Below are 137188 nucleotides of genomic sequence, written 5' to 3' on the forward strand. Positions count from 1 at the left end.
GAATATTTTCTGTGGAATGATTCTGAAGAATCTTGGTCCTCAGATAGAAGACATTAGCTTCACTTTACTTAATTGATTATGTAGTCTAAGATACGTATTGAATGACGCCATGGCGGAGAGATCTAAATCCGTGCCGATGAGGTCTAAATTGAAATTAATGGCACCGAGAAAGAAAAATAAAACTTATGGTAAGTAGGTAATAAACGAACAATTTACCTTCAGCCCAATATGGTTATCATTGAGAAGGTTTAAAGCTGCCACGTGTCCGCTGGCGAGGTCCATAACGTGAATATAATCTCGGATTCCTGCCAAGAATCACAACTTATTATAGTATGTCGATGTTTAATCTTTACGACTTACGGTCTGCCTAGAGCTAGGGAATTAGGGATGAGGGTCCAATTGACCTACATTATGTATAGTACTTTTGAGTTTACGTCGTGGATGAACTCCTATAAGATTTGTTATTTCTGAGATGTGCACAGATCTGGCGAATGGGCCTATTTGCGAACGGCTCGCAAGCTATTTAGGCATGCTTGCTTGCCTTGCGTGAGATGATAACAGAGGCGCTCTTGACTGCACGCGTGCAGCACATTCGCCTGATTTGTATACGCTCTAAGGTTCAATTTAAATTGCTAGGGACCGGAATTAAAGCGGAATTTTTATAACGATATTGAAGAATCTTCCACGGAATGCGCGAGCATTCTCGAGAAATCCGCGGAAAATTTTAGGTCGTATCTAGTTTGTACGTTACTCAATTGACCATAAAGTTCAATATTCTATGTACAATATCGTTACAAAAATTCGCTTCTATTCCGTTCCGCCGCAATATAAATTGAGCCTATGGGCAGTAGTAGTAGTAACTTTGACGAAAATTATCGACCGCTCTAATCGTATTTGTCTGTTGCCTGATGTAAAGTAGGCACTGTTGACTCGGATTTGTGCTGACTGATGAGTTCAGAAGAGTAAAACACATAACTTACCAGTCCCATCTGGTGTGTTATAGTCGTTGCCAAACACAGTAAGTACAGGCTTCTTGCCTAAAGCGACCTGTGCCATGAAAGGCATCAAATTTGTGAACTCCTTGGTTGGATCCTCGCCGATCAGTCCTGATGGGTGCGCGCCCACTGGATTGAAGTAGCGGAGAGATATTATGTTCCAGTTCTGTAACGTGCAATAAAGGAATTATATTATTCTTTTTATCTTTATTGAAATTAGAGGTTTGAGTTTGCTAAATGATTATTTAAATAACGCGGAGTCCAATCCGTCGATTGGACTCCGCGTTATCAGCAAACTCTACAACTGAGTGCTGTACAGGTCAAAAAAAGATAGTTATGTAAAATTGTATTGTGTACACTACTTTTCATATTATACAATAATGATTTGATGATATTTCTTACGTCTTATAAGAAAAAGCAAGGAAAAAGCTAACGGCCTTGAACTTTTGCTAATTACTCTAAGGGTCGTATTCTAGAACTATTCAATGCTCAAGTCAAGATTACAGCTGAAACACAAGCACTGGAAATACGACTCTAATGGCAGGGACTTGAATAGGATTAAGATTGCTTTAAACCATAGTCAAATCCTGACTTATTTACGACACTTAGGGTCGTATTCTAGAACTCTACTCAATGCTCAAGTCAGGACTTGAGTATTGCAGTGAGCACTGAAAATCATACTCAAGTCCTTGCCATTAGGGTCGCATTTCCAATGCTTGAAATCATACTCAAGTCTGCACAAATCCTGACTTGAGCATTGAGTACAGTTCTGGAATACGACCCTTAGGGTCGTATTCCAGAACTCTACTCAATGCTCAAGTCAGGATTTGAGTATGGTTTAAAGCACTCGAAATCATACTCAAGTCCCTGCCATTTGGGTCGTATTTCCAGTGCTTGAAATCGTACACAGATCCTGACTTGAGCATTGAGTAGAGTTCTGGAATACGAACCTAAGATTCCGTTCAAATATACCTAATCAAGATCACGGTTTGGAGTTAGAGACTCGATGTCCTGGAACTTGTAGTTAAAAGAAATGAATAATGGTCAAAATTGTCCATATCACAGTGTACTACAGACGCTTTTTTTCGGACTTCGGTTTTTTATTCTCCACAGAAGAAATTATTTAAAACGTTAGACTCAATTTATATTGCGGCAGAACGGAATGAAAGTGAATTTTTGTAACGATATTCTACATTGCATAATGAACTTTACGGAAATTGTGTAACGTACAAACTAGATACGAGCCAAAGCCGGAATGTTCGAGCATTCTCGAGCATGCGCGAGAATTCAGCGGAAGATTTTGGCTCGTATCTAGTTTGTATACGTTACACAATTGATCATAAAGTTCACAATGCAATGTATAATATCCCACCCTTCATGGAAGAATGGCATAATTGGAGTTACGTCAAAAAAGTTTATTGCACCATTAGATACAGAAAAATATAACTCATATCCTCTCCAATTCTTGTAACTAAAATATTGCTTGAATATATGAATAATTATAACGTCGAGATCTTATCGAGAAATGATCATATGTGGTCTAAATCAGAGGTCTCCAAACTGTTATTTCTAGTAGATCACGTCAATTTTTGCCGTTTTGTGTAGGGTCAGGGCCTTTCTAATATGGATTTTTTTACAAATTTATCGACTTCAAATGTGTTTCTGATAGCTGACACAGCGCTACACACTTTGATAAGTTTAACTGTATAGTGAGAATTTAAAAAAAAAACACATTTTATGCATTTATTTAACCCAGCTATACTCAATCTTTTTTTCCTTCGGGCCACATACTCAAGTTTGCGACATTGGCCACAACCTTTTTGGGTTGACCTTTTAAATTAGTTAGTGGCGAACCTGGTTTTACATTTACTGCCCATGTAATAATAAAACGCAAAATCTAAATGCTTTTCGCTCAAGATTTTAAAAACTTAAATCCCATAATTTTCAAAAGCGCCTTTCTAATATTAGAGTTTCGGGCCACACTTAGGTAAGTATAAACGGTTGTCCCGAATTTTAAATCAAATAATGTGTGAAAATTGGGAAAGTTATAATCAGTGCAATGTGGATTATTCTATTAATGGAAAGCCAAAATTTTGGCCACGAGACCTGCCTAAATCGATCCAACTTTCGTGCATTTCGTGGACCCCTATTAACGTCTCATGCACGCCCAATTTTTTCTTTTCCCTGACATGGATTTCTTGTAGTTTTGAGTGGACACCATTGGTGTAAATACAGACCCTCAATGACTTTAAGTACCTATATAAGACCATTGGTGACCCTGATAAAGATGCGGTCGCATACTTACGGCTCTGAATATTGTTTTTGAATACAGAAAATTCTTTTATCTGGCACTTAAATAATTGAAAACTACTAACGTCTTAATTTAAATTTGAATAGTAATGACCTTGAATATTGATTCGATCTCAAGAAAATTATTTCAACAAATATCTACCTATTAAAATAAGACTTAAACACATTTACGTAATAAACGTTAATAAACGTTACATGAAAATGTCTGGATATGCCTCATGAAAACGTAAGTGACAAGTATTGTTGGTAATGTTTTTATATTCAGTCACAGTCATGTATGAGTAATATGAAACTCTGTGCAATTGTTCCAGTCAGTCTCTTACAATCGGTTGTATTATCGTAATGTATTCATGTAATTTTGTGGATAATGTATAGGCAGTGTTGCCAAGGTTCTTCCGTCGAAGACTACGTGTCGTCACTTGAACAGTTACATTTTTGCTTGAAAGTAACATTTATTTAAATCAATAAGTATGTATAAACGGTTCTATACTCATACTACGTACTAGTCACGAGGTGTAGAGCACCTTGTTAAGCTTAATGTTATGTTGCTGGAATCTTTACTCACCTACCAAAAATCAAGCTACGAACGCTATTGGTATGCTCGAGAAAAATCTAACTCGGCTAGTGATTGGTAGATTTCATATTGTTTAAGTCATCTCTAAGTATATAATTTTATTGCCTGACAGGTGTGCGTTTGTAAATTGTTTAGGATTTACAATAGCAAATATACCTATAGTTAAATTTTAAAATCTCATCGTTCTCAAAAGTTACGAAAATAGCATTAAAAACAATGGTTAGATACATATTTCGCGAGAGTATCAAAAATTACGAAAAATGTAAGAAATGTAACCACCTGGCAACACTGTTTATAGGCGCCATATCGGCGAAAAATTTACATCTTTGGTCGTTCATACAAGACAAAAATACGTTAAAGTATATTCAGTAGGCATGATTAATCAATTTTAACTAAGCAACTATATTCACTCACTTTATCAGCAGTGTTAAGATCTTTGAGCATCTCTTCAATAAAGTACTTGGTTCGTCCATAAACATTGGTGATGCTGCCAGTTGGATGCGTCTCTGTGATTGGCAGTGTCTCCGGCTCTCCATACACAGTGCATGATGAGGAAAATACCATTTGATAGCAGCTGTGAGAACGCATAACCTGAAAGATAATACAGGAAAATGAGATAACTATTCAAAACATCCAGAAAACCTTGATATATGAAATATTTTTGTCAACGCAACGTAGTTTAAATACGTAAACTTTACTTCACAGTTAAAATTACCTAATAATTTCAAATTTTCCGTCCTAATATCTGGTGTACCACAAGGCAAGCCTTAACTCAATTTTTTTGTTGTTACATTAATTATTTACTTATATCTTTTTTATTTACCTCTAGTAAATTAAGCATTCCAAGTAGATTGTTCTGGTAATAAAGCAAAGGCTGCTGCATAGATTCTCCCACTGCTTTCAACGCCGCGAAGTGGATCACACAGTCGATCTCATGCTGCAATAAGGTGTGATGTCATGATGATTTATGATATGATGACTAAAACATAAGTTTTAGTCATCATATCATAAATCATCGTAGAAATCGTAGTATTATGAGAATGTAGTTTCAGTGTTTTTAATTATGGTGTTTAATTCAGTACAATAATTAACCACTCAAACAAATATTTATCTGCTTAATCTAAGAATTATTGAAACCTATGCTTTTCTTTTCGTGTCTTTATATTTATTTTCCTAAACTTTATTATCATATGGTTGAAATATTGCGTCGCATCTTTTGGATACATTCAGTGTAACTTACTCCTCACAATACTTTATCACTAGTTTCCTCTTTTTTGTTACTACTTACCATTACTCAAGCATATTTTTTTTCAGACTAGGATTTTTTTGTGTGTATAAAAGGTTTGTACCTAGTTTGTGTAAAAGGTATCTTTGGATCATCGAGTATATAATCAGAAATAGAGACGAAATGTCATTTAATTTGTTTGAAAACTATTCCGCCATATCATTACGGTGACAACTGCGCTCCGATTGGCCAGCCCGAATTCGAAACAATTGACGGGTGTCGTCAATTGTTTCACTTCAAATTGACCAGTTTAACTTGAGCTTTGCTATAATGGATGAAAATTGAAAAATTAAAATTTAATTACCCATGAAATGTGATTCTGTTCGTTTTGTAATTAGATGTTTTTCTGTGTTTCCCACACCATCGAATGGAACAGCTCCCCGTAGTTTGATCTATTATCTTTATTACAATAAATACAGGATATTTTTGGAATATACGGAGACATACACACAGGTCAGTTGTTGGCGCTGCACTATTTCAGCTTTCTAATTGGTGATTTCAGTGCAAACGAGAGTTGATACTCAAAAATCATATAAGGCCCCTATTTCGTTCTGGTTACGTGCTCGATGCTTTACATATATCATTACTATATGATCGCTCCAAAGAGTTTTATCGATTAATTTCGTTGATTGTAAATTCTGAATTTTAGATTAAATTAAATACTTTTTAAGTACGACCTCCATTTATCACCTTATCAAAAATTTCATTTATCTGCGGCTTGTCCAGTAAATCTGCTTTGTAAAACGTGATCTTCTTTCCCGTTATTTCCTCTGCTTTCCGCAACGCTGGAGACCCTTCGTCATCCCCCACAGCATTCGCGAAGTTATCTATAGCGATGACATCGTAGCCTTCGTTTACAAGATCTATTACACAGTGGCTGCCAATGTACCCCGCACCGCCCGTTACCAGGATTGTCTTGAATTTCGGCATTTTTTACTACCGTTCTGTAGAAGATAAAATTTGCTTATTTAGTTTATAACAAAAAATGTTGGCAAAATACGTGATAATAAAAGTTGTATGTGGCTTTAGGTCATATCTACACACATAAGTCTCATGTTATCTAATAAAAGGGTTACCTACTGTTCACGTTCACGTGACAAGAACAGACAATCTGACCAGGCATAAATTACCACGTGACGATAATAGACTACTCTGCAGTGCACTGAACGAATAGCAATGTGCAAGACTGTAAATAGAATTTGTGTAAATAGTCTAGTTTTTAGAAATAAAGATCTCTTTGAATCCAGACATCAACGCTGTCTCATTGACGACGACGAAACTCTCCTGACTACAGCATCCTCTCAATGCGGCCAAGACCCCTTTAGTCGTCAGCTTATCTGATCAGTCTTGTGAGTCTGTGAGACTGGCAATGAGAAAATCCACTCCTTGCACCCTTTATCCTTCCCACCTTCCGTCTGTTACCTTAGGTCATATGGTAACAGGCTTCCTCTACCAATCTATATACGTATATATAGTATATATAGTAGTGTATGGTTAGGGCTAGGCTGTTAGGTAGGAACGTAGGGTTGTCTGTGATAGGTTACCATTTTATGTATAGCCTTAATGTATAGCTTTAATTACACATACAAGACGATACTCAATAGTAACACTCATATCACACCCAACAAATACTACACAAAGACAGAGATAAAGTTAGTTGGCTCTAAACCTACCATATCAGAAGCTAGAAACATGGTTTTTAGAATTTTGTTTCTCGGAAAACCTTTCGGCTTTTATTGAACAGATTTTGTTTGGTTTGTCCGAAAACACGTGAAGATTTTTTTCATTATACCACATAGCTATATTCGTCCTCCTCTGATTCTCATTTCCCCAGGATTCCGTTTGCCTAATGTGCACCTACCTACCGAATTGAACATATTTTATTTTTGTACGTATAATCTACGTACAAAAATACATACATATGTATAATCTATTCGCATGTATAATCTATATTTCGTTTTATATTTTGTTTTAACTCGCATTTAATTTAAATAAACGATAAATAAAACTTATTACTTGTAGCTACATTTAAAGTTGTTATTAGAACATTCCAATAATTATTTAAATATGTTCGGAAATGTAAACAGTTTCGCATCCAGATTTAACTCCACCCAGGGATTGTACGTTTGCATTCATTAGCTATGTCTTTATAATAAATAAAAAAACGAATTTTCAGAAATCAGTTTAGATTTCTGAAAATTCGTTTTTTTCGGTATGAAAAACAGATGGTAGGTTAAACATGGTTTGACCCTTAGAATAACAACGCATAGAAACCTAGTCCGCACACGCTAAGTGAGGCAAATTGAAGCGCGCCCAATGGGCCTACACGAGCGGGCGGGCCTTCAGTGCTCAAGGTCAACTTGCACCGCGAACAGATCAAGAATTTTAGCTAAAAATGACGAAATGTGCGGTAAATGAGTGTAAAAATACGTCAGACAAACATAAAATAGATACTAACATCACATTCCACAAGGAAGTAACGCGTTTCAACTTGTATTTTTATATAAATATTCACTAAAACCGAAAATTAACCTACTACTAAAACTGAATTTGATTTTTGCCTCTCTTGTGACAGTTCGTTTGATATGAAACTATCATTCTATGCGTTATTATTCTAAGGTTTGACCAAACAAACTTCCGCTAAAAGATTATGTAATAATAATTCTAATAACAGTTTTTCGAACAAACGATACTTTTCTGCAAGATATTTCTGTGTTACATACCGAAACAGTCATCACACTAATGAAAAAAGTCGAACCGTATTCGGAATAATGAAATTCGGTAAAAATAAATTAGTGTTTGTCATACGTACCTAGGTACCTAACCTAAAAGTTATTATTACCGAGCTGTAACTTAACAGTACATTTCTGCACATTGTTGCGTACTTCGGAAGTAATTAAAGATGTCGTAATAATTAAATAGGTAGGTGTATGATGGAGCCACTTATTCTGCACAAGATAGGTACTCCTACAATAATTAGGGATAATAATTTCTTACGAAGAATAATAAGGTAGTAGGCATTTAACTTGTACGTGACTTGACTTTCACAATGTCTTTTTGTTGCGGTAGACAATTTAATTGCACATTGTTTTAACTTTAGCACGACTGCAGCAGTTCTCGAAAATTCGCGGTCTTTATAATTTGTCAGAAGGTCGTCATCGTCATTGACAATTATTACACCTACTAAGAAACTATTATTGCAATTATTTTATTGTTTCTTTTGTGATCTTTATAGTGGGTTAATACTATTATGTTGCATTATTTTGTCCCATTGTGGAAATATATTTTGACTAAAGTCATCGAAGTCAGGATTCCCCTAGTCAACGACATTTCGAAGCCGTTTGATTGCCTCCAAACTACGTCGGACTTCGTTAGCCATCTTAGAATAGTGAATTTTAATCGGGTGCTTTTATATACTGAGTTTATAAGATTGTAAAACATAAAATTCAATCAATAAGATTTAAGGTCGTAAGACCTAAAATTAATGTTGTTCTTTGCGGTTATCAAAATTATATCTACAGTGGTACTGACAAATTCTAACCCAACTATTAGTATAGTGTTGCTAAATATTCAGCAATGCTTAGCGTAATATACAGGGTTATTTATAAAAATATTAACAACCTCACAGAACTACATTACTAATATCATCAGCAACAACAACAACTTTTGTTTCATGATTTTTTACAAAACAACAAACGTACCAACAATAAAATTTAAGTTTCTGTTGTACTATCTGGCAGTTTTTAGACCTATATTTGATGGTAAACGACAAAGTGGCTGCCTTGAATCGACAAATTACACAGCCAGACGCAACAGTCGTTCAACGATAAAACAAACATCACGACACAGTCACGACTGATAGTCGCGATATGGGAACAGGCTAAATACGACAGTCGTCCAACGATAAATAAAACGTTACGACGTAATGGGAACGCGCTCTAAGTTGTTTATCAACGCCTCCCGCGGGCAGTCTTTCAAACAACGTAATAATTTTGGTGGTGGGTGCTTTCTTTTGTTACCGCACAGAGTTATATTTAATAATAAAAGAGTTATGTTAGCATTTATAGCGGTCTATTTAAATATTTATCTTTTTCTACGAAAGTAAAATTTGTTACATTATTAAAAATCATAAAACAAAAATTGTTGTTTGTGATGTTAGTGTTATCACTCTGCGAGGCTGTTAGTATTTTACAAGTAACCCTCTGTAGTATAGGTAGTGTAGGGTTACTATTTTTTTAAGGCGAAACACGAAATAGCGTCACGTTTATTATATTCGACATGATGTGCAGTTTTGAAAAGAAAAGAATATTGATAATGAAAAAAACAATACCTCCTAAACCAAATTTCGCGTGTTCTGAGTTTTTTACTGAACGTAAATTTGTTTCTTAAAAGATTTTGATAATCACCTACCCTTTCACATGCCTGAAAATTTTAATTGAATTAAAACAGTAAAAAAACATTAGTAAATATAGTAGGGAGTAGGTATACGTTTTTTTTACATTCCTATTCAACCATATTTCGAGAACGAGATAGTCAGTAAGGTATAATATATAGTCTAATATAATGTATAGTCAGTATAATATAGTCATTATAACTTTCGCTATAGTAGGTGTCAGTTTCGACTAGTGAGGCCAGCGGGCTCTGGACAGGGACTTCGAAGCCTGCATTGCACGCCCTCACTCGTCTGGGGGGCGGGTCGGAGGACAACCGACTCGCCTCTCCATTAGCGCGGGAGCCCTGGCGCCAGCTAGGGCGTCGTGGTGAATGTTCATCGATACCATGGCGCCGACTCAACCGGCGAGAGGGAAACCCGGGGGGGGGGGGGGAAGTGGGGTAGGCCCTCCAGTCTGGAGGGAGAGTCCCCACATAACCCCTGAGCACAGAACAAATAACGAGAACGGACACTCTCCACCCTTCCCTAGCTTTAGATACCGCACCACGCCCCGCACATTGACGGTCACATTGACTGAGCGAGAACAAGGCTGTCGACGAGCCGTTTTCGCTTTTGATATTTGAAAAGTTTTCATTTACTAATTACGATATTTGTAGGTTATTAAATAACATCATTTTACGTTACTATTTATAATGGTCGCGAATTGTGCTGTGTACGGCTGTTTATAATTATCTAAACGGGTAAAGACAGGAGTTTCTTTCGTTTTTTGAAAGATGAAACGAAGTAAGTAAAAAAACTTTGTCTGAGACTGTGTGTTTTCTTTAGTACAGAGTAATATATAATACAGATTTATTATACCAAAATAATTAGACGCCATAACTTCGTGAGCTAGATCAGGATTCTCGAATTTTCTATTTGTATTGCCGTTAAATATTACGTAGTGAATGTACCTAATTATCAACTAGGTAATGATAAACTTGGACACGCAATTTCAAATACTTTGGTTACTTTATTTAAAGTTACCTGTCCAAAATATAACAATTTTAAGTGCTTTTAACATATTTTTTAAATAAATCTTCAATTGAGTTCTTAGGTTTTCGCGATTGTTATACATAGGAATGAAACTATTTTTCCGGATTTATATCGCGTATATTTGTTTTTTCAAACAAACCGACGTTTCGGGCCCTTTACAGGTCCCATGGTCACGGTTGACTGAAATATTTCGCGTAATGAAATAATCGCGTATATTTGTTTGAAAAAACAAATATACGCGATATAAATCCGGAAAAATAGTTTCATTCCTATAAATCTTCAATATTATTCTAGTTAATTAATTAATGAAAAATATAATATTGTATCGATATTTATTTATTAGGATTCTATAATAGAATTAAAGATGACAGATTAGCGTTAGAATTTTTGCTATGTTGCCGCTCTGATCACGTAACGTAATAGTACGAGCATGGACCAATAACTGGTCCATGGTACGAGGAAGTGGTGGGTAACCCTGCCACTTCACGCACACATTTGCGCGTGTGCACGCACGCCTTGGCGTATGTAGTAGTAGTAGGTAAATAATTTTCGATCGTTGTATGGAGTGTCCGGGGTGTGCCCTGGGCCTCCCTGGGCTCTGAGGTATCTATAAAGATTTTCCCCAGTCAAAAAACGGCGTCAGTTTCGACAAAATGTTTTTGAAAATTAAAACATGAGGTTATTGGGGTTAAATACCTACATAGTTGCGTGTAATATTAAATTCTAGGGAGAGGGCACTGAGACAAAAAGTGAAGGAATAGGGCATTTCATGTCTTTAGCAAATACTGTAATCTATGTGTATTTTTATAGGATTTAAATCTTCAGTAAAACATTTCTTATTAGCAAATGGGTGTAAATGTGATCATCACCACCACAAGAATGAAGTCATGAATTCCATATTACAAGAAAATCTTATTGTGTGAGTAACGCTTGAAATACGTAAAATATCCGTATACCTAATTCCTATAATAGATGTATGTACACCAACTTCCGTGTTTTAACGTTTAATCACGAGTAAATTATCATAGTATGATAAGGGTAGATAATGTTATTGTTGTTAAAATTATTCGTGAATTTGTCTGCTGTGTGTAGTAAATGGATCAATCACCTATGTTACTTGTGATTGACATATCATTAAGCAAAACTGTACAGACTTATACATCTTAATACTTTACTGCTCACCAAAATAATTTTTAATCTTCTATAATCGATGATTCCGCCAATGTCAAGTAAAAATGACTATGTATGTACAATAGTTTTGTAAAAATTATATAAAAACTAGAGGAAAGGTGCATGAGATGATCCTTGGAGGATCCTTGGATGATCCTCGTCTTGGACACCCCGGTGTCCAAGACGAGCCTTTAATAAGGTTTTAAAAATATTGAAATATAATAATGAAAGATCAAAAAATAAAACGTTTTTAGTAAGACAACACGTGAATAGATAAATTTTCTATCGTTCAATGCTTTTACATTTTTAAGCTGAACATCTTTTAATCTACCACCATTCTCCCTTAAGGGGATCATCTGGTACACCTTTCCGCTATGACGGATGACGCCACTAGCTAGACCTTAATTTTATCAAGATTTTATTTGACCAAGATTTTAATTATGAAAAGATTTTTCTACTATATTTAGTCACGATCTTGTCTGTCCACAATACTAATAAATTGTTCCTATTAAACTACCAACCAGGAAAGAAGTATTTTTCAATGAATTTTGCTATCTGCTCAAAGTCGATTACTGATTTGAGTCGTTCATATGGATTACTGCGTGAGAATTTTATCAATATGTATGCCCTAAATCAAAGCTAGCATCAGTATGATACTGCGATAATTCAGTTATTTTGACGTTTGGAATAAAATATTATTATATATAATAAGAAGCACGGTCTGTATTATTAAATTTCAAATGTGTAATTAGGACGTTTTTAATTGATAGTTAATCATATACTAAATAAATTAACCGATAATCACATAGCAGAAACAATCACTGATTTGCTTTTAGATATTTTATACCAGTTGTAAACTTTCAAATATTATAGATTTTGATGATCTTTTCTTTAAGCATTGTAAATCGAATTATGTAAATTGATTGAGTTAAAAAAAGAAATATGGTTAAACATAATATGAATTATCTACGATAAATTACACTTAGCTTAAATGATTTTCATTTTATGAATATTTCTATCTACCACTACAACAGAAGTATTTCTTATTTATCATGGGTATAAGTACTTTAGCTTAGTATAAATTTACGCAAAGATGATGTTTTTAACAATACCAGGGTTCCTGACCGAGAATCGAGTTCAATCACCTTTGGGCTAATGTCGTCAACATGGACGAGTTGTTTCTGCAAAAATGCATTTTATGTATACAAGAAATATCTATTTTGATTTATGTTAAAGTTTTCACATTATACAATGCAGAAATAAAATACAGTCATGGATTTTATTTGCTAAGTACCGCCTTCAATATTAGATATTAGGGCAATAATATCAGACATTAGATGTATAAAACTGACCAACTTTCAGAAATATTTTTCATGATTTTTGTTTTTATTTTAGGCAGTTATTTTTACGTTAGGCAGAACAAAGTGTAAGAGGAATACCGAACACTTATGAGCTGCCAAAACACAGGCTTCAAAGTTCTTCCAAGAAATCTAAAAGGATGTTAAGAGGTTTAAATATGAATCATTGCTTTTATCGCGAATTCGCGGGATTGAATACTTGGGATGGAATACTTTCCATAAATAGTAGGTACTTACTTCTTATGTATGTAATTATCTTGTTTAGGTAAAAAGTTATTTGAAAAATTTTATTAGTAATTGCAAGTATTTGTTACACGAATCTATAGACCAAGGAAAAGTTTTATGCACTGGTTTATTCTACAAACTTTAAAGTTTTGACCGCAGATACAAACTGTTAACTAATTGCGAAATAGCAAATACCTATATAACAACTTAGAAATCAATAGTAGTTACTACTAGTAGAAATAAGAAAGAATCTCCAATTCAACGTCTGTCACACACATCGCGTGAGGCAAATAAAATAACTGTTTTCACCGTTCACTTTCACGAACCGTTATAGGAAACTCACCGTTAAACCATTAACTACACTTAGACTACTTATTAGATAAAATTATTTAATTAATATCGAGCCGTGCGTACGGAGTGAGCCTAAGCGCACGCGCATCTGAGCGACGATGATGTGAAGCGATGTCTTCAAACGTCACTGATGGTTGCAAACTGGTGGGTTGACTTACACCGAAGTTTCGTGGCGAATGTAGGTGAATATAATTTTTTTTATGATATCAAGCGACAGGCCTGTCCATAGCATTTGCAGTGCCAGTCAGAGCTTTAAATTGCAAGGATCTGAGAGGCACTGGCCCTGTACCCGTCATCCTGAAACATAATTTGACAAATACCATGGGCCTGTCAATTCACCAGCAGGTACCCTTATCCTTTAAAACCGGAACGCTATAATACTCTCATTACTGTTTGGTGGCAGAAATAGATAAAGTGGCAGTACTTCCCAGGACGAACTATTTCACAAGGAGCTCTACGACTACATAATACTAAACTAAATAAAAGCCTATGTTTGTAAACACGGTAATAATTATTTCCTTTTGTTCTACTCAATTATACACAATAAACGAAAATATGAAGGTGGGCAATTTCAGGAAAATCCTAATAGAATTAAATATGGAGGATAGTACGCTTAAGCCAAGTCAAATGGTCGTAATTAAGTAACGATGGTCTTGGTCAAAAAGAATTTGCCAAGAGCACACAGTGATATTACGCCATACTATTAAAAACGAACGTTTGCATGCTCTCTACGGTGTGAAGTAATTCGTCGGTCAGTCTGCGACAGTGACCTCGAAACCCGCACCCTCCTCTACCGTAAGAATCGTAAGATATGTCGAGTTCCGATGGTCTCGACATGTATCAGTTAGTTCAATAAGCGAAATTTTTGTTTCGTCGCGTTAACCTTGGGTGTTATAAAGATTTTTTAATTTCGTTAGTTCCATAAAATAAGTTGAAACTATTTTTTATACCGTGTAAGTGAATTTACTTACGTAGGAGTCATTATACAAATCTAAATGCTTTTCTGCCTACATTATATAAGATAATATTTATCTATATCAGAAAATATCAGGCAGCCACTCCATTCTCCGCACACTGACACTTCCTGGCGGCTGGATTGGTTTGAAAAAGTGCCGTAAAGTGTTATACGATGCCGATGACATGCCTGGCATAGGCGTCGAAAAACTATACATATAAATGTAAATTTTCAGTAGCTCTTGACTAGTGCAAATGAAATTGTATCGTGTTGACAAACGCTTGGTGATGTGCTTCACTCTTCAACGTAAGGGGCGCCTCAAATTACCGCAGCTAGGGCGTGATGCTGCGATGCATTAAAACTAGCAATGCAATATAAACTTCATCTTCTACATTGTAAGGTTACATTTCTCTAAACAAAAAATAAAAAGAAGATGCAGTAAGCGGTGGCGGAAGGCGACGAGCTGCGCCGGGCGCACTTTATACAATGCGATCAAATCGTTCCACAATTAAATTCAGCCAAATTTTTAGGTATCAAGCTAGAATCCAGAATCTCCGGTAGCCCTCATTTCGATCATGTAGCATCTAAATGTGAAAAAAATACTAACATTCTGCGGTCCCTTTCAGGAGTGTTGTGTCCTCTCATCCATACTCCCAAAAACTTTTATATAATGCTATAGTTCGCAGCCTCTCGCAGCCTTAATGGCCTCCTCTGAATATTCGCAGACAGTTTCTTCCGGACAGATTTTTTTTTAAATGCTTCAAAATTCAAACCACCCCATTCTTCGTAAAATAAATTTTCTCTTAGACTTATTCGATTCTCGCAACATGGACAATAAACCCTGCTTCCTTCAGAGCTTTATTAAATTCACCCAACTCCCTCCCCACTCAATCAGTTTCCTCGCAATCATCTTTATTGTACTTCCTATGAAGCCCTTGTTTTCCAGCCCAACATTTTCTTTCACTTTGACATAGAGAAGGAATTCGTTGACACTCGAGGGATTTTTAACCATAGGATCGCTTCCGACTATTCCGGGTGGCGCTGCATATTTACTGATCAAAGCTTTCTGCACTAAGTTCCGTAGGAGCAGCAGTATGGATCCCTTTTGCTAAGATAAGTTTAAGCTTCAGATGCTCATCCTACTCTTCTGTATTCACTGGTGAAGCAACCGCCTTATTGGAAGCAGTTCTCTATGTCGAGTCTCATAAACTCAATTATTCCATCATCTTTACTGATTCCAAAAGTTGCCTTAAATTCATCCTGTCAAATCCTCATTTCACTTTCAATTTACACTCCTTCCGGTTCCCAGTTATACTTAAAATTAAACAAGTCCTTTTAGACTGTCACAAGCAAGGTGTAAACGTGGCGATAGCTTGGATACCTTAACATGTTGGAATCCTAGGCAATGGGACGGTAATTCCTGTGCCAAATTGGCTTCCTGTATAGGTTCGACTGAACCAATTTGTACTCCCATGACCTTTGCCTACTCCCAAATCCCTTCTTCGTGATCGTTGGTCGAAGTATTGGGAGATATCCCAAAAAGAAAAGGGCATATATTTTGCGGACATCCAACCCCAAATTCCTACAACACCATGGCTTTTCAAATTCCGTACAGCAGATAAAAAACTACGTCAACAATATGCCGGCTTCGTATATATGTCACGCGTGTACTCCTATTCATTTGGCTAAACTTAGGATAAAGGATAACTTGTTGTGTGAATACAGTTTAGACGTTTAGACGAAGAAAACGTGGACCATATATTCTTTGACTGCCCTAAATTACGGTGCTCCCCACGAGTATTTATGTGGTCTGTGGTGTTCCTTATATGAATGACATCCTCCCTAACTCTATCCCTCGTCCTACTTCCTTTAAATGCCTTTTGGTCCTATCCTCTCACCCAAAAATGTATCATATACTTTTTAAGTTCATGCATATAAATCATATTAAACTGTAAATATTATTCATTCACTAGCACTATATTTTATATACATACATGTTTCTAACGACTTGTGTTGTCTAATTTGTGCCGTCTCCATTGACTTTTTATATTGTAAGTCAATGGCCGTCTCCTTTGTTTTACAATTCAATTTGAGCATAAATCTCTTCGATTTAGGAATGGGCGTTACAAAGTTACAAATCGTACATAGTTATTGAAACTATATATTGTGGCAATATCGAATATCCGATATAGTGTATCTTAGAAACTATATATCGATATTGTTCCGCATCGCGTACTTTATAGCGATGCCGAATCAAGCCGAGCGATTACCGGGTGGATCCAACACGAAATCATGTATTTTCTAAACTATATACCGATATTGCTTCGTATCAGATATTCACTGAGTGGATATCAACGCAAAACCATTTTTTGTGCGTCTTCGAAACTGTATACTAGAATAACATTGGCCCGCATTGCTCTTGTAAAACTATATCCGATAATATATAGTTTCGAAATCTGATTCCGAATACCAGTAACGGCAATGTATCAACGCAGCGCGCACGCGGCCTGTATCCATGAATATATAGTTTCAGATTCAGAAAATATGTAGTTTCGAAATACGATTTCGAATATTGATGTATCATTTCGATACGATATTCAGAAAAAACTATATTACCCATTCCTACTTCTATTCTCCCTCTGAGTCACCGAACAAAATTCTAACACTTTATAAGACCATAACATTTTTGAAATTAGAAAACGGATACTGGCCATTCATTAAGAAAAAAAGTATACATTTAGATTTAGTATATGGGTAAAAAGGATGGAAAACAGGTACCTCGAAACTAAATCTATGCATTTCTCCTAAAGGATGGAAAAAAAAAGTCGAAGACATTTCTTGCTTAAGACCGTGGATCTACCAATAAATGGACATCGGGTTCGCGCTAAAAAGTGTCCGCACCTATAGGGCGTTAAAATCGCATACAGAGCGTCAATTGCGCCACAGTTTTCGTTTGTTCGACTGACAGTGCGGTTGTCAATCATGCAGTACCATCTTAGACTTCTTTCCATCCTCTACCATATAATAATAACTTGTTTTTTTTATAAATTTTTATTAAGTTAATTAAAGTAAAGTTGTTTTACAGTTTTACAGTTTTAAGAAAACCTGTTTTTACACAGGATTTTGTATCATATTTTCACTAAACAAATATATTGTGTTATCATAGTTCCCGTTTAAAGGTATTATTTTGTACAGTTTTATAGTACTTAGTTTATATAAATGAATCGTAAATATAAATTACAAAAGCACACAAAACAATAAAATAGCTAACTGTCCTTTTTCTACACATTGCATACGCAAAAGATGGAAAGAGACCCATTACGTCAATTTCAAGAAGCATATATAAACTTCTTAGTCATTTTCAATAGTTCGTACCACATGCGATTGAAGTATTTAGAACAAAGAAGCTATAGAGTCGCTTTGATTTTAATCTTATTTTTAAAATGATTTTTTTATTAAACATTAGCGATAACTAACAAAATATTGTTGTACTCGTTTTATGGCTTGGAATTACCTATCAGAAGTCAGAAAATACATTTGCCCGAAATAACGTTAGCTCGAATTTTCATAATTCATTTACGTAATGTTACTTTAATTTTGTCTTTGTTAAAAGCATCAAAATTACTCGAAAGCGTAACGGTTTTATTATAAATCGGTTTTCCGAATTACGTATATTTGAGTTTACATTTAGTTGTGTCGGTACATTTCTTATAGTACACGCTTATTTTCAAATTTGTAGTAATATTTGTATGTATGTCCAACTGCCCAACTCTTTAAGTGAATTAGTACAAAATTCGCCACAGTAATATATATAAAAATTAATTAATATTTACCATAAATTTTCAGTCGAAGCTAAATATGGTGCATTTTGTTAAGTTTCCAGTAGTAATTGAATATGGTGTTTTTGGGCCCTTAAATTGTTGCAAGCAAAATTAGGCAGTGCTACTATGATATTACAATTTAAAATCAATGTTTAAGTTTTTATATTTCGTAACATGTCACATTTGTATAGGTTAACTTCGGACAGTTTTCTGTGGTTTTTGTATTCGACCCGACGTCCATTTGTTGGTAGGTCTCATATTATGTTCTACGTTTAGAAATATCTTTTAAAGTTTTATTTAGCGTGAATTCTAAAATAAACTTGTAGATAGCTAAAAGCCACATATAGAACAACGAGATTTAAAATGATTCTACAACTGCGAAAAAAAGCCTTTTTAATGGCTCCATCGTTTTCATTGAGTAACTTCAACATTTGACAGGTGTGAACGTCAAAAGTAGGAAAAGGTAGTGGTTCGTTCCGTGGCTTAGTTGGTATACCGTATAATACAAAGATCGAACACTCAGAAAAAATTCCTTTGATCCGGTCGAATTCGAACCGACGTCTTCTTGCATACCGTGGCAAACGTATTGGGAATTTATTCAGAAAAATAAGATTTTTTAGAATAGAAATTTTTCCGTGATCCTACGCTAATGATTTGCGTAAAATTCGGTAGCAGCCAATTGTCAGTGTTCCAAGCCACTATAAACTGGTAAGAAAAAGTTTAAGTCAAACTGACCCAAAGTCAAACTGTCAAACGGCAATTGAAAATGGCTGTCATTAACCCGACGTAAACAGAAAAAAGAAAATAAATATTTTAATTAATTTAGTGATGAGCAGCCGTAATCCTAACACGCTCATGAGCGTGCCGGACGAGCAATTCGATTATTTGTTCAAAATCGTTTTAATCGGTGACTGTGGGACCGGTAAAACATGTATAGTGCAAAGGCTCAAATCGGGAAATTTCATAGAAAGACACGGAAACACGATTGGCGTAGACTTTTCAATGAAAACGCTCATCGTTGATGGAAAAAAGGTCAAGGTCAGTGCGTTTAATCTAATATGTGTTGTTGTGCTGCAGTTTTGGTGCATTTGTAACAACATTTTGTGTATAATTCTAGCTTCAGATATGGGATACTGCTGGACAAGAAAGATTCAGAACGATTACTCAGAGTTACTATCGCTCGGCAAACGGAGTTATTATAGGTACGCCCACAAACTTTATCTTTGTAATAATTGTACAGTTTATTTTTGTATCACTCGAGAATCACACATGGTCATTCTAGTAATTAATGTTCAGACCTAAGTGACTTTAATTATTATGCGATTTAAGGAAACTGCATTACAAGCAAAAATGAAACTTGTGTTAATATTTTACTTGGCTAATATTGAAATATATACTTCGTAATTTGTGCTGGAAAAAAGTTGAAGTTACTAATTATCCTTATTATATAATTTGCATATAAAGCTTAATATAGTATATATTTTAAAATTTAATATTTCAGTGTATGACATTACAAAACGGTCAACATTTTTGTCCCTTCAAAAATGGATTGAAGAAGTAAGACGGTATACATCGTCAAATGTCATAGTATCATTGATTGGAAACAAATGTGACTTAACAGAACAGCGAGAAGTTGAGCCTGATGAACCAAAGTCCTTTTGCCGTTATATACCTGAGATCATGTTTGTACTAGAGACTTCTGCTAAAGACAATACGAATATAGAAGACACATTCCGCAGTTTGGCTACAGAATTAAAGGTACTTATTAGTTTAGAAGGATAGAACAAAACAAAGTTGTGAAATTATGGTATGTAAATAAATGTTGGACATGCTTACACTATATTTTACTTATTAAAATTGGATGAGTTTCATTTCAGTCATGTCTTTTCCTCTAGATTAGCTCTAAAGTGACGCTGCTGGTAAAAAAACATTAACCATCTCTGTCATTATAATGTCAATCCTGTCACTTGTCTGTCTGGAATGTGGAATAATAATTGATTTTGTGGATTTATAACTTATTTTGCAGAATAAAAATGTATAATAAAAATATAACTAAATACAGTATAATAATAAAAATGTAAGTAAATAATTTCTAGGATTTTAAGCATTTTGATTACATACATTAATTTCAAGGGTACGTTCAGGGAATGTTTAGGGTATGTTTCTATAATGTCTATGTTGATATTTAAAATAGGTCAAATAAAAAATGTCAAGCCTGACATAACACAAGCATTATACAGTTTCTACTTATATGGTTTATGTCTTTTTGGTTGTTTCTACCTATGATATGTTAAAATAATTATTTTTTGTGGTAAATGTGAGTAAAAAATGTTTTTACTAAAAGCAACCCTGAGTCTTATATTATTAGGATGGCTTCAGTAAAGGTCTATACAGCCCTTAATTACTGTGACCATTAATTTATTTATTGTGATCATCACATTACAATTCGGTGCCAGGTGCAGTGCCAGGATTCAAGACCTGAAGGATTCTCTTGTCTTTGACTGTTTTGATATCCTCTGATTCTGGCTTGTGCCTTCCCAATATGGGGCAGCATTGAGTGAGGAGGTGCAAAGGAGTTGCATCCCCCCTTTTGGTGAATACTCAAGGCCATCCAGATTTTGATGAGAGATTTCTTGATAGATATGTGTGTTCTTGTGCAGCATAATAAGCTTTGCCAGGCTGTATGTTGTTTGACAATTTCAATCATAGTTTAATGTTTATGATGTTTGCAGCAATGGAGAGCTAACATTATGCCATCAAAGAATGTAATTTAAATTTAATGTAATAATTTTCAGAGGCAACATGACAACAATGAAGGTCCACCAGCAGAACCTGACTCAGTAATTCTCGGTGAAAGCCACACCATAGCCCGGTGTCAACCTTGCCGTTCATCTTAGATTTGACTAGGTAACTTGCCATTAGTTGGTTTCTAAAGTCTCTAAAACAAACAACTATCTTCTTTACCGTGACTGAGTATACAATACGGCCAGTTTCATATGACAATGATTGTAGTCAGGGAGTATTCTTGAAGACACGTTACTAAGAGCCACATCCCACAAGGGATATTCAAGATCCAGAGTCGTATAAAGTATCTACTCCAGAGGTCACACACTGCTGCGGAAACATTCGCGCTACTACCTAAGGCATGGACTGGCTTAGGACTATTTTACGTTTTTCACACGTGAAAAGGGCCTTACACAGCTTTAGAATTAGTTTGAGCGAACGATGTCGTAAACAGTTGTTGAAGACACAATCGATGCATCGCGGTTGGGTTGCGCCAATTCATACGATGCTTAAGTAGCGCTTGGGGTGATATGTACCTTTGTTTCACCACTATGGTGGACCGTAACGTGTATGGATTACTTTACTTACTTACAGTCGCTAATGGAGTTTACTCAGAAGGCATAAAACCAAACCATTTCACCCATGTGATTCAGGTTCAAACCTTAATTTACTTAGCCTAGAGTCAAATGTTAGATACCTCAATCGCTAACTGTATGTAGGGTACTCAATTATTGTTAAAGGAATCTCGAAGGTAGCAGAGTACTTAGTTGTATCTGTGTAACATTCATAAATTGAAATTTATTTATCACAAAGAGCAGAACTACTTTAAAACTTATGTATTTTTTTGTTCAGTATTTATTTCAAGAAAATATTTTGAACTGCCTAAAGTTACACAGTTACCACACAAGTCATAGTGAATAAGTTATTTTTTGTAATCTACACTAGAAGAGCTATTCTTATGAGAGTACCCAAGATATAATTTCATCAATTTCTTAAAGATGAGGACATTGTCTTGGTAGAGCAATTCATACGAAGTGTGTCACACTACAACCAACATTGGATTTATAAATAATTAAGATAAGACCTTTTCGCAACCTTGGCGTGTTAACTTATGAGTCTATATGTATATCTTTGACAGTCGGTCGGAAGGTACCAAATGTACAAAACGATTTTCGCCGAAATATTAATTAGGAAACTTTATTCCGTCGAACTACACATCAAGCTATATAAAGTATTTTTAATGCGATACTGAATTCATGTAAATAGTGTAAACAGTAAATATGTATTGAACACTTAGAAAATAATCCTTCGATTCGGTCGGTTTCTGACCGACTTTTTCTAAGCAAACTGTGTCAGACGCTATGCCAAGTGTTCGATCTTTGTTATTAATAATTATACAAACTAGTGGAGCAATTTCACAAAAAATAATTGAATGTCATGGTAATAAAACATCGTAGCATTAAATAAAAACATGTATCTAATCGTTGAATAATCAAGAAATACCATCCTTGAAGTTGATGTGTTCAGTATTTTTACAAAGCCGAAAATTCCTTGTTAAGAGGCTAAAATAAAACAAAAAATCACTGTACAACGACACACTTTGTGTGGATTGTTATTTAATTAGCTTTAAAATTGTCACTAATGTGTTTAATATAAATATTGTCTCTGTTAACGATAGCTTTAAAGAAATTCAAATTCTTTACGCGACATAAAAGATCGGATAAGACAGAGTTGTTTAGGTTGCCTGAAAGAAAATGTTGTAATGTTTATAAGGTTCGTTTGTCTTTTATTCAGTTCTGTGATTGCAATTATTTATCATTGATTAATCGCATTGCATTGAACAATCTAACTCCATCGTTATATTATGTATAGTTATTCTTCTTTGATAAATAACTAACTTTTTTATGTCTTGGGTGTTAGTTAATTTATATCTTCAACCGACCATAGCTAAGCAACATGAATTCGTGCGTGACAAGCCTTTATAAAATGTAAGCGATGTGGAATGAAGCGTGGTATTTTTCCACTGCATTTTTAGTAATACATTAACAATTAACATTCGATTTGTAGCAACGTATGTAACGTCAAATAGCTTGATGATCAAAGCGTTCAAGAGGGTTTTAAATTCGTCGAAAAATTAAATAGTTACAGGCATTCAGTTTAGTAGCAGTAGATCTCCTGGTGAAAAAGTTCATCCAGGGCAGTATTGCCACCTTACCTATTTCTGCCGCCAAGCAGTAATGCCTGCATTACTGTGTTCCGGTTTTCAAAGGTAAGGGTGCTGGTGAAATTACAAGCACATGAGACTTGTCAACTTATATCTCAGGGCGACGGGCGCCGTGGCAGTGCCCCTCAGATCTTTGCGATTTAAAGCTCTGAGTGGCACTACAACTGTTATGGACCTGTCCATATAACTTAGCACCAGGCGCACAACATGTTCGTCCCGTTACTTAATATTATAAAAAATAATCAGGAGTGATGTGACAAAGAAACGGCAAAGGTAAAGATAATGCAATGGAGCCATATTATATCATTTATTATCTTACTGCAAGCACACACAATACACAATAATAAACAAAGAAAAAATGGATGCTTCAATACACAACAATAAACGAAGAAAAAGAATTCAAAACGTATTAATATAACTATAATTAATATAACGATTGTTCTCCACACCAATAATAGGTATCTGCAGCTGTACTAAGCATAGATGGGTTTATAGCTACTATAATGAAGTATGCTGAATCTATGTTAGATGGGAATTTTGGTAGAGAATGCGGATATTACATATTAATTACTACTTATTATTTATTAAAACTTTGAAAATAAATTATAACTTTTCAGTGATCGCGCATGACCTGACTAATTATTATGGTATATGACATTGAAAATATTAGTTTTTATAACAAACGCCAACCAATTCACATAATATTAACTTATCGGTCTCACCAGTTTAAAAAATGAAGTTATTTCAGGCAACCTTACTTCTGTATAGCGTTGTTGGGTTATTGTCCGAAAAATTTGGAATTAATAAATACATTTATCAAAATATTTTCCGATAAAAGCTGACATGTTGGAAAAAATTCAGAAAAAAATTCAGGAAAAGTTTTTTTTCTGAATAATGTTCTGCAATGACCCAACACTACTTCTGTGTGATCTTATTTTTTATTTTTGGAGGACTACATTAACACTGTCTATTTTTTTTTTTCTACTACGCTAGTCGGTGGTTATCACATCACGCTTATGACGTTAAGGGGCCTTGGATTCGAGTATTCTTTGGTTTTGTTGTTTTTCTTTTTTATGTTCTTGTAATGAAGTGACTTTACTGGAATTGCATTGTACAATCAGGCTGAAATATCTCGCACATGAAACATGTGTACTTGACACAAAATTGTGGAATTGAGAAAACACGATTTTAAAGTTAAAAAAATACTCAATGAAATCAAGGAATATATATTCTCGTTTATAAATGGATAACTAAATATTACGTGTAAATAAAAATAATCATATTATTAACAATAAGATCTCATCTAGTGTTTTTTTGAAATTTTTAAATCGTGTTATTTCAATTCCACAATTTTGAGTTCCATCTAAAAAATATATTTACTCGGGAGTTGACTGTATCCCACATAGTTCATGCTGACAATACCAACGTTTTCCTAGTGGATATGTCGTCGGTGTAAAGGTAAAACTAATTTAATAACCAAATCGACTAATGGAGATAATTAACATTTTATGTTTTAGCTGCAAAGGGATAATGTTATCGTATAGTACTTTTTTCGACATGCTGTTTCATAATCATAATTATTTTCTTATCGTAGAGGTTCTTCTCAATAAAACAAAAATAGAAAGTTTTTCTATTTCGTTCCTTTTCGATCGAAATGGGGCCTAGTGAGTTTAACCTTTTAAACGATGATGTATTAATATAAATATTATGGTCCGGTTGTACTACAATAAATTGGCAGTTAAAAAATCTACCATTAAAGCACAAGTGTGTTTGCATTTGATAAAGTTCATGCTGCTGGTGTTCTGCTTTGCAAAGCGATCATATCATCTATCGTTGGTTTTTGAACATTGTAATCTCGAATTTAATGTGTATTATAATTTTGTGTAACATGTTTAGTAATTTTGTTATGTGGTTGACTAGGGACTAAAGTGAATTTAAACTAGTAGTTTTATTGTAGGCGAGACAATTGTGAGTTAAAAACAATTATTAGATTTTACTACTGTGAAGATTTAACATAGAAATGAGATTCCAGTCAATGATGAAATTTATATATTATAATATCTTTCACTATACATCCAAACAAAACAGAACCAAACAGAACCACGTCCTTTCTCGTCAACTATGTTTTTCGCAATGGCGGCCTCCTGTCAGCGTTGTGTTGATATCGATGATGATGATATCGATTTATTTCTTATTTCGATAAAACTAATTCTTAAGTCACGATTCGCTTACACAATGAATTTAACCAAATTAAAATCTAGCTAAAATGCCGCTTACGATCTAGATAACTTTAGTACTTACTTTCATTTAGTTTTTTGAACAGGTATAACCCTAAATAATCGAGTATTTGGCTAGTACTCGAAATTAAACCTTTTCGGATTTAAATAAAAAAAACCGGTTATAAATTAAAATGAAAAGAGTTTATTAGTCATCTTTAACTTCTTTCTATTGATTTTATTTCACATTTATTAATTTAATATTTGAATATCTAAATAATAGTTTCTAAGTGTACTGTACTTTGTTTGCATGCGTACCTAATTTAAATCTATGCAATTGAAACACAAGATAAACGAATACCACATTGAGACAACTTACTTTATTATTACAACAAAGTGAGTCATGATGCTTGAATGAAAATTGAAAAAATATGATTTACACGTTTCTACAACTACCTAAGAAAATTACTAAATTTATTTTAATATCACTAATTACAGGTTTCTTACCACGGTATGAGTTCGGAACGGTTACACGCTCCATGGTCACGGGTGGGCTGGTTAACCCTTTCCGAAATATTGGGAAAATAAATAGAGCTCGTACCGTGGTCAGAAACCTGTAATTAGTTATATTTTAGTGAAAAACGAATCGAAACGAAATTCTTAAAATCTGTAAAACTTATCGTTTATGCTCTAAGTATATCAGTTTCGATGTTATCATGTAAATAATGTAGATATTATGTACTCTGTACCACCTTTTCGAGACTGATATAAGCCATAATGTATTCCATGTTTTATATTACTTTTAATTTTGTTCTTTTAGTCGTTCTATATAAAGTCCTAATTTATCAATTGACATCTATTTACGGCTATATAGAAGTATATGCACCTATCTGAAATTGGGGAAAAAGTAACACAAACTGCTTTTTTATACAAGACATGTTTGATTTCATGTATTGAACGTAGCCGTGAAAAGAAGTCAGGTGATAAGCAAGGGCATTAAAGTGACATTTTATTGTGGTGGAAGATTGAAAGGAATATAAAAGGTGTCTATATAAATAGGTTTTTGTTTTAGAAAGTAAGGATCGTTTCAAATTGGAAGGCAGACAGCGGTTGAGCGTCGTCGGGCTGAGTAGCACGAACTTTAGGAACAGAATGCAATAAGAACTTCGTTTGTACTAAATGAAGTGATTTTTTTTATAATATCAAGTAACGGGACGATCAAGTTGTGCGCCTGATGGTAAGCTACATGTCTGTCCATAAAAGTTGCAGTGCCACTCAGAGCTTTAAATCGCAGAAATCTGTGGGGCATTGCCACTGCGCCCATCACCATGAGACATAAGTTGACAAGTCCCATGTGCCTACCCTTACCCTTCAAAACCGGTACACAGTAATACTGACATTACTGTTTGGCGGCAGAAATAGGTCAGGTGGCAGTATTTCCCTGGACGAACTCTTTCACAAGGAGCTCTACCGCTACTGAAACCTAAAAACGTTATTTGAATGGAATTAAAGAGAACGCCGCGCTTTGCCACTTGTTGCATCTTATTTTTCGCATACCGTTGAGAAATTAAATTAAACACTGCAAAGCTGTGGCCGCATAAGCTGCCAACGGCAACGTGGCGGGAGATTCGCCGTACTCCTTTATTTCGCATCCAAAGAAATGTATACTTTATGACGAACATAATATTTTCTATATTACATTGCGAAGTGCGCGGCGTCGCTTGCAACGTCTTCGTTTAAATTTTTGGTTTAAAAAAAATTTACCTTATGACGTAGAAGATGTTTATGTTCCATCGGTCGTTTTAATTTTTTATTTGGTCGGATCTAATAGAGGTTTGTGTGATTTACATTTTGGTTTGGAAGTTTATTTCCTGCAAAAGAAGTCACAAAAGCAGCTATTTCAGTAAAATATTATGAACTTAAAATGGGTACGACTCTATTTGTAGAGAAACCCGTAAATACTCGTTTACTAATGAAATTATATTTCAATTTTACAATTAAGTAATCTATCACCACAATGAACATCATTAGTTAAAAATATACACGGTGTTACTAACTCTAAATAGAAATAATTATACTCAAATAACTAATAACTTTAATAATTATTTTTAACATGCTTTTTATCTTTGAAGTAATATGTCTTCTCATTAAGTCGAGTAACTTTGGAGCTGTAGTGTGTGACGTCCAATAGATTGATTATTATGTAATAGATAACCTATTAATGTTACAGTAAATTGTATTTGCAGTAGGAATTACTTAATAATAATAATGATAGTAGGAATGACAATGAATTACCAGAAGACCACACCAATTACCTGATACGTGGAATTTCCTGGTACTATGAATACAGAGCAACCCAATTGACACCAAGTCATTTGCTAGAACCTTCGGACCTATTGAGGAAAGTTCGTTTCCCAAATTGGACATATAGTGTCCATACTGCCGTTCTTATCAAAAACAACGTAATCGACATTTTTATCGAAAGTGAGCTATTAACATATCTGGGGGGTCTACTCTCGATCTCCGTCCGACATCCGTCCGAAACAATTAATGTCAAATGAGTATATTCGATAAAATTAAAAGACAAGTATCAAGTATGAAGCTTCATTCGCATCACGCGTTTTTTCTTTTGTTCAAGTAGTGCTTATTTGATAGTAATTGTTTCGGACGGATGTTGGACGGAGATCGAGAGTAGACCCCCTGGAACCAGCGAAGGGAGATCTACAACTCCCTAATAAAACCGCTTATTAGGGAGTTGTAGATCTCCCTTTTATATATTATTTAGTTACAGTTTTATTGTGATGCAAAATCAGCGTAGCTCAGGCTACACAAGCGCGGTATAGCGGGAAAAGCGGCCCGGGGGCGATACTCCGCAGTACGAATGCGAATGCGTACCGGGGCGTGCCACAAGGCAGTCCCACGCCTAGTTCGCGGCGGGTCAGCGGTGCCAAATCAGCCGGTGTGACACTTATAAGCAACCACGTTTAATTTCTTAGATTTTAAAGAAAGCATCATATAGCTGTCGGATAGTGTTCAAGAAAAAAAATTCTTTTATTAGCGTTACGGAAGCAACGCAAAAGAAATTTCGGTTGAATTCATACTGAAACTTAATAAAAACACACTGAAGAGTTGTAAAAAAATACTCAACTCAATGGAATACTGCTTTGCGCCCGCACCTCACGTTCGCCCCGGGCCCGACTCACGCCTGCTTGCCATAGCGTTTGGCTCCGGCCCGCGCCGCCGCGCCACCCGGTTTGTGTGGAAGGATGCATAAGAACTCAAACATTACAAAAATTCCCGACCCCGGAGCGATCTCGCTACCGCCTCTGTGCGGCCAAAGCAATATTGACATTTTTTGAAGGAAAAAGAACTTTAGGTGCCAATATCTCGAAAGTTACGAAAATGTAAATGCGTTGTTTATGATAAGGAGTGCTGTATAGTCATATCCGCTGGATCATCGACGACCTCGCGTATTGGCATATTTCGCGTTGAATATCATGTATTTACATAGAAGAAGTAGTCATTTTATACATTACACTTTCAGAATGATTAGGTACGCTCGACTACGTTATAAAGTGTACTAAACTTGTACACTTTATAGCGTACGTTGTAATGCAAATTTGGCAGACATGTGATGCAAATTTGGACTTTAAGTGAGTGTCGAATTTTGGCAGATAACACTTGTCGTGTGACCCACCACACGTGTTAACATATTCCCTACGATCACTATGTACATAATAATGTTAAGGTAAACTTTTATTCTATCTCGTAAGTTAAAAACTAAGTAAAGGTGCTCTTTACCGGTTTGGGTGTGTGAAACAAAAAATCGATCGACCATTTTTAGAGAAGACGCTAATAGTAACTTGAATATTTTGATGGCAAAACAATGTAATGTTAATGACTGTAAATGCAATTTATAATATGATATAATTATGTACCTACTTATTATGTAATAAATCTACAGAATTTTTCAGAAATACTTAGGTGTTTTGGATAATTAAACGCTAATATCACAGTATAGTAAGACAAGTAGGGCAACCCGTTCGTCGCATCATTGTAGGGTTGTCAGATTTATTAGTTGCACCTGTAGATTGTAGACGTAACGTCATTACAGTATTCTTCTATTGAAATTACCTTTGTTAAATGCTTATGTATTGATATTTTTATAGCAGAGCAGACCGGATTGGTTTCTTGATTATGTGAGTATGATACTATTGATGTTTATTTTTTTAACACTTAGCAAACGCTACAATTCTATAATGAATCGCGCGTGGGGCTCTATGCGACGTGAGTGCACCGTGAGATTATGTAAATGTGCATGTTCGTACACGGCGTGCACACATACAGGTCGCGCTGCTACATTTGTACAGAGTTATCATATTTGTCTTATTATACTATGCTAATAATGTGGTCTTTTTGAAACAATCTGTACATGAATTAATACAATTATGTACCTATATTGCAATAAATGTTGTAGCATTTTACACGACGTAGAAGGCCTAAGCCTTTATATATTTTAGAAAAAATATTATCCTCGATTAATGGAATCTCTTGCTATTTATTTGTGTATCACGAAATCATGAATCTTATTTTTTCTTTGTTTAATTAGTTAAATCGTTCACTAAGCGAGTTCTATCAGATAAGTAACAAAGGAAAACGTATATTTATTGTTATCATGTTTTTAAAAAATTATCAACACCAGTGCTTATAATCTAGTAAGATAATTTTTAATGTTTTATTTTTACGCACCTTGTTTACGCAATAAAATTTCTTGTTATACAATTCAATGCTTTAATTTCAACTTTAATACAAATACTAAACTAAATAATACATACAGAATTAAAAAACAAATCTGTTAAGATCGACCAAGTTGTCTGTAATCTATCTGTTTCTTCGGTATGCATTCCATTATTATTCTCGCCACGCCCGCAAAGTTTCTGAAGTATTAGAACAATTTTAATATATCTGATGGGCCACTTGTTTCAGCAAATGTGTCTACGACCAAAATGGCCGTTCTTTTACGGATGATTTGAAGCATTGTAACGTATGCATAGAATATGCAAATATATTATTAATTACTATTTTGCTAGAGGCACAACTAATTTTACAAATAAGTTGGTCGATCTGTATATAAATGACTTTAGTAGAATTTCCACATTTATATAGTTAATTTGAAAAAAATAATTAATGGCGAAAATTGTACCCTCCTTGTCATGACTAACGCATTTGCATTTTGGTAATTTTCCGAGATATTGGTACCTAAAGTTTTTTTTTCTTTGAAATATGTCAATTACTCTAATTTTGTTTAACAATAAAACTGACACTAATAAGATATACATATATAAAAATCCGCTTAGGGGGAGTCGTTTCGCTTATTCAATATGGGTAATTCCAAAACAAAAAACTTAGCACCCGTATACTGTTCTTGCAACACCTAACAACTGTGGGAGAGGTAAATGTAGGTATTTATTTATGCTGTCATAATTTGACAAATAATTGGTAGAAACTACGTTTAAATGACACCACTATCAAGAATTTGATAAATATTATTATTACAAATAGTGAATTAGGCGACAAAATTGTAAAAAGTTTGTCAGATCATAAGCAGAAATGGTGACTTAAAGTTTTTACTTTTGACAAACAATTAGTAGAAATAGGAGTTTAAATAGTGACTGAACCTGAAAGACCGAATCTGTTTGTCGAAAGACTGTCTTTCGCATTACTCAATTAGCCGGCAGAATTTCTAAATGCAACCTTTAGTCAAAGTAACGGGTGTTACATGCGCTATGGATTTACCCATATACCAGTATATGTTAATAATTCAAATTCGCTAAAAATGTAGACTACATACGTTAGTTATGTGAAGGAAGGCAGAAATGATGAGAATATAAAAATAATGAATCTAAAAGAAATTAACAGCATGATTCTTCGGATCACTTATTATAATATCCAACTGTTTAGTAACGTAAATGCCAGAAATCCATGCAAACTTGCCAGCTTCGCTTCCCCATCTGCCAAAAACCCTTACCAATTGTCCATTAGGCTTAAAAACTTGTACTCTACAATTGCCCGAATCACCTACTAAAATGAAACCCATGGGATCAACTGCTAATACTTCCGGTTGCCTAAACTGTCCCTTTCTGTGCCCTAACGATCCAAATTCTAGAATTTTTCCTTTATCTTGTTTATTATAGATTTTAACCCTCCTATTCCCACTGTCGAGTACGATGATTCTATCATTGGTCACTGCGACGCTAGTAGGGGCGTTTAGGTCTGTGCACAAGACTTCTTTGGACGTCCAAGGTCCAGGTCCCGCTGAGATCTTCTCGTAAGTTGATACTCCTATTTGTTGAACGAATTTGCCGTCGGTTTGGAGTATCTGCAATAATGAAATTGAAAAAAATATTTTTGATGTACGTAAAATTTTTTTGGACAACGAAAACGTTTATAGTTCCGGGAAAAAAGATAAGATACGTGAAACTATTTGATTTAATGGTAACATATATTTTTTAAATTATTTATTGCTTGCACTTCCATTCATAGTCTTTGATTGGTTGTTCATGTATGAGTTTATTGGTAATAACTAGACAGAACGATTGTATGTTCCATATTGGTACGGGATAGCGAAAAATTAAGTTCACATAAAAGTGCAAATATAGCTATATTATCGGATTGAAAATAAAGTTGTGCCTAAATGTTTCGTACGTATACTCTGCAAGGAGTTACGTGCTAAAAGCTGTTATTTACCTTGATTGTAATATTAAATACTTACTCACGCCTTTACATTCGCATTGGTGTAGGCAGAAGCTATCGATGGCCACTTAGCACGTTTTTTTTTAACTTTTTAAATGATACCAAGTAACGGGACGAGTAAGCCTTGCGCCTGGTGGTAAGCGACACGCCTGTCTGTATCAGTTGCAGTGCCACTCAGAGCTTTAAATCACGAAGATCTGAGGGTCACTACCAGTGCGCCCGTCATCTTCAAAACCGGAACGCAGTAATGTTCACATCACTGCTTGGCGGCAAAAATAGGTAAGTCAGTAAGTAAGTAAGGTGACAGTCCTGATAAACCTCTCTTGCTTGACTTACATACTCACTACGCGATTCAGCCCGTTTAAGAACCCTCTCAATTTGATCTGAGAATATTCTTCATGGACCTTTAATTTATAAAGTATTAACTAAAATTACCTGAACTCTATCATTGCCAGTATCCACAACGTAGAGCAGAAGCTGGGAGTTGTCAGTGGCGATGCCTTCTGGGGAACGTAACATGCCGACTCTACTACCCTTATGGCACATAGACCTTAGGTACTCGTTGTCCTTCGAAAACACATGGATGCAGTGCTTCCATTTGTCTGTAATAATAATTAGATGTTTTTGCTTATAGCAGGAAAAGTTTTGAATTTAAAAATATCCCTTTTGCCAGTAGAACCTGATCCTGTCCCAACTTATATTTAGAAATATTCAGAAACCGTCCATTGTAGGTCTACTTAATCTGTAATAAAATTCCAATATTATTTTAAAATAATAAAAAAAACATTAACGCATTAAATATAAACTAAAACAATTTCACATCCAAAAATCATGGTAAATTTCAAATTTTTTATAAAATTGAAAAAAAATCTGCATATTATATCTGGGCACAAACTCACGACTCACGGAAAGCTTATGCATAACTTACGTCGATCTCATATTGTATTAACTAAGTAAAATTATAATTCGTTTTTTAGTCTCTTTGCTACACTCTGACTGGGTGGTGTACCGTAGTAAACTACTATTACTTACTATTATAATATTTTTTTAATGTACATGTGTAATATAAATAAAGGAAGACATGACGAACGACATAGCTTTAAGGCGGCATAGGTTAAATAAATATATTTTTTTGTGGGTCAAAATAATATTGGAAAAAGTCTTGAGCAAGTACGGCATATAACTCCCAATGTTCGGTACATATCAATGTGTACACAGCACATATAACCAAGATGGTTGATAGGGCGATAGGAAGGTAGAGTTGTAGTACTTGGAAGTCGAAGACATATCGGTTCGATTATTTATTGTTTGATGCGTACTGGTTTTTAGACAAATATTTTGAGTTTCGTTAATAAGTAACGCTTATGGTGATTGATATGAACCAGAACAATTTTTTGTAAAAAACCTTTCTGCAATCTGAAATAGCTGCAAGTACCTGAAAATGTTGTCTCTGAAGACCTGGCCAAAGATTAGTGGAACAAGTATTGCGAATGCTGTGAGTAAAAACAAAACAGAAATTTGCCTACCAGTAACATAAATCTCTCCATTGCTCTTCATGAAAGCAATTTGCACAGGACAAAGCATGTCTTCACAGGTCAGGCGCGCCACAATTTTGGCATGTGTCCGTTCTATGACAAGTACGCAATGCGAGTCCATGCCACAGACGTATAGGTTGTTGTTCCATGGACTGAGGCCTATGCCCGATGGACGAGTGGTCTTACGCCAGACGTAGTGGGGGAGGAAGTTTCGGGATCTGTAATGAAACTTTTAAAATGTAGGTAACTGCCTCCCTGATTGAACGGTTGCATTCTGGACTGCTACGCAGAGGGTCCGGGTTCGATTCCCGAGCCGGGAGAAATATTAGTATGGCCTGCACTTATTTCTCTCATGAATTTGGGTGTACTTTGTGGTTATCTATGTGTGTGTCACATAGATAACCACAACGATACACTGTTTCCTTAGTGCGGGGCAATTAAAAATAATAATAGAAAAAGTAAAAAATACATCGTTTATATTATGGAAATTACCACAACGTAGTCGTGTTCGGCGTAAGTACCTGCGCGATTTTCCTATATAATTTAGTCGTTTTATTTGAATTTAATATCGAGACTTACCTAATCGCGTATAAATATACATATTTCATTTACATCAACGTTTCGGACATGTTGCAACGTCCATGGTCTCGTAGGGACGAGTCTCTGGAAGAGTCTCGAGTCCCTTCCAGATCATAGACGTTGCAACACGGCCGAAATGTCGAAGTACATAAAACACAATTTATGCACGATTAAGTTCCGATATCACAGACCAAATAGTGGTTCCGATATTAAATTCGAATAATGTGTGAAAATCGTGAACGTTTAAATCAATGTAATTTAGTCGTAATTAAAATATAATGTTACTCATATTCTTTTTTGAATATTCATTTCTTCTTTTCAAAAGCGTGGTAAGAGATTTATAGGTAAGTTGGATTTAGTCGAAGCGAAGCTGTAGAGCCGTGAACACCTCTGTAAAGTTACCGGTATTGTACAAGATATATCCCGGCGACCGTGCGATGTAATTGCACGATTTAATTCCGCCTTCCCCATTCCATTATCAGGGGACTGGACGTAGGCTGAGGTTCCACTATGTTGTTTTTGCAAACAGCTATGGAGTGGAATTCCTTCTCTGCAGACTTATTCCCTGAACACTTTAACTTGGGCTTTCAAGTCAAATGCACACTTACTTTTTTATAAAAAAACAATCTAGCAACGTAAGAGTCGTGCGTAACTCACCTATAATGTAAAGAAAGAGTATCTTCACTTTCCAAAGGATTATTTTGCCGTGCCCCTCCAGGCAATGGATCATCTGACTCCGCGTCCAACGGTGAAGCTGCATCCAACTCTATGCGGAAATTCTCTTTGTCGAACACAAAACTTTCTGCGTCCCATTTGGAGACTTCTGTTAAGAGTCGGACTGTGTTTTGGTGCAGGTTCATGAAGGTTGTTACCTGAAGAATTTGACTTTCATGCGAAAAGGAAAACCTGAGGAAACTTTGCGAGTAGTAGAATGTTTGCAAAATTGTTCCAAGTTACAAAGATAATGAAGTCGTCAATTTTCTTAGGATAGGTAACTCAATTCTCGATTATATAGAAAGTACCTATATCTTAAGATATTCCGAGTAGAGGAAACGGAATTTGTTGTATTTTGAGGCTTGCCGTTTTTTTTCTATTATTATTATAAGTAATCGATATGATAACAAAATTTACATGATTCTAAATGTAATTAATAACGTACGAAACGGTTATACCTAATTGATTTCGTCGCAATTATGTATTGTTGAGTATTTAACTATCAATGGATCAATTTCATCGGCTTAGACGTAGGAAATCAACAGTGATTTCTTATTATAAGTATGCGTGATATAACCATGCTATAACAGATACAGATAAGATTAAAATTAGTATTAATGTGTTCACGAGGACCATTACAAAGAGGTATTTAAATGAAACAAAGGAGAAAAAACGTACATAAAAAAATGCGTAAGGACTCCGTAGTACATACAATCACTTTGGCATTTACACCGTATAGTCTTCAGTATAGATTTATTATACAATACTAAATCAATGGTTTTCAGTTTTTTTATATCTATTAAGTTTTTGTTGAATATGACGATGTTTTACTACCAATATACATAGTGTTTTTTTTATGGGACAGTATGGGGAAATCCGAAACCATAGAAGATACACGGAAACAGTCTTAGGATTCATTGTCCTTTTCTGTTAAAACAATTTTGGCACAAATTTTTTGCCAAAAAATGGCAATTTTTGGTCAAGCGTATGTTGTCCATAAAAGTAAACAAAATTTATTAATTTTTTTTTTAGTGCTGATCGATTCAGTTTTATGTAAGGACCATTTCATTGAACGGAACGAAAAAATCGGGATAGAAGAAGTTGGTCAAATTTCATGAACTGTTTTTCATGCAAAATGAATAAAATTGATTACTTTTTTTAATGCTGATAGACACAGCTTCTTATAAGAATGATTTCGTTGTATGAGACGAAAAATATCGGGACAGCAGAAGTTCACCAAATTTAACAAAATGATTTTTCATGCAAAATATTAGTGTATTTTCTATGGTTTCCTATTTCCTCATGCTGCCTCATTAAAAAAAAAACACTTTGTGTATTCAATTATTTTTTGTGAAATTAGTCCACTGGTTTGTAATAATTATTAATATGAAGATTGAACACTAAGAAAATGTCCTTCGATTCAGCTATCAGCATACCGTGCCGATGCTCTCCCCAACTGAGCTATGGAATGAAGCAAGCGAGCAGATCTTAAGAATTTTGCTATATCTTCGTTGCAAATATTTGTTTTTGGTTTTTAACGACTTTTTTGCCGTAGCGTCGTCTGTATAACTTTTACTTTGCCCACGGTCAGTAGCTGGTGGCAACTAACGTTCTACGCTACAACCACAGCTTTGTCGTTTAAAGTGATAGTAAAGTGATGAGTAGGTACTGCAAAATGTCACTGGCGATGCAAAAGAATTTAACTTCGAAGTTGTGTAACCAACACACGGTGTTTTTAGCTGCGATGCAAAGGCGCGTTCGTGAAACGGGCGCTTGCATCGCTACACTTGCGATTTATAGGCGATTGCATCGATTCAAATGAGCAAACTGCATCGATACAAACGCGCCATTGCATCGATGCATTAAATCGCCTATAAATCCCAAGTATAGCGATGCTAGGGCACGTTTGTATCGGTGCAGTCGCGCGTTTGCATCGCTGCTTAAAATCACGCGTGTGTTTATAGGTAGATGATTAGCTACAGCATCGCGTTTGCATTGCGTTGTTAAAGTCGCCGTGTGTAATCGCTCTAAGATTTAACTACTTGTGAGTAGTAGTCTGCAATAATGTACTTAGTAATAAATACTAAGTTAACAAATTATAGCAAAACCTACCTGAACCATTTCATTTGCACTGTTCTTATTTTCCATAGCCCTCTTAGCTACATCCCTCGCTTCTTCTACGGACACCTTCAAACCTAAAGCTGTCATTTCACTGTTCTTTTGTAATGTAGCGGTTTCCTTTAGCAAACCATCTTTGGCTTTCATTATTGCGTTTATTTTCTCATCTGCAGCAATATTTATTTGCTCTGCGATGCGTTCGCAACGATCCTGGGTAAATAGTATTATATGGATATAAGTATGCATATTATTGTTTTCACTGATTTATATTGGATTCGATGCTTACTAAGTTTATTGCAAAGTTATATAAACGTAAATTCTGTAATAAAATAACAATACTATCAATATACAGAGTGTAATCGTTAAGCGTACCAGGCAATTATTCTGTAAATGTAAAAGTTATCAAAAACCTGTAAACTGATATCGAAAATACGTTGCTTAAACAGACTTTACTTAAAACTTAATTATAAATATCCAACATTTTAACGTCAAACGCTCCCATACATTTAATATGACATTGGTAGAGAGAGGCTTTAGGTGAACTACTTTAAGAGGTAACAATATGTTTAGAAATAACGAAACTGCAATAAATCAAGTAACGTGTCTTTAAGTTAAAACAAAAAAGTGGTGTTTATTTTTATTAATATATAATTAATATATAATTTCCAGTAGTGTAAAAACTAGTTTTATTTTAAAAAGTTATTCATGTCGTTTTACTCGTTAGGTAACGTGTTTTCGATATCAGTTTATAGATTATTGATATCTCTTATAATTAAGGAATAATTGCCTACACTCTGTATAGAATTTGTGTTAAAGTCCAAATGAATTTGAAAATAATATTAAGGTTAATAACGAGCCAGAGCGAACAGGATCGCGCGCGGGATAGCCTGCACGCGTAATCGTGCGCGATTGCCTGTTTGAAATTTTTAACGTTCTTCGCGAATGTTGTGTTTTTGTTACAATGGAAAGAGCGTCCGTGTAAACTAATAAGCGCAGGGTAGATCGCGTGAAACTGGCGCGTATTGGAGTGCATGGGTTAATTAGGAATTTCCACTTAAATCAGTAAAATATTAAATATACATATAAGGTATCAAAGTAGTTGTAAGATGTCACTAATATTTTTTTTACTATGTCAAAGCACATAAATGTCAAGAATAGGTACCTTGTAATGTTCAGTTTTGTATTCCAATTTTTTGGTGGCAGACTCCAATTGATTTACAATAGAGCCGATTTGAACCCTCATATCGTCCAAGTGTTGACACCAACACACTTTGCAAAAGTTCTGTAGAGAACATACATGACTGCCATAAGCTTCGTAAAGTTGGCTAAATTATTGCTGAGACTTTAAAGAAAATTCTTAAATGAGACAACTAAAGATATGTGTAAGGTTTATTCATCACGTATCATCAAGTTTATTTTAATAGCCGTAGAGCTCCTTGTGAAAGAGCTCGTCCAGGGAAGTACTGCCACGGTAGCTGTTTCTGCCGCCTAATGTTCACATTACTGCGTTCCGGCTTAGAAGGGTAAGGGTGCTGGTGAAATTACAGGCACATGAAACTTGTCAACTTAAGTCTCAGTGGTAGTGCCCCTCAGATCTTTGCGATTTAAAGGTCTGAGTGGCCTACAACTGTTATGGATAGGCGTGTCGCTTACACCAGGCGCATGATTTGTTCGTCCCGTCACTTGGTATTATATACAAAAAAAACTTTTGTCCTTGAATATTGTAAATAAATACACAAATTAAATACAAAAGAAAATGTTTACAACGCAATAGGTACAGTAAAACTTAGTTATACTGCAGATTTGTATACAAAAAATAGTCCAGTAATAAAACTTACCAATTTACAATGCCGGCAAGAAGTAATATCAGAGCTATCACACATGCTCTGACAAGTGGAGCATCTTACACCGCCAGCGAACAAATCGACACTTGAAACCCCAGCAGCGGGAGTGGTGGGTGGTGTTATACGACTGTGCATGGAGTCTTTAAGGCCCACCAGTGAGAGTAGAGAATCTATGTACAGGTTCGATGGTAACTCTTTAAGGAAGTTCGGACTTAGCACTTGGATTCTTGTGTTGCAGATTGGACAGTGGAATATAGAATTATCTGTAAACATTGCGAATTGTTACATTTGTTTGTGTAAATACAGATTGTGTAGAAGTTAACATATATCAAGAGTATTATTGACTTTCACTGCGTCCGGCCAAACATTTCTTTTTCTTTTTTTTTTAACGCACACACTCATAGCCCCGCACTAGAAAAATCCTGTGTCGCGGGTGTCATGGACTGTCATGGACATAAACTCACGAGACAAATAAATGTAGACCATGCAGATATTTCTCCCGGCCCGGGAATCGAACCCGGAACCTCTGCATGGCAGACCAGCATGGTAACCGTTCGGCCACTGAGGCAGGTTGCACTGACATACAAACATTGAAGGTATATTATGTGTACCTACAATAGAGAAACAGGGACAACATCATATAGACGACCCCGTTGTAATAAGCATTTGGATATTATGCAGATTCGTATGGGAAAATGCGGTTTTCAAAACTCTGGGATTCTTTAAAGTTACAGGAAATTCCATAACATGAAATTTGTAGACCGCTATAGTTTCTTCAATAAACAGACGCTGGTGATGAATGTAAGTAATCCATTAATACTTGGTTGTGATGTTCAGATTCAGATATTACGAATATATTCCTGCGTTCCATAGATTGCGTACTATAGGTTGTTACGTACCAGCAATGTAAACACTAAGACAAGCCATGCAAAAGGTATGTTGACATGACAACATCTTCGGGTTGTGCAGAACTTCCAAACATAGAAAGCATTGGATTAAGTCGTCTAAGTTTCCGGCTGACATCATGCTAAAAAAAGTAAACAGTACAATAAGTAAAAATTCAGTCCCTAAAATCTTGAGTTCGAAACACTCCACCGAGCTTATGACCAAGAAAAAAATATTACTGCGCAAAGATTTCAATGTACTATTTTCGCGATAGTTAAACATAAGAAATGAAACTATTTTTTGGATTCGCGTTTGTTTTTCAAATAAACCAACGTTTCAGGTTCTTTACAGGTCCCATGGTCAAGTACATAGATATCGTTGTTACTGCGTCATTTAATTGGTTTACAGTCAAAAGCACTTCAAATGTGACAGTTTGGACTTTAAACTATACCTCCAACGTTATAGAGGTGAATTTAAATCGTAAATGTGTCAAGCTCGAAGTGATCACAGCGATACAACACTGACGTAGTTAACGAAAAACACTGATACAAATAGATATTAGTAATTTAACAGTGAAATAAGAGAAGAAACTATCAAATATCCTGCATACTTTTTAGGTTTTGTTTCTGTAGTTAAATTCCTCAGATGACTGGGGTTGTCCGGTCGAAAGTTTGGTATTGCATCAGCTTGTGGCAGTTCTGCCGGTATATTGACGATATTCGGGCTGGCTGGCTCAATAACTTCATTTTGACTATTCCACCGTTTCAATGTGAAAAAAGACGGCTTCTTTTTCAATTTTTGTGCCATTGTACATTGAAAATTATATTTGTAAACACAATTGCACTTTACAAAGGAAGCAATAGTACTGATTTCAAGCAATTAATGGAATGTGCGATTTTCAATATACTATCTATTAGATAAACTGATTATAATTATCTATCAATATTATCTACCAACAACATTGCTATGACATTTACTTAAATGCATGTAGTTGCTAGTCGTGTTGTTTCGTAGATACTAATAGTACCTAGGTAAGTAACTTGATTGAAGCTGATACTTAAATTGACGTCAGTTGAAATCATTTTATTGAATTGCGTTAATGACGGATAGTAAAATATTGTTTACAACTACCTCTAGAATTTTAATGTAACGTACGGACGGAAGTTCAAGAAGTCGCTGATTATGGTTTCATATAAAAGTTCGGTTTGTACCACACGCCGACGCAAAATGAGTTGTCTGCCGACTCATGACACCGAACTACGGTCGCACTGTGTGAAATATTTGTGTGGGTAGAGAGAGGGATGAGGGAAACATTCGTTGGCACGTGGTAGTACCTAAAAAAATCTGGATGTTCACTTATAATATATGAAACTGCCCACACTTTAATATTTTCGTATTAAGCGGATGTACTCAGCTTCGGTTCTTTTTCTTTTCCTAACATTATGATAATTCTTTATTGCACAAATAAATGACATTGAAAATTACAACTTACAAAGGATATACAAAAGTGAGCTTATCTCTAGAAGAGATCATTATCTTCTAATGCTTTATAAATGTACACTATGTTTAATGGATCCATTACTCTATATGACACAAACATCCAGTAGAAACGCTTAAAAGCAGTTGAATACCATACGTTCGTCTGGAGCTATAATCGAATTTTAGTCGAACGTAAATTAAGAGACTCAAAAAACGCGACTCACAACTCACAACATTACGCTTGTCTGGCCTCACCCTAAGTAGAGTTGGCCAAGGCACCTGGTTAGACGCGATGATGGCCGCTGCAGTAAATTTTTGGTGACCAAGGGCTGGCCGAAGTAATCCAATTCACCCAAGAGCGCTGGGTGGATTATAAAGTAAAAGTCACAGGCAAAATCTGGACGCAGACGGAAAGTGTTACAGGAGCAAAAGGAGGCCTATATCTAGCAGAGGGTGATACAAGACTTAAATGAATGAATGTAAATAGGGTACGTTAAAATTGTATACGCAAATTAAGTTGCTGTGTTGCTGTAACCTAATAAGTTACACCTATGGAATATCACAAAATCAATTAAAAGGAAACGGTGCAGCATGGACGTGGCCAGAGTGCCCGGTCAACGAAAAAAAATTTCTGTGTCAATCTTTGTTCATAATAAAAAAAAAAACTAGTGGAGTTATTTCATAAAAAATTTCAGTAAATGTATTCAAAAGAAAGTTATTGATTTATATCATATTAATCATCATCAGCGAACTGGCGACTTGTAAATGATTTACTACTTAACGACGACAATTACGTCTTTAACGTCTTTTGGTGCATGAAAGCAGATGTCAATTAAGAAATCGTCTCCTTCATCTAGAAGACGCTACCGCTTACAGTAGATACTATGAAAGTGTGATTCTAAATAACCCACTTCCAAAGATTTGTCTGATCAGTCAAGCCAGTTATTGAAGCTCTAAACAGAATAACGACCTTGTATGATACACACACGAATATATTTTAGTTATGGCAACACGGCCAAGGGTGATATTGTATAATATTTGTCAGAACTCAAGAAATATAGTTCATATAAATTTAATGTGGTTTTTATTTAAGCCAGCGAGCCACATAATTTTTGTTGTTTGTACCTACACAACACAGACCTACCTAAGTTGTAGTAAAGTTCGATTTAGTTTAATTCTCTTTCTATACATTAAAAAAGTTTGTGATCGTCTTTTCCCTTACCGAACAGTTCTATGGACACTTTTTTGTTAACAAAATCTCCTGGTCATCGCCACGTACGGACTCATCGTTTATCAGTCTAAACATTCAACGTCTACCTGTGTTTTTGCCTTTTGATATCACTTATCTGTGTTCTAATTATTTTTGACGTGTGTTGAACACTCAAATTGTGGTATGACAAATGAAATGGAAACCAAATGCCCTAATGACCTGGAGAATAAACTACTTTACCAAATATATCCATATTCCATAAAAAGCTTATGTATTTACAGGGAATCCTTATTCACCGTCGCTTTGCGTGCATTGTCCAATTTATTATGTATAATTTTTATGTCATGGCTTTGAGAAAGTTATTAAAATGTAAAGGGTGGTTATGTTTGGATGCATAAAAATGAATATTTCGAATCAAGATTAGGAATTATTGGCTGGCATGCTGCTAGACGCTTATAATGTTGTATAGACAAACTTTCAATACCTACTTATTATAGCGGTAGTAGAGTTTTATTAGTAGTAGAGCTCCTTGTGAAAGAGTTTGTCCAGGGAAGTACTGCCACCTTACCTATTTCTGCCGCCAAGCAGTAATGTCCGCGTTACTGTGTTCCGGTTTTGAAGGGTAGGTGCTGATGAAATGACAGATACATGAGACTTGTCAACTTATGTCTCAGAGTGACGGGCGCAGTGTCAGTGCCCCTCAGATCTTTGCGACTTAAAGCTCTGAGTGGCACTGCAACTGTTATGGACAGGCGTGTAGCTTACCATCAAGCGCACGACCTGTTCGTCCCGTCACTTGATATTATAAAAAAAATACATTGCATACATTGCTGTATGCAAGCAAATTGCATTAAATTTTTACACGAATTAATTTTTAGAGTAAGTATATTACATTTTGAGTGTCTTAATTATTTGTCAATAAAGAAATAATTATAATAATTTTGCTTTGTATTGACTTTTCACATCAGTGTCAGAATTAATAAAAGAAATTCGGTTTTTAAAATTTAGTTTTTTTAACCGACTTCGAAAAAAAGGGAGGAAGTTCTCAATTCGACTGTTTTTTTTTGTATGTATGTTACGCGATAACTCCGGTATTTGTAAACCGATTTTGATGATTCCTTTTCGTTGGAAAGAGAGTAGGTACCTCCATAGTGGTCCCATTTAATTTTGAAGAAAATCATCCACCTCTAAGGGTGGCTGTCCATGCAGGAGATTCATTTTTATAAATAGCACCTAAATTTTATCATAAGGAGCAATTATTTTAATTGTTGATTTTGCTATTCTCCAATTCAAGGCGTTTTTCTCTCAACATACTTTGAGTAGTGAGAACCGATTTTTATTATCTATATGAGGATATCCGCAAGAAAAGTAGAGTAACCGACATAGCCAAAAGAATGGCAAAACTTAAGTGGCAGTGGGCAGGGCACATTGCTCGCAGAACAGATGGCCGATGGGGCCGAAGAGTTCTCGAGTCGCGACCGCGTACCAGAACAGCAGCGTCGGCAGACCACTCACAGGGTAGACTGATGATCTGGTGAAGGCTGCGGGATAATATATTAAAATTATCATTTCCTAAGTTTAAGACTTACATTTAAAGTATTTTAATTGAAAAGTCATATTACACAATTGAAGAATATGTTTTAGACAAAGAAGCATGGAAAGACAAGAAGAGTCTAGATTCCCCACAATTATGATTCAAAGTGTATTCCATAGCATTTAAGTTTATTTGAAAAGAGCAATCCCTAGAGTTTCTTGCTCGTTCTTCTCAGGGAGGTCAGCGTAATGAACGAGCAGTAGCTAAAAAATGACGTTTTCAAATGTTAATAAAAAAAAAAAATATCTATGGAATGAATGATTATTTGACTTTGAATCCGCTGGATGCAAGCGGCGCAGGACAGGTCATTGTGGCATTCTTTGGGGGAGGCCTACGTCGGTAGTGGACGCATTTTGGCTGAAATGGTGATAGTGATAACATACAATTCACGCTTTCTCGCCTTCCACTTGCTACGATCCCGTAGCACATCTTCCGCCTCATCAACACGCTTGAATACGAAAGTACATCCTCGTCGCTTAAAGGTCCTCTTGACCAATACTTTAATAGCAGTAGACCTCTTTGTGGAAGAATTCGTCTAGGGCAGTACTGCCACACCACCCATTTCTGCTGCCAAAGAGAAATGTGAGCATGTTTAGACGGGTAAGGGTGCTAGTGAAATTACAGGCACATGGAACTTGTCAACTTGTGTCTCGGGGTAACGGGCACAGTGACTTGAAAGTTCTGAATGACACTGCAACTGCATGGAGATATCATAAAAAAACCTAACCTTTCTTTAGGACGTCCCTTGGTTTTGGAAAGTTCGCCTTGCTCGGCTCTGTTTTTTTAATCCAATTTTCCTATATATAGAATTAGAGTACGTATGTACTATCATCTGTATCTGGTGAATTATATTACATTGCTTAGATATTGTTATCTTAGTAAGTTAGATAACAAATCTATTTACGAGTTATGTCTCAAGTATGATGTGATGTCTGTAAGACAAACTAAAAAATCATTAAAGAAACACAAAATGAAAAAGAAACAATCGAAATAAACCTCATCCTATACAAACACAGTCAACCACGAGGTCATATTTCGACCTGCGGCGATGCACTAACGGTACAAACAGGCGTAGGAAATGCAAAGGCTTGCGCCTTTTTTTGTTGTCAAAATTGTTCACAGTGGATCTTCTTCATGGAATTTTAATAAGTACGTAGTACTCAATCATCAGTTGATTCCATAATTTCTTTTACCTACATACCGAAGTAGGCAACCGAAGTACCATACAACAAATAATAAATTTATTTATATCTGGTGAGCACGAGTTTCCTGTCGGTAAAGGATTAAGGCAATCACGCGATGATGCGATGTTATCGTTCGTCGTTGCTGCTTATGTCCGTAATGGCCTACTGTACATGAATTATAAGACAACACAATGTAGTACAACAAGCTATTTTCTAAAGTCCAAGCTTCTTAGTTATTCGAATTTTTCCGAAAACAGGCGAATTTGCGGCGTGTAATAGAACTGTGCAGTGGAAATGTAGGAGTGAAATATTTATCAGTAATCGTATAAATAAACGAAATATCAGACGTGAGTCTGAGCTTTTAAAAAATATGGTAATTTTCAATCGACATCTTGAGAAGTTATTTTGTTTTTTATTGAGCGACGGTATGAACAGGTCGTGCGCCTGATGGCAAGTTACACGGCTGTCCATAACAATTGCAGTGCCACTCAGAGCTTTAAATCGCAAAGATATGAGAGGCACTGCCACTGGGCTTGTCACCTCGGAACCTAAATTGACAAGTCCCATGTACCTGAATTTCACCATCCTTGCCCTTCAAAACCGCGACAGTAATGCTGAAATTACTGCTTGGCGGCAGATCTTTTGAAAATTGGAATGTATCGCGGCGTAATACATTTTGTATCATTTATTTACAATACTTTTTCTACTAAGCACATTTCACAAATATTATTAGCGCACTATGCGGTAAGAAACGTCAAAATATGTAATTTTATACAATTACAGATTATTTACAATGAAGTCTGGCTTCAGGGCTTCAAACATATTTTCAAGATCGGAGTTTAACAACGTGAATTATGAATGATTTTATTTAACAATTTTCGTTTAGTTATTATTTTATTTAGTTTGTATTTAAATTTGGTAGAATGATAAGATTGAACATTACAATTAATTTTAATTCTTTTAAGTTATCACAACGACAACGATTTTTTATTCCATTGATTATGGTTTTTTAACGAAAATGTTTGTAGTTACACTGGAAAGTAGAAAACACTGTAGGTATAAAAATATATTTTTTAAATAACCTTTTAATTTCTTTAAAAATATTAACCCACTGCACCATTCCGTTGCATCTAGTACTTATAAAAAAATATATAGTCCGGCAAAACGTCATTCTTTATCCTAAACGTCATTTTGAATAACCTTGCAAACTTTTAATTTGTTAGATAAGCACGAATACGATGTATATACGATGCACAATACCGCCATTGTATATTTCAATTATCGGATGTGTTAAAAAAACATCCGATAATCGATGTATACAATGCTACAGTGGGCCCTTAACCCCTTAACCGAATTTCAACGTTATATCTATACCATAGGTTCTCAAATTTTTGGCTCACCGCCCATTTAGGCAAGATAAAAAAAATTTCAATGCCCACCACAACAAGAAAACACCTATTTTTTATAATATTTTAGCACAAAAAATCACAAGGAAAAAAATTACGTATGTGTACATTACAATGTAAATGTAGTATTGTTTATAGAGATAATTCAGATTTGTTTTCGAAAGCGTTAGCACCATCTGGACTTTCCCCTCTAGGACTCTTCACTTTGGGAAATTATACACATAGAACTGGAATACCTTTGGATTGAGAAAAGAGTACCACAAGCTTCTCTATATCAATCGCATATTTGAATAAGTATCGGAAAGACGCTTTACCTACGCAAATATGTGACAGTGCTTTACTGCTAAGTCTTTGACTTTTATTCAACTAAGACGCCTCTTATACAGGGTGTTACAAATGGTGCAATCATATTTTAGCTTGTGATTGTATTCGTAACAGTACACAAGTTTATCGAATTGCCTAATAACAAAATATTTTTATACGTAGGAAACGAAACTATTTTTTCGGCTCTAAATTCGCCATGACCATGGGTGGGACCTGTAAAGTGCGACTTCTTCCCAGCCAAGGCCTGCAAAGTAAATATGAAAATCCATTACGTTTTCTTCAGTATATTCCAGTGCTCTTTTTAACTTTTAAATCTATCTACTAAAAATGACTTATGTAAACAGGCAAAAGATAAACTTACGCAGCCAACTGTCCAGTGTTCGTAATTAATACCCCTTATTTAAAAACCAACCAGTGGGAGACAGGCCACGTATATATTTGTTTCTGTAGCATCTAGTATATGTTGGTGGTGTGGATATGTGTACGTCAATATTAAACAACAGTAATAAACAAGAGGCAAGTAGGTATGGAATCCGGAATATCGATAAGCTTATGCATCACAAGTAAATATAAATCAAGGATTGTAGGTATTTTAAGAAGAAATAAGGAAAACCGAAAAATATTGAATAAGAAATCTAATCCGGTAATCGTCCGGTAAATGCAATAATCGTCAATAAGTATCACTGATAAGTAATATGGTTGATAAATATTACTGAGTTTATAACAAGTAGAGCTCCTTGTAAAAGAGTTCGTCCAGTGAAGTACTGCCATTGTATATACATATTTCTGTCGCCAAGCGGTAATGTGAGCATTACCGTGTTCCGGTTTTCGAAGGTAATGTGCTGGTAAAACTACAGGCACTTGGGCTTGTCAACTTACGTCTCAAGGTGATGATCGCAGCGGCAGTGCCCCTCAGGTCTTTGCGATTTAAAGTTCTGAGTGGTATTGCAAATGTTGTGAAGAGGCGGTTACTTACCACGAGGCGCACGACTTATTCGCCCCGTTACGTGATATCATAAAACAACTTATACAAGTATGCTGAAAATAAATATTTTTGTCATAACTAATATCAGCTACATTAAAAGGTTAAAATCAGTGGTGTGGGGATGCTCCAGCTTTTTTTAGCGACACTACCAGCACGTAGGTTAGCGCCTCATAAAGTGACATCCCAAACAAGTATTGCCATTTCTCTCTCCTGATTTCTAAAAATTACTTTATTTTACAAATAATTCTTTCCAATTTCATCACCAATATATGTGTATTTTTTAATTCCACTGTTAAGTATTTAATTTTTGATACTTATCAATACCTTAATGAATAATGAATTAACTGAGAATTTAACTACTTCCGTGACTGAATCACCGTGGTCACCATGTTGGTCTGCCACGCAGAGGTCCCGGGTTCGATTCCTGGGCCGGGAGAAATATTTGTATAGCCTACATTATTTCTCTCGTGGGTTTGGGTTTAATTTATGGTTGTCTATGTGTGTGTCCATGACACCCGCGATACAGGGTGCGGGCCTAGGAGTGTGTACGTTAAAAAAAACTGCGAAAGTCTTACAGTCTATAGTTAATAATAGTATAATAATAATAATTAGCCCATATGTAGTCCCACTGCAGTGCATAAGCCTCCTCTCACAAACAAACGACTTGGGCTGTAGTTCCCACGCGGGTCCTACACGGATTGGGAACTTCACATACATAATTAAAGTTGCAGATGTGTGCAGGTTTCCTCATGATGTCTTCCTACACCGGAAAGCTCATGGTAAAATTTCGCACATAAATACCGAAAAACTCGGAGGTGCAAACCCGGATTCGAACATACTGCCCTCTGCCATCCAACCTCAAAGTCAAAGCACTGTACCGGCAACACCTACTCTCACTTTAAAAATCTGTGTAGTGTGTTTTTATTCTTTTACGTAGTCTGTCTAGAGTCGAATTTTGTTGTTGTTTTGATCTATTCATATTATGTGTATAATTATATTATATACTAAATACATTATACAACATTAAAACCAAGAGGTTTTAATTGTAATTGTAGGTTGTAATTGTAAAGATACAATCACAATTTACTCCTACAACCGTAATTATATTCACACTCGCTCAATCACTTACATATCAAATAGGTTATTTTAGATGCACTATTTACACTTTACTATGTATATTATTATTCTCAATGTACAACTTTACGTATAGTCGTTATATTTTTGCTTTCAAATAACTTAATCCCTCTCGTTGGTCCTGACTGAAAACCAGCGCCTCAGGAAACTTTGGCTTATGCTGAGTCAGCGCCGTTTCACTGCTATGATAATCATGTTATGTTTTTTTTCTTTTGTGCTTAATCTGAATTTGTGTTATAACAGTGAATACGGTGTTTATATGTCTGTTTACTAAGTTCTTATTAAGTGGTCAAAATCGCGATAAGAAATTACAAAATTTTAAGAAGGAAATATAGATAACCGTGTTACGCAAAACCTACCCGGCAAAATCGGCCAAGATCGACTCACGTGAGTCTTAAAACTTTTATAACGTCGCCAGGACCACAGTACAACAAACAATTACAGTAATTCTACTTTAACAGACGGATTCGCTTCGTTGATCTGTCAAGAAAGTTTGCAAAGTCACATATTATGTCGTTCATGATCGTTCAGTATTGACATTGCCTACCACAATAAGGAGTGGTTGATGTCAAATGGCAACATCTGAGGTTTGGTCCATTTCCAATTGATCATTGTTGACTTTGATTAATATGCGAAATTGTGACAAATAGCTGAGTTGTAATGTACGAGTTTCATCGTACATCTCATTTACGATGTTAAATTTACGTGGTTTGGCTTGATTTTGCTGTCTCGAAATTGAAGAAACCTAAAATTGTAAAGAACACCTTTAAAGCGAATTTTTTAATGATTTTTGTTTTAATTTGTGAAATAATATTTACACAATACTGAAACACTTGTTCGATGCAGTAAGCAAATAGGTAATTTGTTTCAAACTTGTTATTTATTGCATTGCACAGTGCATTTTGAGTTAACTTTATATCTTAAATCACAAACTAACACGCTAAATAATGAATTGAATAGTTATCATATATATAATAGTAATACGTTCAAATATTTGCGTGCCGTTCGCGCGCGAGAAATGCTTGATTGCCTGCAGAGGCGCATTTAACTGCACGGCGCATTCGCCAGATCTGCGTCCTGATTTTGATTCAAATAGGAATCGAATCTATCGGGTAGTCTCGAAATCAGATAGGTTTCTGAGCGGAGACGAATCTGACTCCTATTATATCTTTCTAATCTGTGAGTTAGATCAAATATTCTTCCGATTAGAAATGTCAGCAGTTTCCGATCGGGAGAGGCAATCAAAATCAAGCTGCTGGACGCACCCTTACACTTTAGACCTTTATTATCGTAAGTGGCATACAGTTGAATTTAATAAAAAATTAATTAAAAAGTCAGGCATGCTGCAAAAGTCGTCCCAACTAGAGAGGTGAACCTTGTTCTAAAAGTACGACGCACATTTGTCAGCAGGTTTCAGAACTGCACCCATACTAAATAAGTATTTCCTGTGGGTTTTAGTCAGCACGTTTGATACACTTCATCTGGCTTCATCCAGTAAATCAAACAAGGCATATTGTCAAATTCAGGTCCAACCTTTACATGCGATATTACTGTTATCAAGAAATGTAGAGTAGGCAATTAAGTTTACTAACATTTCTCATTCCAGTGACCTTTGTATGTTTTGTGTATTTTGAATATGCGAAATGGTCACAAATTGGCGAATTGTAATCTATGAGTTTCATCATCTCATCTACGATACTTAACTTACGTGACTTGAGTTGATTTTATTACGTCTCGGAAATGAAGGAACAGAACATTTTTAAACTTACGTTAAACGTACTTTCTTCTAAACTTCTCTACTTGGATAGATGACTTATTATTTTATACATTTTACACATTGCAGGTAGTTTATTTAGGTTTGTATCTAAAAATGATGTCGGTATATTCAAAGTGTTGTAGATAAATTGGAAATGCTATTTTTTTCGGATCTAAATCGCGTATTATTTATTATTTCATATAAACCTTTTGTTTAGATCCGAAAAACTAGTTTCTTCTCTGTGTAACTGTAAATTCAATGTGTAACAATCGCGAAAACCTAAGAACTGGATGTTACAGATCAAGTTTTTAACGTACTTCCTGTGAGGTAATCCCACAGCTGACTGTACTTTAAGAAAACTATTCTACTAGCACGGCGCGGTAAAATATTTCATTTGAAGTTTGATATTAATTCCAATAATATTTTGAATTCGCTATTATAACTTATTAATTTAGGAATTAAATGGCCATGGTTTATGAAAATACGTAAAAAGCCATCTTGAAAAATTTGTACAAACTTGGGCAATTTCAATCGAAAATTGTGTAAGCTTTTGAGCATACTTGTTTCTACACTAGTTTGTATTCGGCTTCTAAGCCACTGAGTTTTATGTTAAATTTGTAAAGCTATACCAATGCCACTGTAAACAGGTGCAGCCCTTAATCTGCTCTGGCCTTAACTATTTCCTTAATAGGAGTGCCAAGCAGTGGAATCAAATACTTCATAAGGTTTGCAGGCATGCATACAACAACTCACAAAATTTTAGCAGCAGTAGAGCTCCTTGTGAAAAGGTTCGTCCAGGGCAGTACTGCCATCTTACCTATTTCTGCAGCCAAGCAGTAATATCAGCATTACTGTGTTCCGGTTTTAAAGGGTAAGGGTCCTGGTGTAATTACAGGCTCGTGCGACTTGTCAACTTACGGCTCAAGGTGACGGGCGCAGTGGGAGTGCCCCTGAAATTTTTGCGATTTAAAGTTCTGAGTTGCACTGCAACTGTTATGGACAGGCGTGTCGCTTTCCACCAGGAGCACGACTTATTCGTTCCGTCACTTGGAATCATAAAAAAACACTCAATATTTTTATAGTTGAAAGTAAATTTTTAAATGCGCTTGCAGGACTAGCCCTTTAAAAGCAGTGTGTAAACCTTCTTTTTGAATTTCTTACATTACCAGTGTCGTGCGTGCTGCTTAGTTAAGTACATTACTATTCACACGGGAGGGAATGAGGTAGTTCTAAATATAGCACGAGAACCTATAGTTACGCAAAACTTGACATACTTAGAGATAATTCACAATTATAGTAGAATGTTATTGTTGTATTGAACAAATGTGTGACCTACACACCACACCTTGCAACTTGAAAACCATTCGTCATTAAAACATGCTTTCTAGGCTTGAGCCAGAAGCTCTGAAACTTGAAGACAATGCTTTGTAATTTAGAAAATGATGTTGTCATTAAAATTAACTTATTTCTTAACCGACTTCAAAAAAGGAGGAGGTTCTCAATTCGACTGCCCTTTTTTGTGTATGTTACGTGATTACGTGATTATGTTAATGTGCGTGCCGACTTTGATGATTCTTTTTTTTGTTGGATAGAAGATACCTCAGTATTGGTCCCATTTGAATTTCAAGAAAATATGCCACCTGTAAGGGTGGCAAACTAGGGGATGAATCCGGTTTCGCGGACTTTCCGTTAACCGATTTCAATAAAACTTGGCAAATAGACGTAATTCCACGGACTTTTGAGGCCGGGTTTTTAAAAAAAAAAATTATAAATATTAGTACCGCCAACATATTTTTAGTACGTAGAACTCCTTGTGAAAGAGTTCGTCCTGGTATATTTCTACCGCCAAGCAGTAATGTGAACATTAATGCGTTCCGGGTTTGAGGGGTAAGGATGCTGGTTAAATTACTGAGGGACTTGTCAATTTATGTCTTAAGGTCACGTGTGCAGTGGCAATGTCTCTCAGATCTTTTCGATTTCAGTTTACGAGTGGCACACTAGTGGTACCTACAACTATTACGGGTAGGCGTTTTGTTTACCATTCCCTCGTCTCGTTACTTAGTACTCATAAAAAGAAGTTTATGTGTGTATTATAACATAAATTAACTTGTTTTCTTATTCATAGCTTTGTTAATTTGTGCTAATGTTCTGGCGCTGAATAAACTACTTAAAGACCTCTCCTTTGAGACCGCACCGTTGCCGCGCCGTTGCGTGTTGTGGTTAATATACCACAGAAAAGTGTTATAAAATATTTTGTACATTACCTAAAGTAATTCAGATTTAAACAAATTGTTATTATTTGTTTTAACGAAGTCACATAGGATTAATTATTAAATAATAATTATATTTTTTTTTATAAAAAAGAACCGACCTCAAAAGTTTGTGGAATTATATCTGTTTGCCAAGTTTTATTGAATTCGATTAACGGAAAGTGGATGAAATCTAATAAACCGGATTAATCCTCCAATTTGCCACCCTTAGAAGCGGTTTTTTTTTTAATTTGAATGGGACCACTAGTGAGGTTCCTAATAATAAAAAAGATTTCTAATAATAAAAAAAGGATCATTTAAATCGGCTTACACACAAAAAATGCAGTCGAATTGAGAACCTCCTTTTTTGAAGTTGGTTAAAAACAGACCTTGTAAAGTGTTAGTAAACAGTATTAGTAATATTTTTTTATAACTCTACCTTAACACAAAGACTTTAAAATATCATAGGATTGCAGCACACATCGAGGGGCAATTTTTGTTGAGCAAAATATCATATAGGTACACATTATAATATGATCATTTTTCCATAATAAAAGAAAGACTTCATTGTTTACCATTGTGTGGTTTAGGAGTACTTAAAAAATTTACGAAACACGTTTGGTTCCTCACGACGTGTTCCAACCCAGTTATATTCTTATCTTTAATGCCATCACAAAAAGCCCATTCAATGATAGTTGGTGTCTCTAGAGCATTGACGTATCAGACGATGACATGCACATGATTTTCGTCGATTACTTAATAAAAATTTCGCTTTCCTTTTGTTACGTAATAATTACGAATTTCATCGTTTGTATCTGTACTAATTTGTAACCGATTAAAAATTTGTTAAGTTCATCACTTAACCCTATTTGCGGTCGTAATAAAGATTGTTAGTGTGAGTCAGCGGAGGTGCAAGCACTTGTACCCCATAAGCAGGAAAAAGAACACCGCTAACCCAGTGGCCAACTGGTAAGGCGACGTTGGCCGATTACACCGCCTGTGCCTCCATTCCGTACCGGTCCCGCTGTGCCACCGCCCGCGACGTACCACATTCTAATGAACGCTATAGTTATGAGAGCCTAGGCGAACCATGAATAAGGAGGTCCCACCACCCCTAGGCGCGCATTGTCACACAATGCGTAAGGCAGAGGACGCGACGTGCATCACAATCAGCAAAGAGAGTTTAGCCGGCGAGTGAATACAAAGTCGCACTCGATACAAAATTCATTCGTGCATCAGGACGATACCGGACGTGACACAAACTGTTGAGGGGACATATGTGATTATTGATGAAAAAGAAACAGTGTTTCTTATGCGCGCGAGTGTTTTGCCGTTAGCGAAATTTTGGCATCGATACAACGTACGAAATTGTTGATTCGCGAACTTGCAATCAGTTGATATATCTTGCAATGGTAGCTCGTGAAAAAAATTGTAACAAAATCCTGTGATTTGTGGTGGTTATAGGATACCAAGGACATTTATTTGCCGTGCTTTGCGTTTGATTTTATCTCATTCAGTCTTGATAAGGAGGTAAGTTGGTTTTATTTGTAGCGATATAACAAGTTTGCGTTTCCTGACATCTTATTCTAGTTGACTCGGTTAGCGAGCGTTTAAAGTCGACTGCTCACTAGGATTCAAACAAGAATTCGAGCTGTTTCTAATTGAGATAAACTCTAAGTTTAACCACAAGGTACTTAATAATTTTCAACGAAGTAATGTTTTTTAGGTTATGACATGTTACTAAAATATATATTATTTATCAGATATATAAGCTCGTTTAAATTATTTCTTTTGGCATAAAGATTATCAGTTTACATTTGGTGTATTAAAGTGATGCTATTAAATAAAAAAAATAATTGCATTCTCTTGACGTTCATCATTTGTGATAAAATATAATTATAACAAAATCTTCCTTAAATGCTGATAATAACAGTACGTGGTTGAAAGTAAAAATAAAACATACTGCTAAATAAATGTAGAAAACATACACAATGTTATTTGAAAATATAAATAAATTTTTGTTGTTTGTTATTTTTAATAGTCTTTTGTAAGTAAACTTGTTTATGTAATTACATAATTTACGTACGTATCATGAAACACCTGCTGTATATGCTCTACTTTAAGGGATCCTGATATTAACTGTAGGGTTTCTGATTTCTCAACATATTTTTTTTCTCGAGCTTCGGGAATTCCCGAGCCCGATTTCCCGGGTTTCTCGAGTTGTTCGAGAATTTTTTTAAAACGTTAAAAAATCTACTTAGTCAACTATAAATACAAATAAAAAGAAACACAATTTATAACAAAATCAACACGTTTTATTTATTTATAAGATGAACGTTATTATTATTAAATCAACCAGACTTAACCATATAATTTTTGGGAACATTTATAAATAATAACATTTAGCCATTACAATCAACTGAACAAAATAAAACAAATCACATACAAATAAATCATTATTACAAACAATAACGTGTTTTATGAAAAAAATACAAAACGAATGAACAAAAAGACCTCATACCACAAAAAGTTGATGCCTCTGTATCTTCTGATGCATTCAAAGAAATGTGAATATGTAACACGTGTCTAACTAAACCACTTGTGCTCGAGCCTTTTAGTGATATGTTTAGGACATATAATGCATTGAGCGTTTAAAGAATCTTTGTTCATCTTAAAATATTTCCAAACCTTGGACTTTTCCATTGTCTGCAAAGATTTATAAGTAAATTTTTCAGTAATTTAAAAATGTAATTTGATTTCTTGATTTCTCGATGATATTTTTCTCGTTTCGAAGTTGGCTAGATTTCCCGGGATTTCCCAAGTCGAGAAATCTCGAGAAGACAACCTAATTGGCTGACATCCCTGTAAGAATATTTGTAGTATATAATAATAATAATAACAACACACACACTCAACTTAGCCCCGCACTAGGGAAACCCTGTGTCGCGGTTGTCATGGACTCATGGACTCACGAGAGAAATAAATGTAGGCCATACAAATGTTTCTCCCGGCCCGGGAATCGAACCTCTGCGTGACAGTCCGGCATGGTAACCGTTCGGCCACAGAGGCAGTTAAATATGAAACCAAACAACTTGTGGATGGATAATATAGTTCTTACCCTTGGTATAATAAAGCCACTTGTGATCATACGTCGAAAGTGCTTTTGTCACATCAAAGTTATAAAAGTAATACGAACTATATCGACACTGGAAAGATAAAATAAATGACGTGTATTTTGAAAATACTATACAGTAGCGCGATTTAACGTGTTTTTTTAAGAAAAAAATGACTAATTTGATTTGTTGTATGGAAAAACTGAAACTTTCTAGTTTTCCATATAGGAGAGCGATTTAACGCTTTCCTGCATTGACCTACGCTTTCCTGTAACATTTTCCAAATGCACGATAGATGTTATAGTTTTCCAGGGTCGATATCAAACAAATTATCTAGGTATATGTGATATTATGTAACTCTTCTATTTAAGCATAAAAGAGTTATCGACTAATTTCGTTCGTGAAATTTTCAAACTTCTCTCCTAAAAAACTATTATTTTATAGATGTGGCCTTATTACACTAAGGGTGCGAATTGTAATAAAAATATAAGACCCGTGTGAAACAGCAAAATAATTGTTTGTTTCATACATTTAGTTCCAACTGTCGATTTTTTATTTGCGATTAACCAGAGTCCCCATAATAAAATGTTGTTTGGTTTTAAATATTGGACATGCATTAAAAAGAGGCCAGATTTTGAATTAGGCCTTTATATATTAATATAAAGGCATTGAATAAAATGAATAGCACAAAATTTGCTTAACATAGAAGATTTTAGTAGCCTGGACGAACTCTTTCTCAAGGAGCTCTACTTCCTTGAGAAAGAGTTCGTCCAGGGAAGTATTGCCATTTTACCTATTTCTGCCGCCAAGCAGTAATGTCAGCATTACTGTTTCTCGGTTTTGAAGGGTAAGGGTGCTAGTGAAATTACAGGCACGTGGGACTTGTCAACTTATGTCTCGCAGTGGTAGTGCCCCTCAGATCTTTGCGATTTAAAGCTCTGAATGGCACTGCAACTGTTACGGAAAGGCGTGTGGCTTACTATCAGGCGCACGACTTGTTTGTCCCGTCACTTGATATTATAACAAAAAGAAAAAGTAACAAGGATCCCGCATGAGCTTTTTGTATCTTGTACACTGAAGTTATTATATATTAGGGAAGTATACTATTAATTGCGATAAATTGTAGGCTGTGCACGCTAAAAAAGTACGTACGAGGTAATGAATGGCGATGCTCTATATTGTAACCAAGGGATTGAACTCCTAAAAATTAAGCACACATTCGATTCTGTACTTCTTAAGCAACAATGGAGTAATATTCATAAAACAGTGAACTTGTGAACTATAAATGTGGCTACGTTTAATGTAAGAAATTATGTTTATATGCCTTGCGTTTTCCGATTATAATATGGTTCACTTCTGATGCTCTCGAGGTTGCCATCTTTTTCAGAAAACCCTGTAATCAGCTTCGAATTATTATGTGAAAATGGAGTGGAGCATATATTATTTTTAACAAACATTTTGCGGTTAGAATGAAAATGTTCACAATATTCCATAAGTCTGTTATGTCTGTTTGTTGACCTGGAAACAGTTCTCAAAACAAAATATTACTACTTGTTTGAAACTACAAGTAGGGCATAACTGCCAAACCGCAAAAGCACGGTCATAAGAGCTACAAGATTTGCCATAGAGAGACCAGCAAAGTTAAAACAATAACGCGTTTCGCGTAGATAAAATTACTCGATTCTGGTCGCAAGCTTTGCTTATACATTTCTTTAACTACCTCGTGGCTGAACGGTCACCATGCCGGACTGCGACGCAGAGGTCCCAGGTTCGATTCCCAGGGCGGAAGAAATATTCGTATGGCCTACATGTATTTCTCTCGTGACTTTGGATGTAATTTGTGGTTGTCTATGTGGTGTCCATGGCACCAGCGACACAGGATTTCCCTAGTGCGGGGCTTTGTTGAGTGTGTTCGTCATTATAATTGTTTCTTCGAGTAATCACTGCGACAATGACACCGAATTTGATGGACTAAATACAATAAACTAATATCCGATGTAGCGGCTTATGCCACTACAAATATTTTTACCTTTTTAGTTTTACCGTTTTTTTTTAATTTTTATAATATCAAGTGAAGGGACGAACAAGTCGTGTGGCCGGTGGTAAGCTATACACGCCTGTCCATACCAGGTGCAGTGTCGCTCAGAGCTTTTAATTGCAAATATCTGTGGTGTCTCTGTCACCCTGAGACATCAGTTGACAAGTCCCATCTGACTGTAATTTCACCAGCACCCTCACCTCTCAAAATCAGAACACAGTAATGCTGACATTACAGCTTGGTGGCACAAATAGGTAAGGTGGCAGCTTTCCTGGATGAACTCTTTCATTAGGAGCTCTACTGCTATTAATACCTACTTTACCTGATTACCTGTTTTATACGTTTCGAATTTATTTCTGTTCGTTTTTGGCACCTTTTTAATTATTTTTCATTGATGTGACTTATATGTACTTGCCTTTCTAACTGTCTTTGTAAATATTCAACATTGTGTAACAATTTTTTCTGTCTTTTGTACTTGTGTATTTGATGCACAATTATACTGTTGGGCTGTAAATTTTTCGATACGAAATTTGTGCAAAATCCGAAATCATAATGATAATGATCAAATTTATTTTCGTCTTTAATTAATTGCTTTGTAGATAATTGATAGCAATAATCTTATGAGCTGTAATAAAAAAATCTACCATATTTAAGCGCTGGTAATATCATTACCTATTTTTGCCGCCAAGCAGTAATGTGAACGTTGCGCATTTCGGTTCTGAAGGGTAAGGGTGTTGGGGCAACCGCAGATACATGGCACTTGTCAACTTGTCAATATGTCACAGGGTGACGGGCGCAATGGCAGTGCCCCTCAGATCTTTGTGATCTAAAGTACTGAATGGCACTGCAACCGCTATGGACAGGCGTGTCGCTTACCACTAGGCGCACTTCTTTGGTATAATAAAAAAACAAACAACGTTAGCAAAAATAAAATAATTTTGGTGGCTTGTATAAACGAAATGCTCGCAGTCAATTAGATGCGGGAACCAAAACTTTTTTCGCTTATTCAAATATATTCTTCGCATAAACTGTTTATTATTATTTTAAGCGACTTCAAAAAAGGAGGAGGTTCTCAACTGTGTTTTTTATGCATGTTACACGATAACTCATTTGTGAACCGATTTTGACGATTCTTGTTTTGTTGGAAGGAGGGTACCTCGGTAGTAGTCCCATTTAAATCTGATAAAAATATTCCACCTCTAAGGGTGGCAAACTAGGGAATGGATCCGGTTTCGCGCACTTTCCGGTAACTGATTTCAATAAAACTTGGCAAATGGACATAATTCCACGAACTTTTGACGTCGGTTTTTTTAGTCCTCTGTACTGAGATTATTACGAGTAATTTGTTTTTACGATGTAAAATATAATGAGATGTTAATATTTTACGTTGACATCACAAAAGATTTAAATTTTTATTTATTTTACCTGTTTTGATAGCACGTCATCATAATTTTAAAACATTTCATTGATTTTAAAATTAGTTATGGTTTTTAATTTAGATTTTGCTACCATAATGCTAAGTTCGTCTTAGCCCTGTATAGACATACTTTTCTCGTCATTTGGACTGTCCAATGCGCCTATAAATTGCGAAACAAATAGTTCAGTTGAAAAGTCAGACTATTACGTCTTTGCAGAACCAAAAACATGACTATAAATAAATAAATAGTACTGAGTTTTGTAAATAGTGTATGCAGAATTGAAAGTAAACATTGCCCTAAAAAAACCTCATATAAATTTAATATGCATTTACGAGAATGCAAAATAAATTAATCGAATGTCCAATTTAAAAATTACATCGATATAACATGTACACTCAGTCACACCGCAATTTATGCAAACGGTTACATTATTAAACTGCGAATTTGAACATTATATAAATGAAGTTAGGTACAATTTTCATAAAAGCATTTTGGCAGTTTGTATAAAGAAATATAGCTGTGGTCCAACGTACCTGTCGTATCTGTCGCGTCGCAAAACGCGATGAAATGAGATTGTGGTCATACGCGTGCTAAAGACTGAATCATGTTTGACGAGTTCTGTTCTGTTAGAATCATGTAGTTTTATAAACGACTGCAAAATATTAATTTGCCTTTGAAATATTTATAGTTTGGTTGAAAAATGTTTAACCTAGTAATTATATGAAATGGATGACCGATTATATTACCTAAGTAGGTGTTCAGCTACGAGCATTTAGAAAGTGGTGTAAACCGTTCTCTTACTTGTATTTCAATTGTCATCTAAATTTAATTTAGTAGCTTTAATAACGCACACACTTAACATAACCCCGCACTAGGGAAACCCTGTATCGCCTATGCCATGGACACACACATAGACAACCACAAATTACACCCAAGCTCACGAGATAAATAAATATAGGCCATACAAATATTTCTTCCGGCCCGGGTTCAATTAACCTGGGGCCTTTGCGTGGCAGTCCGGCATGGTAACCGTACGGCCACGGAGGCAGCTATCTACACTAAACATGTATATTATATGGTGTATTGTTAGAGCGCTTCAGCATCAGCGGCGCGTTACTATGGCTGAATGGATCTTGATCGATGTTAGGGCCAACGCAAACCTGCAGACGGGAACGTAGAGTAGGTACATTAAATTTATCAATAAATTAAATTATCAAAAATATTTTATGATATTTTAAAATTTCAATGCTCTAAGAGTGTGGTTTTCACTGTGTTATTCAAGAGATACCACGATAACACGGTGGGAATGCGCCGATATGCGACGGAATCCACTGGTATGCGTCGGAATCCACCGATTTGTCCCAGAGTCTGCCTGAATGCGCCGCCGGGGACAATTGGTAGTCGCTAGAGCTACATGAGGCTTTTCAACTTATGTCCCTGACGGAAACAGCGGCACTGCCCTTTGAGCGGCACTGCAACTGTTATGGGCAGGCGTCACGCTTACCACCAGACGCACGACTTGTTCGTCCTGCACTTAGTATCAAAAAAAAGCAGATTTGTTACCGACCTGCGCCGAACCGCGTTCGTACGAACGTACGAACCGATGCGACACGGATAACGTCTTTTTCGCTCTTACGTTCGTCAACATAAAGTTCTCTGTGACTGGCTTAATGCGATTCCGCATCGATACGTGTGGTTTATCCTTTAATGCGAGAAGTGTCGTAAAACAGAATCGCCTTAAGTTGATTACGCGTCGTTAATTGTGACGACTCCCTTATTAGTTGCGTATGCTTGAGATCTTCTGCGTAATGTAGGTAACCAGCTAACTAAATAGTTATATCCTCAGAGGACGAACGGTTGCCATGATGGTTTGTCACGCAGAGGTCGCGGGTTCGATTCCCGGGCCGAGAGAAATATTTGAATGGCCTACATTTATTTCTCTCGTGAGTTTGGGTGTAATTTGGGGTTGTGTATGTGTGTGTCCATGGCACCTGCGACACTAGGATTTCCCTAGTGCAGGGCTTTAATTGTGTCAAAAAATAGCAGCTATGCTATAACGCCGTATAATCTAATTGGCAATCGGAGCACTTCCACTTAGGTAGTTATCATAAGGTTTTAAAATATGCACATATTATAAGCACTGTAATTTAAGTACATACATTCGGAAAACATTGAACCCTGTTTAAGAAAACCGACAACACAAATATATTTTTTCTAAATACGTACTACTATGAGTATGAAAGTTTAAACTAGGGAAACATTATGAGATTACGACTTCAGTGGCCCAACCGTTTGCAGTGGGCACTGTGCGGAGGTCCCGGATTTGACTCGTGATAAGACCAATCTGGGAAAGAATAGTTCCTAAATTGACGCTTATCTGGGTGTTCCCGATAGTGCCCCGGAGTAATTTTCATTGCTCTGGTACTCATAGTACAGGTTTCCAAGACCAGGTTTGAAAAAAAATGTACTTTAATTATTGTCATTTCAATTTTATTTGGTACGGATAATATACACAAGAAAGTAGCTTTTGGTTGACTAACCGAGCTAGCTAGCCTTTGTTATCCATAGTCAAACTTGTTTGTAGTTGGACTAACGATGGCCGGTTGAGAAGGGCAAGGCATTGCCTCAAACGGCCCAATGGGGTCAATTTCAGACGCTCTGTGCCAGGGGTTCCCAAACTTATTTTGTCTACTGCTTACTTTGAGAATAAATTATTTTTTAGGGCGCTAAATTTTTTCTTCATTTTTTCACCTACTTAAAAACCACTATAACTTCAAATTATTAACTCGAAATTAAATCATGCAATTTCATCGTAGCCACATCTTCAGGTCGCCAATCCCACAAAACCTAAAAACTAAGACATTTAACCAGTGCATTCTACTAGTTATGTTCTACGCATCCGAGACGTGGCCATTAACAACAGGTCTCATCCACAAATTCAAGGTCGCTCAGCGTGCGATGGAGCGAACTATGCTTGGGGTTTCTCTGATGGACCGAATCCCTAATGAGGTCATATGCCAGAAAACTAAAGTTAACTAACTAACCGACATAGCTCGCAAAATCAGTAAGTTTATGTGGGAGTGGGCCGGACATGTCTGCAGGAGGGTTGATCGCCGATGGAGCAGACTTGTTCTGAAATGGCGACCACGCCAAGGAAAACATAGTGTGGGTCGCCCTGCGGCAAGATGGACGGACGACCTGAGAAAGGTGGCTGGCGGCGGCTGGATGCGGGCGGCACAAGACCGGGAGAGTTGGCGTGCTCAAGGGAAGGCTTATTTCCAGCAGTGGATGCATGTAAGCTTATGATGAATTTCATCGTACACTGTCGTGATAAATCCTGTAGAATAATTGTCCTGATTTTGTGATACGAGATATCGTTTACTTAAAAGTAGGCCCGTCGGCAACGTTGGCACAGCGCAAAAATGTAAGATTGTGGATAATGCCATTGTCGGTCCTTTGCCTCTGGACAAGCTTTTGCAGCCATAAGCTAAGTAGATAATAACGCAAAATGGTTAAATAAATCTGCGTTCACAAAAATGACAGCTTCGCATACACACAATTCTATCTAGCAGAAGTGAAAAATAAAGATTCTAAATTATTATAACTAAAAATCAAGGTTTGAAGTATTTAAAAGTAAAAAGAAATGAAGAACGTATTTCTTGCATAAAACAAACCTATAGGTACTAATTAAGTATTTTTATTTTTTATTCAAGAGTTACATTAAATATGAAAGCTGTGCATATTCTCTTTTCTAGATCAGGCTTTGCTTACGTACTTCCAAAAATATGTGCCAAAGGTGTCAAACCCAAATTCTTTGTCCTGAGAAAGTGACAAACGTATGTACATTGAATGTTAATCGATAGTGACAATTCGAATTAAATCAATGAAGATCGATTTCCATCGATTTGCAGGTGGACAATTACGTGCAATGAATCTTTAACGAGTGTAAGTCACTATTTAAGGGAAAACAATTAGAAAATGATGGGTTTTCGAACACTTTGCCTTTAAAGAAGACCTTAAACAAAGGCACTACGACGTGTGAGGCGGTGAACTAAATTGCTATAATCTAGTGGGCTTACTCGTTGAAAAATAATTTGGACTATATCCGTACGTTTATGTATGTGTAGGTTAATGTTGGACATATTTTTCGTGGATTTGTATTAGACTCATCGTCCATTTGTTGGTAGGTCAATGACTATACCACAAAAAATTGTGACAATATTTGGCATCCTTGGTTTAATAAGGCCACCTCTGCAAAATGACACTACAAACGAACGAAACGACATTATTAAACATTTTATGCCTAATTATGTATGTAATAAGAGAGTTATGAATTGTTATATATACATAATTTTGTTTCAAGTGTTATTCATCAATTTTTAACAGATTTCAAAAAAGAGAAGGTCCTCAATTCAACTGAATTTTTTTGTGTGTATATGTTACGCGATTACTTCGGCATTTGTGAACCGACTTTGATGATTCTTTTTTGTTGGTAAGAGGGTACTTCATTATTGGTCCCATTTCAATTTGAAGACCCTCCACCTCTAAAGGTGGTAAACTAGGGGATTCCGGTAGTCGATGTCAATAAAACCTGACAAATAGATGTAATTCCACGAACTTTTCAGGTCGGTTTTTTTTATAAAAGTGTTATAATTTATTTGTGACATAACTCTACTAGTTTTGCTATAATTATTAATACAAAGATTGAACACAAAGAAAATTCCTTCGACCCGACAGGACTCGAACCTGCGACTTGCTATTCCAACTGAGCTACAAATCGAGTTAGCAAGTCGACGAAATTGTTCTGTGTCTGTTATAGATTTGTATTAAGTTTTTTCAGCGTTCGTATTATTTTCATATCATGACTTTCATGTCATAAAACACTTTTTCACTTCTCATGCTCTTAAAGTTCGTATTTAGGCTGGGTATAGGCATAAAATAGGATTTTATGCTCTAGTGCATAAAATAAAATCGTCGTTTAAGACAGAGGCAATGACACCTGCGCCAACAGCCACGCGCACTAGAACTTTATAAAAGAAAGTATTATTTTTATTTTTTTAATGCGTGTTATATTACAAAATTAAAAAGTAAGTAATAGTAATTCTAATAAGTTATAAGAAATAGAAATACATAAAAATAAAATCTTGTAAAATATAATTGAGCATTATGTAGTCCGACCTGAGTCACGCGTAGAAAAAAGTAGTACATTGGCGTGATTGTTGTAATTTTACATTCAATTTTAATATAATCGTTTATTTGTAGTATTGCTGTTTAATTTCTTCGCAATCGAAGTGAAAAGCAGAGTGTATAACTCGTTCATAAAATCCATTTTACCTTGATTTTATTTTTTATAAAATGACGCGTTTTATGCACTTATTGTACAATCTACTATTGACGTATATTGTCGGTCACATGTGGCTTTATAACCCAGGAAACCAATTCAGTGTAGTGATAGCAATTTTTTGTGGTTTTTTTGAATCTATCTGACTGGTTATAAGTCCTATATTTGTGGAAACAGGTTGTTTAAGACCGCCTCCGTGATCGAGTGGCGTGCACACCGGTTTTTCGTTGTTTCAGATTTCCATAACACAAGTGGTTTAGCTACTTACTTTGGGATCAGAGCAACGTATGTGATGTTGTCTAATATTTATTTATTTAAAGGGTGTAAATTTAAAATCATTAATTAGGAGGACCTTAAAAAAAGGTATCAATATTGGGTGGCGAGTCTTTAGATAAATATTGGCTTCGATCATTTACATACATATATTGGGATGTTGACAGTACCTTATAAAGTATAGTTTACTGTGCGCGGCAAAGCACTGTCCGTACAAACATATTGAAAGCTTATTGTCTATTGACTAACATGCAATAAAAAATAATATCACAGCAAAAATAATACACACTAGGTCAAATATGTTCATTTTTAGATATATAACTGTACCATAAACATCACATGGGTGTGACATCTAATAAATCAGTCAATAATTTAAACGATAGTGATTTGGATAATAATATTCGTAGAAAATAATATTACACTATTAAAAAAGTACGCAATAATAATGTTTTTATAATGTGAAACTGTTGGTACTAACACCATTAATCACAAAAGCAGAAAGTACTATACTAAAGGCCCGATAACTGCCTCCGTGGCCGAACGGTTACCATACCGGACTGCCACGCAGAGGTCCCCGGGTTCGATTCCCGGAGAAATATTTGTATGGCCTACATTTATTTCTCTCGTGAGTTTGGGTGTAATTTGTGGTTGTCTATGTGTGTGTCCATGGCACCCGCGACACAGGGGTTCCCTAGTGCGGTGCTATGTTGAGTGTGTAAAAAAAAAAAAAGTAAAATAAAAATAATTATAATGTTTTTACTGTTTTATTTTCATTGAAATTACAAAAAGAAAGTTTTCTTTAAATTGGTTAACGGAAAGTGGGTGAAATTTAACAAACCGGATTCACTCCCTAATTTGCCACCCTTAGAGGTGGAATATTTTCTTCAAATTTGAATGGGATCACTATTGAGGTACTCCACAGACCACATAAATTTCTTTCTTTCGTGAGGTACCCTTTCCAACATCGAGTATAAAATCAGAAATAAAGAATTGACGAGTGTCGTCAATTGTTTCACTTTAAATCGACCAGTTTAACTTGCGCTTTGCTATAATGGACGAATATTGCAAAATTACGTATTTAATATTTAATTACCGATAACATGTGATTTCGTTCGTTTTGTAATGTTTCGCTGTTTTTTCCACACCACCGAATGGAACAGCCCCCATTGTTAGATATATTATCTTTATTACAATAAATATAGAATATTTTTGGAATATAAGGAGACGTACCCACAGGCCAGTTGTTGGCAGTTGTACTATTTCAGTTTTCTAATTTGTGATTTCAGCGCAAACGAGAGTTCATATTTAAAACTAATATAAGACCCTCATTTACCTGATGAGTTGCCAGGGATGGATGGCACTTATTTTGTCTCTATTTCTGGTGATATACTCGATACTTTCCAATAAAAAATAATATCATTGAAATCGATTGAAACTAAATTGAGAAGATCCAATCAAAATGTGTCGTTTAAAATTCGAATACCTAATATAAGAAATTGGTAACTTGATATTGGCGACGATCGCCATAATTTTTATTTCCTTTATTTTTTTCTATCTTCTAAGATTTTTATATATTTTTACAAAGTTGATGTTGGTAAAAATTTAAAAAGGCCACCGCATAAGCAAAAAGAAGGACATTTTATCTGTCAATGATGTGTATAACGGCCATATAACGGTTTTTTAAATAGTAGGCATAAAGCATTTCTCACATTTTAGTACTTTCGGTATGTTGCGTAATTTTTTGGTTCTGAACGAAATTTACTACATCAGTCGGTCGTAAGATGTAAGGTCTTTTGCGGATATGAATACCCTTCAATGCTGAATACGGTAGTGGTAATTTGTAGTAGAAGAAGGCAAGGCGTAACCTATCAGCGAACTTATTATACTATTACAATTTCGTTACGAATAATTTAGGTACTTCTGATTAGTAGGAAGATGTTCTTGAAAAAAAAACACAAAATAAAGACATTGGCAGGAAAAAATGAGACGTCGTTACGCCTCCGGTTTGTTATTTTTCCGATTTTAATAAATTTTGGATCACCTTTCTTTTGTCGGATATCTATTTATTTATTTATTGATTTATCTATTTATTTATTTATTTTATATATCTAGTCTATTTAGTACTGTTAACAAGTAAAATGTTACAAGTTATGCATGAGACATTAGTTAACAACTCCCGTGTGCCTGTAATTTTCCCAGCACCCTTACTCTTCAAACTGGAACGCAATAATGCTCACATTACCGCTTGGCGTCAGAAATAGGCAAGGTGGCAGTACTTTTCGGTACGAACTCTTTCATAAGGACCTCTGCTACTGACTACGATACTCCAATGGATTTCTTATTTTTTATCATTCCTCAACTCTACATTTATCACACATAACAGTCAATGATTTTGCAGCTTGCCATAACTTGAAGTTGAAAGAGAAATATAGAATGGTTTTAATTAATAATATAGTCACGTGCATATGTTTAAACTTTTCATATGTTTTGGATTTTTTAATTATCAATGAAATGATCTACAAATATCTTTTTAAGCAATATTTAATTGGGTAGAATTTTATAAAATATTAGGTAGCATCATCGGAGATTATTTCATCATAATTTTTTTGTTACGTGTAATACATATTAATACAAGCATGAGGTTGTGTACAACGTGTGTTGTATGTGTGTCGAACACAAAAAGATATACTTAATGTAGAATTTACAATATCTCGGCAAGAAAACTTGACACCGGTAACCGATCACGTCTGCATGAATTTTGTATTCCAATTTCCATGTCCTAAAATAACTACATAATAATGTACGGTTACGAAAGATTCTTACTCTAAATAAAGAATAGAGGAGATAATACATAATAAAAAAAAATTAAAGGGGAAAAAAAATTTACATAAAATTTTTTGCATATTGCAAAATACATATAATATATGTATATATAATAATATATAAGTATTAATATATTCTTGACAAAAGAGGCCCGAATACTGCACGAGGGATCGAAATATTACCTTTTTGTCACTTATTTTCAAGGTTGTAGTATTCAATATTTGTAAAAGTTTGATTGTAAATAAGACAATCCCTTGGTTAAAAATAATCACACTCCACATCACTCATCACACGATCACTGGGCCGATTACTATTCATCAGCTTTGCGCGCCAGATATTCTACCAGTTTTTAATAACCGCCAATTTTTTTGCAGTAGAGCTCCTTGTGAATACATACATATACCTATTTCTGCCGCCAAGTAGTAATGTCAGCATTACTGTGTTCGGTTTTGAATGGTAAGGGTACTGGTGGAATTACAGGCAGATGAGACTTGCCAATTTATGTAATTTAGGGTGACGGGCGCAGTGGCAGTGCCCCTCAGATCTTTGTGGTTTAAAGCTCTGAGTGGCAATGCAACTGTTATGGGCAGGCGTGTAGCTTACCATCTGGCGTTCGTCTCGTCACTTGATATTATTAAAAAAAAATTATCTCGTCATCGCACTGAGTCTTCCAAACCACGTTGGCGGAATCGTCGCGTAAAACGGCGGAGTCATATCCACATAGAACTTGACTTAACTTAAACCACCGTCCTCACAAGTTAGGTGTTTTTGAGATAAATCGATTTTCTAAAACTATTCTTGGCCTCGAGTCCCATTATTTCTTATACGTATAAAACTATTTAAAAGACCACTGCAATTAAACCAAACTAAAGTACATTAAGCCAAAAAGTTTTTAATATAACGGTCCATTCAAATCGCGAAATAAAATCTGCTCTTCAATATAGAATGTTTTTGTGACTTGAAAAATATGTTGAACAATACAAATTTTCCGCACAGAAAGTTGGTTTGTTCTACGTTGAACTACGCTTTAAATAATTTTAGGTATTATGGTTGGTTCCTGTTTCGCTAATATCTGATACTGCCTGAAGGTGCTAATGGAAAATTTTATTCTAGCAAAAGTTGTAAAGATAAAATATTCGCGGTCGTTTCAAAGGGTTCCACCAATTGTTGAACAATGGGAACAAACCTGTCAAAGGTTAGTAACGGTTATTATGAAAGCTTGTGTACACTCGGAGCAAGGATCATTGTTATTACAATTTCAAATGAAACGAAAGTACTTGACACTTTCGTTTGCAGTAAAAGCTTAGAGGATGGAAGGTAAAAGCTAGTTATATCTTTTTTTATAAACGCTTTTGTCTTTGCTTGATTACGAAGATTGTTGATTAAATTTACTTTTATTTAGTTGTATAGACGTGGTGGCCTAATAGAGGGTCGTGAGTTTGAATCTGGGCTTGCACCTTCGAGTTTTCGGAACTTATGTACGAAATTTAATTTGAAATTTACCATGCACTTATCGCTAAAGAAAAACATCGTGAGAAAACCTGCACACATTTGCAAAGCAATTTAATGATGTGTGTGAAGTTTCCAATCCGCATTGGTCATGCGTGGGAACCGCAGCTGAAGCCCTCTCATTGTGAGAGAAGGCCTGTGCTCAGCAGTGGGACCATATGTAGGCTAACTTTAGTAGCTCCTTGAGAAAGAGTTCGTGCAGGGAAGTACTGCCACCTTACCTATTTCTGCCGCCAAGCACATTACTGCATTCCGGTTTGGAAGGGTAAGGGTGCTGGTAAAACTATAGGAATTACAGGCACATGGGACTTGTCAACTTATGTTTCAGGGTGACGGGCGCAGAGGCAATGTCCCTCAGATCTTCGCGATTTAAAGCTCTACTAGGCACAGGACTTGTTCGTCCCATCACATACACTCGGCGTCACAAAAATCGCACCTGTCAAGTAATAAATTTCAACATACTTCTAACCCTGTTTGCCAATGGGAAAAATATTACCATGAGGTATCATTTTAAAGCTAATCTATCATATTGTTCGATAAAAGATATGGCGCGACGGTGGGTATCACTACCAAGTGACAAAAAAATAAAAAAAGTGAAAGACTAAAAAATTACTTTTATTCCAAAATTTTTAAAATGCTTAAACTTATAAAAAGCTTACTTAAAATTAACTTAAAAGCTAGTGTTCCCTCCCCTTGCCCTTGCCCTGATTACCGCTTCCATGCGCTCTTTCATTGACCTAATCAACTTAACGACGCTTTCTTGGGGAATGTTGTCCCATTCCGAGACTACGGCATCTTCCAGGTCTCGAAGGGTGGTAGGGGCAGGTTCACGTGCTCGTACGCGTCGTTTTAGCTCATCCCAAAGATGCTCGATAGGGTTTAGGTCAGGACTTCGCGCCGGCCATCTCATAACAGGGATCCCAATTTCCTGAAGGTAATTTTGAGTACTGACAGCGGTGTGACAGCGGGCGTTGTCGTGCATTAAAGTGAACCCGTTTCCAACAAAACCAGCATATGGTAACACATGTTCTTCCAAGATGTCTGTAATGTACCGAGGTGCTGTCAATGACCCTTGTCCGCGAGCACCTCCTGTCCGGGAGACGCACACAAGGCTCGTCTTGCCTTCCACTGACATGCCGCCCCAAAACATGCATGAGCCACCCCCGTATTCTACTGTCTCTTCAATGCAGGCTTGTGCGAATCTTTCCCCCTGCCTCCTGTATACTCTTCTACGCCTGTCGTTGCAGAAAAGACATACTCTTGTCTCATCCGAAAAGAGAATAGCCTTCCATTGGTCAAGCGTCCAATTTACGTGATCGCGGGCAAATTGCAACCGGTCTCTGCGATGCTGTGCGGTCAGTTTTGGACCTGTAGCGGCTCTGTAGGCTGTGATTTTTTTTCTCGTAATCTTCTTCTAATCGTGGAGACGCTTACAGATCTCCTGCGAGTTGATTGGAGTTGCTGTTGTAACTCAACAGCATTGGAAAATCGATTGCGTAACGACGTCGACACAATGAAGCGATCATCTCGCTCTGACGTACAACGTTGCCTCCCAGATCCACGTCTTCGGATGTGTTCGCCAATCTCCTGGAAACGTTGCAATACTCACCGAACAGAAAAACGGCTTAGGTTTAGTTGTCGAGCAACATCACATTGCCGCATTCCTGATTGGAGCAGTGCGATCACTTGAGCGGCTTCATCAGCAGTGGTATACATCTTAAAAGTGTTTTTTTCTGGCAGCAGTTGTTCACGTGTGTTGTCTTCAAACTCTGGATAGCGAATGACTCACATTTTACCTAAATCGGGCGCTTTTATAGCCCAGTAGAGTAGCGCAATTAGTGTACCCTCTAACGAGTAGTTCGGCAATTTTATTTTGCAACGCCGCTGTACTCGCCGTGTATGTTAGTTTTTAAACCAAATGAATGTTAAGTTAGAGTTTATTATACATACTTTCATTATATATAAATATTAATTAGGTTAAATGTATGTATAAATGGCTAGGTACGCTTGAAACTTATTTTCACTGAGGTGCGATTTTTGTGATGCCGAGTGTAGAAGAATAAAAAAAGTCTTTTCTGATACTACATAGTGTTGATAGGCATTTCGGCTCTTTCGCAAAATACCATTATAAAGCTGATATCTAGTAGCAGTAGAGCTCCTTGTGAAATAGTTTGTCCAGGGTAGTAAGTCCTACCACCTATTTCTGCCGTCAAGCAGTAATGTCAACATTACTATGTTTCGGCTTTGAAGTGTAAGGGTGCTGGTGAAATTACAGGCACATGGGACTTGTCAACTTATGTGTCAGGGTGACGGGCGCAGTGGTAGTGCCCACAAGATCTTTGCGATTTGAAGTTTTGAATGGCAGTGCAACTGTTATGGATAGGCGTGTCGCTTACCACCAAGCGTACGATTTGTTCGTCCCGTCACTTGGTATTATGTCCGACTGAGAACACAGGCGGAGACTTAACAGCACTAGCTCAGGCTTCGTCCGTTTCATCACTCATAGCTCATAATGTATTACTACATAATATTGTGTGATTTTCTATGTATATCTGTGAGTGTTTGATGAATAAAGTCCAATTTAATTGAATTGTATTGTATTTAATTTAATTTAAAAAAAAATGTTATTGTCGAACTGCTACGAACACGATAGATTGCGGTAGCGTATTAATGAGGTGCAATCATATTTAGTTCTCAGAAATATAAAAATTTAAACGATAAACACTTCTTAGCTTGCCATTAAAGTTCTGTCATTGTCACAACATAAAACGAAAATTAAATTTTTTATTCAAATTCAGTGAAAAATCGATATTTACACTTTAACACCAATGAGTAACGCGGCGCATCCACAATCTGAGTACTTTCTTATGATTTATAATAGGTATCTTCGTACCGAACGTAACCGATTCCATCAAATCGTCGATTTATGATCGATTGTCATCAAACCGGTTAGGGCCGCCTGCTTAGCGATTTACTGGAACACTCGTACCGATGTTGCATTGCACGTCAAGGGTTGTTGATGAACTTACATTGCTGGTTTATAAACACAAAACCAGTATAAAAGCTTAAATAAAGGAGCGTTGTAAATATTTTTAATCGATGAACCTTAAAATTTGAGCAATGTATAAGCCAATGTACTCTTGTACTGGAATATTATGCGGGCTCAGGTAATCAACTTGTTGACCCGTAACACTTCTGCATCTCGGTCAATAGGTTTGATCCTTGCCATCTGCTACATTCCTTGGAAAACTTCAATACTTGCTACTTTTAATCTAAACTAATATTATAAACGCGTAAGTAACTGTTACGTTTTTACGCCTAAACCAATTTTGATAAATTTTGGTATACGGATAGATGGGACCTAGAAGAGTAAAAAAAGTAGCTTATGTCATAAGCTACTTTTTGTAACAAAAATAAATCTTAATGGAGGTAAAATAGGGGATAAAAATTTGTATGGAGAACCAATAGAATTATGAAAATTAGTATAGTATTGTAGGCTACTTGAAGTAATTCTACGCAGGCGAAGTCGTGGGCACCAGCTAGTTTATCATAAAGCTGCACATAATGTGCTAAACTGTAGTGTGAGCACTAGATCAACGGAATTCAGTCTGGGGCACTACCCGAAATACCCAGACCAGAAGCAATTCAGAAGAGTTCATTTTTCAAATTGATCTTACCGGAAATCGAACCTCCTCATCCTGCGCCCTCAGTATAAATCGTTGGGCCACCGAGGGCTTCATAAAGCCCACAGTACGAACTGAGATGTTCTATTTGAAATGTTGACTCAATTTCACTTTTTTACAATTAATGTTTTTTGCTCTAAATTAAAATGTATACAATAAACGATAAACGGATAAACGATTTGTTACTAATTACAAAAACAAATTACAAGTAAACAATAATAAACGTTTATAAACTTATAAAATATCACTATAAAAACTTTTTAATTTTACACGTTCCAAGTGATAATTCAGTTATAGCGCGCCTCCCAGCCAAAGGCTACTTCGCCGCCTCAGCAGCGCAACGTCTGTGTGGCACTTTGACACGTTCCTCATAGTTTTATTCCAAGGTTAAGGCTCTCAGAATTCGCTTCACAGGAGTCCTATACTAAACAGTTTCATTGAAAATGGTAACTAATTAGTATATAGTACTAAAACTCAAATATGCAAATTCATGATAATAAGGGATTAATGTCTACTTGCACTGAACTTAAGTACGCCCATGCTTAAATTGAGAAGGCACTCTTAACACAGTGTTTTTTGCATTCCAAGCATTACTTTAAGACATACTTACGTTTAGTGCAAGTGTACACGACTCATACATAGTACCTATAGTTCAGTTCCAGAGGTACATGTTTGAGACCACAATATTATTCTCTCAATAGACAAAATATTATCAATCACACTAGTATACGGTAGGATTTCTTTTATTATCCTACACACGCTTAATTTCTTAGTTACTAAACATTAACCTGAATGAATTTGTGACATTCACCATAATGTCACAAATTCGTAATGCAGCAATAAATTAGTAAAAACAATAAATATTAAATTATATTAAAAATAAAATTTCCAGGTTTTAAAAATTAAATATAAAATATTATAGCAAACCTCAAGTTAAACTGGTCGATTTGAAGTGAAACAATTTGATGACACCGGTAAATTGTTTGGAATTCGGGCTGGCCAATAGGAGCGCAGTTGTCACCGTAATGATTTGGCAGAATAGTTTTCAAAAAAATTAAATGACATTACGTTTTGTTTCGTCTGTATTTCTGGTTATACTCGATGATTAAAACTACATAAAATAAAACTATTCACAAATTATAAATAAAGTAGAACTCTATTTTACTAATATATAGAGTGTAACAATAATAATGTGCGACCATAAAAGTATGGCTAAAGAGCCCTGGTAACAAAAGAAAAATAAGTAATTAAAAAAAATGTTCGTTATTCTGAGTAAGATAATTGATAATGGTCACTTATTTCTGTTGCAACCTGTACATACATACAATGTGATAATTACGCGATGTCTAAGCTGTATAAAAAATTGTTTTAGAGTTCATGACTCCGAGACTAAGCTATGGATTTCGATGTATCGTTCAGAGATCATAGAGGCAATTTCGTATTAACTTTTTGTGTCAATCTGGACATCTCAAAGAGTGTTAAAGTGGTGTTACCTACAGGAAACGAATATAATGAAATCATGTCTCTTAAATTTGCGAATACTCTGCAAATACTTTGTTTTTATAATGATTTAAACAGCCTCCAGGAAACAATGTGGGGTGTTACGATATTGAATGGGATATATTATACTCAGTAAGTCTTTTGCTGAACGTTTGAAAACAAAATATATTTTAACACAGACATTCTCTGTATTGATATCTAATATGCTCTAATATGTTGGCAATAATCTGCGGTTTACCAAAACGCGCTCGGGGTTGCTTTCTTTTAAACATTTAAAATGACAATAAATTGTTTAGATACTAAAACTACCTCTCTGATAGGAGGAGGCAGGCCATGTCCATTTATGAAGCAGCGAATTTGAAAAATACCCAGTATACAAAGAATGGTTATAATAAAGGCGTTTTTAATAAGAGAGCTCTGTCGTGTAATCTGTCACGTTATGTTTTTATATAAATAGTTGGGGGTTTTTTTTATCAGTGTGTATGAAACCAGCCTATTTTTAACCGACTTCAAATAAAGGAGGAGGTTCTCAATTCGATTGTGTTTTTTTGTATGTATGTTACGCGATAACTCCGCCATTTGTGAATCGATTTTGATGACTCTTTTTTGTTGGAAAGAGGGTACCTTCATAGTGATCCCATTTAATTTTGAAGAAAATCATCCACCTCTACGGGTGGCTGTTCACGCATGAAGATTCATTTTTATAAATAGCGCCTAAATTTTATTATATGGAGCAATTATTTTAATGGTCGATTTTGCTATTCTCTATCTCAAGGCGTTATTCTCAGTAGTGAGAACCGATTTTTATAATCTCCTGTGTGAAGTTACGTATAGTGGCGAAGGGGATGAATCCGGGTTTGCGCACTTTCCGGTAACCGATTTCAATAAAACTTGGCAAATAGATGTAATTCCACGTAGTTTTCAGATCGGTTTTCTAAGTACTCTGTACTGAGATTATCTAAAAACTATTCTTGGCCTCGAGTCCCATTATAACATTGTTGTTTTCTCGGAGTTGTTTTTATGGAGACAGCGTAATCGTAAATCGAAGGTATGATCGCCTTCAATACCGCACGACAATATCTATATACAAATTTATTCTTGTTTCTCTGTCATTATATCTGTTGATGAGATCAAATATTAAATATTTTTGATTTGGGTTAGCTAATAGCTACATAATCATTTATTATTGAGTTGTGTAAGTATTAAACTTAGATCGAGACCGTTTAAACGTAGACAAGGTTTTGCTTGGATTAAATCATGCAAAAAAGCTGCGTCTATGTTGAATACTTTTTCATGTAGTTAATTTTCCCCCTCTCCGTATCAAATTAATAAAATAAATGACACAAGCTCAACTACAGTCACGAATAATAATTCTTCGGCAGAGAGTGGAACAATCAACAACTCTTGTGGATGTCATGGGTATATTTTTGATAGTGGTATTTGCAACTGCAGTTCCACTTTTTTGTTATTTATTTATTTTATTCGGAAGGAGGGTGGGAAAGTTTATAGCATAAAAAAATATTCAACACAGACGCAGCTTTTCTTCACGATAACCGTCACTGGCGTCACGAAATAGCAAATTAATGCCGTAAAGTAACGCCTGAATCAATTAATTAGATCAGGATTCATCTGTAGCGTTTCACTTGTGCCTAAATGTTTAGTACGTCAGCTCTGTGTGTAATCTGTTTATAATATTGGAGACATGGTGCAATTACTTCGTAGTATATGTGTGGCATACCTTTGTAAATAAACTTGGGACCAAACATCGCAATTTCAAATGCAAAATAGACCCTATTAGTGGCATCGGACCGAATTGTATCGAGTGTACAAAACTTTATTTGGTATTGCACTGTTGTAGTGGTAGGAATGACTGTTTCCATCGGTATTACTCTAAAGATACTTTTCATCTTCTTTGAAAGTATAATTTTAACCAAGACTGGGAACAGTTTGTGATGGTTGGTTATGTAGAATACGTCTTCACCAAATGAGTAATTAATAGGAACAGAAGACATGTCTAACAACGGCGGGCTAATCTCAACGGGGCTTGGCAAAATGTCAGCAAAAATTCTAGTAGTCTTTCGAAATATAAACTCATCAGTGTAAGCATCGTAAAAAGTTAAGTCGTAATAACAATTGTGACAACCAATGTGCTCGATTGCGTGCAAATACACAGGAATTCTATATTTTTTAGAACTTGTTTTAACGTACTTATATGATGTCTTAATAAAGAAGGTACCCATAGCTCTTTGAACTAGACTGTCAAGAATTATCGCCATGTCTTTTATTTCCAACTTAAAAGACGGTACTGACGTATTAGTGGCTCTCAAATTATCTTCTTCCTGCTGAAAAAAGTCCACGGGGCGGCTATTTATGTGCAGGTGATAAGAGTATCCATCATTAACCAATACTTGAATAATTCCAGTAGGACATGAGGCCCTTTTACTTTTCCTAAAATGCCAAGGGTAAATTGGTGGTATATGTACTACGTTCGAGACATCTACAGCCCTAGTTTTTAGATACTCGCTCACTATTGGTACATTAAAACCCTCAGAAGGTCTGTCATATATCCGATTGCATGTCACTTTAAAAAACAACATTGATGTAAACACCATTTTTCGCATTTTCAGCTTGAAATGTAGATTAAACTTTATAGACATACCGGGATACAATTTATGACTGTAATCTGGAGAAACTTTGCAATAGCAGAAGTAAGTTTTATCAGTCACATTTATGTACTTTACGTGCACATACTCGTTTGAGCCATTTGTTATAGTAAATTTAATAGTCTGATCAATTAGGTGGTCGTCCATAATGCTGAGTTTAGGTGGTGTACTGAATACTGATATAGAAGGAATGCAAGTAAACCATTCTTCTTGGAATGTACTCGAGCTCATAGGTCGGGGAAAGGTAGGTGGAAAATTTAATTTAACTTTTGAATCTGCACATATCAATTTATGTTTGTTGGTAACGATAAATGCAGGTTTATGTGCTTCAGAGCTAGTAGTTTCAATTACATCTTCATTACGATTGTAAAAATATTCTTGTGTTGTACTCGGAGATACTCTACTATTTTCTGGAGGCGATATGCCGCTTTGGCAGCGACAGTCCGGGATTACTTTTGTGATCATACTTTGACTATCCTCTAATTCATATTCACCTTTTACTTTTATTAATAAATTCTCAGAAAACGATAGTTTTACTTCTTGTGAGCTTTCTTTTGCTTTCAAGTTGAGTTTTTCCCATTTCTTCTTGGTTCGAGCCAAATTATCAGTTAGTTCGAAGGGTGACGGTCTGAAGAACTCCGTGGCAAGTTTTGCGATTATGAGGTCCTTGCGTATATTAGCATTCTCCTTTCTGCGTTGATAGTCAGTAAAGACAACAAGTAATTGTTTTACAAGTTTTTCCCAATCAGATGCAGTCTTCAAGTCTTTTGCATTAGATTTATATTTCTTAGTGTGTTTAGTATATAAGGGTTCACATTTAGTTATTTTGTCCATTATCGCTGAGGATAATATTTATATGCTTTGTTTATCGAAAATTTATATATTCTCAATAAACTATAAAACCAAGGCGTTAATTCAACACAACGTTCTCGTTAAAAGTATGCATTTACGACTGTGAAAATATTTTTGTACCTATTAATAATTTTGTTGTTTACCCTTTGATAAGTTCCACAGATTAAGTCATATAGTTTTTTTTTCCATCCTCTAAGTATAGTTTAGACTTATAGAGAATGTAAACACTACGTTTAGTCTAAGAGCCGTTACACACGGTGACTTTTAACAGCGATGCAAACGCGATTCAGTCGCTAATAGTCTACCTTTACACACGCGCGCGACTTTAACCAGCGATGCAAAAGCTCGACTGCATCGATACGATCGCGCGATTACATCGCTACACTTGTGATTTATAAGCAATTGCATCGATGCATAGGCGTGTCTGCACGTTTTTACAGTCATAAATTGTATCCCGGTATGTCTGTAACGTTTAATCTATATTTCAAACTGAAAATGCGAAAAATTGTGTTTACGTCAATTGTTTTTTTCAAGGATATATGACAGACCTTCTGAGGGTTTTAATGTACCAATAGTCAGCGAGTGTCTTAAAACAAGGGATGTGGATGTCTCGAACATAGTACATATACCACCAGCTTACCCTTGGCATTTTAGGAAAAGTAAAGGAGCCTCGTGTTCTGCTGGAATTATTCAAGTGTCGGTTAATGATGGATACTCTTATCACCAGCACATAAATAGCCGCCTCGTGAATTTTTTTCAACTTGAAGAAGATAATTTAAGAGTCACTAATCAGTCAGTGTGGTCTTTGAAGTTGGAAATGACCAACATGGCGATAATACTTGCCAGTCTAGTTCAAAGAGCTATGGGGTACCTTTCGAGTTTTTAGGTTTTTGCGATTGTTACACATAGGATATTAAATCCGGAAAAATAGTTTAATTTCCTATATGGGTACCCTCTTAATGATACGTCAAACAAGATCTCATCTAAACAACATAAAATTCCTGTGTATTTACACTCAATCGAGCACATTGGTTCCCGCAATTGTTATTGCGACTTAACTTTTTACTGCTTACACGGATGAGTTTATATTTCGAAAGACTACTAGAATTTTTTGAGTGAGACATTTTACCAAGCCCCGTTGAAATTAGCCTGCCGTTGTTACAAACGCGCGATTACATCTCTACACTTGTGATTTATAAGCAATTGCATCGACGCACACGCGCGTCTGGATCGATGCAATCGCGCATTTGTATCGATGGTTTCGCGCGTTTACATCGATGCAACCGCCTGTAATCTGCAAGTGTACCGATGCAATCGCGCGTTTTAAAGTCGCCGTGTGTAACCACTCTAAGACCACAGAGTAACTTTATTATACGTATACTGAAAGTAGTCTAGAGACCTTAGAGGGTGGAAAAAAATAATGGAAATATCATTGACTTACAAATAAATGGACGACGGGTCTAATACAAAAACCACGAAAAAAATGTCCCAAGTCAACCTATTCGAAATTTAAATTGTAATGTCATCGCAGTATCGCGCTGTCAGTAGAACAAATGAAGACTGTCGCGCTCTGTATACGATTTTAGCGCCTTACAAGTGCGGACACTTTTTAGCGCGGACCCGACGTCCATATAATTGTAAGTCAATGGGAAATATGGAGACTGACGAACATTTAAGTAATTTCATTATCATCAACCCACGCATATGTCCCACTCCTGGACATGGGTCTACTCTCAGCGAGGGTTTAGGCCATAATCCGCCACGCTGGCCCAAAGCGGGTTTGGGTCTCCACACGTTTTCCGAAGGTTGTGAACCTTCTTCGAATTGCAGGTTTCATCATGATGTTTTCCTTTACCAAAAAGCTCATGATAAATTTCTAAATAAATTTTTTTGCATATAAAGTCTAACAAACTCAGGTGCGTGCCTAGATTTGAACACGCCTCTGCTTGAGAGGGCGTATGTCAAAACTTTAGTTAGGCTACCATGGCTAATTGCAAGTAGATATAATCCTTTAAAATTCTTTTTCTCCTATTTTGTTAGAACACATGGTGAGATTTCGGTGAACGTCACTAATGTTGGCATAGTTAAAAATAAATTAAATAAAATCGGCTTTATTTAACACGCAAAACAACAAACTAATTAGAAGTAATTATAGGAATTAATTACAAAAACAGTAAGAATTTAGATATCATTATCATAGGTCGGAAAAAGGTGTTCCAAATCTATAGATACATGTGTAGCATCATCAGCACCACCCGCGCGATCAGAATCATTAGCACCACCAGCACCATTAGCATTATTTATAAACATCAGCTGCATCAGCATTATTAGCGTCTTCGTCATTCTCATCATTTTAGTAGCAGTAAGACCATACGTATTTCTTTCGCCACATAGGTTTATTGTAATGAAAAGTCAGTTATATACTGCATTTTTTTGACATCAATTGCTGTAAATCCCAACTATGACTTACAATATCGTCGTCCAACATCGTTGGACAAAACTACTAAGTGAGTAATTTGTATCCGGAATTCGAAAAAGTAATGAATTAAAATTTGGTGATTTTAACAATTCTATATCACTCCTTGAGCTATATTTATACATGAATCTATGTATGTGGAACACCTTTTTCCGACCATTGATTATTATAGATAAAAAAGCTCGATTAACATAAAGAAAAAATCCTTCAATCTGACTGGACTCGAACAAGCATCTCTTGTCATATCGGGGCCACGTCTCTTATCAACTAAGCTACAGACAGAGTCAGCAAATTTTACGAATTTCTCTATGTTCTTATTACAGATCTTTGTATGGAATTTAAACGGTTTTTTTAACCTAGAGCTTCACTTGTGCGAAACTCGTGAGGTTTTTTCGAAAATATTGCTATTTTTCTTTATATTCTAAATGTGGTCGAAACTTGTGATGTGCGCCCACAAGCTCAAGTGCTTAAGGCTTAAGCTCATTATCTTTATTCTTTTATTTATTATATGATAGAGCTTTTTACACATTAAAATTTTTATTTGGTTTGTGTGGTTGCCTTATTGATGAAAACTGAGTTTCAAACTCATAGCTTTGAGAATTGACATCAAAAATAGTGGGTTTAGAACTGATCGTGAACAAAATAGTTAAATGTGGCGTCCTATACAGTTGTGCTATCAATTGTACGGGCTAATGGTACAAATAGTCCGCGGGGAAAAGCCTGATGTCCTTGCCATATTTTAGTTCTTTACGTGTAAAAAACATCAGCATTAAATGATGCTTAATGTTCTTATATACAATAATTACTTTTAAAACAATCATTGTGCTTTGACAATTTGAATCATTACGATTTGATTTGCCTATTCACTGTAATGGTTTAGAGTTGCCTCGGAGTATTACTTTCCATAAACATATTCATATTCATGTATACAAGGAGCAATTATATTGTAAAATATTGGTGTTATGTTTTTAAAAGCACTGACATAGCTACTTATTAAAATTTTTAACGTAAACTGCACGAACAAACTATCTTCATTAAAACATTTATCTTCATCTAATTTTACTACCACCGGGTCCCTATTTCTTGTGCAAAGTTTTACTACAAACTTTGTGCTTCTTTTTTGTAAAATCACCGTTTCCATAGGTACTATTTTTATTAACTTTTTCATTTTAGTACTCGTTACAATCCTTATACTGACAGGATACTTGCAATGAGTGTTCGTAATCACGAAAGAATTTCTGCATTGTCCAAATATTATCGGCGTATCTGTCATATTTAAAGCGTCTGGTTTTACTTGTATAGGGTGGGGCATAACATCGGCAAATACTCTTGTAGTTTTCTTGAATAGCAACTCGTTAGATTGAGAGTCGTAAAACTCAAAATCGTAATAGCAATTGTGACAGCCTATATGGAGTACTTGTACGAAATAAATACGTACAAATTTGGTCTCACCGGATTTTAAGGACAAATAGGTTCTGTCAAAAACAAATACATCCATTGCGCGCTCCACAATTTTAACAATTAATTGTAACACTTCATTTCGAATACTTGAATTCGAAGTAGTTGTATTGGTTATGCTTTTCGATGTTGTTATGTTAATTTCATATGATGTATTTGTTTGTAGTACACTCGGTGCTGTTGTATTAATTTTATTTGATGCATTTGTTTGCATTACACTCAGTGTTGTACTAATTTCATTTGATACGTTTGTGTTATCGGTACATCAGAGACGCGCTTTACTATGCGCACATAATAAGAATGGGTGTCTTTGGTGTCGACACTCAAGTCCAAAGTGGCAAATGGATATTCGTAAACTTTAGATTTATTCTTTACTAGCCATGGATAAATTGGTGGTATTACTATCGTTTCAGGAGCGGTTACTGATCTGTATTCAAGTTTTTTGTACGGTAGGCTCATTATCGGTACGTAGTATTTGTAGTATGAATCGGATGGCGTCATGGAGGCAGCAGGATATTTTACATTAAATTTAATTTTTGATGCAAAATTATGATCCTTAATTGGTTTAATTGTTAATTTGAAAGTATACGTTATGCCTGGGACTAATTTAACTGCAGTAATAGGTAACACTGAAATACTTTTGAGCTTAGGTATATCGATTACTGAATGATATTTAATCAATACTATGCGGTTAGCACAATTTTTGAATTTTAATTCTATAGTGAGTTCTTGCGACGAATCAATTTCAATAGTTTTTGGCGAATGCTTTATGATACTTTTATTTAATAATTGTTGAGAAATTCGTCGATATAAAGAATTTCCTGTTGTGAGCTTATAAGTTTCAGATCCAACAGGTGATATCTCACTGTTACTAGTTTGAAACGACATAGTATTCATACGAGGTAGAAATGTATCTACTTTTTCTTTCATATCATTATCATTGACATCATCAATCGTCATTTCTGGAATTATCATTTCTGGACTGATCGTTTCTGGAATGATCATTTCTGAAACTTCTTCCTCTTTAATTTCTGGATCAATACCTTTGCTAGAAAAACTTTTAATATTTTCTTGTACTATTGGATCAAGTTTAATTACGCTTCGAGTTTTTAAACGTTCCATACTTTTGGTAGAAAAACTTTTAATACTTTCTGGTACTATTGGATCAAGTTTAATTACGCTTCGTGTTTTTAAACGTTCCCATTTTCTAGCTGTTCTAGCCTTTACATCTGCTAAATAGAAAGGATTTATGTACGTAAATTCTTTTTGCAATTGTTCTAAGATGAGAGCTTTTCGAAGTTTATGGTCTTTTATTCGATGTATATAATCAATTAATGCTGCTTGAATACGAGTGATAGCACGTCTCCATTCAGGTGAAGTCATGTCAATATCGTATTGATTCTCAATTGACTTTATGAACTCTTCAATGTTAAGGTTTGGGATCGTATCGCCCCTTATTCTAAAATTATTACAGCTTACGAATTCCATCTTAATGTGATGACGAAGTTCATCACACATTAAAAAAATACTTAATGAACACAAATCTCTTCTTAAAATTAATACAAAATACACTCGTAAGTAGCCGAGAAATGAAATGTCATATTGACAAATTACACAATAAGAAAAAAATAAAAGATTCTTTCTTTTTTAATTCCCAGCCAGTAGCAAACACAGTTAGCCAGTTACATATAAATCAGAATAAAAAAATCTTTTCGTATATGAATCTCAAAATAAAATTTTAAAATTCTACAGTACTCAAGTCTCATTAACATAGAACTTTTTAATTTCGTAGTTATGGTAGAAGAAGTCAATTTAGTAGTTTTATTTGTGAGATTATATTTGGTTTTGATTTACAGATTGGCAATGGAACCCGTGCCGCGCATGTTACTCAGCATAGCCTTAGCTGCTTTACTGCCAATAGCTTCGCCGAACGTCCAGGACCGATTGGCCAAGGAAAATATACCTCATTCTAGACAGAAAAGAATTTTATGGATTACCAACGATGGACGTCTTGCTCTGCCACCAGGAACTACCATGTCAATCACGCCATCACTATCAATGCCTTTCGTAAGACACCCACCCAAAGGTTTCCTGTCTAATATGACTGTCAGTTTCCCTTTTACGAGTAAGTATTGAAGATTCGACGAATATTTCCCAAAACTCTGCCAAATTATGAAAAACAACTCAAATGAAAATCGTGGATACTCAAGATACTAAAAACATTTTACTTATTGACTACAAAAGTACTTTAAAAGTGATTCAAACCTAGACAATATTATATCTATGATCACGTAAACACCCAGCGCTGTACATTCTATAATAGGGTATCTAGAAAAAATACGTTTTTCGTACATGCTTGCATTGGGTCTGAAGCATGTAATAAATAATACTTAGTACATTTTAACGTACTTTGCGCGTTTAGCGCTTTTCCCGTTGTAGTTTGCTGGGTCTTAGGGGGTTATATATTAAGACTATTGTCAGATGTTCTAAAACAAAGTTTACTTGCAGGTGAACTGACGTACGAAGTGGAGTGCGACAGTCAGTATTTTCAGGCTTAAGAAGTGCTTAATTAGAATTTTAGCCGCAATTTAGGTTAGACTATTTTTTCTTCTATGAAAGCCTCATTGTATCAAGAATTATTATCATGTCTTCTTATCTTGGGCATCCACGGTTATGAATTGTTCATATGACACTACTTTGATTTAAACGTTCACGATTTTCACACATTATTTGATATTTAGTTAGGGACTTAATAATGTACAAAACATATTTTAATTACCTCGACGTTTCGAACGTATTGCAATGTCTCGAAGGTGTTGAGTAGGTCCCGGCTGACTGACTGACATGGTTGGTCTCACCATGGGACCTGTAAAGGGCCCGAAACGTCGGCTTGTTTGAAAAAACAAATATAGGTACTCAATTTAGATCCGACAAAATAGTTTGATATCCCATGTGTAACAATCGCGAAAACCAGCAACTCGACATGTGACTTTATGTCTGATTTTTATGCTTGATGGCTTTCAGATAAACTGAAATACGAAGTGGAGTTTAAAAGTCAGTAACTTTCAGGTTTTGTAGGATTTTATTAGAGTAGCAGTGAATGTAGAGTTGTTTATGTTGTATTTAGTTACTTGTGTATCCTTCAGTTTTGAACATTTCTGTGTATGTTAGTGATAGTGATTTACATAATAAATAACATAACTAGTTATTAGTCATAAAAAAATTATTCATATAGAAAAAATATTTTTAAAATTCGAAATATTTTTCCAACTGTCCTATATTAAATGTTATTAAATTTCCTATAAAAATTTCCATAATATTAAAGAATTTTTCAGTGACAAAATGTACTTTATTATGTAATTAATTTAATATATTTAGTTTATAATGAGTAAGCCCTCATCACTTTGCGGTGTCTTCACAGGGTGCCACAATGGTGCCACATCACTTTTTTCATTAAAAAAAAATCCAAATTTTTCACCATTTAAAAATGTAGGTACCTAACAGTAAACATACTTAATTATTTATAAATATTCAGAGATATTTTTTTGAGTGAGCCCTAAGTTTTTACAGAATTGATTGAAACCAAGAAAACCCACACTCATTAGGCAATAACTAATGCCAATATTGTTATTATTAATGAGGCTTCAATAGAAGTAGCATGCTATTTAGATTAGAGTAACCAGTGGGTCAAATCAAGGCATTATTAATAATTATATAAATTAAATATAATATTTTTTATGTTGCGAAGAAGATAAACAAAGCTGTGATAATATAACCGAAAAATTTAAATAAATTATTTATTTACTTACGTTGTAAATAGAAGTATAGTATAAAATATGGATTTCACAGTTTTTTATATTAATAAATAAACGATTGTAGAATTAAATTGTGTATTGAATGCAATTGTGAATAATGATATTCGTAGTTGTAGTATTTTTAATTTTTGTAGTCAGATTAATTTTCAAAACGTTCAAAATTTATGTAGAGAAACTGTAAAGTTTAAAGTAGAAAAACTGTAGAAACCCGATAAAATTAATAACAGTAGAATTAAAAACTTAAAAACTAGTTGTGTTGTTAATAAATAATAAAAGTTATTTTGTGTAAGTTAAATTTTTATCACAGCATTAATGATCCGCAGTTGACTTCGATAAGCTTGGTTTGACGGATAATGAAAACCCCTATGGAGAATTGCCGCCTATATTTAGCCGGTCTATGGGAAGAGCTGCAGCTTCTATCATGGCTGACTATGTGGGACAGTATCTGGATAGGCGGAGAGGAAAGAGGTCGCAAAGAGGAATACCCCCTGAAATAGAAGAGCTCGTAATGAACAAATTGCATGGAGGTGAAAGGTACGTTCATGCTGTTAAATACTTTGTAAGTCGCCGTGATAAGGAACACTAAAAACTTAAATCAAAATTCGAAACAATCACAGACAACCTACATAGTAAAACGGTTTTCCAACACTGTCGCCGGTTGCTGCAACCGCAATTTGTATCAAAATAGAATATTATTCGCTTCTAGTTGCCACTTGCATGTATCCAACACAAAAGACACGTTTATGCGGTGCCTAAATCAAGGACTTACGATTGTGGTGAAGAATAAATGGACGTAACTTCGAGTAATAAAATTACTCAGTTTATTGAGGACCTAGATTTTAAATAGGCATTAAGGTTAGAAGGATATGTCAGAATGTCAGTAAATTGAGTTCATAAATCTTTCTAGAATATTTCTGTCGCATTGTTTAACAGCACATAATGGTCAGTGCTGCTAAACAAACTGCTACCAAAGAGTTTACCATCAAGATGATGACCGAACAGCCTACTTTGAGACTGAAACAATAACCAATATATTTGACCATACGAGTGACTTCTCTAACTGGGACATGCATAAAGTATCAACCAATGACTACAGGACAGTTGTCGCGTTCTTCGTACGTGTCTAAATGGTTCGCATGAATGCAGCTAGTATCAGTAGGTACTCATAAGTAATTGGGTATAACTTTCACCTTCGCTATAAGGAAACATATTTGATTATGTTGTGAACAGTCTGTGAATGGTACTTGAAGGAAAGACGACAACGTCGGTCAAAATCTGGGATTTGAATTTTTAGTTGCAGAAATGTAAATTGACTGCAGTTTGAACCACGGCCGCTCACAGTCCAAATGTTGAGCATGTTACGCTTAAAATGAAACCCAAACTAATGTTATAAATGCGAAAGTTACTCTGTCTGTTACGTTTTCACGCCTAAACCACTTAACCAATTTTGGTGAATTTTAGTATAGAGGTAAATGGGGCCTAGGAGAAGGACATGGGCTACTTTTTGTCACAAATTTTGGTCGGTTCAACGGTTTTGGTCATAGTTTCCTAAACTTATGTAGTTAGTACTGGATTGTAGTTGTAGTTCTGTAATCGAATGATATAATTTAGTTTATGATAATCTTGTTTTGTATTTGTAACCGATTGAAGCAATGGTATAAGCGGTTTCAACATTTTGGGTCAATTTAAGTGCTTATCCATTTCGTTAAAATAATGAAATGAACCCAAAATATAATTATGTGTAATGTTTGCTAGGTAATGCCTCTAGGGGCGTATAGATAGTATTTTAATGTTTATTTTTTGTAATATTAAATGACGGGACTAACGAGTCGTGCGCCTGATTGTAAGCTACACGCCTGGCCATAACAGTTGCAGTGCCACTCAGAGCTTTAAATCGCAAAGATCTGAGGGGCACTGCCACTCCGCCCGTCACCCTAAGGCATAAGTCGACAAGTCCCATGGGCCTGTAATTTCACCAGCACTCTTACCCTTCAAAAACTGGAACGCAGTAATGCTAACATTACTGCTTGGCGGCAGAAATAGGTAAGGTGGCAGTACTTCCCTGGACGAACTCTTTCACAACGAGCTACTGCTGTTTAAATCAGGTTTGGCAGCATTGGTTTTTATTTTAATAGAGTAGCAAGAATATAGAACTGAGTAGCTGTAGCCCTGAAACTTTGCTTTTAGCGCTGTCACAATGGTATTTACATAGGCGCCTATTTACATAGTGGTATTCGAAATGTGGTGCTATCGTAGAATTGGACGGTCAAAGTCAAGAATGTCGAGGTCTTTAAACGTATAGTGAAGAAGGTGGAGTTGGTACGCAAGCTGCGGAAGGTTACCTATTTGGGTCATGTACTGCGACATGACAAATATCAATTATTGCACACTATAATGACGGGCAAAGTAGCTGGGAAGCGGAAGGTTGGAAGAAGGAAAATATCATGGCTTCGTAACATCAGGGAGTGGACCGGCATCAAGACCGTGGAACAACTGTTCAGGCTAGCTCTGGACAAACAAAGATATAGAAAACTGACTGCCGATCTTCAATAATGGAGAGGCACTTGAAGAAGAAGATAGTAGTATTTACATAATATCGCAAATGTACAAGATTTTTATAGGTTCTTTGTTATAAATTTGTAAATTTTTGGTTGAAATACTATTGATTTGATTTGACATGTGTTGTTGTTGAAATGTTCCCTTTTTGTTTTTAAATAAATAAGTCAAACCCGAAAATTTGTACGTTTCCTTCATGGTACGCAAATTTTAACATTTCGTTGTCCTGACCAGAAAAGCAAAGTTCATGCAGGGAAATAAAGTTTTTTTCATATTTTTATGTTACAACCAATTAGAAAATGACATTGATAATCTAAAAACAAAATTCTTGTTATATGGTGATTATATATCGCTTGACTTTCTATATCATTTCAGGGCTCTTCTATACGGGATGGTGGAGGATTTATTTGAGAGCATAGGCATGTCTGGCAGAGAATGTTTGCTCAGAACTATATGCGAAATCCATGCACATCCACTTCACAACTTCGGATTCTTTGGTGAAGTGATGAAATTATTCTTTTCGTAAGTTTCTTAATACTGATTGTGACTTAAAATTTTTATTCTTTATTACGAGCTGATTAATCTTTGAAATCAAAACAAATTTTCGCCATATTTTACTTGACTTAGATTTTTAAATAATTGTATAGTAAAATCATAAAAGTTGTGTTTTGTTTATATTTTTTGCCGGATAAAGTACAATTAGTGATGTAAAGATGAATTTTGTAGTGACTTCAATTATTACCAAGTTATTTGTGTATTTTAGGATGCTAGCTCAGATTTGAGTTCTTATTACTTCAAAAAAGAAAGTCGATTTACTACATTATAATGTTTGTAATATTGTAATGTTTCTATTACTTTTTAATTTAGCCCGAGTAAGTCGCCATTCTCGAGTCTACTCCAAGAGTATGTGGAAGCGCAGAAAGCGGGCGAGACAGGCGGGGAATGCTGGCCCTATTATAGACTCTGCCCAAAAAGCATATTTATGCCATCTTCCAATAAGTACTCGTAAGTTAAACTTATTTAAAATAATGTATGTCATGGACTGTACATCTAAATCCATCTGTACAGGATCAAGAGCACGTCAACCTCAAAAGATTTAAATTGAGCACTATGTCGCTTGCAATAGAATTATCATCTCAATCTCATTAAAAGAAACATTATAAGGTCGACCAACCTGGGATCTACGGTTTTTTCGGGCTGGGCCAAACAAAATTACATCTTCGCTTTATCTCAGTTCCATCAGCATTTAAGATTTTAAAAATGTATAAAAAAATTGATACTTTCTTGCAATTTACAATAATTGTACTAAAATCCGCTCGTATGAGAGGAGAAACGTGCCCAGCAGTGGGATGTATAAACGGGTTGATGATGATAACTAAAATCGACGGGTATTCCGGTTTATTCTTAAATTCGACTTTAGGTTGCGTTCAACAGATGCCCAAGATACTCGGCCCCCTAACCGACCTTTTGGTTTTGAGAGCTTTTTTACGCATTCAACAGAAAAGTGTAAAGGAATTCCAGCTTTTTGGTTGTAATTTGTATTTACGTAATGTAATTAAAGATCAAAATGGCTTATAAAGTTTCTTAAAACGTCATTCAGTAATGGTGGTCTAAGGAAGTCATACCAAAGAGAATTTTACGGCTCACAGGTTAAAGGTTAAGTTCGTTAAACACCTTTCTTCACACAGAACCAAATAGACGGTTATAGGGTCAGGTACCTATCTTAGGGCATCGATTATACATAACATTCAACTTTGCTGTTTAATAACAGTGAAACAAGAATTGAAAAAAGCTCAGTAATTTTTAAATTCTTTCACAGAAAAGAAGCGGAAGACCTACACAGACTACGAGACGAACAAGAAAGTGTTGATATCAATAAAATAGATAATTTAGGACATAAAGCAATGTAGTTAGCACATCTATTGAGTCAAAGTTATGTTTAATTTAAGATAGTGTTGTCAGATTCCCTATTCTTGAGGAAAATCCCAAACAGCGTTTAACCTGAATGTTAAACTATTCTGTTGGATATTTTTAATAACCGTTCAATTTCAGTTGACAGAGCCATACGGTACGCCACACTGTGGACGCAGGTTCAAGTCCTGTCGGGTTCAAGGAATTTTTCTTTGTGTTCGATTTTTAATCGATAATTATAACAAGCTAGTGGTTATTTCACAAATAATTAATGAATATCACGGTGGTTAAACATCGTGAAATTCAATAAAATCAATAACATTTAAATATTTTTCCTACTTCAGCATTGTTAGATATTTTTTACTGAATAAAAACCTATGCTCGAGGATTTTTTGCAACAGGACTCTGGCAATACTATTTTGATGTGGGCTTTATTAATACATACTAAAACCTATACGAGTTCACACGCCACAGTGCGAGTCAGTAATATTCCAAATTTAGAGTAGCGTCCGACCAAAGTTTTTATTATGTATACCTTTTTTAAAATATTTATTTTTTAATTATTAAGTGCCATCTTGTAATACTTACGTCAACGAGACTTCATTATTATGGGCAATTATTACAATAAGTTAATTTCGCAATACAACAATTAAGTGGTGTAACCATGGTGTAACCCACATTAATTTTGTTTCTACAATATTAGTTTAAATGCAATTTTCTCGTATAAAAAATATTTAATTATTTTTTTACACATGACAATAGCATCCAAATATAAAATAATTATGTTCTTTAGTATCATTTAAAGTAAATAATGTAGATTAAAATTGAATGTAGGTTTCACACCACTATTGCGCTGATCAGTTATTGACAATAACTTTGATAATTAACGTTTTAATCTTCATAATTGGATTTCAGTAGCAAAAATGTATACTCGTAGGTTTATATTGAAAAACAACTTCCTATTGATGCTACTGAAACTGTACTCAAGTTCTTGTATAGTTGAAGCCATGTCTTATACATAGTTTACAGTTTCTATTCCCAGTTAATCGTCTTACCTACTCATAATTAGTTTTGTTTTTAAATTATTTATAAGTGTTTATGTTTATTTTTACTGTTATTGTCTAGTTTTTAGAAAGCTACCTACATAGCTAGTGATTTCGAATTTTTTTCTTAGGAAATAAATTGTTTTCTAAATAACATTTTTTTTTATTAACAGCGGTTTAAATTTAAAAGAAACGAAACTATTTCCATTGAGGCAATAATCAATCGTACCATTGCTAACATTAGGTAGCGAAGACTGTTATTTATTTTAATTTTTCCAAAATATGTCAATAGGCATTAAAACACTTTTGAGATGCACTTGTTCAATAGGTATTTAACAATTTTTACTACATAGGACCCTTAAAGGCATAAGTGACGAAAATAGGAACTATTTGACAGTTCATGAAGTAATACCACTCCCGCACCCCGACCCTCTTTTCCCATCCTGCGTGACCCCGTGTAGAGAAACCAATTTAGTATTGCACAAGCACTAACTCACTAGCACAGTCAATAGCGTCTCTATCGTTTATATAATACTCGTGAAGAACCGTTTGGCCTCATTTATTCAACTGCAAATATAACTTGGTTGAATCGAAAGCCTCCGACAGGGGGCGTGGGACGAAAAGACTGATAGACGAAGGGAATATATTGTTTTATCGTATCAAAACTCTGCTATGATTAAGGTAAAGAGCAAAAATCGAAGTGTTTTTCTGATGTTACTGTGTTTGCGTCAAGGATATAGTGTTAGTGTGAGAAACAAGGATTGTAATGGAATTTTGTGTTTCAGCCGCAATATGTAACGTTGGCATGTATAATTATATTGAGTGCGGTTTCCACCGCCTCTATAACAAAAAGGAGTTACTCGGATCAGTCTATAAGAGAGTATATAACAGAGGTAACTAATTTAATTTTTTAAATTAATTCCATGACCGATATCATTACCTTCAAACACATTGTACAATGACACTTAAAACCTCTGCATAAATCTTATTTTAGAGAACATGCTGGTGGAATGAAATATGCAAGGAGGAATTTCAAACTTTGTTCAGATGTAAATGTCCATCATGGTCATTTTGCCGGAGTCCAGGACGTTACTACAACGCGGTGTGTTCCATGACCGAGACTGGATACATTTGGGATCAGCCCACATCCGAATTTAGGCCACCCGGCCAGTAACACCAAAGTATGAAAAAAACAAATGAAGATCATTCTTTAAGATGCACTTCGTTATTTAACTCATCTATTATTTCACTTGTTTGGAATCGTGTAAATAATTTAAAGCACGTGCGGAAAAATTCTAACAACGATTTCCATTTGAGACTGATTTAGAAATTGAAATAAAATTTCGTCTTCTATTTTCTATAATATTTAGCTTAAGATAGCTTTGTCTTGTTTCCTCACTCCTGTACAATGTTTCACAGTATGTTTGTCTTGACCAATTTAGTTTTCATATCATGAAAATAAATGTGTTTATTTAGTAATGGTTTTATTTGATATAGTATTGGTAAAATGTTGACCTTGAATGGGAATAATTGATGGCTCTCGAATAAATCGAAGCCTCGCTGAACCGCGCATGCGTCATGATATGCCAGAAATTGGAATCAATACCGAGGATACGGCAATCGGGATCAAACAGTCAGAATACAACAAAATCGCCAAAATGTTGCCGATTTTAATTTACCTTGTCGCTTTGTCAGGAGTAAATTGTGAACCAGAAACAGTGAGGGATAATTTCGATTACTTCAGCTATGGAAACAGTGACGATTTACTCAAGAGTTTGGATTTGCATATGGTGCGTACTAGGACCTACGCCATGACCATTACTTTGACATTTCGATAATACTTACGTTCTGAGTATAATTTTCAGCCAAAAGATGAAATAGTACTCCGACCTCAAGAGGTGAAGGATTGGCCTCAGCAATCCCTAAATGTTGGTCAAATAACTGCAGTATCTATCAATTCCTTGGGGCAGCCAGTTATTTTCCATCGAGCCGAAAGGATTTGGGACGAGAAGTAAGTTGCAGTTAATGCATAAAAATTAAAATTAATTTTTACGAAATTTTAATTATTTCATATGAGTTTTGTTTCAGCACTTTCAATGAATCCAACGCCTACCAGAATCTTGAAAAAGGACCAATAATTGAAGATACCATATTAGTATTGGATCCTCATACGGGCTCAGTTCTTCACAGTTGGGGAGCATATGCTTTCTACATGCCACACGGTCTTACGGTGGATCATCATGACAATGTTTGGGTCACTGACGTGGCAAAACATCAAGTATTCAAGGTAACTAACTTGTTTTTCTTGCAAACTACCAAACTAAAAAACAATTGCTATATAATAACAAAAATACTTTATGGTATTGTCTCAAAACTGTAATATGACTATGTAAAACGAAATCGTCGGTTAAAAGGTAAAACTCACTAATAGCCTAATTGGCCAAAGGGAGATAATTAAGATTTTGTATTTTTTCATTATGAAAAATCACTAAAGGACTGGTATGTATTAAAACATGAAGGACACCACAGACTTACTGAATTTTTCTTGTCATAGATGTTCTTCCCAATAAAGCAAAATTGAAAAAATCTAGTTTTTGAACAAAATGTCACTTAATGAGTTTTACCTTTTAACCGACGAAATATGAAACATTACATGAGTAGGCATAGTATAGGAAATTAGATTTAATTGAATTTTTGTTTAGTTGCACTATACTATCGACATTTCAACTTTCCTAACTGCCCTTTCGTAGGTCGAACGGTTACCATGCCAGACTGCCACACAGGTCCCAGGTTCGATTCCCGGGCCGGGAGAAATATTTGTATGGCCTAAATTTATTTTTCTCGTGAGTTTGGGTGTACTTTGTGGTTGTCTATGTGTCCATGGCACCCGGGACACAAGGTTTCCCTAGTGCGGGGCTATGTTGAGTGTGTGCGTTATTATTATATTATTATTATTTCTACATCTAAAAATTCCGATTACAGTACACTCCAACCAACCACAAGTACCCAAGCTTAACAATCGGGGAAGCGTTTACAGCTGGATATCCTTACAGACGTAGAGTCTTACTCTGTATGCCCACGTCGGTTGCTATTGCCACTACTGGAGAGATTTTCGTCGCAGATGGCTATTGTAATAATCAGATCCTCAAATTTAATGCAGCAGGTACCTTGCTGATGGCTATTCCTTCGTACAGCGACACCTTAACTCTGAATTTGCCTCACTCTGTGACTTTGCTAGAACATTTGGATAATGTATGTGTCGCTGATAGAGAAAACATGAGGATTGTATGCGCCAAAGCTGGTCTTAAGAGCTATGTGAAGATGCTAGAGCCAGCTACCGTTATCGAAGATCCGACTTTAGGGCGAGTATTTGCTGTGGCTTCTCACGGAGACACGATTTACGCTGTAAATGGTCCGACGTCCCAGAATATTGCAGTCAGAGGTTTTACGGTCAACGCTTTGTATGGAAATATTGTAGACACGTGGGAGCCAAGCACTGTGAGTATTATTAAGTATTATTGTTAAAGATGTTAGTGATATAATCCGTACTTTAAATGCACAAAGACTTTTAAGTTGTAGTAGTTACGCGCTACTGTAGATATGAAATTTAAGTTAGGAAACTTAATCTACATGTCAGAAGTATTTTTTTAAATTCTTGTTATATCTTACAATGAATTTTTTGTTTGTGTGAATTTTTTTCCCACCTTTACAATATAGTATCTATGTTGCTTTATTTAAGAGCAGATGTAGGCAAAAGCAGTAGCAATCTCGGTCAACACCAACAGCAAAATAAAATCTGTGTCGAAAATTTTTAAACAGAACTAAGGTTAATAAGCTGATCCTTGCATTTACAGGGCTTTACCAACCCGCATTCTCTGGCAGTGACAAGGAACGGTTCTCATCTCTATGTCACCGAGATTGGACCCAACAAAATCTGGAAATTCGAGCTAACCGACGTATACGACAAGAAATAGATTCAATTAGCACTTACACCTTAAGCTGATATTAATATCTGCAGTAAAACCACGATGATACTCAAGTTAATTAATTATTTAGACCACTAGATAATGTTCAAGTGTTCTAAATACACTGTGTTTAGTTTAAAACCAATAATATTTAGTCTATCTTTTTCTATATTGTTGGCCTAATTTAGGTTGGAAAATTATGGCTCTCTTGTAAAATTACATCTGCCTATTTCGTTGAGGAATTAATTATAATTAATAATATTGACATACCTTCACGATTGTATTCCAAAGCCGTAAAGTAGCGCTCTTCAGCACCAACAACATTTTGAATCATTACCATCCATGGTGAATGGTTGTTAATCAAGGTTTTATTGTAGGTACTTAAATCAATTAGTTGAAACCTTTATTGCGAATCAAATTCGCCGATCAATTATATGATAGAAAAGAACAGTGCAAGTTTAAAACAAATGCGTGCGAGCGCAATAAATTCTTCATCATCGTATCGAACACACTTTGTAATGAGACCACTTGTTTTAATCATTTAGGTCACTGGTTTCCCTGCATTCAGAATACTGAGATACAACAGTTAATCAAATCATAGACGTAGGAATTACAGAGATAATTGGAGATGGGCAGGTCACTTGACAAGATGTCAAGAAGGGAGACGGACAAGAATTGATACCGAGTTTCAGCCAAGATTAGAGAAAAGGGTTTGAACAAACCGCTTGGTACCTACAGTTTATGTCAGCAAGGGCTCAAAAGGGAATGGTTTGTAAAAGAATCAGCAATGGATGATTGTGAGCTAGAATAGAAGGACTATCACAACGTGACACCCATTATCATAAAGTCCACTTGTCGTTTGTCATATCCTTGATTAGTAGAACTCCCAGTTTTCAATGAGCTCTGTTTGACTTCTCTGTAAAATTACTTTAACAGTAGGGGACTTAGTTTTAAGAAATTGTATAAATATTAAATGAAAATATTTAATGGTTCCTGCCGTAAGCTTTTTAATCCATAGGGCTTGATTGAGTAAGGGTACTGAAGGGTGGAATTTTAAGGCTTCTGATAGACGATGTGGGTGCGAAAAACGTACGGTTTTAAAAGCGAATAGTGAGATATAGCAGAAAGCGATATGTAGGTCTTATTTACCGGAGAAACCGTTATACGGCAAAAAAAGGAATTTATGTGTACAAATTACTCAATCACAACAAGATCCACATGTAATACAATAAAAAAGACAATACAAATTAATAATAAAAGAAACATGTCTAATAGATCCTTTGCTCGGTTACTGAGGACCAGGGTTCGAAATTATCTAGATATTTATATTCTATGATATTTATCATGACAATTCTGCCGTCCACTAACTAAAACGCAATTATGTGACAAATGGTGAAATATGCGTTTTAATTAGTAAAAAATAAAGCACAAAATTCTCTTTTAAATAGAGGTAAATTTAGTTAGAGTGTAGCATAGCTGAAATATCATTAAACAATTTCAATGTACTAAAACTGGGTTATGGTTTTTTACGATATCTCAAAAAATATTACGTTACTTAGCCGCGTTTTAGTTAGAGGACGGCAGAATTATACAATATATATCGGATAGCTATCGGATCTTCGCTGAATCTTAATTTTTAACCGACTTCAAAAATGGGAGGAGGTTCTCAATTCGACTGTTGTTTTAGTATGTATGTTACGCGATAACTCTGGCATTTGTGAATTTGTGTGGCGATTTTAATGACTCTTTTTTTGTTGGAAAGAGGTTACCTCAGTAGTGGTCCCATTTCAATTTCAAGAAAATATTCCACCTCTAAAGGTAGCGAAGTAGGGGATAAATCCGGTTTCGCGCACTTTCCGGTAACCAATTTCAATAAAACTTCGCAAATAGATGTAATTCCAGGAACTTTTGAGGTCGGTTTTTTTAGTACTCTGTACTGAGATTATGTCTCTTTAATTTTTTACTAAAAATGACAAACAGTGGGGAAACTTAAATAAACACGAAGAAAATTTTTGGGAGAATAATTTACTTTGTGATTTTTTTTCTGAGATTGACGTTTGAATATGTTTCGGATACAAAAACATGCACGACATTGCTAGCATTTCCTTCCAGTTAATTTTGTAAATATCAAAATAGTTACCATGTAAATTATCATGATAATTATTATTACTTCGAACCCTGCTGAGGACTACGGAGATCATTGTCTATTTAGCATACTACAAACACCCGTGTCAAATATTGGAAGCCATTTAGAACTATGGTCCAAATATAAACACGCACAGATATCTGAATACTTTACTTCACTTAAGTGTAATTTTGCTATAAAAGAGATAACAAATAAGTACATAATTTAAAAATGCTATTTTCTTATAATCCGTAGAAGTTTCATGCCTTGGTAGATAATTATTCGCACCCCCCATGGAAGAATGCCATGAGTGGAGTTACGACAAATATGTTTATTGGAGAGGATGTGGGTAATCCACATCCTCTCCAGTTCTTGTAACTCTGACTTATATTGTAGAGAGTTACAAGAATTGGAGAGGATGTGGGTTATATTTTTCTGTATCTAATGGATCAATAAATATTTTTGACGTAACTCCACTTGTGCCATTCTTCCATGAAGGATGCGATGTGTACGTAGCTGTTTATAAAATTTTGCCTTAGGCATTTTTAAAGGTAAAATTTCATCGAACTAGAATGTTTTACCTACTTAAAAGTAATAGGAAAAAAATTTTTCTGAGTGTTCGATCTTTGTATTAATAATTATAGCAAACTAGTGGAGTAATTTCACAAAAATAATTGAATATGAGTTCAATAAAAATTTAAAGTAATAGGAAAACTTTATGAAAATCGAAACAAAAAACTAGACACGGATACTGGACCTACTTATCGTAACTAACGTAATCGACATTTTTAACGAAAGTGAGTTATTAACATATGTGGAAACTGCGAAACGAGATCTACAACCCCCGATAAGAGGTTTTTCTTATATATCTTATTTAGTTTCAGTTTTATTGATAAGCAAAATCAGCGTAGATGACATTTTTCAAAGAAAAAATAACGTTAGGTGCTAATATCTCGAATCTTACCAAAATGCAAATGCGTTAGTTATGATAAGGACGGCAGGATAGTTACACAGACGACGGTTTATATTACAACAGGTACATACGTACTTAAAATATTTTGGTAAAATAAATACATAGAGAACACTTAACCAAGATAAAAAGGACCAAATTAAAAAGGATTTGGTACGAAAGAACTATATCTAGACGATTCTGGAATGTATCGGTAGACAGTTACGTTGAGATTAGTAATTAAAATAGGTAAATAAATAAATGAAATAAGAAAATTGTTTAATTTTCCAACCAAGTAATTATACAGGTTTTAATACTTTATTTATTGATCATTATTAAACATGTCAGCCCCATTAGAAAAACAATGCATCATGAACACACTTACTAAAATCCAAACAGATAAATCAAAATACTACCTAACCAAACATGTACAAACCAACAGTAAGGCGCCGCGCAAACGTATGTCTTGTGTTGGATACAAGCAACCGGCAACTAGAAGCGAATATTGTATTTTCATACAATTAATATGAAATCGGCACAGTCGCCGGTTACGGCAACCGAACACAGTCGCCGGTTGCTTGTATTCAACACAAGACACGTTTACGCGGCGCCTAAATGTACGGAAACCAACCTGTTCAAATAACCGTACCTTGAGAGCCTATGCACACGGCGTATTTTATACACGCCGATGACGTGTGTTTCACGAACGCGCGTTTTCGGCGCTGTAAAAGGGGGGCCTTTGCGCTTATACGCGCCGTAGACGCGCTGTTGTGAATATATTGAAAAACGCGCACACATCGCGTTGCAAGCAAGAAGTTTATATACTCCACTGTTTACACTTAGAATTTCATGTAGTTGCTTTATTTCAAAAAGAAACCGAAATTAACAAATAAAACTAAAATTAAAAGTATCTTTTATCAAAATGTGCATACATACACGCGACTACAGCACGTCTGCGGCGCGTTTACGGCGCGTATAAAATACGCCGTGTGTATGGGTTCTGATAGGTTCCGTCCGAATACACTCCATGAGCAAATGTTGTCCTATCTTTTATCAAATCCTCAGGAATTCCACACAAATACTTTTATTTATAAAATATTTACAATAATAGTTACATTCAAGAATATACACTAACTATGGTAAGTACTCAATATTTTTATAGCGACAAATAGGTATTAAAAGTATACATTATTTTTACTGCGTAGTATACATATAATAAACATTATTTATTATGCTGTAGATATGAAGCTAAATAATTTATGTCATGTGCACCTACTTGTTAAATTATTCACTTACTCTTTTTCGCGACTTTCATGAACAAGACCATATCTGAAACAAAATATTTAAATCTTAGAACGTACAAACTTATATACAATCGGTACTGTGATATAATAAGTTGTAATCAAAGTATAAATGAAAAACATTTAAAAAAATAAACATCAAATATGAATCAATTGTGTATTGGCCATGTTTATGTGTCTTCCAGCTAAATATAAAATTCTCCTTCCACAAAATTTCCTGTCTTTACTTATACAATACAGCTCTAAGTGTCGTTTGATAAGCTTTTTCTTATGAAAATTGTGTCCATAAAAATAATTTTGAAAAGACTCAGAAGGGGCTGTTTCGGGCGAATATGGTGGATGAATCGAACTGCTAATGTAGTTAGATTGGAATATGTTATTTGCTGGCTTTCTAAGTACCTACGTGTGGCACTATCATGATGAAATACCACTCATGAATTATAAACATAAAGGTTCCCGCCTATTTTTAAAAATGATAAAATATGATTTTGATTATTTATTTATTGGACATTGGCTATAGACCCATTATTAGCTTAAACAAATAATTAAGAAGCTCAAAACATTACTAAAAACTATCTTTTTAATTTGCGCAAAAACTGTAACTACAAAAACCCACCATTTTTTCCTATTATTTTGACATACAAAATGACCATAGAGAATATAATTTTTAAAAGAAAAAAGTTATCTTTTGTTTAAAGTTAGCTCGCGACATAAACCGCACGGAGTTTTTGGCCAACCTATCACATTACAAGATATGCAACTGAAATCGTTTAGATGAATATCAAAAAACTTAAAACAAAGGTTTTTTTCTCAAAATGGCTAAAATTTTCTCGGATATGTCTATCAATGATTGAGTCGTCGTTCTGAAAGAAAGTTGAAATTGTTTCCTCTATTTCCACTAGTTTAGTTGTCCGTCCTCTCTTTTCACTGGTCTGCTGTCCAGTCCAGTTAGTTGATTGAACTATAAAGAATTTCTATCTTGTTTGCACAGTTGAAAATAAAACAAGCTTTTTTTGCTGGACCCGGTCTCAATTTTTTTTTTTTAAGATGGTTTATAAGGATATTCTGTCCTTGTCTAGCACGTCAGTTACCAGCAGATTAGTTTGTGGTCAAATTGCTTCCTTACAACTATAAAAAACGTAGGTCTTGCTATTAAATTAAATTAATTGAAATTGTTATTTATTATTATAAGGTGAAATGGTGTTGCATAACACAATAAATGTTATGTGGCCTATCTATTATAATAGATTACTCACTAATAAAGATGATCATGACGAGAGCCAAGACTATCCAGAGCCACCACTTCCACGCGCCGCGACTGTGAACTGCAAGCCGCTCCGACTCCGCTTGTAGTGAAGATACATTCGTATCTGTCAACTCTGACGACTTTTTTAGGGCCTAGTAAAAGAAAAAAATGCATGGTTTTCAGATCCACTGATATTCAGTTGAAATGACGAATTTGTATTTTAATCTTCAACCTACATACCCATAAGGTTTAATACTAAGTTTAGGAGTTGCAGGTATAATGTCAGGGGATTTAATTCCGTCTTATATACATACATGCATATGTGTAGGAATAAAAGTGGTATAATAAGAACAGACAAAACATCACTTCCAATGAGGCACTGATGATTTTTCATTGATATCAATAATTGCCAATTTTTTTTTAAATAGGCAATGATGTTATCGCTATTATATACATATATATAAATGCACTGAATACTGGTGAAAATGTGGCATTTACTATGGTATCTTTCTCTCAATGTCTGTGTTATATGAACCCTCCAGCCTACATGGCTTACTTTAAAATTTCGTAAACGTCTTACCTCAGTATCTCCTTTAATAATAGTGCTAGCAATCTGTGATTGTTCTTTCAGGCTTTTAGTCAACATGACCATATTTTCAGCAACTTTTTCTTGCATGTTTTGGTGGTACTTGAGAAGCGTATCAATGTCTTCCTGGCTTGTACTGTTGCTGGTAAAGTTTGGAGCTTTAATTATGTTGCGTTTTCGTAGTGTGTCATCGCTGTCGTCTGTTAAGATACTTTAAAGTAATTAGTAAAGCAGCTGGTGTATCATAAAGCTGTAGTCATAATTTGGGCTATGAAAATTTTTCTAAACATATCAGTCATCAGTAAAGAATAAAAATTTATAAAATTGATTCTAATAAAATTTTAGTGTATGGCCAAAGTTGTTCAGTCTCATGGATGCTTTAATAACTGATAATATACGTCATGTAAAAAACTTTTAACTCTGTTCTCTACTTATATTACCCATGAAATCACATATTGTCCTAACACAAAGATGATAGAATTGAGAAAACAACCATTTGAAACTACAAAAAATTACTGAATGGACTCAATAAATGTATATTCTCATTTATAAGTGGATAAATCAATGTTATGTACAAATAAAAATAATCCTATTATTCGTAATAAGATCCATTCAATAATGTTTTTGAACTCATATTTTCTCATTATTCAAATCATATTTTCTCAATTCTACCATTTTTGAGTTATGATAGGGTTTGATTTCATGTATTTTATATCTAGAAGCGAGTTCTTTGTAATATTAAATTATTATCCAAGCATTTTTTTTTTGCAACATATATCTACATCTTAGGGACAACAATTATTGAGGTGGACAATTTTGGGAAAAAAGAAAAGGGGCCCCACAAATTTACAATGTTTAGGGCATCTTTGACAGCCTCCGTGGCCGAAAGGTTACCACGCCGGACTGCCATGCAGAGGTCCTGGGTTCGATTCCCAGGCCGGAGATATATGTGTATGGCCTACATTTATTTATCTCGTGAGTTTGGGTGTAATTTGTGGTTGTCTATGTGTGTGTCCATGGCACCCGCAACACAGGGTTTCCCTAGTGCAGGGCTATTTTGAGTGTGTGCATTATTATTATTATTTTAAGTACAACTCAGCACCGGCTATAATAGCAGACACAAAAGTGAAAAATCTATTTATCTGCACTTACATTTGAACTAATCTGAAAAGCTAGTTTTTATTTGAAATTTATACCTAATCCAAATAGTTCAGATCGTAGCTCTGTTCCATATTTAGCAACGGTCTTTTGATGTATTTCTTGGGCTGGTGTGTCCGCACAGGCTGTTCCATGAGGCAGCAGTTGAACAGCTTCTAACTAAATGAAGAAATTAAATATAAATGGCACTTAGCCACACATTAAGGCATACAAATTGTCTCTTTTTCAAACTAATGTAAGTAAGTCATGCAAATTTGACAGTTTCTTAAATCAATAACAGTAATTAACATTATGCTAAATTGATTTTTGTTCATTGTGCAATTTCAAGAACTATTCAGCTAATTTAAATTAAATTCAAAATTAATAAAATAATACAAAAAGTAATGTTTTTAATCATGTAATATTATTCTACAATCTATGATGAATAACTTGTGACAAATAAAATTATTAATACATGTATGCAAGTCCTTTTATAAACTCTGTTGAAAACTTGCAACTTTTAAGTTGGTGTTGTGTTCGTTGCTGGTGTCAAAATGTCAGCAGTGGATTACCATAACATTCAAATTAATGTTAATTTACTTGTAATATACTTTTGCTTGCTATGCGTCTCATATATTGATGAAAATAGTAACTTTTTAACTACTTATAACCTTGATTAGTATATCTTTCAATTACCTTTTCAATTGGATTGTTCAATGTTGCAGACTGTACCAAGCCCTTTAGGAAATTGATTCTTTTTGTGTAATCTGCCATTACGTCTTTTGCAGGCTTACTGTAAAATTAAGATATAATTCATTATTGGTGAATTTGTTTCTTCCGAAAGGTTCATTGTGCTCTAAAGCAAAAAAAGGATGTTTCGGGTGTGTAACTTACTCAGGGTCAGTTTTAAGTTCAGCGTTCATCTTGACCAACGATTCTACATACTGTTTTAACCTCCAGTTGCTATCCACGGGCTCTTGTTTAGCAATATATTCACACTTTTTGAGTAGTTGCCTTACATTCATTTCATTACGAGATTTCTTTGGCATGGTATGCATTGGCCTCATGGGCGCGTTTTGAGTAACTTTTAGCTTTTCCGTCATAGTCATTTTGCTGTTGTTTTCTTTTATACTTTACAATTAGTTGAGAAAATGTTTAAAATCTTACACAGTCCTTCTTCGACTAACAAATAAACAACACGTCAATCGATAACATGATTAGTGATGTTACGTTACTTGCTTGCAAATCCGTTGATAACGATTGAACGATAGAGCTATATTTTTATTTACAAGGTATAAGTCTTAGAATAATAACGCATAGAAACCTAGCCCGCACACGCTAAGTGAGGCAAGTTAATGGCTTCCCAACGGGCTCCCAGGAGCGCGCGGGCTGTTAGTGCTCAAGGTCAAATTGCACCGCGAACAGCTCCAAAATTTTTTGCTAAAAATGACGAAATGTGCGGTAAATGGGTGTAAAAATAGGACAGACAAACATAAAATAGACACTAACATCACATTCCACAAATAAGTAATGCGTTTCAACTCATATTTTTATGTAATTATTCACTAAAACAGAAAAATAATTTCGCGGCAACAAGATACGAAAGTGTTGCAAAGTAACGAATTTTTTTTCTTCCCATTTTGCTATTCTGTATCAAAATAATTATATTACGTAAATTTTAGTGGTGCCTGTAATTTAGATTTATTTGCGCATCTTGAACTAATATTTACTTGAATAAACATTAAATGTTTTCGTTAACTCCTGTAAATGATTGGGACACTTAATTATTTTATAATACTTTTAACGACTCTGCGTTCATGCTTTATTGAATAATTATTTATTTTAATTTTATTTGAATTGGAGCACATATTGCAACAAATTTACAGTATATATTTGTTTCTACTATAGTGTTGGCACCACCAGTACAACTTTGATAGCTTATTATATGTCTTTTTTTTCGTAACTCAAGCGAAATATTTTATATTGAAATATTTTATTTTCTTAAAAGGGGAGCATTCTTAAGCGATTTTTTAATCTATTTTAACAGTTATTTTCTTTAATGTTTGCTTATGGCATTTTCGGTTTTAGGTGTCGAATATGGCCCTTATTTCTAAATACAAGATGGCGGGCGCGATTTTTCGAATAATGGCAAGTTGGGTATCGTTTTCGAGATGTTTGGGAATGTTCAATACAAATATGGCACTCATTTCTAAATCCAAGATGGCAAACACGACAATTCAAACAAAAGCAATATTCGTAATGAACACCCCCCAAATACCTCGAAAACGATACCCAACTTGCCATTATTTGAAAAATCGTGCCCGCCATCTTGGATTTACAAATAGTGCTATATTCACATTGAGCATCCCCAAATACCTCGAAAATGATACCCACATAGCATTTTTTTGAAAAAATCGTGCCCTCCATCTTGGATTTAGAAATGAGTGCCATATTCGTAATGAGCACCCCCAGTACCTCGAAAATGATACCCATATTGCATTTATTTGAAAACTCGTGTCCGCCATTTTGGATTTAGAAATGAGTGCCATATTCGTAATGAGCATCCCCAAATACCTCGAAAAGGATACCCATATAGCATATTTTGAAAAATCATGTCCGCCATCTTGGATTTACAAATAAGTGCTATATTCGTTTTTCATCGACAAAACCGAGCATATCTGTAGGCACCTGATCGACAATGTCGGGCAAATCTGTAGGCACCTTTAACTTAATGATGAGTTAAGCAAGATACAATTTCCCCACTTTTGAGGGAAATGTTATTCCATGGCATCATTATTTGTATATTTGTGTGCGTGCCGACGAGCGTAGTTACAAGTTGCTTACGCCTACATGAATTTGGTTATTGCTTCACTTATGACAGTTCGTTTGATATGAAACTATCATTCTATGCGTTATTATTCTAAGGTATAAGTTATATTATTTGATAAGAACATATAATTATAATATAATTATAATTTAATGTGTTACGCTAGCAACTGGCGCGCAAAACTAGATATAATAAAAATAGAAAAATGTAGAAGTCTGACGAGGTAAGGAGAAGAAAACTCCTACACAATGTAAAAACAGTTTGTAACAAGCAATTTAAAATAATATTATCTCCATTCTGTGTATTACTTCTATGAAGTTTAGAAAAATGTATTCTATCTATTCCGATTCCTCTTTGTAAATTTCATATTATTTAAAGAGTAATTTATTTATCAATGAAATTAAGGTATATTGAATTTTAACGCAGGCAAAAACATATCTTGACGTTACATGATTAGAATCTTTGCTTATAAAATGATATCATTTATGTAAAGAAGACTTCATGTAATTTGCAAAATAAAAGTATACAATATGCTATTTTAATGGTTAACTTTTTTAATTACAATTCTTTTGATGTTCTTTTTTTGAAATTGCGCAGGCATTGAATGAAGTCATAATAATAATTTAAAGTAATGTATAATGATTTCATAACTTAAGATCTTTACATTATAAGATAGATCAGGAACTTTCATATTTTATTTCTTGACGTTTGTTATTGGCATTTTCTTTAATCGATGAAAAATTAAGGATTTTGAAAGTCAATCGCCCTATATTTTTCTTTCCGTTCCTAGTTTGCTGTAAACTGCCTTAAATAATTATTTTCGTCGATTCCTTAGGATATTCAAAAGTGGAGAACATCTCTAGTTACGAAATGTCAATGTAATTGTGTTTATTTGTGTCGAATTGAGCGAATTGGCAAGCTGCAAAGCCTTTGGCTCTCGAGAATGGAAGGATGAAAATTCTATTATTAATGCAAATCCAGTTGTACGCAGTTAATACATTTTTTCCGTTGACTAATTATACCTTATTTATTATAATGCTGTATATCACAGTTTCCACGAAATGTCTTTTAAATAGATCTATTTCTTTCAATGAAACCACAAGCGCCAGTAGCGTTCCAAAATGATAATTGTCAAACAACTGCTTGTCATTGTAGTCCGGCGAAGCATTTTTCAACAGAAACAGTATCTTCTGTAAAAAGTAAATTTACGTAGTATTTCTTTCAAATTGTGTTTTATAAACGACATATCTAGTAAATATGGTAAGTGTTTTTATTTCTTTACACATACATTATTTCTTTGCGAAATTCATTATTTGAGTATAGGTTAAGTTCTTTCTGCTCGGTCATTTCATTATTGTTAGCAAAAATTACTTAATTTTTACGTATTTCTACAGGCTCGACGTTATGATACGCGCACGACTATCTTCTCGCCGGAAGGTAAGGCCTTTTACATTCTTTAATAATTAAGCTGTATTTGGAATGCTTTTTATAAAGTACCAGCGAATCAGCAAAACCTTTAAAGGACGTCTAATTTAAACTTTCCACTGTAGTAATATTATATAACATACCTTATAAGATTGCTATTATTATGAGTCAAGACAGTCTGTACCTATGATACTTTTTTTGTATAATACAACCTGAGGTAAATACTTTATATAAAAAATTCATATTCACAGGTCGACTTTACCAAGTCGAATATGCAATGGAAGCCATCAGCCATGCCGGCACATCTCTCGGTATTCTCGCTACAGATGGTATTTTACTTGCTGCTGAACGTAGAAACACCAACAAACTTCTTGATGAAGTGTTCTTTTCTGAGAAAATCTACAAGTTAAACGATGATATGGTCTGCTCAGTGGCAGGAATAACTTCTGATGCTAATGTGTTGACCAATGAGTTAAGGTTGATCGCTCAGAGATATATGCTGCAGTATGGAGAGTCTATTCCTTGCGAGCAGTTAGTGTCGTGGCTTTGTGATGTGAAGCAGGCTTATACCCAGTATGGAGGTTAGTGCTTATGCTTAGTTCATATTGGTGGCAGGGTTCTCTGAGTAACACTGCCTAGGTAAATGTCACTACCTACTACAACAAAGAAGCATAGTTGTGTTCTGGATTGTAGGTTAGAGAGAGAGCGCAATCATAAGCAGAATTACCTTCTATGGTTGGTAATGTTTTTGTTGTACTTTGTCTTCGCTGCTAAGGGTTACCCTTCCAAAATTTGGAAGGGTCTGGATAAAAACCCTGACATTTGCAAGAAAGTCGGGAATTTTTAGTAACAAAAAAAACAAAAAAAAAACCTGTCTTTCACATGGTAGCAGAGGTGGACAAGTACCAAGGGTGTGGAGTTTTCGTCATAAATTGAGCTTTACTACAGCATTGCAATGTGAACAAAAAGAAGGGCATTTGCAAGAAAGTCCAGCCCCCATAGCATAGCTATATAATAAGATAACAGTGGAATAAGCGCAGGCCATTGGCTGTCTCAATCAGATCGAACTTAGATAGCCAATAGCCTGCGCTTATTTCAATTTTATCGCGCGCGTCGCGACTGTCATGCGTAGCCATGCTACGGGGGCTGAAGTTTTTAGTAACAAAATAAAATAAAAAATGTCTCTCACACTGTAACAGATGGACAAGCGCCTAAGCTACAAAATTTTTGAATTGCAAGATGGAGGTTTTACTGTTGTGAGTGGTTACACACGGCGAATTTTTGCAGCGATGCAAACGCGCTTTCGTGAAACGCGCATTTATATCGCTACACTTGCGATTTATAGGCGATTACATCGATGCAAATGCACGACTGCAGTGATTGCATTGTTACTTAAAGTCGTGCGTGTGTGTCAAGGTAGACGATTAGCGACTGCATCGCGTTTGCATCGCTGTTAAAAGTCGCTGTGTGTAACCGCTCTTATTCTTAAAATTGACCCTAAACCAGACAAAATAAAATCCAGACAAAATCTGGACTGAGGGTCATAAAGCCGGATATATGCGGATGAATCCAGACGAATGGTAACCCTTCCCCTTATAGGTTCCATCCATCTGATTGTTAGCCAATTATGCACACAATAAAAAATGTACAATAGACAAATAGTTCGGAGAAGCAGTGCTGGGATTATTTTTTAAGTCCGTTACAATTATAACCTACATTATAAAACAACAAATTATTGATGTTTATTAGTTTTCAGTTAAATAATGCAGAATCTAAGTAGGAAATCACTGCGTTAGCTTTGATGTTAAAGTATGATAAAACTTATTTGCAGGTAAGAGACCATTTGGAGTATCAATTCTGTACATGGGCTGGGATAAACACTATGGGTACCAGCTATACCAATCAGACCCCAGTGGTAACTATGGAGGATGGAAGGCCACTTGCATTGGGAATAATAGCGCTGTAAGTGTTTTCTTTGTTCATAGCTCTAAATAACAGGTCAAACCAAAATACTGCAAGTCACAGTTCAATTCTGTTCAGTTTTGGTACAATTGGTTTAGTCTGCGAAGTACAATTATAACGGCTGCATAGAAATCTTTAATATCTAATGTACAACGTAAGTTACAAACTTAGAAAATGCTAAAAAATTATGTGTGCAGCTTTTTCTCAAAATGCTGGTTTTGATATTAAAGTGTATTGGTTTCATATGATAATAGACAAGGATTAGTAAACTAGTTGTTTGGTTGTTGACACACACCTGAATTATTTAAAAAAGGTGACAATAACATGTATTAAAGTATTTTTATTTCCTTTGCAATCGTTTATATAATAGTAATTTGAATTTTTCCATTTGTAAGATTAAGCGCCCAGTTACACGACGCGAAAGCTTTCGCGAGGCCGCCGCGCGGCGAGCGCTCAGGTACCACGCTTTCACGTACATTAATGGCGAATCTGAATTCTATTTACTAGGCAAGAACATTTAAATTCCTCTGAATAATACAACCGCGCGATCGCCGCGCGGCCTGAGCGCGTTCGCCGCGTAGACCAAAGACAAGCCAGACTCGCTCGCGCGCCCGGGATGCTCATTTAAGTTAAAACGTACAGGCTAAATAAATAGAGCCTACTTTGCCATGACAGTCAGATGCACGCGGTCGCTGCGGGGCGGCAACGCGGTCTCGTGACCGCGATGAAATTCGTGTCGAATAAAAGCGCCCTAAGACGAAAGCTTTTTTCCATGTTCTTTTGATCCTTGGAGATTGCCGATAATAAAGCTGTAATGCATACATTACATTCATTTTAACACTTGTTTTTCAATATTGTGATATTGCTAGATAAGAATCAGTATTTGTATCAACTCATGTATGTCGAATTGTATGGCATAATTTCTAGGCAATATAGCTCTAACAAATGTCAAAAAGAAAGCATTATGTTAACAGCCAGCAACACATATTTTAGACAGATAATTAGTAAAAGAAGGTTTTAAATACCAACACTTATAAAGCCGGAAAGTACAATGCTACCTGGCTGCTAATCTCTTCTCTCCCTATGTCTGACTCTATAAAAACTATTTTTTTCCTTATTAGGTATTTTCTTTATTTTTAGACACTGTGTCCAAAAATAAATAAATGTTATGGACAATTTTGTTTCAGGCTGCTGTTTCAAGTTTGAAGCAAGAATACAAAGAGAACGAGACTACACTAGAAGAAGCCAAGGCTTTGGCTGTCAAGGTCCTTGCTAAGACTTTAGACATGACCAAGCTTACTCCCGAGAAAGGTGAATTCATTTTAAATATCTTAAACAATTAGTATTTTAAAAGTTAGGGCTTTGGTGCGCCGTTTTCGTCGAGTCACCGCCACGGAAGTTCATGATTATGGTCCATGTGGAGCTTTGTTATAATGGACGAACCATTATAGCAAAGCTCAAGTTAAACTGGTGGATTTGAAGTGAAACAATTGACGACACCCGTCAATTGTTTCCAATTCGTGCTGGCCAATCGGAGCGCAGTTACAGTAATGATTTGGCAGAATAATTTTCAAACAAATTAAATGACATTTCGCCTCTATTTCTGGTTATATACTAGATGACACACTGGATCAACTCTTATAAGTTGGTTTTGGTTATAAACGTTTAATTTTTTTTTACGTGCATGCCTAACATGAGTGAAAACAAAAAATACTAGTTTTTAAAGTTATGTACTCAAATAAGAAGTAGCGCGAGTCAGTTTTTTATTCTACAGTGCTTTTGCTTGGTAGACAAGAGAAACACTACATTCGCGATTACGTTTTATCTGTTTGCGTTTACATTGCAAAGTTACGACCCAGTTTATTTTTTAATGATACCAAGTAACGGGGCGAACAAGTGCGTCTGGTGGTAAGCGACACGCCTGTTCATAACAGTTGCAGTGTTAGTCACTGTGTTACACACTGGCTTTTCGTCCGTCACCCTGATACGTACGTTGACAAATAAGGCAGAAATAGGTACGGTGGCAGTTCTTCCCTGGATTTATTTGTTTTCCTGTTCATATTTTTCAGTGGAAATGGCGACACTAACTCGTAAGGACAATAAGACATTTATCCGAGTGCTATCCAGTGCCGATGTAGAAGCCCTAATATCCGATTTTGAGGCCACCGAGGCCGCAGCCGAAGCCGCCAAGAAACAGCCTCCCAAGTCGTAATTTATTTTATAATTTGCATAAGTATTCTTTTATTTGAGCATTAAATGTTTTACATGGTACGGTGAATGTGTGTTAATTTATTTTCGTTAATAACATTGACCAATAATTCAAAAGGAATGCTAATCTCCATTCCAATTCCAGTTCGTTACTCAGAAAAAGGTAAAAATTCGTTTTAATCTATATAGCGCTGATCAATAGCCTGGATGAAGTTTATACTATGTAAATAGCCATAGCCGTGGGTATCAATTAATTCCTCTTTAATATGAAATATATGAGAAGTTAGTTTTTTCTTTGTAATATTATTCAAATATTAATCATGACTAAACTTATTTTCTGAACTTTGACAAATATGCTTGACAATAGATGGCATTGTACAAAAGAATATCCGGTATTCCCAAAAAAATCTGCAATAAGCGCCATCTAGTTGATTTGTTTGTTATCACTAGGAATTTGTAACTTTGTTAAATTGCAGCTTGTCATTGTAAAACAAATTAGTTACTATAATAGCTTTTCCTTAAATCTTTTATTTGACCAGATGCCAGCTCCATCGTTACAGATTATTCTTAGTTCTACTTACCTATCTATTTTTAAGTAACTTAAGTATTTTATTAGCCAGGTTACTATTAGATTCAGATAATATGTAATTGCACATGCCAACATCTATTATCTGATTCCAGCCTCTAGTTCTATCAGTCTTCGTTCCGCTCTGATCCGCATGGTAGGTGTCTTCTCTGGTGTTACAAATAGTACAGTTCGGGGTGTCTATTATCTTCATTAGGTGATCGAACGCAAATACTAAAATAGCTATTTGTTACTAATCGCGACAGTACCACCCGACTACGCCATCTTGTATCGCGATTGGTAGTCCTATTGAGTTGTAGTCCATGATTAATATTAATAATCTCATATTTTATACGTGTTATACTATGTTGATCACTGTTATAAATAACGCCGCTGGAGGTTACTGTCAATGATTTAAAAATATGATTCGAGAAATTATATGTTTTACAATTGAACGATTTTGTTACAAAGGACTCCAGTGAACGCAATAAGTTTTTTAACTGTAGCTTGTATTGCTTAAGCTCTACATGTGAAGGATTACCGATATTTGGATAGTTCTGACAAAAAACATGACGTTTGTATATCCGGACCTTTGAGTAACAAAATAAAATCGAACACCTCTTTTACGTGGCAATAAAGATGGACCAAAGCTTGAGCAACAAAATTTTTGTCGAAAATCAAGCTTTACTACAGAATTATAAGATGGATAATTTATTTTTTATTCTGAAAATTGTTACACTAAGCGTCAAAATACGACAAACGATAAATCTGGACACAAGGTAAAAAATCCGGATACGTTCGGACAAATCCGGACGGATGGTAACCCTATACAGGGACAAAAGATTCGTGATCGATTTTTAGTTATTCCAATTTGGGGAATGTTTCTTAAATACGACTGTTTCGCGGTCTTGGTAGCGCACACCCAGTGCCTAATAGGAATTTCGATACATAGGTGAAACATGAATTTTGGCTATACATAGATAAAAAAGATAGAGTTGATTTTTAAAAACAAAAACTTTATTCAAACCACACGCATGAACACGAAGTGTGTCCATTAAGTTACTTAATATTATTATTACAATAACAATACAAGTAATACTAATGTAAATATATAAACTTTTTTGTATAATATATATACAATGTATATATATACAATATACTTAACAAAAAATATTGCAAACTTATGAATTGTTTAGTGCTGTTAATGTTCGAACAATTTCTTTATTTTCTGGCCCTAAATACGTCCTACCATCAATGGAAATTTCATACCACATTTACATAAATATTTATTCAAGATATGATTAGTAGATAATTAAAATAAGATTAATTATAAAAACAGGTATTAATCTTTACATACTAAAACATTAATTCCTTAATTCATAATGTCGAATACAAGACGATGAAATAAAGGCGAAGGGCAAGTTTTGTATTAAACAATATTAGATTTGACTGTTTTTGCGACTGAGTGCGTGTTCATATAACATATTTGGTAGTTTTATGAAAAGTCAACTATTGAGTGTGGCTTATGAAATGTAGTTTTATAATAAATAATTACTAAATAAACTTACTCAACCATACGACAATGGTCGTTAATATAACTGGTCGTTATTTTTTATTGTCATATTCAACGATATCCATGTACTATGTGATATGTTTATTATTTTTGGCGGTTTAGAAATAATTTAAATAAATATGATAAAATAAACTCCGATTCCTTTTTTTTCTTTAGTTCTGGGGCTAGTCAACTTGGTCATGATAGGTAACATCATTTCTTAGGGAGTCAACACAGTATAACACGCAATCACAGTAAGTCGTTCAGAAAAAGTTTTATGTGTATATAATAAGAGGGAAAAAGGTGTGCGTTTGGCTTCGGCGGCGTTCCGAGTCTTTTTCTTTTGCAAGAACATAAAACTTTTTCTGATTAGCTCAAGCTGATTACGCGTTAATAAGTACTTTTATTCTTTAAGAAACAACAGCGACTATGAAGTAAATGTAAAAGAAAGCCATCGAGTGCCAGAGTCCAAATGTTAGTTACTTAGTCAAGGTAAGGAAATAAGTAGGATGAAACCCAGAAGATCATGCCTTATTGCCTCTAACTACCTAAACACTCAAGCACTACTATGCCCATCAGTTGACCCAGATATACCTAGTCACAAAGTTTTCCTTGTAGTCGACACCACGTCTATAATAGGCTGAATCATAATATAAATAAGAGTCATCAGTACAAATACCATCATACACGTAGCAAGGCCTTCTCTGTCTGTCCTGAAGAAATCCGTATTAAAACCTATAACCAGGGTAATAAGGCCCATGGAGACTGCAAATATACCAACGGAGATATGCAGGATTTTGACTGGTCCGCTCTTGATCATCAAACGTACTTTTGACGAGAAGAGCGCAACAATTCCTGATATTAAACTGATGATAGAGAATGCTAGAGCTATTACACCTGAAATTTAAGAGAAATTTTACGTAAAAAATAAGTAATTATATTCGCCTAAATTATTCTAACCTACTTATCACCTGGTTCCGTGAGGTAGTAACAACGAATCGCGTTGATTCGATCAGTAAAAGCTTTATGTCCATGGAATAATACCGAAAACGACAGGCGTTTCGCGTCCTTCCGTTTCTGCTTCCGAGAGGCAGCGAAATCATTGCATGAGTATAAAAATTTCTTTTTCTGACCGGCTCAAGCCAATTTAATGACTGTGGTAACTACTTTATACGGATTTAGTGTTGTATTAGTTTTCGTCCCAAACAAAACACGTATAATATTGATGCAGTGCTGAAGCGTCTTAATAAATTTAAATCCTTAAGGGATGTTTACAAGTCATTAGTCCCGTGGTTTATAGTTCCAAACATGACCGCTCCATATCTTTACTTGCGTATCGTATGCGATTAAGGGATACATCCATGAGATGAGAACCAGCACCTCTTTAGATTGTAACTTTACTGCGCTTGTCTTGTGTTGCAATTCGGGCAATATCAAAGGTATTTATTTACCATCCTACTGTCACTATATAGTACAACAAACTAAACAACTTTAGACGAAAATTAATAACAAATATAACATGTATTTTTTAAGCGACATGAGATTGGTTCCCGTGCTTAGTTGTTAGAACGAAAAGAAACAAAGAATCAAACAAATGACAAATAAACTAATTTATTTCTGTTTCTAGGTCTGTTCAGTTTATTTAATAGAATTATACTTATTTGTTCGCGTGCACAGTTTCCCATGCAAAACGCACACTGTTGACCGGAAATATGTATGAGAAAAAAAAACTTTTCTCAACGATATCTATGTTTATCTACAATTTTTTTGTTATATTGTGACGATTAAAGGACTATTACGATAATAACGTAAAATATGGTCGGACCTTTTTGATGTGCCGCTTATGTAAGTAGCGCAAAATACAGACGTCCTTATTGTTTAATGGCGTCGCCTCTTTCGGGTTTCGCCAGCGGCAGCGTCAATTTTATAAAAAAAATAATAAAAAATTAGGACGAACGTCGCCAGTCAAATTACTCTTTGTAAAAAAATTGACTAATAATCTAATAATTGTGTTCGTTATAATTTTATTCCAATTAGATTGACACCCTCGTCGAATTTTAAACTTTTTTTTATACCACTATAAGAGTTAAAAAATTATTTATGACTAATCTTAGAATAATAACGCATAGAATGATAGTTTCATATCAAACGAACTGTCACAAGTGAGGCAAAAACCAAATTCATGTAGGCGTAAGCAACTTGTAACTACGCTCGTCGGCACGCACACAAATATACAAATAATGATGCCATGGAATAACATATCCCTCAAAAGTGGGGAAATTGTATCTTGCTTAACTCATCATTAAGTTAAAGGTGCCTACAGATTTGCCCGACATTGTCGATCAGGTGCCTACAGATGTGCTCGGTTTTGTCGATGAAAAACGAATATAGCACTTATTTGTAAATCCAAGATGGCGGACACGATTTTTCAAAATATGCTATATGGGTATCCTTTTCGAGGTATTTGGGGATGCTCATTACGAATATGGCACTCATTTCTAAATCCAAAATGGCGGACACGAGTTTTCAAATAAATGCAATATGGGTATCATTTTCGAGGTACTGGGGGTGCTCATTACGAATATGGCACTCATTTCTAAATCCAAGATGGAGGGCACGATTTTTTCAAAAAAATGCTATGTGGGTATCATTTTCGAGGTATTTGGGGATGCTCAATGTGAATATAGCACTATTTGTAAATCCAAGATGGCGGGCACGATTTTTCAAATAATGGCAAGTTGGGTATCGTTTTCGAGGTATTTGGGGGTGCTCATTACGAATATTGCTTTTGTTTGAACTGTCGTGTTTGCCATCTTGGATTTAGAAATGAGTGCCATATTTGTATTGAACATTCCCAAACATCTCGAAAACGATACCCAACTTGCCATTATTCGAAAAATCGCGCCCGCATCTTGGATTTAGAAATAAGTGCCATATTCGAAACCTAAAACCGAAAATGCCATAAGCAAACATTAAAGAAAATAACTGTTAAAATAGATTAAAAAATCGCTTAAGAATGCTCCCCTTTTAAGAAAATAAAATATTTTAATATAAAATATTTCGCTTGAGTTACGAAAAGAAAGACATATAATAAGCTATCAAAGTTGTACTGGTGGTGCCAACACTATAGTAGAAACAAATATATAAGTACTGTAAATTTGTTGCAATAAAATATGTGCTCCAATTCAAATAAAATTAAAATAAATAATTATTCAATAAAGCATGAACGCAGAGCCGTTAAAAGTATTATAAAATAATTAAGTGTCTCAATCACTTACAGGAGTTAACGAAAACATTTAATGTTTATTAAAGTAAATATTAGTTCAAGATGCGCAAATAAATCTAAATTACAGGCACCACTAAAATTTACGTAATATAATTATTTTGATACAGAATAGCAAAATGGGGAGAAAAAAAATTCGTTACTTTGCAACACTTTCGTATCTTGTTGCCGCGAAATTATTTTTCTGTTTTAGTGAATATTTACATAAAAATATGAGTTGAAACGCATTACTTACTTGTGGAATGCGATGTTAGTGTCTATTTTATGTTTGTCTGTTGTATTTTTACACCCATTTACCGCACATTTCGTCATTTTTAGCAAAAAATTTTGGAGCTGTTCGCGGTGCAATATGACCTTGAGCACTAACAGCCCGCGCGCTCCTGGGACGCGTTTGGAACCCTCTAACTTGCCTCACTTAGCGTGTGCGGGCTAGGTTTCTATGCGTTATTATTCTAAGTGACTAATATTATAAACAATGATCTAATTGTATTTATAGTTCGGAAAAGTAAAATAATAATAGTATGTAGGTATCGCATTTTTTGTCTTCGTCGTACTTTTACGTACACGGACTAGATGGCGCTAATGCGTGAGAAAGTTTTCGTCTATTGTGCATTTTTGTCTATTGAAACGCGGCAGTTGAATAAAGATGAATAGATCTTACCACAAATTCCGTGAGCAGTATTAATTTGCATATCCGTTTCAGCCAATGCAAGGAAAGTTCCAGCTATGACGAATACTGAACCAACAAGTTGCAAGCTTCCATGAACGATTCGTTTTCCATCGGCAGACAGTTGGAAGGACCACGAGTTGTGCCGATGAATCGTTAGGATTGCTTCTACTAAGAATAGTTGATACTGGAATTAAAGGTTACTATATTGATAAATGTAATAGAAAAATACCAGTGAACTAAAAAAACGTGTGGTTTCACCTGATGATGGCTGTGGCAACCGTCGCTCTAGACATTTGCAAAAGAACTAACTGCTAACACTAATTAATAATTATAACAAACTAGTGGAGTAATTTCACAAACAATAATTGAATATCATGGTGGTGAAACATTCTAACATTCAACTTAATTACAATTATTAAAGCGACATCTCAGTCAGTTGCTGGTAGCATTAACGGTACATGGCAGAGTGAAGAAATATATTTGCAAAAGAGGTCGTTAAAAAACCAAAACAAAGATCTGCAGCAAGCACATACAAAAATTCGTAAGGTTCGCTGGTTCGTTCCGTGGCATAGGGTCTAACACGGTTTGTTAGGAGAACGTTTGTGCGAAACGAGCCGGATCGAAAGAATTTTTTCTAAGTGCTCGATGTTTGTATTAATAATAATATACACATTTTTTTAATTTTAAAAGGAAATCAGAAATAAAATAAATCATATTAATATGTGGTACTATATCGTAGTAGTCTTATATATGAGTGGAATTTTTCATCAGAAGAAACATTGGTTCCAAACTAGTAGGTACTTGCAGCATCCTGGGTAGAAAACGGACGTCTTTCACAATAGTTTCATTTCCAATACCAATAGGTAATAATCGCGAAAACCTAATAACTCGATAAGTGGTTGATTGTTATATCAACTACGATTGACGTAACACTTTTTGATTCACGCGTGATCATTGTATGGGTAAGGTGTGCTGATTCTTTGAATTCGTTCATAATGTTATGAACGAACTGAAGAGACACGCAGTGTTGCCAGGGTCTGTGAGTCGAAAATTACATTTCGTTACCAGATAAATTACATATTAGCTGCAAAAGTTACATTGTACATTTTTTTTAAACTACACTCGCTAACTGGAAAAGATATCGTACGCCTTAATCCTAAAAATAAAAAGTAAGTACCTACAATGAAAAAAAATCTAGCTAGAACCGGTAATTGAATGTTTTCATTTGTTACTCTGAGTTGCTTTATTGTCCAATTTGGGCGGATTCGTAAACTTTTTAGGATTTACAATAACAAAGTAGTTGAATTTAAACTCATCGACCACAAAAGTTAGGAAAATTGTCTTAAAAGAAAAATTACTTACATTCTGAGTGAGAAGGTCAAAAGTTACGAAAAATGTAAGAAATGTAAGAAAAATGTAAAAAATGCCAGATGGTTATCTGGCAACACTGGAGCCATATACAAAATCAAACTGGAAAATGGCACAAGCGCATTTTACTAACCATTATCTACGAATAAGTGCAGCGGCTTGTACAGGCTTGAAAAGAATTCATGTGTGATTACGACCTATAAAACGATGATAACAGCATCTCGGTCAAGTGCTTTCAACGAATTTATCTACAGTATCCACTGTACCTATTAGCGAATAAACAGATTTAAAATTCTGCCAAATATGAACCGGGATAAGGTCTTTTTGTCAAAATTGTGTAAAATAAATTTCAGAAAATAGTTTTGGAATCTGACAACTGTAAACTGACTGACTTACTGACTGTAAAGCGTACCGTTAATCGATGAACGTGTATAAACGCTGCCTACCCCTATGGGAAAAAGGCGTGAAGTATATATGTATGTATGAAATAAAGCTCATTTGTAAACGAAGATGTGATACCTGGTCACTTTTTCGACCACCATTTGCGACAAAATTAATAGTTTTTTTTTTAAATTTAGGATAGAAGCGAGCAGCTAAGTCGAACGCAATAGTCGTTTTTGAGAAGTGAAATGAGCTACCTGGAAGGTTGTGGTTTCGATTTATGTAAATAAGTACGATAAGGTATTTTATGGAGTGACTGAGTGACTAACTGGATATGCAGTTTTATTGTGAACTACTTGAAGCAATGAACTATAGTTGACACTCAAAAGAAAAAAATTGTGTAAAATTTACTACTCGCACTAGTCCAGTCAGTGTGCGAAGTGTGTGGGAATTTATAAACAGTATATACCTCCCTACATCTAGATCGTGTTCATTACGATTATTTCGACATTCACAAACATCTACAAAATATACAATAACATCTACAAAATATACAATCATCTACGTACTCCAGTTCCAGCAAAAACGATATGAAGCTGCAAATTGGTGATCACTCCATTTGACTCTGACGTCAGAGCGAAGTTCCATATGCAGAATACTACAATTGCGACTTGCATGTGATGAAGTAGATTTACCAGCTGGCATATCGCCATCCACGCTGATTCCCATGAGCTTTTATATTGTACCGCACTCTCTTCATCGTACGATTTGGAGGTCCTCGTGACTTCAGGGTGGTAAGGAACATGTTCCCTCAATTCATACATTTCCACCTTATCTATCTTCTCTACGGACTGCTGGCTCGTACCAGGTCTATCCATATTTATGTTAGTCTTAGAACGGACCCCACGAACCGTTGTTACAGTTAAAATACGCGATCACATAGACGCTTAATAACATTCGTACTAAATTCATCTCGAGATCTGTTTTCTAGATAAAATAATTCGACTTATTATCGCAACAGAATGGAGAGTTTTTGAGATAACTTGCGTAACTTTGTGATAGCAATAAGATGAGATTGCTAATCTTAACTGTTCTATGAAGAATGTTGAAATTCATAGCTCTCCTGAATCGTAAGAATGGTATGTCATGACTCAATTGATAGTAAATAAAAAAAAGATGTCGATGGCCCTGTTACTAGCAAAGATCAATAATATCAATATTATTCCAGACATATTTTACAATGCAATTGTAAATTTTTGTATATAAGATCATCGTGCCCAAAACCTATTCAAAAATTGTTATTTGCTATGAATGTTGAAGGTATCGTCACCTCGTATTTTCAATATTTTTAATTTGCTGACGTGTCGCCACTGTTTGCGAACATTTACCAAAAAGATTGGCTACTGTAACCATCTAAGGGCACATGAAAGAGCAAACAACCGTAGCTCTAATTAATCAATAGCAGTTCGCTGTAGCCAAAATCGGCTAGGACATACACACACAGATTTTCAATTTGAAAACTATACCTCAATCTTATCAACGATTAGAAAATAAAATATTTTCATCGAGTTGACTGCGTCGTGTACGTACACACGCGTAGGTGTACAGTCAGTTTCTTTACACTAAAATATTCTTGATATACTAATTTACACTACTCGCCACTAGATGTCGCCGTAAGTACCAAATTTTTTCAACTCGTAATGTTTCGGATGGAATGTTTGAAAAGTCGGCAAAGAATTTGAAGAATCTTCACCAATATGCATGTTTCATTTTGTAGATGCCTATTCGACCCAGGAGTCACTACAACGACTTGCTCGAGTTTGTAATTCTTAAAATTTCTCATCATAAGCCGTAAATATTGTAGTACTACTATCATAAAGACCACAAATCTAAACTTCGCCTACAGGTGCTAGGCCTACTAAAAAAAGTCTTTCAAAATGCCGCAGCTATTAGGGAGGTTGTTCCCGCCTCCCAATTAATAAGGGAGCTAATGAATTCCTGCGGGTCTATGGTCGAGGCGTAACCCATTTGTCACCGAGGCATTTGATAACGAGGGTCAGAGGAACCCTTCATCTTTTTTCTATAAGGAAGGGTTATTGGCCTTGTCTAAATTGCTCTAGAGAATTTGAACTTTTAATGGAAAAGATGGTTTGATTTGTTGGTAAGTTAACAGTAGGTACAAATCGAAATACCGTACATAATAAAATCTGCTTTTCGATGTCAGTGTCATATTTTGTATATTAGATAGATCTTTATTGATAAGAATCATTATAATAATGTGAAAAATAACATTTTTCCGCTATGGTTTTCCTCCTTTCTCTATATTTGGTTATTATTTTATATTAGGTTTGTTTACTTGAGTTCAGGAAATTTTTTGTAACATGCAGAATTGTAATTAAGAAATGTTAACCGTGACTAAACTTATCATCTGCTATCATAACTGTGTCAGTCGCCGAACGGCCACCATGCTAGACTGCAGAGGTTCCGGGTTTTATTCCCGTACCGGGGGCCTTACTTATTACAGTTCAGTATAGGTTCGTAAATACAAAAAAGCGGGATGGTAATATACATTTCATGTAGCGCTGTCGCACAAGGATTTTTTTAGGTCCTAAACTGAATCGTAATAAGAGTTCATGGTAAGATCCCTGGAGACATATTTGTATGGCTCACATTTATTTCTCTCGTGAGTTCGGAAGTAATTGGTGGTTGCCTTTGTGTGTATCCATGGCATCCGCGATACAAGTTTTTCTCTAGTGGGGAGCTATGAGTGTGTGCGTATCTTCTTCAAGTAAAAACTTTGAAGTTATTAACACAAAGATCGAACACAGACGAAAACTCCTTCAATCTGAGAGGACTCGAACTTGGGTGTGTATGCCAAACTAGGGCCACCGCTCTACGAACTGAGCTATGGAACGAAGCAGATCTTACGAATTCCTCTGTGTGTTTGTTACAGACTTTACGTATTTTTCCTAGATTGATAAGGTATGAAGTTACCGCAAGAGAAAACTAACAAGAGATTTTTTTAAATGTATTATTGAGACTTTTTGTAAAATAACTCCACTAGTTTTGTTATGATTAATAATGCAAAGATAGAACACATAGAAAAATTTTTTCGACCTGGTTGGAATTGAACTAACGACCATGCTGCGCTGTGGCTTTCCTCTTACCAACTGAGCCACAGGATGAGTTTTTTTTTCAATTCACTTCATTTTTATTTTTAATTAATTTAATTTCTTTGAACATTATTTTCTCGGTTAAGAGTTTTCGTCCAAGCGCCCATTCAATAAACGGCGGCAGTAGTTTGGCAATTGTTTGTAGGTTCGCGTCCTGTCTGATCTTTGTACTATTTATATATATATATATATACTATTATTGTAACAAACTAGTATAAAACTTTCACATAAAATAAATAAATATCATAGTAGTAAAAACTCATGATATTCAACAAAATCAATATTCTATCCACTTAAGCGAATAAAGTAAACAGAAAAGTTTTATACCGTCATTACCTTAACTGGGCGCAACACTTCCCGACTAGCGACGATTATAAATCGATTCCACCGGCGGTTACTCGTACCATGTATCGATTATGGCCGATTATTGATTCTGATTTATTGGGATAGCGCGTGACTTTATTTATACGGGATCGTGGATAGGCACTTAGGTGTTTAGTATATTTGAAATTTTACTTCACCATCTAGTCATCATTTCCTTACTTGTTAGGTAAAATTTGAAATTGAAAACATCTTTAGTAGGTACGTAACTCTGGTTACGTAAGTTGAATTGAAAGATATGGAAACAAAAGAACATCTACAATAGGCATCGAACAATAATAAGAAAATATGTCAAATGTAGACGTTAGAAACTATTTACTATATTTATTACTATTTACTATTTATTATATTATAACGATTTTTGTATAATAAAAATTCTTATTCAATTAAAATGTTCATCATCATCATCAACCCATTTATATGTCCCATTGCTGGGCACGGGTCTCCTTTTCGGACGGACTTCACACTGCACGATGTTTTTCCTTCACCGAAAAGCTCATGATGATGAGATGCGATTTTAATTATATTTTGAATATAGCTTTAGAGACTTGAAAAATTTAATTAAATAAAATTGTATTTTTCTTGGCTGTATACGTATATCTGTAATTAAATGTCAGCATGTTTCACCACCATGACATTAATTTATTTTTTGTGGAATTACTCCACTAGTTTGTTATAATTATTAAACCAAAATTGAACACTTAGAAAAAACTCATTTCGATCCAGGTGCCAAACGCTATGCCAACTAAGACACTGAACAAACAAACGGGCCTCACGAATAGTTCCATGCGTTTGTTACAGATTTTTGTTTTGGTTTTTAACGACGTTTTTGCCGTAGCGCCATCTGTGAGAAATGTATGAAATATGTACGTATTAATCACAAATACTTTCTGAAAATTTGTCCAATTCCGCTATTGATACATGTAATACATTTTTATTTTATGGAAAAAACTTCTTTAACATTTTAATTTGAATTCTCTATCTTCTTTCTAAACGCCTGTTTTGATATTACTACAATGCTCTCAATATTAAGAAGTATAGTCAACCAGAGTGCAAGAGCATCACAAGAGCGCACGCCTCACGTCATTCCCATGCCTGATAATTATTATAAATCGGTCGCTCGCCGGCCGTCTGTGGCTCGCCGACTGCATTCGATTACGATTAGATTTATCGTCATGCTGCACAGGCGCATACGTGAATCATCCGACAATTTTAGGCGCTTTGTCGAATAGTTTTGAGGATCGTGTACTGTATAGGAAATGTTTTAATTCCTTTTTCGGCATTTTCTTTAATGTGTAGCGATGGAGTGCCTCAAGGACATGTTAGAACAAGATTAATGTTTATGACGAATGAAAAAAAATGTTTTGAGTTATTTTTTATGAAGAGTTTTAAAACGTGTTACCATTCTGAAATATTTTAATACTCTTTGGAGTTGTTGAGCACTTCCAGAAACAATTTCGCTGATTTGTTAAAAGTTTTTTTTATTGAGTGGTTATGAGACGTACGGCTTTTTAAACCAGTAGAGTGCCCCAAGGAACCTAGCGTCAACTTTATTTAATATTGTGTAGGTAATCACGTTGTAACTATTATTTAGTATATTGCTTATAAACGTCATTAACAACATTTTAATAGGAACTTTGTAACTAAAATGAACGGCAAAATTAATTTGAACATACTGTTTTAATTGTGCTATCATATACTCGTATATATTTCGAGTTCTTAAGTATTCGCGATTGTTACACAACATAAATGACACTATTTTTCTTTTTTTTGTTATTTTTGTTTTTTGCCACCTTAAAGCCACCTTATTTTGATTTGTGTAAAAAACAAATATACGCGATTAGTATCCGAAAAATAGTTTCATTTCCTATGTATATTCTGATTAAAAGTAAAACCACATAAAGGGTATTTCTCATAAAAAAACCTCAAAATTACGTAGCTGTTTTGGTAAAACTCAAATGTTATAGCTTTTTTTTATTAATTACAGTTTATAACTTTTTTAATATTGAGTTTTACCTCCAGAAAGATCCTGATTTTCTTACCATAGCTATGAAATATTATGGCTTTTGTTGAAAATGTCACTTACGTAGTTTTACTTTTAAGTAGGCAATATACTATAATATCTTATTTACTTTATTGTGTGTTGTTAAACAATTCTACAAGTTGCGTTACATACCTAACTAGTTAGGAATGCATGTAATTTACAATCGACCACATTATTCACAGACTACTAATATTGAGACACAATACCACAATTTGCAGTAAAAATAATTATAGGTAATTAAATGTTTTTAAATTAAAATTAAATCACAATCATAAAGTAAGCGAAGTCCGCCATTAATAAGGCGTTTGCGTCCAGTAGTTAATATCTTAATAAGAATGCAATAGAGATTACAGGGCCGCTGTAAGGGTGGGCTGGAATAATAGGCTTCTGCCTTGTGTGGTCCCGTCAGTATAGTGTACTAATAGTGATGGACAATGTCGATAGTGGACAAGAAGTGGAGTTACCCGAGCTATTACGTTAGGTGAAATTTTATATGCGGGGTTTAATGACATGGTCGAGTAAAGTGCTAAGAATGTGGTTTCTCATTTATAGGAACCAGGGAAATTTTTATTAACTAGTCTGTTGTGTAAGTTTTTTTTTTAAATAAGATTTGTCACACAAATAATTTCATTTGGCAAAACTTTTCAGTTGATTTGAAATGTGAATATTATATTTTTAATTTGTTACATATCGATAACTTTTTTTAAATATTATTTATTGCACAGGAAAAAGTACATAATAGGTACATTTAATAAAAAGGAAAACACAAACAAAAGGTACTGCTTATTTATATATGAAAGTTCTTCGTACAAACCTAAATACAGGACAATATATAATAATATATAATAATAATAATAATAATGGGCTTACGTGCACAAAAAACAAAATTATGTATACAATACAATATTAATAACTAAACTATTATAAACTAGATAAATAAATACTTCAAAATATAATACCAGTAAAATGGACGGAAAAGTAGACAAATAATGCTCCTTAACTCTCAATTTAAAAGTAGCTAATGATGCACTTTCTTGAACAGAAATAGGAAGTGAGTTCCAAAGACTTTCTAGAAGAGTGACCCTCAAAATCAAGTAATTCACTAGCATGACAGTTTAGAACTTTAGAAACATCTGAAGCATATCTAATGTGCAAAGCTTACAAATCATGTACTACACCGGTGCATGTTGTAACTTGTTTATTGTAACCAATAAATAGCCGTAAATTAAAATTTATCACGTTCTGAATGCAGCTGTTTTATGATATTAAGATGAATTATTGTGATTTGTGCTACAATTCTTGAAAAGCAGTGATACATTTTAGTTATTTTAATAAGGGATACATATAAAACAGCGCTCTGCAAGTAGGTAATTATCACAAAATCTTTAACCATCAACTTGAAAATTAGACTACCAAATGGAACATTATTCGTACTTGTAAGAAAAACATTCATACAAATCGTAATTATAAGAGCCGGTTACAATCAAAATAACTGTAAATAGGTACCTAACCACATCACTAATGCAACTTGAAAAATACTGAGACCATCGATTGCAGGCCAATGTAAGTGGTTAATTTATAAACCTGGTACAGTACTCAACAAATGTACTGACCACGCCGAACATAAGTCGATTGCAAAGTGGTAGCATGCTATTGAAGAACAGGACGCAAGTAACATTTGTATTGGTCTATTATTCAGAGTGGTCAAATCGTTCACTACAATCTATAACTACAAAGTTGTAGAGAGCAACATCTCGATGCCATAATAGTGAAAACAATGCGATATTCTGTCCAACTAATGAAGTGCAGGTGAACAAAGGTGACAAATTTTTACCACATCCCAGTTATTTTATTTTAATTACAAATGAAAGTAATTTCGATTAACAGAAGGTTCTAAGAGTTAGGCACTGAAATGGGAGTTATTCATATTTTTATATCAACATACGTAAGTCATGGAAGTTTTTGTAGGTAAACATACTAAAGCAGACTAAAGCACATAACGCACATATAGCCAAATACTGTTCTAACTCAAAAATGATGGAGTTATGAAAACACGATCAAAAAGACTCATTAATCTTATCGCGAATAATGGGATTATTTTTATATTTTATACACCCACTTATAAACGAAAACATAAATTTAAGGTTCCATTTAGTAATACATAAGTTAAAAACTAATATTATTTCTTTTAAATCAATATATCGACCTATGACCGATTTACGCATCTTTTTCAACTTTATAATTATTATCCTTACATTTTTCGATATTATAAGCAACACGGATTAACATCTTTTTTACTAAAAAAATGAGTGTATATTTTTTTGACTGAGAAATGCTCTTTAGTCTGTTGACTCAGAATTGTCCTTTAATAGTAACTATACAGAGTATACAAAATGGTATCCGGTAACCGTTATGGTAATTGCATTGTCTTTTCTTTTTAATAAAATGTCAATATTTTGTCAATACTTCCGTTATGTTTTAAAATATTTATACTGTAATGTGTTACTGTGCGTACATTATAATTGTTTTTTTTTGTGGCCTATATGCATCTGCACGTTGCGTGAGTAAAAGTAGTAGTTACACTAATTGTTTTAAAACACACATAATTGTAGGCAATCCAGATGAAAAATATGCTAGGTATTATGAAATAGGAGTAATGTAGTAATTTGAGGCATTGTCAGTGGTTTTGTGGGTTTGTTCCTTTTGATTACATCTACTAACTACTAAACAGTTGCAGTACAACTCATAGCTTTAAAAAGATCTGGTGGGCACTGCCACTGCGCCTGTCGCTCTGAGACATAAGTTAACAAGTCCTATGTGACGAGTTCTTAGGTTTTCGCGATTGTTGCACATAGGAAATGAAAATATTTTTTTGGATTTAAATTTGTTTATATATTGTTAAATGGGTATGTTTGAAAAAACAAATATACGCGATTTCAATCCGGAAAAACAGTTTCATTACCTAAGTCCTATGTGCCTGTAATTTCACCAGCACCCTTATCCTTCAAAACCGGAACGCAGTAAATCTCTCACGTTACTGCTTGGCGGCAGAAATAAAAAAGTAAGGTGGCAGTACTTCCTGAACGAACTCTTTTACAAGGAGCTCTACTGCTACTAAGTTATGATGTACATCATGGACGCCGGTAATGTTGCTATTTACAAGGACCCCTTCAAACAGATTTACGGAAGTTAGATTTATGTCATGAAAAATCTCAAATCTTGTAAAATATATTCAATTAGTAATTATTTTCTAACATAGTCATCAACACGTGTACGTTTTGTTTGTAGAGTAAACATAACCTTTATTGAGTTTTATGATTAATTTATGTTTATGGAAAGGAATCCTTTTAGTAACCTTCAGTTAATTGTCGGTATTATGGAGTGAGCAACTAGGGTTCATCGGCTTTGTTAATACTAGATGGCTTTAGTAACGTTTTATGAGATTTCTGAATCGCGTTAGTAAGATTTTTCCGGGTTCATACTTGTACATACAGCACAAAGGTTTTGTTAGTTTTTGTGCTCAACTAACAGTGCGAAAATACCAATGAACGGCAGTGTTGGGGGTGTAAGGATTTTTGGGACCTAAGAATACATAGGCACGTTTTATTCAAGTTTAGGTTATAAGTTCACAACGCTGCCTTAATGGTGGTGGAAGATTTCATACATGTTTGAAGAGTTTTATGATTATTCTCTCAAAAATACAGGTTTAAATCACGATGTTTTTCTTCGCCATTAAAGCAATTAATAATAAACAAACTAAATCACACGTTATTCGAAAAAACTAAGTAAGGCAGGCCTCGGGTGGGAATAGCACCCCAAATATTTGCTCCTAAAATTATAATTTCTAATAACATGTTTTGTACTTTATTTCAATCTCATTATCATTTATTACATAATCTAATACAAGTGCAATTTCTTGCACTTGTCAGTGCGCATAATGGAGTCACCTCCCTTATTAAATGTGAAATCGACTCAAACCAGTCAGAAAATACTTTATGTTTACGCAATAAAAGCGAAAAAGACGTGCATTTGGCGTTGGCAATCCGAGAGGCTCTTTTTACATGAATATAAAACGGTTTTCTAGTGCGTCCTAACAGTTAAAAAAGTTCTAGAAAATGAAAGTTCAGAGTTGATCGCTAGAGTATCTAATGCATGATAAGATTTGAAATTAGAAATGGAAGATATAGAGTGAAGGTATTATTAACGCGCTTGCTAAAGAGCGCATTGAAAACTAAGTTCAGACTGAATGCAAGTAGGTAATGTGGGGTGTTGTGACTCGATGGTTGGCAGCTTTGCTACCGGACGTTGTACTCCATTAAAATAAAGAGGTAGTGCTACAACAAATTACGGAACGAAAATTATAATGTAGATTAACTTCTTCTTGTCGAGTCAATGACAAAAATCAATACAATACCGAACCAGTGTTACATTTATTTGGCCCAGTAAGCAGCTACCTCTATGTCCCTCTCTGTTACCTATAGCAAATTTTTCCGGGCGCAGATGGTCAGACATAGCAACGAGCAAGACGAGAGCAAGTAAGATATTCTTTTATATGGGGGATCCGCAAGGATAATGGTTTTGGGTTATGTTGATATATAACCATTTCACCATGTTGTCTCTATTGTTTACCATGTTTACTCCAATTTGTGACCTGAGATGGTTCAGAGATTTCCAAATTGAAAACTGAAACTTCGAGTTCGTCCAAGGAAGTACTGCCACTGGAAGGGTAAAGGTGCTGGTGAAATTACAGGCACTTGATACTTGACAACTTATGTCTCAGGGTGATGGCCGCAGTGGTAGTGCCCCTAAGATCTATGCGATTAAAGCTCTAAGTGGCACTGCAACTGTTATGGATAGGCATGTCTCTTACCATCAGGCGTATGACTTGTTCGTCCCGTCACTTGGTATTGTAAAAAAAAATAACTCGGGGAAGACTTCCTTGACTGGGGTGATAAAATGAAGAGGAGCAGCGAGTTTGGCTTGCCAAAGTTTGCAGCTCGCGTTCATTAAGTTTGCTGCTTGCGTTCGTAGGGCTACCTTTTTTTTATAATATCAAGTGACAGAACGAACAAGTCGTGCGCCTGATGATAAGCTACACGCCTGTCCACAACAGTTGCAGTACCACTCAGAGTTTTAAATCGCAAAGATCTGAGGGGCACTGCCACTGAGCCCGTCACCCTGAGACATAAGTTGTCAAGTCCCATATGCCTATAATTTCACCAGCACCCTTACCCTTCAAAACCGGAACACAATAATGCTGACATTACGGCTTGGCGGCAGAAATAAGTAACCCACAATAGCGGTGGTATGTCGGAGGAAACTTACGGCTTAATACTCGTGCTGGTGGGAACTTGTGACCGAATAAAGGATGCCAACTATCTGCTATGTAAATTAACAAGATTGACTGATTGAAAAGAAATTTGAATACAGCTTAATAATATTCAAACTGCGTAAAGAAGCTTTTGAAGGCTTCGAGAGCAAATTATGATGGTTTTGTTGTAGTATCAAACAAAGTAGAGAGATTATATGAGAAGAATATTCGACCTCTACAGTGTATACAAGATCAAACATACAGACATAGAAAAAATTAAAGATCATTAGACATATTAAAACTGTTACAATAACTATTCTAATAAACCAACATATAAAACCGAAGAAATAGCAAGTCTTAAGCTGCATTTGGAAATTATAAATATTGCTAGTGAAAAGGAAACAAGACAGAAATGAAAATTACATTGCTCTAATCCCATAATCGTCTTATCTGACGTTAATGGTTACTGGACACCAACATAGTCCTCCTGATGATATTGGAGGTGAACGATTTTTTATTCGGACGTACTTGTAACGACTAAAATCTGATGTCAAATGAGTGTGGTTCGAATTAACTTCTCAGCGTGTGAGTAAGAGTCGCATGTTATTCTAAAGAATGGTATAAACATTGATCCCAAAGAACGTCGCATGGCGAATGCGTAATAATAGCGCAGTGGAAACTGATGGGAAATATGATGTAACAATTTTAGTAATATGTGGACAATAAATCTTAGGAACTATGTGAAACTATTCGACTTTTTGTAAGTAGCGTTGGATAATATTTTTTTATGATATTAATACTGGACGAACAAGTCGTGCGCCTGGTGGTAAGCCACGCGCCTGTTCATAGCAATTGCAGTGCTACTAAGAGCATCAAATTGCAAAGCTCTGAGGGGCACTGCCACTGCCAGATGGGCCAGTGCCCCGTGAGACATAAGTTGTCTCATGTGCCTCTAATTTCACCAGCACCTTAACCCTTCAAAACTGGAACGAAAACAGCACTAGGTAAGGTAACTTCACTCGACGAACTCTATCACAAGCTCTACTGCTACTAAAAACACTCAAATACAAAACTTATGAAATGATAATAACTTTTACTTTTTTTTCACACTTTTATTTTATACTTTGTGCAAAAAGTTTGTTTAACTATACAAATATTCCTCATTATGCATAAGAATAAAATATAAACGCAATAAAAAAGTCGGGGTAACAGGCAGTTTTATTGCACAATAATTATTTTTAAACATGTTTATAAATTAATTTATTTAATTTTTTGTTTTATATCATTTTGCCAAAACGTTTTCTGCATTACTAATTGTCGTTTCATTAAAAAAAGAATGTTACTCGGTGTTATAGTGTTATAGTTATGGGGTCGCCTTAACTATAACACCTACTACGTTAGCACCTAATAAATAACTTTTACTCGCAACACTTTTTACTTTCTCACCAATAACTAAGTAGCGACGAACTCGAGCCCTTTTCCAAACGGTCGAAAGCCGCTGCGCGCGCCGGCTGCGCCTACGCATACTGTCGCGGAAAAACTTTTTAGTCAGCAAAGTTGAATAACATATGTCACACTGAGAGAAGACGTCAAAATTTTCATTAGCTACCGTTTGAAATGTTTTAAATGAAAGTAGAAACGCCTACGATTTTTATTTATCTTTGAAAAATTTGTTATTTTGTAAAAGTAGTAATTAGGATTGTTTTCATTAGCATTTTTAAAATTTTCCTGTTTGTTTCTGTATTTATGGGGAAATGTATACAACTCATTTGGATTCGACGAAAAAGGTAAGCTATTTCAAACTTTCCTTCTCGACTTTACATTATCATAAATTACAAGCATTAACAGAATTGATAAAAATAGTCTTATATACTTTTTAATGTATAGTCTATACTTATTAATGCTTGGACTTAATTGGTGGAAACGCTTAAAATTAAAAAAATGTTATTTAATTTAACCACTCATCATTCTACATTTAGTTGGATATAAAATATGTCAGAATTAATTTAGCTACTTAATTGGTTGTTGGTGACCACAATCACATAAAAAGAGCACTATCATCGATTCAATTACAGTAAAATTTGCACAAGTGCATTGTAACCGAACGCCTGTCTGACCAGGAGCAATTGTCATTGCAACATTTGTATCCTGTCGCGGAGATCGCATATCTCCTGCTGTTTGCTTAGGGTTGTCATTTGATCCTATTTTAATAATTTTTTTCTATTTGACCTTTACATTTCGGTTTCGTATCATTAATTTTTGTGTAAAATAGGGTTGTAATTTAATTAACATTGTTATAAATAGGAAATTAAACTATTTTCTTATATTTGTTTTTTCAAACAAACCGACGTTTTGACGACGATTTAAATCCGGAAAAATAGTTTCATTTCCTATGTTTAACAATCGCGAAAACCTAAGAACTCGATATTGTTATAAATGTTATCCGCGAAAGCAAATAAAATATTTTTTTTATTGATTTGGTGCCGATTACATACATACTTTTGATGTTTTATTCAATTCTTTATGTTATTTAGATTATCACTACATTATGAGTCTTAAACATTTTGTACCGTTCAGAACGTGGTTATTTATTATTTTTCGACTTAGCAGCAGTTGGGAACCCTGAATAAGATGTGCGCAACACGTGTACGATAACAGATTCTTCCGTCTATATCCCATATATCAATACTGCGTATAGTGACTTGATATTTAAATGAATTAGTAATAAAGTAATAATAACGTATCAGACAACCACACCAATTACCTGATTTCAAAATAGGGAATTCCCTGTGCTATGAGTAATTGAGCAACGGAATTCACTCCGGCACTATCCAGAACATACAGATCAAAACCAATTCAGAAATGTTTATTTCCCAAATTAGTTCTGCCGGGCACCGAACCCGGGACGGCCTCGTACAGCATCCACAGTGAAGACTGTTCCACTATTTATTGGAATGAAGATACACCGTTTAGGCAGATTTTGTGTAAAGTATATGAGACATAATTTAGGAATTGAATTAATTGTTAAACGTCCAGGATCTTTCCACCCCTAAAATTAAGTTTAATAAATTTTACTCGCAAATTTTCAGTATTTATTTTTTTGATGAAATCATAATTCTCGAACAGCTACAAAGTCGAAGAGTGAAAGTAACCATAAAATGAACGAATTCCATCTTCAAAATGAACATCGCTAACCTTTACTTATTCCATTGAATTTGCCTAGCCGGTAGCGAATTGTGCAGTGCATGCAATATGCATGGTAAACATATCTTTAAAACGAGAGAAAGAGTTGGGTGGCTAATCTTGTATGCTTTTACTGCAAATGGTAAGCCGAAATTATATAGAAGTGATATTGTTTGCAATTACAAAATACATACGATTATAATACATGCTAGGCAAGTAGCTTCACGAAAGAGTTCACCAAAGGAAATACTGCCACTTTACCTATTTCTGCCTCCAAGCAGTAAATATATGTAAAATTGTTAATAGGTATATCTTTTTTGATGGTGAAGTAAAATGACAGTTTATTGCGCAAAAGTTTTTCCCGCTTGCAAGCTGCTAGTGATTGCAGTCGATAAATATTATATCGACTATCGACTGAATGTTGGTTACGCTTATGAAACAATTAGCCGAACGTGTTTCCCTTGAATCATCATCGGCCCGTTATTCGTTCAACTTCACTTGAATTGTCAATTTTTAAATATTCATACATACACTACACTAATCTAAATTTAGCAGTAGGTATGTGAATAAAAAACACTAATATGAGACATATTTTAAAACTTTCCATTTGTATTTCGTATACATAATCAAATGCGCCTGTCCTTATTAAACTGTGTATGACTAAAAATGATTTCGATACTAATACACCAACTGTCAAAATAAGAATAAAGAATACAATTAGTAACCATTAGAACGTCGTAACATTCACAATTCAGACTGAGAATTTTAGAAAAATTTTACCTACTTTCACAATCTATCGATGAAACTGTTTACATCAACTACATGACTATTTAAAATTTTAACGAAAACTGGCAACCCTACAAATGTAATTTTACTCCATTTTCAAAAAATACAGACTATAGTTTGTATTTATTAAGATAAATCTTTTCTAAATGTAATTAAGTTTAGGTACTTAAGTCTAGGTCTTGATTGCCTACTTCCTAGACGGGTAACTCATTATACCCAATAAATAGATCAAAGAGGATAAAATCTCTAATAATGTAAATAATAACTCGGTATCGGTTAATTGAAATCTTATAGCTAACATTCATTTTGGTACCGTTAACGTTAGTTAACAAATGCTAATATCGAATTACCTTTAAATTAGATTATATAAGTTGGGCAAAGGCAGGTAGCGACAACTGACAAAATAGTTTTTCTTTAAGTGTTTTTTATTGAATGTCAGGATGTTTCACCACCATGATATTTAATTTTTTGTCAAATTACTCCACTAGTTTGTTATAATTGTTAATACAAAAATCGAACAATTAGAAAAAATTCTTTCGATCCGGCCGGATTCGAACCTACGTCTTCTAGCAAACCGTGCCAGACGCTATGCCAACTAAGCCACGGAATGAACCAGCGAACCTCACGATTTTTTCTATGTGCTTGCTTGTCGGATCTTTGTATCTGGTTTTTAACGACTTTTTTGCCGTATCTGTGAGAAATCTATGAAAGTTTTTCTTTTTTTCTGTGAGAAAACTATGAAGCGATTTTATTCTAAGTGTTCGATCTCTCTTTTATAATTACATTATATAAGTTAGGCGAAGGTAGGCAGCAGCTACTGACAAAATAGTTTTTCAAGTATAGAAAAAGTGACAGCTAGGGTCGATGATCTCACATGCCGCAAGGTTTATAATAATAAAAAATAATTTTCTGCATTGATCTGACCGGGGATCGATCCCGGGACTTCAGAGATGGCGCCTCATCAGTCGCGAACGTTGTAAGCTTCCGATGTAAGTTCCATTATAAAAATCGCGAAAGCAGAATGTCGACAGATTTAAAAAAACGCGCGGAACTTCAGCGCAGCAGAAGCAGCGGTCCGTTGCATCACTAGTCGTTATGAGGAAGGAAATCACCCAGAACACCCAAAGCACAACCAATTTTCAAAAGTAAATTTTTCCACATTTCACCTGTCTGCAATCGTACCCGGGACCTCCTCAACCAGTGCCTTCAGTGCAAACCGTGGAGCCAATTGAGGTAGTTAAATGTTATGGGAAATCGAATTAAGTGTTTTTAAATTGTGTTTTGAATTCTTAAAGATTCTCCTTAAGAAAATTTTGGCAAATAGCTTAACTTTTGGTACATGCTGCAAAATGATACCGTATTTTAACGCTTTAGTGAAGATCATTCATTATCTATACAACATTGTTACCACATTGTTACGCATATTGCGACAGATTAAGAACGGAAAAAAACTTCGTTTCTGCTGGTTATACTACTACGGTACGCCTACAAAGATGTATGTACTATGTAATATGAAATAATTCAATCAATTTATTCATTACATAATGACTCTCATTACTGCTCGTAATGAGTTCATTTTTCCTTGATACGGATATTATGGCTATATCTCTATGGTTATGCCTTGTAGTTCAATATTCATTTTTAATTTTGTTGGGAATATGTGAATTAAATTGTTAATATGTTAATAAAGTTTTTGTATTCAAATAAATTTACTTATAAATTGTTGTAATTTATTTTTATCATTTTAAAGCCAATGATCCGCCAAATAGTAGACGAAAAGCAGCAACTGCTATGGACATTTGTGTGGTTTACCACCAGGCGCAGGACTTGTTCATCGCGTCACTTGGTATAACATAAAAAAACATTCCTGACATGCTATATACATACAGAGCAAGAGTATAAGCAAGCAGTATAATGTCAGTTAAACTGAGAATTTTTCTAACCTTACATACATTACAGTCATTATGCATAAAAAAATTACAAGCAACTAACTTTAACATCACGTACCGTAACCTTTTGGATCTAAACCGCGTTTTTTTTTTCAAACAAACTAACGTATCGTCCCCTTTCCAGATATTACAAGAACATAATTTATATTGTTAAAATAAAATAATTTTGTAAAATACATGTAACGTAAATTGGAATTTTTCTTTGAAAAAATAAATAAATAAAAATAAGGTATTTAATTATTAACTTTTGTAATAGATAGTGAAAAATAGGGTAGTTTGCATTAATATTACATAATAACTGGTTGATGACTTTACCATCTCAGTCACCCGTGACAATGGGACCTGTAAAGGGCTCGAAACGTTGATTTGTTTGAAAATATAAATACACGCTATTTAAATCCGAAAAAATAGTCTCATTTCCTACGTGTAACAATCGCGAAAACGTAAGAACTAGATAGAAACTTTTTAGTCAAATTATGAACACATAAAAATAACAATAATATTATTTATTCACAAATTTCATTTTCAACAAAATATGTTTTATTCTTTCAACTAGTGTGTTAGTAAATAAACTTATTTAATGGTTGCGATTTCCGTGCATCAAATAAACTGTTATATAGTTTGACACACATTGCGTTACGACATTGTAAGTACAGTGTCGTTCTTGTTCTAGTGTTCATAGCCAGTTTGTTTTGATCTCTAACAATTTGGTTTTGATGATCTTTCTCTTTTTTGAACAACCCACTCATGTGTTCATACAAAATCAGATAACATTATAATATGTATTTTATGTAATTTCGAATTCTTTTTATAGAAAGGCTAAAAGATGACAGTGGATCGGGTTTGTAAAGACTGAGCAGATTGTAAGGGTACAGCTACGCTTTTCGTTGTGGGTTT

At 35.0% G+C, this 137188-nt stretch overlaps 10 protein-coding genes across 14 annotated transcripts in view; 5 read left to right on the forward strand and 5 right to left on the reverse strand.

Annotated features, from left to right (window-relative positions):
* Positions 1 to 13790, reverse strand: part of LOC113231001 (UDP-glucose 4-epimerase-like) — a 17684-nt gene extending 3894 nt beyond the window's left edge. For 2 of the 3 annotated variants that reach the window (XM_026465133.1, XM_026465131.1), the window contains exons 1-6: positions 13686 to 13790; positions 5855 to 6108; positions 4703 to 4816; positions 4294 to 4470; positions 981 to 1161; positions 217 to 305 (exon numbers count right to left, since the gene is read on the reverse strand). In XM_026465133.1, the coding sequence (XP_026320918.1) occupies positions 217 to 305; positions 981 to 1161; positions 4294 to 4470; positions 4703 to 4816; positions 5855 to 6094 (801 nt within the window). In that variant the 5' untranslated portion in view covers positions 6095 to 6108; positions 13686 to 13790. Of the gene's footprint in view, positions 1 to 216; positions 306 to 980; positions 1162 to 4293; positions 4471 to 4702; positions 4817 to 5854; positions 6109 to 13537; positions 13631 to 13685 lie in introns of those variants that run through there. The other variant, XM_026465132.1, reaches the window with a different exon arrangement.
* A 5507-nt stretch (positions 13791 to 19297) lies between these two features.
* Positions 19298 to 22780, forward strand: LOC113230974 (ras-related protein Rab-43). The gene is made up of 4 exons (XM_026465090.1): positions 19298 to 19507; positions 19587 to 19671; positions 19971 to 20227; positions 21265 to 22780. The coding sequence occupies exons 1-4, from the start codon at positions 19298 to 19300 to the stop codon at positions 21364 to 21366; spliced, it is 654 nt and encodes a 217-aa protein (XP_026320875.1). The 3' UTR covers positions 21367 to 22780.
* A 7677-nt stretch (positions 22781 to 30457) lies between these two features.
* Positions 30458 to 40928, reverse strand: LOC113230658 (RING finger protein nhl-1-like). Its single transcript, XM_026464675.1, has 9 exons — positions 40732 to 40928; positions 40136 to 40263; positions 39231 to 39499; positions 38555 to 38674; positions 37387 to 37602; positions 35218 to 35432; positions 33973 to 34199; positions 32882 to 33048; positions 30458 to 32072 (listed from the first exon to the last, which is right to left on the reverse strand). Exons 1-9 carry the CDS (start codon positions 40926 to 40928, stop codon positions 31596 to 31598), a joined length of 2016 nt encoding a protein of 671 aa, XP_026320460.1. The 3' UTR covers positions 30458 to 31595.
* Positions 40929 to 54464: 13536 nt separating this feature from the next.
* Positions 54465 to 91634, forward strand: LOC113230960. 2 transcript variants are annotated; one of them, XM_026465073.1, is made up of 7 exons: positions 54465 to 54972; positions 84446 to 84714; positions 85614 to 85643; positions 86728 to 86938; positions 89336 to 89482; positions 89828 to 89965; positions 90780 to 91634. In XM_026465073.1, the coding sequence occupies exons 2-7, from the start codon at positions 84453 to 84455 to the stop codon at positions 90868 to 90870; spliced, it is 879 nt and encodes a 292-aa protein (XP_026320858.1). In that variant the 5' UTR covers positions 54465 to 54972; positions 84446 to 84452; the 3' UTR covers positions 90871 to 91634. The 2 variants fall into 2 exon arrangements, with proteins under 2 accessions (XP_026320858.1, XP_026320859.1); XM_026465074.1 differs by lacking the exon at positions 85614 to 85643.
* LOC113230864 lies at positions 80894 to 84169 on the reverse strand. Its single transcript, XM_026464969.1, has 2 exons — positions 83489 to 84169; positions 80894 to 82853 (listed from the first exon to the last, which is right to left on the reverse strand). Exons 1-2 carry the CDS (start codon positions 84105 to 84107, stop codon positions 82027 to 82029), a joined length of 1446 nt encoding a protein of 481 aa, XP_026320754.1. The 5' UTR covers positions 84108 to 84169; the 3' UTR covers positions 80894 to 82026.
* Positions 91635 to 92332: 698 nt separating the features above from the next.
* LOC113230765 lies at positions 92333 to 93344 on the forward strand. The gene is made up of 3 exons (XM_026464849.1): positions 92333 to 92595; positions 92700 to 92807; positions 92909 to 93344. The coding sequence occupies exons 1-3, from the start codon at positions 92587 to 92589 to the stop codon at positions 93086 to 93088; spliced, it is 297 nt and encodes a 98-aa protein (XP_026320634.1). The 5' UTR covers positions 92333 to 92586; the 3' UTR covers positions 93089 to 93344.
* Positions 93052 to 97620, forward strand: LOC113230764 (peptidyl-alpha-hydroxyglycine alpha-amidating lyase 2). 2 transcript variants are annotated; one of them, XM_026464848.1, is made up of 6 exons: positions 93052 to 93095; positions 93610 to 93704; positions 93780 to 93925; positions 94003 to 94201; positions 94897 to 95412; positions 95769 to 97620. In XM_026464848.1, the coding sequence occupies exons 2-6, from the start codon at positions 93702 to 93704 to the stop codon at positions 95886 to 95888; spliced, it is 984 nt and encodes a 327-aa protein (XP_026320633.1). In that variant the 5' UTR covers positions 93052 to 93095; positions 93610 to 93701; the 3' UTR covers positions 95889 to 97620. The 2 variants fall into 2 exon arrangements, with proteins under 2 accessions (XP_026320633.1, XP_026320632.1); XM_026464847.1 differs by lacking the exon at positions 93052 to 93095 and having other exon boundaries at positions 93486 to 93704.
* A 2340-nt stretch (positions 97621 to 99960) lies between these two features.
* On the reverse strand, positions 99961 to 104617 carry LOC113230728 (vesicle transport protein USE1). Its single transcript, XM_026464800.1, has 6 exons — positions 104118 to 104617; positions 103920 to 104016; positions 103283 to 103403; positions 102081 to 102286; positions 101511 to 101652; positions 99961 to 100282 (listed from the first exon to the last, which is right to left on the reverse strand). The coding sequence occupies exons 1-6, from the start codon at positions 104330 to 104332 to the stop codon at positions 100242 to 100244; spliced, it is 822 nt and encodes a 273-aa protein (XP_026320585.1). The 5' UTR covers positions 104333 to 104617; the 3' UTR covers positions 99961 to 100241.
* A 2572-nt stretch (positions 104618 to 107189) lies between these two features.
* Positions 107190 to 111785, forward strand: LOC113230927 (proteasome subunit alpha type-4). The gene is made up of 6 exons (XM_026465037.1): positions 107190 to 107310; positions 107445 to 107487; positions 107727 to 108056; positions 109307 to 109437; positions 110625 to 110748; positions 111507 to 111785. Exons 1-6 carry the CDS (start codon positions 107308 to 107310, stop codon positions 111647 to 111649), a joined length of 774 nt encoding a protein of 257 aa, XP_026320822.1. The 5' UTR covers positions 107190 to 107307; the 3' UTR covers positions 111650 to 111785.
* Positions 111786 to 113425: 1640 nt separating this feature from the next.
* Positions 113426 to 120363, reverse strand: LOC113231091. The gene is made up of 3 exons (XM_026465264.1): positions 120034 to 120363; positions 117707 to 117899; positions 113426 to 114659 (listed from the first exon to the last, which is right to left on the reverse strand). Exons 1-3 carry the CDS (start codon positions 120340 to 120342, stop codon positions 114361 to 114363), a joined length of 801 nt encoding a protein of 266 aa, XP_026321049.1. The 5' UTR covers positions 120343 to 120363; the 3' UTR covers positions 113426 to 114360.
* Positions 120364 to 137188: the final 16825 nt, after the last annotated feature.

This window comes from Hyposmocoma kahamanoa, unplaced genomic scaffold (assembly GCF_003589595.1).
Source record: "Hyposmocoma kahamanoa isolate Upper Pololo Valley unplaced genomic scaffold, ASM358959v1 64, whole genome shotgun sequence".
Classification (NCBI taxonomy): domain Eukaryota; kingdom Metazoa; phylum Arthropoda; class Insecta; order Lepidoptera; family Cosmopterigidae; genus Hyposmocoma; species Hyposmocoma kahamanoa.

What these genes read in the sequence shown, in the direction of transcription:
- LOC113230974 (XM_026465090.1), top strand. Translation starts at nt 19,298, where the DNA reads ATGAGCAGCCGTAATCCTAACACGCTCATGAGCGTGCCGGACGAGCAA. An exon ending in TTGATGGAAAAAAGGTCAAG is followed by an intron (nt 19,508 to 19,586) that starts GTCAGTGCGTTT and finishes GTATAATTCTAG; the next exon opens with CTTCAGATATGGGATACTGC. An exon ending in GGCAAACGGAGTTATTATAG is followed by an intron (nt 19,672 to 19,970) that starts GTACGCCCACAA and finishes TTAATATTTCAG; the next exon opens with TGTATGACATTACAAAACGG.
- LOC113230658 (XM_026464675.1), bottom strand. Translation starts at nt 40,928, where the DNA reads ATGGCACAAAAATTGAAAAAGAAGCCGTCTTTTTTCACATTGAAACGG. An exon ending in CTTGCCGGCATTGTAAATTG is followed by an intron (nt 38,675 to 39,230) that starts GTAAGTTTTATT and finishes TGTTCTCTACAG; the next exon opens with AACTTTTGCAAAGTGTGTTG. An exon ending in ACAAAACTGAACATTACAAG is followed by an intron (nt 37,603 to 38,554) that starts GTACCTATTCTT and finishes CTATTTACCCAG; the next exon opens with GATCGTTGCGAACGCATCGC.
- LOC113230864 (XM_026464969.1), bottom strand. Translation starts at nt 84,107, where the DNA reads ATGTGTGATGAACTTCGTCATCACATTAAGATGGAATTCGTAAGCTGT. An exon ending in AGTAGATACATTTCTACCTC is followed by an intron (nt 82,854 to 83,488) that starts GTATGAATACTA and finishes CGCGTCTCTGAT; the next exon opens with GTACCGATAACACAAACGTA.
- LOC113230960 (XM_026465073.1), top strand. Translation starts at nt 84,453, where the DNA reads ATGGAACCCGTGCCGCGCATGTTACTCAGCATAGCCTTAGCTGCTTTA. An exon ending in TGTCAGTTTCCCTTTTACGA is followed by an intron (nt 84,715 to 85,613) that starts GTAAGTATTGAA and finishes GATGGCTTTCAG; the next exon opens with ATAAACTGAAATACGAAGTG. An exon ending in AAATTGCATGGAGGTGAAAG is followed by an intron (nt 86,939 to 89,335) that starts GTACGTTCATGC and finishes ATATCATTTCAG; the next exon opens with GGCTCTTCTATACGGGATGG.
- LOC113230765 (XM_026464849.1), top strand. An exon ending in TAAGAGAGTATATAACAGAG is followed by an intron (nt 92,808 to 92,908) that starts GTAACTAATTTA and finishes ATCTTATTTTAG; the next exon opens with AGAACATGCTGGTGGAATGA.
- LOC113230764 (XM_026464847.1), top strand. Translation starts at nt 93,486, where the DNA reads ATGCGTCATGATATGCCAGAAATTGGAATCAATACCGAGGATACGGCA. An exon ending in CAAAACATCAAGTATTCAAG is followed by an intron (nt 94,202 to 94,896) that starts GTAACTAACTTG and finishes TTCCGATTACAG; the next exon opens with TACACTCCAACCAACCACAA. An exon ending in ACACGTGGGAGCCAAGCACT is followed by an intron (nt 95,413 to 95,768) that starts GTGAGTATTATT and finishes TTGCATTTACAG; the next exon opens with GGCTTTACCAACCCGCATTC.
- LOC113230728 (XM_026464800.1), bottom strand. Translation starts at nt 104,332, where the DNA reads ATGACTATGACGGAAAAGCTAAAAGTTACTCAAAACGCGCCCATGAGG. An exon ending in GAACTTAAAACTGACCCTGA is followed by an intron (nt 104,017 to 104,117) that starts GTAAGTTACACA and finishes TTAATTTTACAG; the next exon opens with TAAGCCTGCAAAAGACGTAA. An exon ending in TGAACAATCCAATTGAAAAG is followed by an intron (nt 103,404 to 103,919) that starts GTAATTGAAAGA and finishes TTCTTCATTTAG; the next exon opens with TTAGAAGCTGTTCAACTGCT.
- LOC113230927 (XM_026465037.1), top strand. An exon ending in GGCTTATACCCAGTATGGAG is followed by an intron (nt 108,057 to 109,306) that starts GTTAGTGCTTAT and finishes ACTTATTTGCAG; the next exon opens with GTAAGAGACCATTTGGAGTA. An exon ending in CAAGCTTACTCCCGAGAAAG is followed by an intron (nt 110,749 to 111,506) that starts GTGAATTCATTT and finishes CATATTTTTCAG; the next exon opens with TGGAAATGGCGACACTAACT.
- LOC113231091 (XM_026465264.1), bottom strand. Translation starts at nt 120,342, where the DNA reads ATGGATAGACCTGGTACGAGCCAGCAGTCCGTAGAGAAGATAGATAAG. An exon ending in TCGTTTTTGCTGGAACTGGA is followed by an intron (nt 117,900 to 120,033) that starts GTACGTAGATGA and finishes CTTTAATTCCAG; the next exon opens with TATCAACTATTCTTAGTAGA. An exon ending in TACTGCTCACGGAATTTGTG is followed by an intron (nt 114,660 to 117,706) that starts GTAAGATCTATT and finishes CTTAAATTTCAG; the next exon opens with GTGTAATAGCTCTAGCATTC.